The sequence below is a fragment of the Lissotriton helveticus genome, chromosome 4_1 (genome assembly GCF_964261635.1).
Source record: "Lissotriton helveticus chromosome 4_1, aLisHel1.1, whole genome shotgun sequence".
Lineage (NCBI taxonomy): Eukaryota > Metazoa > Chordata > Amphibia > Caudata > Salamandridae > Lissotriton > Lissotriton helveticus.
Window position 1 is genome coordinate 1,995,662,116 of NC_136063.1, and position 144,179 is coordinate 1,995,806,294.

Here is a 144,179-nt window from a genome sequence, read left to right on the forward strand (position 1 = left end):
AATGATTAGGAGACAGAAGCAAATAAAGGAGATTACAAGCACCAAAAGAGTAAACAGTGGATACATTTTAACCATGGTGCTGAAGCAATTAATATATGCAGGCATATATGCAAAATGGTAATCTAACGTGCTCCTATGATGTGGACCCTACCTGTGAGTGTACCTAGAGGGTGTATGGGTGGAGAGCCAAGAATACCCCAAGGGACGGTCAAACCCAATTACCTGATAGGAGAGAGTGAAGGACCCTTGTCTTGATCTTGAGTTGGACACCCGTGAAGGAATGTCAGATCAGTGCATGGTGATTTCTCAGCATACATGGACATTCAGTGTCAGCAGAAGTGCCTCCTCTCTCAATCTATTGGGATGCCTATTATTTATAATAAAAATACAACCTGCGCATTATGCATGCTAGATTAGTAATGTTATGGATATGTAAATAGCACTGTCGGTCAGAGGATGAAGATAGGATGATTTCTGTACCTTGTGCATGATAGTCTAGGCCTAGTACATGATGTTTAAGGCTTTATGATAATATTGTGCAAAGATGGATGTGTAAGAAAAGAGGTTTCAGAGAAACAAATCCAACATTGTCCTGCATGCAAATGTGTGCAAAAGCTCACCGCTAAAATTTATTTTCAAGGACAATGTAAGGAATAAGCTTCTTCGCTACATTGGCCTAATTAGGGAATATAACAGGGTGTGTTAGAGAAACTTAGCCACACCAGTGGGTTGGCCTAGCCAGATCTAACCCTATAGGAGAGACTTTCTCCATGTTGGATCTTGTGAGAATAGTGCTCTCTGGGACAAGAATATGCCATACTTTGGAGGAAGTGTTCATGCAACTGGGTGTTACCCTGCATCCCATTGGTCAGGGGTGCCCCCCTGTCTGATGCCCAGAAACTGTAAATAAATATGGGAGAGCTTTATAGGTCTTCGGACCTGTGGCCTGATACTACAAGAAGAAGGACTGCACTGTTGGAAACCTGTCTTGCACCCCAAATTATTGCACTATGAAGGCCTGTACTTGCTGCCCACTTTGAACTACAGCCCTAAGGACTTTGCATCGCTTCACAAAGGATTAATGAGTGGATTCCCTGCAAGCAATAGTTTAAGTGAGCTCTCCTGCATTATCTCCACTAAGAAGTCTCCATCCTCAAATGCGTCCAGTGGACTTATAAGGATTTGGCCAGGTGCACTGTGGGAATTTGTAATCCCAAGGCCCATCTTAGAGATTCTAGACCCCTAGATTGGTGTTGTAGACACTTTGAACTCTCAAGGAGTCCTTCTGCAAGAAGATCTAGAAGTTTAGAGAAGTTGTGTCAACTTTTTGAGAAAAGCTCCATAAGGTGACTGACTCGATATCAAGAGTCAAGCCGGCTACTTAAAACTAAGACCTGACCTGGATTTCAAGTTCATCGAGCTGAAAGCTCAGGAACTCCAGACTTCAAGGAGTTCGCGAGTCCTTGTAGAACATCAAGCCTAGGAACCTTCCCTGAATCTGGCCTGAAGAGGAGCATAAATCGCCATAGAAAGAACATTTTCCATATATTTTCAGTGAAGGCAAAATTTTGACTGAGGCCTCCGCTTAGTGAATCCAACAAGGACTTTGTCCCAGTCAAGCGCAAACAGATTCCCAATTTGGTGACATATGTTTTTCAGCACTAGAAAATGTTATTCTTTAAAAATTCAAATCGCTGTTTCCCTACCTTGGATTTTTATCACTTTGGAATCTATTTCTTCATAAAAATATAATCTATATTATAAATTGGAGTTAGATTTTAATTTTGTGTTATGTCACATATTTAATGTATTGGCGTTTTAGTCAATCAAGTGATTTTGTCATGATATTCCATGTTAAGCATTTATTGGCATGTTTTGTTAATAGTTCATACAGAGTCATCTTGAACACTTTTATGGCCATGTGTAGAAAACTATTGCTGTACAGCTTCTACTTTCTTACTAGGAAGTGTGTGTTTGTAGGTAAACATAAACATTGGAATGGAGGCAGACTGATTCTATGCACCCTTCAGGATATGTTGCATATACTCCTGCTAGCTCACAGTGCAACCATAAGTACCCCCTGAAACCCACTGATGCACCCAGTGACAGTGATGCATCGAATCAGAGATTCACTCAGATACCCAGACATCCACTCACAGACCCACTTAGACACTGATGTACGTATTTACAGTCATATACGTACTGAGACACCCACTTGCAGACCCACTGTTATAGTGGATGAGTTGCACTACCTTGGTCTCACTCATGTTAATTGCATGGTAATTGGACTGCATCTGTTTACTGTCAGTGACACCTTTTAAGATAATGGCACTGTATTAGAACTGGCATGGAGAAAGCAATGAGGAGCAGAGAGAGTGTCATGGATGATTGTTGCTGTAGCCTGCAGAACAGGCTCTGTGTCATGGGCAGTTGTCAGTGTTGCTGACTGCCACTGAGTGTCACTGTAGCATGAGGAGTCATGTTCACCAGAGATTCACATTGACAGTTGGTGTGGGCAGCAAGATCTTGCCAAAAACTGACTTGTTTGTGGTGGCAATGAGCCTAAAACTTCTGAATTTCTACTTTTATTCCAAAAGGAGCTCCACTGATGGCAAACCATGGACCCGGACCTGCGGAGGCGCCTCTTGGGGAGCAAGAACTCACTGCAGCAGAGGCCAACAGGACTCAGGCAGGTGCACTTGCAGATCCAGGCAGGTCCAGTTGCAGTAGGTCTGCTGGGCAGTTGCAGGGAAGCCTCTGAAACTTGTTATGTCATGGTAGCTCAGAACAAGAGTCAGTCAGCTGACCTGTAAAGTCTTTTCATGTAGCCTGGGATTAAAGGAGCAGGTCCAGTTTCCTTATAAGATAACTGGGCAGGCCTGAGACATCAGGGCAATTCTCTGGTAACAGGGTACTAATTCTTTAGTAACCACAGGTCCAGTAGTGCACTGAATAATGGGTCTGAGGGTCTTAATTTGATACCTGGTACCAGCTTTGAAGTGGAAGAACCTTCTGGAGTTTTCCTCACATAGAAAAGTATGGAATTACCTGCCTCTTTGCTCTGGATCCAGGATGTCTGGAGACACAAAAGGCTACTGTGAAGTTCTTTTTGTCTGAGCTGAGATATTGTTTTTCCACTGCAAGTGAGGCTGTACACAGCTCCACCCCTCCAATCCTGTTATGACTGCACATCCTGACAACATCCAGTTCCCCTGTTGTGTGACTGTATCGGAGGAATACAGAAAGGCTAACTGGATCAGGAAACAGGCTGAAGGCACCACATGGTTGGGAAAAGAAAATGCCAAATTCTAAAAGTGGCATTTCAGTATTGTGACTTAAAATCTGACTTTACCATTAAAGAGGCTTTTAAATTACAAGTCTTTAGATAGTGAACATGACATTACTGCCAATACTCCAAAACAAAGTTATCAGTTATTAAATTTGATAATGTAACCCAATGTTATCCTGTGAGAGATGTAGGCCTCACAGCAGCGAAAAAACAAATCTATGAGTTTTTCACCCTCAATCTGTAATATTCCAGACAACCTACATGTGTTGCGCCTCTTCTTGGGTACAGGTGTGAGAAATGATATTGCTGCTTGGCTGAGGTGTGCACCCAGGCAAGCAGAAACCACCACTCTTGTCAGGGTAAGCTAGAAACACACTAAGAGACAACCTGTGCTCATCCTCTGGTAGCTTTTCTAAAGAGGCAATATGTAACGTATTTGTGCAGCAGACACACACACACTCTTCACACACACACACACATTCCATACACACACATTCATCCCACACACATACCCCCCACACCCACACACCCCTCACACACATCTCACACACCCTCACCTTCACCCACACCGAAACACCCCACACACCCACACCCACAGACACACCTTACACACCCACACCCCGACCTACACCCACTGACTCCCTATAAGTCACCCACACTGCATTACTTACCTTTCTTTGCTGTTTCACTCAAATCCATTCAGGCACTGTTTCCTTTACTCTCTTTGTCCTTTCTCTTTGTCACTCCCCGAGTCTTATCCTAATTAATTTTTTCACCCTCTTTCACCCCTCTTTACTTACACTAACTGGTCTTTTCTCACCCTCCTTCACCGTTCTTCATTTATCCCGGTTCTGCCACTACCCTTCATTCTCCATTTTTTACTGTCCTTTCTTTTTCTTTCAACACCCACTCACATTCTCCCACTATCTCTATTTTAGTCTTCTTCCTCTCTCTTCCTTTCTTTCGCTCCTTTAGTCATTTTACTTTTCTCACTTTCACCCTATTACATCTTCTCTGTTTTTTACTATGTAATAAACAATCCCTCTGTGTTTCTCCCTGTAGCTCTCTTTCTCTTAACATTACTCACTTTGTGTTCTTCCCTCATGCTAACTCCTTCATTAATTTTTTTTTCTTTTTTTGTGGGGCGCACCCCGGTACGCGTGCCCTAAGGAAAAAAATTGAGAGAGAAAAAATATAGGTTTATTTTTTATAAATTAAAGGTAGTTCTAAAAAGAACTATTTTTTTTCTTCTTTTGTTGTTTTATATTTTTTTAAATGTTTTTTTGAACATTTTTTACTTTTTTTGGCTTTTCAAAACAGTTTTATATTTTTTTGTATTTTTTCATGGGGAGAAACAAAAAAAAAAATTGAAAATGGCTCAACTGGAGCAAAAAACAAAAAACGGAAAAAAGTAGGGTTTTTTGGGGCAATTTTGATTGTCACCAGCAAGGACACTCTTTTCACCGTAGGAAATTAGCTTGCCACAAAGAATACATGTAATTCTAAAATCTGAAAATCGTGGTTGAATGCAAAGCATCGTCTCCGTTGATTCTGGTCCCGATGGAGTGGGTTGGTTTCTTTTGGAGGTGGTCCTTGAAGACTGGGGGAGGTTACTGGCCAGTTCCCTGATCTCTGCAGCAGGATAGTTGTTTGGATGCTTGCGGGTCATATGCCAAATCATGGTATTATTACCAAACGAATATTTTTTGTTTGGGTTGCCCCTTGAGAGTTCCATGCCACAGATTAGGCAAGTTACCTTGGCCGCATTGACTTTTTTCTTGCCCTCTGGGATTGAAAAAAACTCCCATACAATGTGTGGCCTTGGCTTGTATGGGGTATTGTCTTCAGGCAGCCATCTTCTCCTCTCCTCCTCTTCCTCTTCCTCCTCCTCCTCTTCTTGACCACCAATGTACTGTTGTGGTGGTCCTCTTGGTGTGGTGGTGCAGATGCTCCAGCTGTTGCTGCTACAGTAGCCATTGAAAGTACAAAATAATTCTCTTTATTGTTGAAACAGGTCTTCCTCAGTTAAAGGAAAAAGTTATAATAAGGAAAAAAGGTGGGGTCTTTCATCATTTGGAAAAAAAGAACTGCCCTGAACCAATGAGAAGTGTTATTTTCAGATCACATGACCCAGGCTTTCATCATTTGGAAACCAAAACTTTTCTGCACCAATGAAAAGTGTTAATTTCAGATCACATGACCCGACGCGCTTACGCTACACGCCCCAGGGCGCGCTTGTAGTCGCACTCCGGGGCGCGCCAGGGGGTGCGTAGCGTAAGCGCGTCAGGACGTTGCGCGATCGTATGCGCTCGCGTGATTCCGGGTGCGCTTACGCAGTGCGTCATTTGACGCATCACGCGGTTACGCAAAACGTCACGATGTTGTTTTCGTTCGCGAGAATAGCACTAACGGGACGCTCCCCGGTACGCGCCCCAGGGCAAAAAATAAAAAATAAAAACATAATTATACAATATAAAATTCGTTATAAATTTTTTTACTTTTTATACCTATAGAGATTTGCTATTAAAAAACCATTGAAATTCACTGAAAAAACCATAGGTTTCACACCAGTTATAGTTAAGAATTAGCATTTAAAAAACCTATTAAATTCACTGAAAAAAACATAGGTTTCACACCAGTTATAGTTAGCTGGAAATTTTACTCGCATAAAACCATTGAAATTCCCACGTTATAGTTAGTTAGACTCACTATAACTTGCGCGCCTGCAATACACTGCTGATGACATCACATATTACATCACTCATGACATGGTCAGTGACATCACTCATCAAAAAAAAAAAATATATATATATATATATATATATATTTTTTTTTAAAGCATTGGAAAGTGTATTACTTTTGAGTGGAGATGTATTTTATCTATGATCGGGGGATACACCCCTACATAGTGACACACACAAATCCAGGTATCCAAAATCTGAAAATGTACAGATATGAAATGAAACGATATTGTGTTAATTAGATATATTAACCAAGTGTGCAGAAGAATCATGTAAATGTTTGTTGCTGTCAACGATGTCGGGGGTGAAGGGGGTTTGGAGAACAAATAAACTTTAATACATCTTTACACCGGAGTGCTGGCCGTTCTTCTCTGACTAGGATTGGTTGGACTGTGTGGTTGCATCGTAAGCGTCTCACCAGCGCTGGCTTTAAGCACCTGGGACGCTGTGGAGCGACGGCGGTGGAGGACCTGTGCTGAAAACATTTGTTGGCCGTCTGCCCCGAGGAAAACAGAGCGGAAAATGGAATGAGGTGGGACGAATCTCGGTCTCCGAAAACAACAACTGCAGGAGCGGGGAAAAGGGCAACTGGTCACCTGCGATTCGTGTAAGGACGAACGGAGGACGCTGACAGTGTGTGGACGCCCAATGAACGCCGGCAGCGATAGCGGTGAGTGACTACAGTTGACCCCCATAACGCTTGAAGATAAACAAATATGCTCTTCCTCTGTCCCGAATGGTGTGACACTAACTCTCCAAACCCCCGTACAAAACGTGTGGAATGACACCGCCCCGAAAACTAGTTTAAATCACGAGTGCACACTCGGATATTTCAACAATGGCGACCATGGGAGAACTCACGGGTGGAAGGGAGGCAGCTGCCAATGTAATGTTTATGTCGGCAACAGAAAGACCGACGAGCACAAATGACACCCTTATGCCAATAGTGGCAACTACCAATCTTAAAAGCCTATTCCAACAACTAGAGAGGCTACAAGAACGCGAAGTGAGAAAATGGTGTGAAGCCACCTCCCTTGAGAGATATATTTATTGCAATAGGATCCCCAGGGGTCTGCGCATTTACACAATCCCATCATATGAGAACCCGGACCCAGCCCTTTTGAAGGACTGGGCGGAATACACTGCGGAATCAGCGAAGGGAATGGTCAGAATGCTCATTAAAAAGGCCTGGAGCGACCGTGAAAAATGCATCAAAAATATAACAGACCTGGAGGAAACCATTGCAAAAGAGAAGGATACTAAGGCCAGTGAAGAATTGAGAACAGCTATGGCAAAAAGACTCAAGAAATACGAACTGGAAATACGTAAAAGAAAACAGACAAAATTTCAAAGGGACGAACATGACTACTTGTCGGGCAGGATTTTAACTTTTGCACGCAAGTACAATGCCACAAGAAAGAGACTCGCTCAAGGTAAAGGACAGACAAATGCAATTGACACTGAGGAGTCAGAGGTAGAAACATCAGACGGGGAACAGAATGCGGCCCCCGTCATGAAAGGAAAAGAGAAAGCAAAACCTTTTTTCGACGAGTACCAGGTGATGAAAGAGACCCTCCAAAGACCACAATTGAGGAACCATCCCCCCCAAACAAATCGAAGAGGAGGACGAGGCGGGGGAAGAGGCACAAGGGGATATTCTCAGGGCACCACCACCCCGATGGTCACACGGAGTGTCTCCCACCAAAGGAAACAATGACCAAAATGGAAGAGAATAATATCATCAACCTGTCGAAAAGGAACTTGACGATTGATGAGATCAAGGTACTCAAGAAAGGCCTGAGCTTCTGTCCAACGAGTGAGTTCAATCTTGTGGACACTAAAATTGACTTGTTCAGGTATATAAGGAAGTTGAAGTTTAAAAAAATCTTCTTACAACATCCAAAATTAGGGCAGGAATCAACAAGCCAAGTAATGACTGAAAACATATCCATAGAGAAAACAACAGAGGATAATCTCCTGAATATTTTGTTAACTCCCACGCAGGAATTACAAACTGGTGAACAGTACGTGGAGAATAACAATGAGACATCTATCGCACAAGTTAGAGACCCAAGTAATCTAAAGAACAAATCAAAGAAATTGCCGAATGCTTCTCACGATGCGATAGATGTCTTCAGTGAGGCAATAACGGCAGATTTGGAGAGAATGGCAAATAAAAAATATGGACATGAAAACATCAAACATCACAAGGAAAGAATGGGAAGCAATAAAATCTCTACGCAATGATAAATCAATTGAGATTAAGCCCTCAGATAAGGGTGGGAACATAATTGTTTTTTCCAAGGAGAATTATGAACATGAGGCTCTAAGACAACTGAGAGATATAGAGTGTTATGCTATGGTAAAGAGAGAACTATACGTGAAAAGTACCATAGAATATGACACACTATTGAATAAATGGAAGAGTGATGGTATGCTTAGCTCTGATGAATACTCTTTTCTCCACTGTGATTCCCCTGTTCTTCCCACTTTCTACCATCTGCCAAAAATCCACAAAAATGCCAAAAGACCACCGGGGAGACCTATTGTCTCGGCAATAGGGAGCCTCCTTGAGAATACCTCTCGCTTTATTGACACATATTTGGCTCCGATTGTGAAGGATCTACCGTCGTATGTGAGAGATACGCAGGATTTCCTTCGCATTATGGACGGTGTCACTTGGGATAATGATATGTTATTAATAACATTGGATGTTGTAAATCTATACACGTGCATTGACCATGAAAAAGGGATAAATGCCACGAAGTGGTTCCTGGACAGGAAACATGAAAAGTTTCGGGCACATAGTGAGATGCTTGTGTGTATGATGAGATTTTGTCTGTATAATAATTTCTTTTTGTTTTCAGGCCAGCTGTACAAGCAAATCAGGGGTACATCTATGGACTCGTGCTTCTTCCCCAGCTATGCAAATTTATTCGTGGGCTGGTGGGAGAAGCACGAGGCCTGGGGAGGCGACAATCAGATCTGGAACGAGAGAATTTTGATGTGGACAAGATACATCGATGATCTTTTTATTGTTTGGCGCGGAGATAGAACCTCGGCTGAGGAGTATATATCCGCGCTCAACAAGAATGACCTGAACCTAAAATTCACGAGTACCATCAGTGATAGTAGCATATGTTATCTAGATTTAGAAGTATTTGTGGAGAATAACAATCTCCACACTAGACTCTACAGGAAACCTACAGCGGGGGATGCCGTGTTACACGCGGCAAGCCACCACCCTAGAAGTCTAATCAGCAATGTACCCTACGGAGAATGTCTGCGCCTCAAAAGGAACTGCTCAGTAAAAACAGACTTTAGAGAGGGCCAAAAAGATGCTATCAACAGATTTCGAGCTAGGGGCTACTCACAGAAGGCATTAAATCAAGCCACTGAGAAGGCAGAAACCCATCAACAGGAGGGATCTCCTGTTGGTGAAGGAGGCTCAGAGTGGAGAAGATCAGGTCAGAATGATCACCACATTTAACATCAAATCAGGTGACCTTGTCCAGTCTTTTAAGAATATTGAAAACAGATAACATCTTGAAGAAACATCTTTCTGATAGACCTAACATTACCTATCGAAGATGCCAGTCAGTTTCAGATCATCTGATACACAGCCACTTCTCCCCAGCTACACCAACCCCGGCCACTAATAGGATCACAGGATTTTTCCCGTGCTTGCGCTGCAAAGCCTGCAAGTATAGCAAAAAGGTAAAAGAATACCCAGGTAGATCTGGAGGTGACGAACCCAATAGGATAATTACAAAACATCTGAATTGCAACTCAGAATTCACGGTTTACTGTTTGGTGTGCCCGTGTAACAAGCGTTACATAGGTAGTACCATAAAACCCACCAAGCTGAGAATCCTGGAGCATATGAGGGCCATCGCCAATAATGATAAAACCTACCCGGTGGCCCGCCATTTTGCTCAATTGCACGGAAGCAACACTCAGATATTACTGCTTAGACCAAATTGCAAGATCAGAACGTGGCGGAGATAGGGAAAAAGTACTTTGCATCACAGAGTCACGATATATCATGGACCTCAAAACAATGACACCGTGGGGTCTTAATAATGATGCAGAAATGTGGGTTCACCTATAACACGTGACTGGTAAAAAGTATGAGTGCATTTATCCTTAAGATCAATAGATCAGTTTATACTTGCAGGATCCCTAGGCCAAGCCTTGTTAATATGTAAATATCTGTATGATAGGAAGTTTGGACTAAAGTCCATACAGGGCCCCATAATGAAAAGCATTGGAAAGTGTATTACTTTTGAGTGGAGATGTATTTTATCTATGATCGGTGGATACACCCCTACATAGTGACACACACGAATCCAGCTATCCAAAATCTGAAAATGTACAGATATGAAATGAAATGATATTGTGTTAATTAGATATATTAACCAAGTGTGCAGAAGAATCATGTAAATGTTTGTTGCTGTCAACGATGTCGGGGGTGAAGGGGGTTTGGAGAACAAATAAACTTTAATACATCTTTACACCGGAGTGCTGGCCGTTCTTCTCTGACTAGGATTGGTTGGACAGTGTGGTTGTATATATATATATATATATATATATATATATATATTACCTACTGGCGGTCGCCAGTAGGTATATATAGTTAGGATTTTTTCTCTATGGGATTTTTGAAAATTCTATGTCTAATAACTTTGGCGTTTGTGGACGGAATTGGCTGAAATTTTCAGGAAAATGGAACATTTTGTTTCTGGGCAGGCCCTGAAAATTTGGGGGGGGGGTTCATCAAGGGGGGGCCAAGAAAAAAGGGGGGTCCCAAAACGCGTTTTTCCCATGTTAATTTCCATAGGGTGGTTGGCCTCACTTTTAGCCCGAACGGCTGAATGGATTTGCACGAAACTTGGCAAAATTGTAGGGACTGTTAGCCCGATGTGCCTTTGCTAGGTCTCAATATATGTGCTCCAGTGGATTTTGAAAAATTAACGTTAAAAAAAAGATATATTTCTGTAAGCGCGCTCCGGGCAGCGCCCCGGTTCGCGTACTTGACGCGTAACGGGACTTCGCGAAGCGAAGCTGATTGGCTCTTCGGTGTCTGTCAACATTCTAAACAGTCCGGAGTGGCCGCCATCTTGTCTCTCGGTAGGATCGAGAGACAAGAGGAGGTCAAAACAAAGGCGAAAATGACCATAAGGGGGCATAGTAGATCCTCCCTGACCCCCTAGGTTTGATGTGGAGGCTTTAAAAGGGCCCCGCGGGGCAAAAAAAAAAAACAATGTGTTTTTTTTTTTGCATGGATAGCGCCCGGTTCGCGAACCGGGAAGCGGCCCGGGGAGCGTACTATGAGGAAAAAAGAATGATAGACTTTTCAAATACTGTATGTTAATTGATTGTTGGTTTTGTTGATTATTTTTTTTTTTTTTAAGCAATTATTTATTGTGTTTCAAAATTTAATAAAATGTCTAACATTTCACTGTCTGAAATGTCGTTATTTTCATTGAACATAGCTTGTAATGTTTGAGTGTGTAAAATGTCCTCATTTTCAAGGAGGACATCTACTGCTTGCACACATTGCAGTAGTTCTTGGTCCCAAGTTTCATCCATAAATTCTATATAATTTGGATCAATTATTTCTTGGTTGGTCTCTTGCAGGACAATTTCAAATGAAACTTTGTGTTCGCCTTCCATTTTGTCTGAAATTTGGATAAAAAATATATTAGTAGAGATAGGGCACTGTTGGGATTAATTTTAGATAGGCAGTTTTTAACAGTGAATTTATCTTTGGGCAGTGTATAGTATCAGAGTGGAAGTAGGAATATAAAAAAGTGTATGTGATTTAACGTAAGTAAATTCATAATTATACAAGAGAAACCTAACTCCATCCATAACTATAACAGAGAAGTCTATCTAAATCTATAACTACTACAGAGGGATAGTATATAACTATCAGAAAAAGTTTACCATATTAACTTATAGTGCACAATATACTTCAGTTTTTAAAATAACAACTTACCTTTACAAAGAAGTTGAAGTGATTAGTGAAAATCCTATTGAAATGTACACCAGGAAGTAGTAGTCAAAATGGCTGTGTTTCCTTCTCTTCCTTTATATATATTCAGGTACATAACCAATCAAATGTCAGGTAAAAAAAAAATAGAAAATGAAAGTAACATTTTAATTGGTTGTGAATTCCAACACTTCAGATGTGTTTTGTGAAGTAATTTACCTCAGGGTATTTAGAGAGGTCTACAGGCTAAATGGCTAAATGGAATTTCAACCAAATTTGTGAAAATGGTAGGGATTGGTATGTAGTATGAGCAAATCTATATTTGGTGAAAGTGTCTCAAGGGTTTCTTCTGTAAATTACTTTCCCACCTTTTTTAATGGAGCGCTTCTCGGGGAGCGCCCCGGTACGCGAACTGGTGAGCGCCCCGGTACGCGAACCTTAAGCGTTACGGGAGTCCACCATTTTGTGTTTCGGTCGAATTAAGATACAAGATGGAGGGCACATAATGTTCAGAATGGGTAGAAGGGGACACGGTAGACGTATTTTGACCCCCTAGGTTTTCTGAGGATGGCTGAGGAGGCCCATACGCGCGGTTAGCTTCCGGTTCGCGTACCGGGTAGCGCTCCAAGGAGCGTACTTTGTTGAAAATTAGTAAAAAAAAGTTAGAGTAAAATAATAATTGTGAGTGATCAGATGTAGGGTAGCTCTGAGAAGAGCTTTTGGGTTTATGGTACATTTAGGTACTTATAAGTAGGTACCAATGCACATTTTTAAATTCAGAATGAAAACTCTGTTCCCTTCATCTGAGAAGTGAACTCCATCTCCTCTGTAGATATCTTGCATGTAGTAACGCAAGTTATTGTTGTACACGGAGCCCATTCCATGGTCTCTCATGTAAGCTGAAACAGATTTGTTTACATGCTTCCTCGACTTCTCAATTTGTGGACAAAAATGGTTCGACCACCTCCATTTCTGTCTTTGGCATATATTTGAATATACCAAGGCAGTTTGAGGAAAAAGTGCCATTAATTGCTCAAAGGTGTCCTTTAAAAGCATTTCCAGACCTACTCCAGTCAAAGTACCCAAATCATTTGTGACGCAGTGGCGGTGCAAACGATTTGCTATGTGGCGACATATTTAAAAATTGATGCATCTAGGCAGATGTGTCATGCTGTAAAGTCCCGTGCCACATGAAACCGATGCAGCAGTGATGGAAAAGATGCACCATGTTGCAAGACAGGTCTCATTTCATCTCCAACAAGATAAGAAGCTGAGTCTTCTGTAAATGTCAAAATTGCTGTATAGACTGCTCAACTTCTGTGTACTCTTTCATATGCTAGAGTCCATCTGCACTATGAGATACCTAAGCAAAGGAAACACAGGTGATGTGATTGTGAAATGAGGAAAAGAAACTCCACATTTTTCAATTACGTCACCTGTGTTTGCTAAGTTTACGAATGAGATTGTGCAGATGAGGTTTAGGTCTGTCCACGGACACAGAAGAGGTCTGGCCTTTGTTCATGAGTGAAGTGGACATGACTTACTTCATTGGTAGGTCTTCACATGTACTATCTCCTCTATAGTCTTCAACAAGCGTAAATTTAATCTGCAACCCTGAGTAGGCCTCACCTTAAACAAACCTCTGGATAGGCCACACCTTATCGTTATCCTGAATCAATCATTTAACATGTTAGTGACAGATTTATGATAGGTGTGTGCCTCTTTTGCGCCGCTGTGCGTCACTTTTGTGACGCAGCGGTGGTGCAAAAGATTTGCTATGTGGCGACATATTTACTTGATGCATCTAGGCAGATGTGTCATGCTGTAAAGTCCCGTGCCACATGAAACCGATGCAGCAGTGATGAAAAAGATGCACCATGTTGCAAGACAGGCCTCATTTCATCTCCAACAAGATAAGAAGCTGAATCTTCTGTAAATGTCAAAATTGTTGTATACACTGCTCAACTTCTGTGTACTCTTTCATATGCTACAGTCCATCTGCACTATGAGGTACCTAAGCAAAGGAAACACAGGTGATGTGATTGTGAAATGAGGAAAAGAAACTCCACATTTTTCAATTACATCACCAGTGTTTCCTAAGTTTACGAATGACATTGTGCAGATGAAGTTTAGCTCTGTCCACGGACACAAAAGAGGTCTGGCCTTTGTTCAAGAGTGAAGTGGACATGACTTACTTCATTGGTAGGCTTTCACATGTATTATCTCCTTTGTATTCTTCAACAAGCGTAAATTTGATCTGCAACTCTGAGTAGGCCTCACCTTAAACAAACCTCTGGAGAGGCCACACCTTATCGTCATCCTGAATTAATCATTTAAAATGTTAGGGACAGATTTATGATAGGTGTATGCCTCTTTTGCGCCACTGTGCGTCACTTTTGTGACGCAGTGGCGGTGCAAAAGATTTGCTATGTGGCGACATATTTAAAAATTGATGCATCTAGGCAGATGTGTCATGCTGTAAAGTCCCGTGCCACATGAAACCGATGCAGCAGTGATGGAAAAGATGCACCATGTTGCAAGACAGGTCTCATTTCATCTCCAACAAGATAAGAAGCTGAGTCTTCTGTAAATGTCAAAATTGCTGTATACACTGCTCAACTTCTGTGTACTCTTTCATATGCTAGAGTCCATCTGCACTATGAGATACCTAAGCAAAGGAAACACAGGTGATGTGATTGTGAAATGAGGAAAAGAAACTCCACATTTTTCAATTACGTCACCTGTGTTTGCTAAGTTTACGAATGAGATTGTGCAGATGAGGTTTAGGTCTGTCCACGGACACAGAAGAGGTCTGGCCTTTGTTCATGAGTGAAGTGGACATGACTTACTTCATTGGTAGGCTTTCACATGTATTATCTCCTTTGTATTCTTCAACAAGCGTAAATTTGATCTGCAACTCTGAGTAGGCCTCACCTTAAACAAACCTCTGGATAGGCCACACCTTATCGTTATCCTGAATCAATCATTTAACATGTTAGTGACAGATTTATGATAGGTGTGTGCCTCTTTTGCGCCGCTGTGCGTCACTTTTGTGACGCAGCGGTGGTGCAAAAGATTTGCTATGTGGCGACATATTTACAACTTGATGCATCTAGGCAGATGTGTCATGCTGTAAAGTCCCGTGCCACATGAAACCGATGCAGCAGTGATGGAAAAGATGCACCATGTTGCAAGACAGGCCTCATTTCATCTCCAGCAAGATAAGAAGCTGAATCTTCTGTAAATGTCAAAATTGTTGTATACACTGCTCAACTTCTGTGTACTCTTTCATATGCTACAGTCCATCTGCACTATGAGGTACCTAAGCAAAGGAAACACAGGTGATGTGATTGTGAAATGAGGAAAAGAAACTCCACATTTTTCAATTACATCACCAGTGTTTCCTAAGTTTACGAATGACATTGTGCAGATGAAGTTTAGCTCTGTCCACGGACACAAAAGAGGTCTGGCCTTTGTTCAAGAGTGAAGTGGACATGACTTACTTCATTGGTAGGCTTTCACATGTATTATCTCCTTTGTATTCTTCAACAAGCGTAAATTTGATCTGCAACTCTGAGTAGCCCTCACCTTAAACAAACCTCTGGAGAGGCCACACCTTATCGTCATCCTGAATTAATCATTTAAAATGTTAGGGACAGATTTATGATAGGTGTATGCCTCTTTTGGCCACTGTGGGTCACTTTTGTGACGCAGTGGCGGTGCAAAAGATTTGCTATGTGGCCACATATTTAAAAATTGATGCATCTAGGCAGATGTGTCATGCTGTAAAGTCCCGTGCCACATGAAACCGATGCAGCAGTGATGGAAAAGATGCACCATGTTGCAAGACAGGTCTCATTTCATCTCCAACAAGATAAGAAGCTGAGTCTTCTGTAAATGTCAAAATTGTTGTATACACTGCTCAACTTCTGTGTACTCTTTCATATGCTAGAGTCCATCTGCACTATGAGATACCTAAGCAAAGGAAACACAGATGATGTGATTGTGAAATGAGGAAAAGAAACTCCACATTTTTCAATTACATCACCTGTGTTTGCTAAGTTTGCGAATGAGATTGTGCAGATGAGGTTTAGGTCTGTCCAAGGACACAGAAGAGGTCTGGCCTTTGTTCAAGAGTGAAGTGGACATGACTTACTTCATTTGTAGGTCTTCACATGTATTAACTCCTCTATAGTCTTCAACAAGCGTAAATTTAATCTGCAACCCTGAGTAGGCCTCACCTTAAACAAACCTCTGGATAGGCCACACCTTATCGTTATCCTGAATCAATCATTTAACATGTTAGGGACAGATTTATGATAGGTGTGTGCCTCTTTTGCGCCGCTGTGCGTCACTTTTGTGACGCAGCGGCGGTGCAAAAGATTTGCTATGTGGCGACATATTTAAAAATTGATGCATCTAGGCAGATGTGTCATGCTGTAAAGTCCCGTGCCACATGAAACTGATGCAGCAGTGATGAAAAAGATGCACCATGTTGCAAGGCAGGCCTCATTTCATCTCCAACAAGATAAGAAGCTGAATCTTCTGTAAATGTCAAAATTGTTGTATACACTGCTCAACTTCTGTGTACTCTTTCATATGCTACAGTCCATCTGCACTATGAGGTACCTAAGCAAAGGAAACACAGGTGATGTGATTGTGAAATGAGGAAAAGAAACTCCACATTTTTCAATTACATCACCAGTGTTTCCTAAGTTTACGAATGACATTGTGCAGATGAAGTTTAGCTCTGTCCACGGACACAAAAGAGGTCTGGCCTTTGTTCAAGAGTGAAGTGGACATGACTTACTTCATTGGTAGGCTTTCACATGTATTATCTCCTTTGTATTCTTCAACAAGCGTAAATTTGATCTGCAACTCTGAGTAGGCCTCACCTTAAACAAACCTCTGGAGAGGCCACACCTTATCGTCATCCTGAATTAATCATTTAAAATGTTAGGGACAGATTTATGATAGGTGTATGCCTCTTTTGCGCCACTGTGCGTCACTTTTGTGACGCAGCGGCGGTGCAAAAGATTTGCTATGTGGCGACATATTTAAAAATTGATGCATCTAGGCAGATGTGTCATGCTGTAAAGTCCCGTGCTACATGAAACCGATGCAGCAGTGATGGAAAAGATGCACCATGTTGCAAGACAGGCCTCATTTCATCTCCAACAAGATAAGAAGCTGAATCTTCTGTAAATGTCAAAATTGTTGTATACACTGCTCAACTTCTGTGTACTCTTTCATATGCTAGAGTCCATCTGCACTATGAGATACCTAAGCAAAGGAAACACAGATGATGTGATTGTGAAATGAGGAAAAGAAACTCCACATTTTTCAATTACATCACCTGTGTTTGCTAAGTTTACGAATGACATTGTGCAGATGAAGTTTATGTCTGTCCACGGACACAGAAGAGGTCTGGCCTTTGTTCAAGAGTGAAGTGGACATGACTTACTTCATTGGTAGGTCTTCACATGTATTATCTCCTCTATAGTCTTCAACAAGCGTAAATTTAATCTGCAACCCTGAGTAGGCCTCACCTTAAACAAACCTCTGGATAGGCCACACCTTATCGTTATCCTGAATCAATCATTTAACATGTTAGGGACAGATTTATGATAGGTGTGTGCCTCTTTTGCGCCGCTGTGCGTCACTTTTGTGACGCAGCGGTGGTGCAAAAGATTTGCTATGTGGCGACATATTTAAAAATTGATGCATCTAGGCAGATGTGTCATGCTATAAAGTCCTGTGCCACATGAAACCTGCGTCAGTTTTCATATAGGTGTTTTGTTGCAAGGTATGCATTAATTTGCAAGAAAGCCCTGTAAAACTAACACAGTGAAATTTAGAAGATTTCACTGAGTCAGCTTTATAGCATTGCTGAATCAAATCCTTACGCCTGTTTGAAACAGGCATAAGAAGTGATGCACCATGCAATGTGAGGGTTCCTCCTGTGCATTGCAGTAGACATGTCGCGCTTATGACGTGATTCCTGCAATGTGCTGCTTTTGCGGCACAGATGTGTGACGCATCTGTGCTGTTTTTGCTCAATGGTGCTCCACATTGTAAATTCGGCACACTATGGCTGGCAGAGCAGCGGTGCACATTAACTGGTGCATCCGTGGGGATGCGCCACTTAGCATAAATCTGCCCCTGTACATTTAAGTATGAGCAGGGGACACAGAGTCGGTGAGGCTTATCCAAGGTTAAGAAGAGATGAGTCCTGTTCACTGAAAACTTGGACATAGGCCTCACCTCCTCAGCATCGCTGGACATGGCTAAATAATAGCTGCAAAATGTTACTCTTGTTAAACAATTTTACTATTATAATCTCTGAGATTTGTCTCTTACTCTGCAACATGTCATTGTTGTTATCTTTCTTTAAAGATAACGACAACATCAACATGAGCGACAATCAGCAATCAGTTGATCTCGACCTCATCATTGAACTCGTAATTGAAACATCAGTGGAAGTAGATCCCTTGGATGATTTAAATCCTGAGGATGAAGAAGAACATGATGAGGATGCAGATTTGTCAGAATGGTATGACATAGGGTGGGAAGCTGACCTGCTTGAGCCTATGGAACTATAAACATTTATTTTTAAAATTTACATTAAATGAAAAGTAAAAATGTAAACTGTTTAATTTTAAATTAAACACACCTTCAAAAACAGGTTATGTGTAGTGTCTTCAATAAAATATTAAAATATGCTCATAAAATTAGATCAGATTCACATATAAAACAGGACAGGTAAATGAAGAAGAATTCCATTTCTTTTCTGCTATTTGTGTATTCTAAATTTGCCAACGCACTAAAAAATATTCTATGTAAAAATGTCAAGTAGTGTGTTAAGTTTTTGACGACTGTTAATGATTTACTGTTTGGTAATAGTGGTTAATAACAATTTTTATTATATTTTACCACAGATTCAACTGCAGACCATTTCAAAATTTGAAAATGCCAACTAAGGCTCGAATTAGAAAGGCTACAAAACGTCAAAGACAGCAGGTGTATCAAATACTGCAGCAGTCCTCTACAAAAAAAAGTTGTCAAGTCACCAAGAAAGCACCGGGTAAGACCACGAAATCATTCATAAGTAATATTTGTAGTAAAAAAAGTATTACTACAGAAAATGTTTCAGTCCAGAAAAAGAGAAGCAATTTAAACGGAAAGGAAAGGCCAATGAAAAATGTTACTGCTAGAGCAAGAGATAACTCTGTGCATGATAGTAGAAGGAAACAACAGTTTAGGGACATTCGTAAACAAATGTTCCGCAACAGGATAATTGGCAATTTGTTAAAAAATATTAAGAAAGGTCAACAGAAAGTGGTTTTTTATAAGAGAAAAAAAAAGTTGAGAAAGTTATTGATCAGGCATTTGAAATTAAACATAAGTTATTTATTTTGATAATCAATAGAATTAGGAAGCTAAACAAGGCAATTTATGATTTCAAAAGAAATAGTAGATGGAAGAGAATAGTTAATCGTAGTAATTTTTGTGAAGTTTTTTCCGGAGAATGGATGCATAGTTCAAGTTGTGAGGCATTTTTCAATGAGGAGAGTTATTTCCAGGATAATGATTTGGTGCATGCAGTTGACACCAGCGGTCGAGCTTATGAGGTGAAAGATGGTTGTCCAGTTGAAAAAGAAAAACTTGTGACAACAGAGACAGAAGAGGTGTTAGGTAATGAGGTTTTAGGAAGACGTCCTAAGGGTCCTGTGTACACCTGGAAGTGTAGTAGTATTTGCAGTGTGCGACAGGATTCCATCAATTTGCTTTGTGATTTTGTACGGACATTTAATAAGAAAAGTTTGAAGCAGAAAATGAAGTTGTTGCAAGAATTAGATCCTTGCAGAGTGAGAGAAGTGACAGGTTTGCATGGTCATTCACTGGCTTGTCTTTCCAGGAGAGTATGCCAGAGTGTTTTTCATCATTTCAGGATGCTAGCAGTGCATCATAATAAAGTGAGGAAATTAGTTAGAATGTTGTATTATGCTAAGAGTCCAGCAATTATGCTTAAACAATTATGCGCTGCTCTTTTGCATGGTTCAGAAGTAGATGTGAAGAATATTTGTGCAGAAATTGAGTTTTGTTACTTTGGAAGTAAAGAGGAGAATGTTGAAATTGACCAAGAAGAAGAGGGTAATGTGGAAGATAGTGTACAGGTTTCCAGTACAGATAATTTTCAGAGGGAAATTGCGACGTTTCAGGTGAAATCAAGTGAGAGGCCTAATTTCACTTGCGTGTGTTGTCGACGCACTTATTATAAGAATCAGACTAAGTTAGTGGATTTATATGCAAAAAGTGAAAGGGAAAATAATAGTGAATGGAAGGATTTCACAACATACTTGATGGTAGAAAATTGTTTTGATTTGGGATCGGATCAACGTGTGTGTACTTATTGTTGTAACAAATTAAATCAAAACCAGATGCCTGCTAGAGCAGTTCATAATAATCTGGAATTGGTTCAGATTCCTTCTGAATTGAAGGATTTAAATACTTATGAATCTATTTTGATTCAAAGTATCCATCCCTTTCAGGCTATTGTAAGAATGGAGCCAAAGACAGGGAAATTGCCTCCATCAGATTTACAGAGAGGATTAAAGGGAAGAGTTGTTTATTTGCCTCTAGATTTGAAGAAAAACATTAACACAATTGGAGTAGGAAAAGTGGAAGAGGAACCTCTGGTTATCTTAGTTAATGGGGTTCCGACAAAGAATAAGAAAATATGGCAAGATTTAGTGGATGTTAGGAAAGTCAAAAAGGCAACATTGTATTTGAAAAAAAAAATAAGTACTATAAGATGTATATGTTGCAGAAGAGGAAGTAAGTGAGGAAGAGGATAGCAATTTGTGTGCTGGTCAAATTGAGAAAGTAGAACCCTCTACTAGTGAAGAAATATATGAACATTATAGTGTTCATCGTTTGCATTCCAAGGAAGTCATGGGGAATGCTATTGAGTTGTTTCAAATGAAACAAGCCAAAGGGAGTCCCATTAGTGTTTGGGAGGAAAGTTTGGAAGCTCGGTGTTTCCCACAGCTTTTTCCAACAGGTCAGGGAGGAAGATATGATGAGCGACCTCATCAAATTCCTGCTTCTGAATACCGGACTTTGCGATTGTATGCAGGAGATGCTAGGTTTCGACAATGTATTCCCTATTTGTTTCATCTCCTGTTTGAAAGCGATCTGTCTGGACTGTCATATGCAGTGAACCACATCTTGAAAAGTGGTATACACATGCAAAACATCTCGGCAAGTGACTTTATGGATAAAGTCAATGTCCAAGACAGTATTTTGGATTGTCACCTGATTAATCTCATGGCGTGTCAGCGTGGTACTAATGAGTACTGGTAACGTCGTCATGGTGATTTAAAATGTATGCTGAGGAACTTAGGAACTCCCACATGGTTCCTCACTCTGAGCTGTGCCGAGTATGGCTGGGAAGACTTACTTGAATTTCTACGAGAGGCAAATGGAAACATTGAAAACATCGAATTCAAGACACCCGGAGAACTGTGCTCTTTGGATCCAGTCAATGTATGCAGGTACTTCAATCATAGATTTGATGCTATGATGTCTTTCATCATGAATAAGAAGAATCCACCTCTTGGAGAGGTGTTGGATTTCTTCTGGAGAAAGGAGTACCAAGCAAGAGGTGCTCCTCATATACATATGCTGCTGTGGATCAAGGATGCACCTAAATTTGGAACAGATCCAGAAGACTCAGTGATGAGTTTCATACAACAGTATTCTACGTGTGCTGTTCCAAACGCAAAGGAGAAGAAAAGCCTAAGAGAAAAAGTTCTACGTTTCCAAAGCCATCGTTGTGGAAAGTACTGTCGTCGTAAATTCCGAAACAAGGACAAGTTCTACACCAAATGTCGTTTCGGCTTTCCACGACCAGTGATTTCTAAAGGAAGAGTAAACAGTTTGATGTCTTCGCTGCGACATAATGTGATGAAGAAATCACCTAAAAACACATACAATTTGAAGAGGAACGAAGAGTCCAAGTACATCAACGACTACAACCCAGTGATTTTGTCCATGTGGAATGCTAACATGGATATACAGTTTGTGGCTGATAACTGTATGGCTGTGGCTCGGTATGTGACATCTTACATCACCAAAAAAGAAAAGACAGAATTGAAGGATATGTGGGAGGACATTTCCCATGAAAAGAGCCTCAGTAAGAAGTTGTACAGTTTCAGTCTGAAGATGTTGTCGCATCGAGAAATCGGAGCTTACGAATGTTCTGACCGGTTGTCTTCAGCAAGTCTCTATGCCAAATCTAGGAGTATCGTTTGGGCGAGTCTTGGTCTTGCTGCAACGCGTAATCGAGTTCTGAAACCTGTGCGGGAACTTGAGTATTTGGCGGAAAAGGAGCCAAACAGTACCGACATTTTGAAGACCAACATGTTGGATACATATTATCCAAATCGAAGCAGTCACCTCGAGAATGTTTGTCTGTATGAGGTTCTACAAAATTACATATTCAAGAGGAACATCAAAGAAGATACTGAGAAAGGAGTGTATGCTGTAATTGGAAGTGAGGGATGTCTGGTCAAGCAAAGAAAATGCCACTTGGTAAACCATCGAAAATTGAGTGGCGAATCTCCTGAAAAAAAAGGAGTTTTTCTATTTAGCACTTTTGCAACTTTTCAAGCCTTGGCGTGCAGAAGAGGAACTGCTTGGAGATTTCCTCTGTTACGAAGAGTCTTTCACTGCCGCCAAGGAGACCATAGAATGTCCTGCTTTTCCCAAATACGTAGAAATGTTGAATGCGGAAATCGAGCAGGAAGCAACGATTGCAGCCGAGATTGCCAGAGACAGTTCTCAGGACAGTCAGAGTTCTGTTTCATTGAGTCAGGATCCACTAGGAGGACCTGTTATCGAAAATGAAGCTGCCACTGCCATGAATGAAGTGGAAAGAGACATGGCACATGCTCAGGAGGATGTGGTTAACTTAGAAGACTTGGAAAGACAACTCAACGTTAAGCAGAGGAAAATATATTACGAAGTTACCAAGCAAATTGATCATGGATTAAGTCATGAGAAGAAAGAGTGCTCATGTACGTCGTTGAAGCCTGTCCGATTGTACGTGAGTGGAGAAGCGGGAACTGGAAAAAGTTTTCTGATTAAAGCAATTGCATCTTATCTGCAGAAAAGGACTGAATCACCGCTGTCTTGTGTTGTTACCGCTCCAACTGGGCTGGCAGCACATAACATTAAAGGGATTACTTTACATCGTTTACTGATGCTGCCAGTGGAGCATGACAACAAATTACAATATCACAAGCTATCTGGAGATGCTTGTTGTGAAGTTTCAAGAGTCTTGAGGAAAATGAAACTTCTTATCAATGACGAAGTAAGCATGGTTTCCAATGTCATGCTTGCCTTTGTGCATTTGAGAATGCAAGAAGTTCTCAAAACAGAGTATGATGTGTTATTTGGTGGCAAACACATCATTGTTTTCGGAGATCTTCTGCAGCTGACACCAGTGAAAGGACAACCTGTGTTCAAAATGCTCACGCATGAAGATACCAGGAAGTGCCTAGGGAGCATTGGCAACGTCAATATATGGTTAAACTTCAATTATGCTGAACTGCATGAAAATATGCGTCAGGCGAAGGATGAAGTTTACAAGAATATTCTACAAGATGTTAGAATTGGAAAAGTGACCGAGCATGGGAAAGAAGCTTTACATGCACGATTACTGTCAAATTTATATCCAGAACAAGATGTTGTGCCTGAGAATATTTTTCAGAAAATTACTGAGAAGAAATCTGGAATATGTTTAATGCCAACTCTTGCAGAATGTGCCATCTTCAACAACAAAATGTTGCATTTAGAAAACCAAGAGATTGTGAAACTGGAAGCTATTGACAGAGTAGAGCATATGGGATCAACAATTATTTTGTCTGAGAATTTGAAATCAAAATTGGATTCATTAGAGAAGACTATATCTAAAACTGCATTTTTTGAAAAGAGTCTGAATGTGTGCTTAAACTGCCGTTTAATTTTAAGAAGGAATTTACATGTTGAAAGAGGTCTGGTAAATGGATCAATGGGTAATGTTGTTGATTTTGTGAAATACAGAAATAGAGATGGAATTCAATTTTTAAAAATTAAATTTGATGGCATTGAGGAAGTACAGCTAATTGGTTGTGTTCTGCTAGATTTTTGCTTGTAAAAGACTTATATGTTCGCCGTAAGCAGTTTCCTGTTTGCTTGGCATATGCGGTGACAATCCATAAATCGCAAGGTTTAAGTGTAGACAGTGCATTGGTGAATATTGGCAGTTCTGTGTTCAAGGAGGGTATGGCATATGTGGCATTGTCACGAGTTAGAACTTTATCGGGATTGTACTTGATTGAGTGTGATGTCACAAACATTTGTGCGGATCTAGATTGTGTTAAGGAATACAATAGGTTAAGAAGAGAGTATGCGCCACATTTGCCTCAATATCCTTTGTTTGAGAAACGTGTGGTAGGCCGGAAACGAAGAAATGTGACCAATACTAGGGAGGTTGTAGCAAAAAGACGAAAAGTCGATGAACCTGAAATTATAAGCAGAAACAAAAAGGATTCTGTTGAAGATGTTGTTGGTTTTCAGTTCTGGTGTCAACTGCTATGCTAATGTAGTGGTTAATGTTTTGTTTTCTCTAGAAAATGTAAAAGAAGAGATTGTGGTCAATTCTGATCAAAGATTTTGCAGTTTGTTAAATTCTGTGTTAGAGAAATGTAGCACTGATAGAACAAAAATAGAAAGTGTGTCTGAAATTCGAAATCTGTTAGACAGATGTTCAGGTCAAACACAATTCTCTCAAAATATTCAGCAAGATTGTCAGGAGTTTTTAATGTATATGCTTGATGTATTGCATGCTGAAGGTGTAGATGTAGATCACCTGTTTGGGCTTTCTTATCAATGGCAGCATGACTGCGAGAACTGTAGGGTATCAAGTACTACTAGTGTAGACTCAGAAAGATTTATATATTTAACTTTGCCAGACAGTAAATCAGTCTCCTTTAATAAGCTAGTAAAAGCAGCTGATCACAACATGGAATGTAGCCAATGTAAATCTGAAATGATGTCAACATTATTTATACGAACATATGGCCAGTATGTCATTTTAATGTTCCAACGATGTAGGCCTGATGGAACAAAATTGACAACTTTAATAAAAAAATTTGTGGCTTCACAGTTGTCAATATCAGGAAGGACTTTTGTAACTGCAGCAATTATATATCATGACGGTCCTTCAATAACATCAGGACATTACACAGCTTATTTAAAGTGTAGAAATGACTGGTCATTCTGCAACGATTCTGTTTTAATTTTCAAAAAAAAAATATCCCGTATGACCTTAAAAATTCTTACCTGGTGTTTTTAAAACCAAAATTTTAGGGAAAGAATCTCGGGATGTGCTCTGAGGAATTTCAAGAGGTTCTAATGGCTCCTACACGATTTGGTCTTGAGGATAAGTGTAGTACAGAGACATAACTTCTTACCATAACACTTGACGTCATGGAAAAATAACTGCACTTTGAATGAGTTCAGAAAAACTGTTTCTTTTTATAAGCTAATTGAAGCAGCCAGTCAAAACATGGAGTAGAGGGAATGTAAGTCTGCAATGCTGTCTACTGTTTTACATTGCTTTGTGATTAAAAGTGATGTAGAGAATTAAATAATTGTAGTAGTCATAGAGGTAGTGTAAGTCTGCTTCATAGTAAGCAGTATCAGTGTCATAGGAAATGTGGAACATGAGTGAGCAAGAAGGGTAAGATATTACTAGTCCAGGATTGTGAAAATGATCTTCAACATTTTAATTCTGAAAGTTGCGGAAATACAAAATGACGGGATTGGCTTACAAGAATTCCAAGAGTTATAAATGGCTCTTACATGATTTGGCCTTGTGGAAACGTGTGGTAGAGAGCGAGAAGTCATTTATTGTATGTAACATATTTTTCAAAACGATGGAGGTTTTCTTTCAGAAAGTGGCGGGCTGAAAGTAATAACAGCACAACAGAGTGTAAGCTGTTCATAGGACATCCTTCGACGTCATGGAAAGTAAGTTAATTTTAAGGAGTTCTGAATTCTGATTTGTTATGTTGTATGGGTTTTTTAAACACAATCATTTTGATTGTGTTTTTTTTTCCCCGCTGTTATATGATGAATACCTTCATGTCACTGTTTTTAGTGAAATTTGATACATTCTGAGAACAGCAAAAATAAACCATTTAACATGTATAATTAATGCTGTACTGTTTGTATTTATGATGTACATTTAGAACTGTGTAGGAGGCATGGAGAAGGAGAGACTTCTGTAAGTGTCAAAGTTGTTGCATACAGTGCTCACATTCTACGTAGTCTTTCATATGATAGACTACATTTCCACAATGAGATACCTAAGCAAAGGAAACACAGGTGATATGATTGTGGAATGAGCAAAAAAAATTGCACGTTTTTCAATTATATTACCTGTGTTTCCTAACATTACACATCACATTGTGTAGATGAGGTTTAGGCCTGTTCCAGGAGACAGAGGAGGTCTGACATTTGTTCAAGAGTGCAGTGGACATGACTCACTTCGTTGGTAGGCCTGCACATGTATTATCTCCTCTGTATTCTTCAACAAACCTAAATTTCATCTGCAACCCTGAGTAGGACTTACCTGAAACAAATCTGTGGATAGGTTACACCTTATCGGCATCTTGAAACAATCATTTAAAATGTTAGGGTCAGATTTATGATGGCCGTGCGCCTCTTTTGCGCCGCTGTGGGTCACTTTTGTGTAAAAGATGCACCATGTTGCAAGATAGGTTTCAGTTCATCTCCAGCAAGATACCATCAGTTTAAAATGTATATAATTAGCACTGTGTAGGGGGCATGCAGAAGCTGAAGCTTTTGTAAGTGTCAAAGTTGTTGCATGCAGTGCTGCACTTCTGGGTACTGTTTCATATGCTGGACTACATCTGCACAATGAGATACCTAAGCAAAGTAAACACAAGTGATGTGATTGTGAAATGAGCAAAAGAAATTGCACGTTTTTCATTTACATCACCTGTGTTTCCTAAGTTTACGAATGACATTGTGCAGATGAAGTTTAGGTCTGTCCACGGACACAGAAGAGGTCTGGCCTTTGTTCAAGAGTGAAGTGGACATGACTTACTTCATTGGTAGGCTTTCACATGTATTATCTCCTTTGTATTCTTAAACAAGCGTAAATTTGATCTGCAACCCTGAGTAGGCCTCACCTTAAACAAACCTCTGGAGAGGCCACACCTTATCGTCATCCTTAATTAATCATTTAAAATGTTAGGGACAGATTTATGATAGGTGTATGCCTCTTTTGCGCCACTGTGCGTCACTTTTGTGACGCAGTGGCGGCGCAAAAGATTTGCTATGAGGCGACAAAATTACAAATTGATGCATCTAGGCAGATGTGTCATGCTGTAAAAAACCCGTGCCACATGAAACCGATGCAGCAGTGATGCAAAAGATGCACCATGTTGCAAGACAGGCCTCACTTCATCTCCAATAAGATAAGAAGCTGAGTCTTCTGTAAATGTCAAAATTGTTGTATACACTGCTCAATTTCTGTGTACTCTTTGATATGCTAGACTCCATCTGCACTATGAGGTACCTAAGCAAAGGAAACACAGGTGATGTGATTGTGAAATGAGGAAAAGAAACTCCACATTTTTAAATTACATCACCTGTGTTTCCTAAGTTTACGAATGACATTGTGCAGATGAACTTTAGGTCTGTCCACGGACACAGAAGAGGTCTGGCCTTTGTTCAAGAGTGAAGTGGACATGACTTACTTCATTGGTAGGCCTTCACATGTATTACCTCCTCTGTACTCTTCAACAACTCGAAATTTCATTTCGAACCCTGAGTAGGCCTCACCTGAAACAAACCTCTGGATAGGACACATCTTATTGGCATCCTGAAACAATTATTTAAAATGTTAAGGGCAATTTTATGATGGCTTTGCACCTCTTTTGCGCTGCCATTGCATCACTGTTGTGAGACAGCAGCAGTGCAAAAGATGCACCATGTTGCAAGATAGGCCTCACTTCATCTGCATCAAGATACTGTTAGTTTAAAATGTATATTTTTAGGACTGTGTAGGGGCATGGAGAAGCAGAGGCTTCTGTAAGTGTCAAAGTTATTGAAAAACTGTTTGTCCTTCAATCTTTTCCCTTGTCTTTTCTAATTTTTAAATACATGTTTTAATATTTTTCAAATGTTTGTTCTCTCTTTCACAGATTGAAAGTATAAAAATTACAAGTGACTAAGTTAACGACAATTATAAGATAAATGTTTTGTACTCTTTTCGTTACATTTCTATCACATTTAACTTCTATTAGTTTCACTACTTCATTTCTTTAACCCTCACTTTCCTGCCTTTGCTACTTCCCTCAATCCTTTCTCTATTACTTACTTACTCTACTCCTTCCACTATTTTTGTCAGTCCCTCTCTTCTCATACTTCGTCACTCTTGTTCACTCACTCTGTCTCTATTACTCTCACTGTTTCTGACTGATCACTCTTTCACTACTTGTTCATTATGCTTTCTCTCTGTAGTTCAAGCACAGTAAGGGGCATATTATCAACACAGGCAATAAATTTATCAGTGTTTTTATCGGCAGAAAACTCCGCAAAAGTGGCTTTAGCAGCAGTTTTCTTCCGGAAAAGCGGCTTTAGCGGCAGTTTTCTGCCGATAAAAGCAGTAATTATTGGCAGAAAACTGCCGCAAAAGCGTCTTTAGTGTCAGATTTCTGTTGACAAACGCAGCAACATTTTTATCGCCTATGTTGATAATATGCCCCTATGTTATTTACATTTCTTTGCTGTTTCAATCATTCCTTTTCTGTTACTTCTTCTTTTCTGCATTGTGTTTTTTCTCTCTGTTATTCCGATGTTTTAATCTTAATTTGATTATTCATTCACATTCTCTAAGAAACTCTTGTTTGTTATTCTTCTACTCTCTTTTTTTTTTCTCACTTCCTTATCTATTTTGTTTTTCACAATTATACTCTCTTAAATCTTTTCTTCAGTAAATAGATCTATTAAACAGTATCTCTACTTTACTCTCTATAGCTGTCTTTCTTTTAACATAACTGTCTGTTTCCTTCCCTTATAATTACTCTTCTTTTTTTTTTTTTAATTTTTTTGGTTCGCTCCCGGTTCGCGTACCGGAGAGCGAACGGGGAAGCGAACCAAAAGAAATAGAGGTTGGCAGAGTTCCAAATATTCTACCAATTTTTTTGTAACGGGGAGGTAGTTCTGAAAAGAACTTTTTTTTTATTGTTTTTGTTGTTTTATATTTTTTTTATTATCTTTCTGAACATTTTTTTTACTTTTTTTGTATTTTCTGAACAGTTTTATATTTTTTTGGTTTTTTTGGGGGGGGAAACGAAAACGATTCATTGTAAAGGGCTCAACAGGAGCAACAAAAAAAAAAGAATTTATTGTCTGGGGCGTTTCGGACAAACATGATTGTCGATAGCTCTGTTGATCAGAGTGATGCTACTTTCTCTGTAGCAAATGAACTGATTGCAATGCACGCACACTTGTTTCACTTCCCCGAATCTCATCTGTATATTTGGGACCAACTCCCTCGCCTCTGGTCCCGTCACTTCCTGCACAACTGATCTTCTGGCCATAGAAGGAGGATTATCTTGCTGGTCACGTAACTGCGCAGCACTGTAGTTGTTAGGATGCCACCTACTCATATGGCGATGCATCGTGTAATTGCCGTAACTGTACTTCTTCTCGGTGCCTCTGGACAGGCTTTCTTTACATATAAGGCAAGTTACGTACCGTGCATTGACTTTTTTTTGGCCCTGGGGATAAGTAAAAAATTGCCAAATATAATTTACTTTCACATGAGACCTCTTGGGCTCCTCACGCAAAAATTGCCTCTCTTGCTGCTCTTCCTCTTCTTCCTCTTCTTCCTCCTCTTGCTGAATGATAACTTCAGCAGGTGGTCCTCTCTTCTTTGGATGTGGTGGAGGTGGTGGGGAAGCACCAGCTGAAGCTACTAATGAAGCCATTGCTCACTAATCACAAAGGGTCTTTCTCTCACAAAGATGAAAGTCAGAGTGAGGAAAGAAGGAGGGGTTTTCATCATTTGGGAAAAACAATAGTTCTAAACCAATGAAAAGTGTTACTTTTAGGTCACATGACCTAGTCTTACATCATTAGGAAACCAAAAGTGAAATGAACCAATGAAAAGTGTTATTACCGAGTCACATGACTTGTTGTGTTTACGTTACGCGCTTTGGGCCGCGTCCCGGATCGCTTCCGGGAAGCAGCGTTTCGCGCCTCGGTTCGCGTACCAGTTCGCTTCCGGGTACGCTACCTTGGCGCGTCATATGACGTATTACGCGACAACGCGATACGTCACGCTGACGCGACGCGTCACGATGTTGTTTTCTAACGCAGCAGTTGCGGAAACGGAACGTTTACCGGTTCGCGGACCGGGTCGCGGCACCAAATTGCGCTAACGGGAAGCTAACCGGTTCACGTACCGGGAGCGAAACAAAAAATATAATAAAAAAAAAAAAGTATTAAAAACATGTAAAATATATTTTTTGATTTAAAGAAAAATACATTTTAAAGCTTTTGTTATTTGCTATTAAAAAACCATTGAAATTCACTGAAAAAACCATAGGTTATAGACCATATATAGTTAGGAATTAGCATTTAAAAAACCTTTTTTTACTCACACAAAACCATTGAAATTCCATATATAGTTAGTTGTACTAACTATATATCGCGCACCCGCAATCCACTGCTGATCATGTCACATATTACATCATTCATGACATGGTCAGTGACATCACTGATGACATCACTGATGACATCTCAAATGACATCACTGACGACATCACTGATGACATCTCAAATGACATCACTGATGACAACATCCAGTGACTGTATGTTTCTGTAAAGTTAAAATATGTCTTACATATTGAAGAATGAGTGGATGTATAAGTGTCTGGATGAAGGATTTATTAGGTGCATGATTGACTGTATGAGTGAGTGAATAAATGTGTGTCACTGAGTGCATGAGTTAGTGACTAAACTGTCTTAATTTGTGCATCATTATGTCTGTTGTTCTGTAAACTGCTGCATGTGTTGATCAGTAGCTATATGATTAAGTATATGGGTTATTGATTGGTTGCCCAAGTATTTGTATGGGAGACTGAGTGTGTGTGTGTGGGTGGCTGGGAGGTGTATGACTCTGTGCATAGATGTGTTAGCAGTTAATTCAATAGATGTATGGGTTCAAAAGTGCATGTGGAAACACCTGTATGGGCGGTTGACTGAGTGCATTGGTGAGTGAATGGATATCTCAGTGCTACATGTCAAAGTAAGTACATATGTAAAACACAGTACATGTGACAGTTGACATATATAAATAACTGTGCATAAGAGCCAGTGAATGTGTGAGTGGCTGTATGGATCATTGTGCACTTGTATCAGGCATTGTAAAAGAGAGTAAATATGTGTTAGTATATGTTTGAATAAGTAAGGTGTGTATAACTGTATAGTTGAGGAAATGGAGGTGTGATTGATTCTTTGCATGACTGACTAAGTGTCTGAGTAACTCCATGGATGAGTGACAGTCTGTGAGTGTCTGTTTACACTGAGTGTATCTAAGGTTATATTAGAGTCTGAAGAGGTTCATCGTATTATCACATGAATGATGTCATCAGTGATGTGATCAGTAATGTCAAATGAGATGTCATCAGTGATGTCATCAGTGATGTCATTTGAGATGTCATCAGTGATGTCATCAGTGATGTCATTTGAGATGTCATCAGTGATGTCATCAGTGATGTCATTTGAGATGTCATCAGTGATGTCATCAGTGATGTCATTTGAGATGTCATCAGTGATGTCATCAGTGATGTCACTGACCATGTCATGAATGATGTAATATGTGACATGATCAGCAGTGGATTGCGGGTGCGCGATATATAGTTAGTACAACTGACTATATATGGAATTTCAATGGTTTTGTGTGAGTAAAAAAAGGTTTTTTAAATGCTAATTCCTAACTATATATGGTCTATAACCTATGTTTTTTTCAGTGAATATATATATATATATTCACTGAAAAAACCATAGGTTATAGACCATATATAGTTAGGAATTAGCATTTAAAAAACCTTATTTTACTCACACAAAACCATTGAAATTCCATATATAGTTAGTTGCACTAACTATATATTGTGCACCCGCAATCCACTGCTGATGATGTCACATATTACATCATTCATGACATGGTCAGTGACATCACTGATGACATCTCAAATGACATCACTGATGACATCACTGATGACATCATCCATTGACTGTGTGTTTCTGTAAAGTTTAAATATGTTTTACATATTGAAAAATGAGTAGATGTAGAAGTGCCTAAATAAAAGATTTAGTAGGTGCGTGACTGACTTTATGAATGAGTAAGTGATTAAATGTGTCTCACTGAGTGCATGGGTTAGTGACTAAACTGTCTTAATTTGTGCATCATTATGTCTGTTGTTCTGTAAAGTGCTGCATGTGTTGATCAGTAGCTATATGAGTAACTATATGGGTTATTGATTGATTGTCCAAGTATTTGTATGGGAGACTGAGTGTGTGTGTGGCTGGCTGGGAGATGTCTGACTCTGTGCAGATCAATGTGTTCTTGTATCAATGATTGTATAAGAGAGTAAGTATGTGTTAGTATATGTTTGAAAATGTAAGGTACTCTATGTTTAACTGTATAGATTAGAAAATGGAAGTGTGATTGATTCTTTACAGGACTGACTAGGTGTGTGAGTAACTCCATGGATCAGTGGCAGAGTGTGAGTGTCTGTATAGGTGTATGAGTGCATATGATAGTGTTGTAAAGATGAGTGATTGTATGTATGAATGATTGTATGGGTGAATGAGTGAATGTGTGTGTAGACGAAGGAATCAGTGAGTGCGTATGTAGTAACTAGTATTGGTGTGTCAATGGTTTAAAAAACGTATATTCTGTATTTAACACTGGGTGTAACAGGTTATATTAAAGTGTGAGGAGATGCATTGTATTGTCACATGAATGATATCATCAGTGATGTGACCATTGATGTCAAATGAGATGTCATCAGTGATGTCATTTGAGATGTCATCAGTGATGTCATCAGGGATGTCATTTGAGATGTTATCAGTGATGTCATTTGAGATGTCATCAGTGATGTCATCAGTGATGTCATTTGAGATGTCATCAGTGATGTCATCAGTGATGTCACTGACCATGTCATGAATGATGTAATATGTGACATCATCAGCAGTGGATTGCGGGTGCGCAATATATAGTTAGTGCAACTAACTATATATGGAATTTCAATGGTTTTGTGTGAGTAAAATAAGGTTTTTTAAATGCTAATTCCTAACTATATATGGTCTATAACCTATGGTTTTTTCAGTGAATTTTCAAGGTTTTTTAAATGCTAAATCCTAACTATATATGGTCTATAACCTATGGTTTTTTCAGTGAATTTCAATGGTTTTTTAATAGCAAATATCATAAGCTGTCGAATGTCAAGTACGTGGTAAGTGAAAACATTTTCGTGTTTATGCACACTGATCTGCTTTGAATGGTGCCCCCCCCTCATTTCTATTAGGAGTACTCTCTCTTTGCAGATAGTGAAAGGTAGTTAACGCAGGCCTTTGCCCCCGTTGTAATCCGTCGTGCCTGCTTCTCTCTCCATTTGATTGATTGTTATCCAAGTATTTACTGTTTTAGAATTAGTTCTCTTTGGTTCATTCTCTATTTGCAAACAAACACAGAGTCGCAATACTCTGTTTAGTCTTTGCAGATAACGAAAAATCGTGTAAAAAAAAAGAAAAGGAATCGAGCAAAATCAGTAGGCCACTAATGGGATCTCTTTTTGACCTCGCTAAAATAGAAACATGAGGAACAACCCCTCATGACAAATACAAAACTAGTGAGATGAACTGAACTCCACACAATGATGGCTGCAAAACAGCTCGGCTCCGCCACCCACCCCGCCCAAAATAACGATAAAGAGCGGCTGCCATGATTGGTTGCGGAATGGCCACGACGGAGCTACGAAATGGTGCTGCTCTCATGCTAACCCCAGCTTCAGTCTGAAACATCCAGAAACACTGTAGACTACCAATTCGATCAGTTCCGGTAGCGCCCCAATGTAACCCGGTAGAGAAGAACTAGCCCTCCCCTCTTTGACTGATGGTTCTTGTTGCCTGTCCCTTCTGTTGTCATTTAACAGAACTATTTAGCCTGCTGAAAGGGGTTGTGTTCCGACCGCTGGTTGGTGGAGACATTTTGACTATATTCTGGACCTGCGTTGTCGCGTAATGCGTCATATGACGCACCGCGTTAGCGCATCCGGAAGTCATCCGGGGCGCGCAGCGCGTAACGTAAGCATAACAAGTCATGTGACTTGTTAATAAAACTTTTCATTGGTTCATTTTAATTTTCTTATTGTAATGATGAAAGGCTTGGTCATATGACCTAAAAATTACGCTTTTCATTACTTCCGAACATTATTTTTTCTTAAATATATGTTATAATGTTCCAGGCTAATGTACTTTCCCGGAAATTTTACAACTGTCCTGCAAGTAAAATATATTCTTTTTTCGAGAAAAAGAGCGTTTCTTCGTCCCATGACGGAGCCGTTGAGCAAAAGAGGGTCGACCTGCTGTCTTAGTCGCCGATACGCCTGAATATGAGATTCTTATCGATCACTTTATGTTGCAGGAATAGAAAACACAACAGCCCTTGACCATTTATCTTTACTGCGTTCCTTCGTATTATACCTTTTACCCTTCATGTAATTGGTCTGCTTTATTTCACTTGCCTTTTAATGATTCTAAAACAGTCACTATTATTAAAAACTTTACCAATGTATATACTACTACCATGTTTTCTTTTAAAAACCTTTATTGTGAAAATTTCATTATACAAATACGAGCCTATAACCACGTGGGCCTGCCACGGAGCAAACTGTAATCGTATATGATGAATAGACATTTACACTGTAGAGGAACGTATCGGGCGGGCCATTAGTTGCAAGAACTAAGGTGTCTAACAGTTACGGAATCGGTGGACGTACATTTTATAATTAAAATACGACAGGGCCAGTTACAATAAAATTATCTAGATATACATTTGCGGGCAAGTACCATGGGTGACGTTAATTCGAACTTTCAACAGTACAGTAATCAATAACACATCAGAACTTAATATCAATAGGGATGTCGAAATATTCAATCAATTCTCGTCCCCGCCCGCCATGTGCTTCAAAACTGCATACGTATCTCGTGATTTCAAGGTTCTGCAACCAGTACACAACAAGGAGTTACGAGTCCCATTTATTCCGGCGCCATTTTGGGCGAGGACGGGCAGGTCCAGGATATAGTCAAAATGTCTCTACCAACCATCGACTATGATGATGTTCATATGCTGTATTTATTAGAGTAACACTCATCTGTCCACATGAAATTAATTTGCCACAATCTAAACATGTCATTTTAATCTTTCCAAAGTTCTTCTAAATATTTGGGACCGTTTCCCTTGCCTCTGAAGCTCTCAGTGCCACTTCTTTGATGAATGTACTAGCAGGTCAGGGGTTCTCCTCCAAATCTCTCTTTTATGCAGCACTATAATTAATTGGTGCCACCTCTCCATATGACGATGCATGGTATAGTTACCACAACTATATATTTTTTCGGTTCCTCTGGAGAGTTCATCGTGGCAGATGAAGCGTGTAACGTACCGGGCATTTACCTTTTTTTGCATGTACAGGAAAGGAAAAAAAAATCGAGCGTCCGAGTTCTAAGGTGTCCCAGGGCCATTTTAGTGGACCAGGCCCAAATCCAAAGAACAGGCCGCCATTTTGAGAGTCCTCTTGCAGCCGCCTGTCGCTGTAGCATCAAGAGCAGCCGAAACTCAGCTGAATGGCAACTGAAACGGTAAAGGGGCGCCCCACTACAGCAGACGAGCCTCCACCTAGGAAGGCCCATTCACGCCGGCTCCCCCCCCCTTCGGGCACCCCACGCCGTTATTCGGAGCAGTATTGTAGGATGGCCACACCAGTGCGGCAACTTGCTAGACATCACCTCGGTGGTAACCGAATCTCAACGCCTTGTGGTGTCTTCTATTCAGAAAACATTGTTATGCTGCCTTCGACCTATTCGCCGCAAGTGCGCACACAACTCAACTGCATAGCTTGCTAGACACCACCTCGGTGCCATCCGGATCTTGGAATGTCAGCACCTTTTGGTGTCTTCTCTTCAGAAAATATTGTTGCGCTGCCTTTGGCCCCATTCGCACATCAGTCCGCTACTGACGCCATCTCACAGGCTAATGGGGCGCCCCACGCCGACTTTCAGCATTGTAGAATGACCACACCAGTACAGCAACTTGCTAGACATCACCTCGGTGCCATCCGGATCTCGGCGCCCCACTACAGATGAAGTGCCTCTCAACTATGAAACCACCACGGTGACATCCGGATCTTGGCGCGTTGTGCTGCCTTCGGCCTATTCGCACATCGGTCCGCTACTGACGCCATCTCACAGGCTAATGGGGCGACCCACGCCGAGTTTCAGCATTGTAGGATGACCACACCAGTACAGCAACTTGCTAGACATCACCTCGGTGCCATCCGAATCTTGGCATCTCAACGCCTAGTGGTATCTTCCATACAAAAAATATTGTTACGCTGCCTTTGGCCCCATTCGCACATCAGTCCGCAACTTAGACATCACCTCGGTGCCATCCGGATCTTGGCATCTCAGCGCCTTGTGGTGTCAGTCAGAAAATATTGTTGCGCTGCCTTTGGCCCCATTCGCACATCAGTCCGCTACTGACACCATCTCACAGGCCAACAGGGTGCCCCACGCCGACTTTTACCATTGTACGATGGCCACACCAGTGCCACAACTTGCTAGACACCACCTCGGTGCCATCCGGATCTTGGCATCTCAGCGCCTTGTGGTGTCTTCAAATCAGAAAATATTGTTGCGCTGCCTTTGGCCCCATTCGCACATCGGTCCGCTACTGACGCCATCTCACAGGCCAACGGGGCGCCCCACGCCGACTTTCAACATTGTAGGATGGCCATAGAAGTGCGACAACTTACTAGACACCACCTCGGTGCCATCCGGATCTTGGCGCGTTGTGCTGCCTTCGGCCTATTCGCACATCGGTCCGCTACTGACGCAAACTCACAGGCCAACGGGGCGCCCCACGCCGACTTTCAGCATTGTAGGATGGCCACACCAGTGCACCTTACTAGACACCACCTCGGTGCCATCCGGATCTTGACGCGTAGTGAAGCTGCAGCAGCTGCAAATAAGCTTCAGACAGTGTTACAACCGCTGCTCAGAACTCTCAACTATGACACCACCTCGGTGCCATCCGGATCTTTGCGCGTTGTGCTGCCTTCGGCCTATTCGCACATCGGTCCGCTACTGACGCAAACTCACAGGCCAACGGGGCGCCCCACGCCGACTTTCAGCATTGTTGGATGGCCACACCAGTGCGGCAACTTACTAGACACCACCTCGGTGCCATCCGGATCTTGGCGCGTTGTGCTGCCTTCGGCCTATTCGCACATCGGTCCGCTACTGACGCAAACTCACAGGCCAACGGGGCGCCCCACGACGACTTTCAGCATTGTAGGATGGCCACACCAGTGCTGCAACTTGCTGGACACCACCTCGGTGCCATCCGGATCTTGGCGCGTTGTATTGCCTTCGGCCTATTCGCACATCGGTCCGCTACTGACGCCGCCTCACGTGCCAACGTATTTTCTCCGCATTTTATACCCTATGCCGCATAACAGGTCATGTGACTTGTTTATAAAACTTTTCATTGGTTCATTTTACTTTTGGTTTCCTAATGATGGAAGGCTTGATCATATGACCTAAAAACAACACTTTTCATTGGATGAAAACTTTTTTTTTTTCCCAAACGATGAAAGCCCCACCTTGTTTCTGGATGTTTCAGACTAAACTGGCGTCAGCATGAGAGCACCACCATCTCGTAGCTCCGTCGTGGTCATTCCGCGAGCAATCATGGCAGCCGCTCCCCACCAGAAGCCTGCAGGAGTCGGGGCCCCCAAAACTTTTGATGAATTCTCAAGGCGGAGGGGACGCTTTCGAGAATGGGGTCCAAGACCTAGCAGACAAGCGTCCGATTTCCAAGGTGTCCCAGGGCCATTTCAGTGGACCAGGCCCAAAAAGGAAAGAGCCTGCCGCCATTTTGAGAGTCCTGTGACAGCCGCCTATCGCTGCACCGCAAGAGTGGGCGCAACTCAGCTGAATGGCGGCTTTTGACACAGTGGACCAAAAACGGACGGAATGGCAACTGAAACGGTAAAGGGGCGCCCCACTACAACAGATGACACTCCACCTGGAGAGGCCCGTTCACGCCGCCTCCCCCGGGGCGCCCCACGCCGTTATTCGGAGCAGCATTGTAGGATACCAAAACCAGTGCGGCAACTTACTGGACATCACCTTGGTGCCATCGTTCTGCTGCCTTGGAACTATTCGCACAACAGTTTGCTACTGATGACCCACCCCCCGCGACGCCCCACGCCGTTATTTGCTGGGTGGCAACTTACTAGACATCACTTTCGTGTCATCTAGATTTCGGCGCGTTCTGCTGCCTTGGAACTATTCGCACAACAGTTTGCTACTGATGACCCACCCCCCGCGACGCCCCACGCCGGAAATCTGGACGTTGTGCTGCGTTGGGACTATTCGCACAGCCGACCGCTACTTCGTTGTTTTTCCCTAAAAATGTTTATATGTTATTACTATTTTTTTTTTCTTGTATATATTTATAAATTATTAAAGTTTTATAATCTTACTACTTTGTCGGAGTGCTATATATTTTTAATGTGACACATAATTGTAAAAACTTTGATGTACAAAGAGTCATCCCTGGAATCTTCCGCTTCACGCTCGGTCCCCTCCCCAATCACAATACAGGATGGTTTTCAGATAATAGCAACGCTTCTGCTGTGACGGATCTCATCGAGTGTGGGCCTTGATCTACTATAACTCCTTTGAAGAGGGGTGATTCTTTACAGCTGGGGCCATAAACTACATCTGCAGGGCTAGCTGATAGCCTAGGACCGGCCTGGACAATCGGACACAGAGGAAAAGGAGTGTCAGAGGGTGCCGTAGTGAATAGGGCGAAAGGGAGGTGTCGGGCGGGCACAGGGTGTGATTCTCAGGGAAGAGCAGCGCAGATGGGGGGAGGTTTATTACCCATGCATAAGACAGAGAGCGGGGGTGACCACTGCCTGGGTGAGATGCTTGCGAGGGTGGGGAGCCATGCTAAGGATCGACAGCGTGCACAGAGTGGGTCTGGTCAAGGCATCTAAAATGGCTGCCGTGCACGACAAAAGTGTGGCATTTGAAAAAAGACAAGATGGCGCAGACAATGTTTTTCAACACTTCCTGATTTCCTTCGAATCGAACGTTAACAGACGTTGGGGCATATTACCAAAGTTAAGCGATATTTATCCCTAACGATGCATTGCAAAGATTTTTTTACCGTCAGAAATTATCGCAGATAAACCTTGCTATTATCAAGGTTTATCGCAAATACGATAAAAAACGACCGCAATGCATTAATATCGCTGAAAACTCAGCGATATTCATGCATTACCGAGCTAATGCTCTTAGCCATGTTATCCACCTCCCATTGGATAACATGGCTAAGAACTGCTCAGGGCAGCTGTTACTTTTTGGAGATATTCGCGCTTATCTCGAATATTTCCAAAAGTTGATAATAGGAGATTGCGATGTTAGCGACTGTTTCCAGTCGCTAACATCTTGGCATGCCCACTTTGCATGTCATTAGTGATAAATATCACTCACATGCAAAGTGGGGCCCAAGATGGTCGCTATCTCCTACTAGCCGTCGCTAACTGGTGTTAGCAACAGCTAGGTAATACAGATATATGTTTATCTCCGCGAAGCGGAGCGCTGTTACAGATATATATCTTGTTTTTGAACGTTAATTTCTCAAAATGCACTGAAGCACATATATTGAGACCTAGCAAAGGCACATCGGGCTACCAGTCCCTAATATTTTACCAAGTTTCGTGCAAATCCATTCAGCCATTCGATTATTATTATTATTTTATTTTTTTGCCCCGCGGGGCCCTTTTAAAACCTCCACATCAAACCTAGGGGGTCAGCGAGGATCTACTATGCCCCCTTATGGTCATTTGCCCCTTCGCTTTGGCCTCCTCTTGTCTCTCGATCCTACCGAGAGACAAGAAGGCGGCCGCTACGGACTGTTTGGAATGTTTACAGACACCGGAGAGCCAATCAGCTTCGCTTCGCAAAGCTCCGTAACGCGAAAAGTACGCGAAGCGGTGCGCTGTTACAGATATATATCTTTTTTTGAACGTTAATTTCTCAAAATCCACTGAAGCACATATATTGAGACCTACCAAAGGCACATCGGGCTACCAGTCCCTACAATTTTGCCAAGTTTCGTGCAAATCCATTCAGCCGTTCGATTATTATTATTATTTTTTTTTTTTGCCCCGCGGGGCCCTTTTAAAACCTCCACATCAAACCTAGGGGGTCAGCGAGGATCTACTATTCCCCCTTATGGTCATTTGCCCCTTCGCTTTGGCCTCCTCTTGTCTCTCGATCCTACCGAGAGACAAGATGGCGGCCGCTACGGACTGTTTGGAATGTTGACAGACGCCGGAGAACCAATCAGCTTCGCTTCACAAAGCTCCGTTGCGCGAAAAGTACGCGTCCTGGAGCGCTGCCCGGTCCGCTGTTACAGATATATATCTTTTTTTAAACGTTAATTTCTCAAAATCCACTGTAGCACATATATTGAGACCTACAAAAGGCACATCGGGCTACCAGTCCCTACAATTTTGCCAAGATTCGTGCAAATCCATTCAGCCGTTCGGGCTAAAAGTGAGGCCAACCGCCCTATGGAAAACTCAATGTTAAAAACACGTTTTGTGACCCCCCTTTTTTCTCGACCCCCCCTGGACGAACCCCCCCCCAATTTTCAGGGGCTGCTCAGAAACAAAATGTGCCATTTTCCTGAAAATTTCAGCCAATTCCGTCCACAAACGCCAAAGTTATTAGACATAGAATTTTCAAAAAACCCATAGAGAAAAAATCCTAACTATATATACCTACTGGCGACCGCCAGTAGGTAATATATATATATGTTTCTAAGGTTTTCCCGAGGGAAAAGTAAAATGCACTCACCCGTCTCGGTTTATTTAGCAACCCAAACCCAACGCGTTTCGCTTTCTTCCAAAAGCTTGCTCACGGGATGTTGAGCAGGTTTCTAAGTCCTCCTTATATACACAGCATCATGTGGTTTCCTGTTTGCGCTGCAAGTGCATTGTGGTTAATGTAGTCTCCACTACATTGTCATCACCAGTATGCTAGTCTGTAGTAATAGTTTTTGGCAAACAGGAGGGAAGGGGGGGTGGTGAGGGATAATTCTTTAGTGTGCAGACGTTTTAAAGCTCTTTGGTGAGTTCATAACATTACTTTGCAAGTGTCCGTTATTTTTCTTTTCATAAGCACTTGCAAAAGGACGATGTTACAACCATATTCTTCACGCAGGGTATCATTATACAGGTTTATTTCCTGAGAATGATGAGATTGTTAGCCCTCTGGTGGGCTAATTTCCAATTAGTCAGGTCTTATGTTATCAGTGACACAATTAAAGATGTACATAAAGTTCTTCCGTTAAGTTAAGACCTCTGGGCTCCAAGGTTCTGAAGTTTACAATGTGTTTAGATTCCTTGCGTCTTAGCAACTTGTTGCAGTCACCTCCTCTCTCTGGTTGTGGGACCTGTTCTATGGCACAATATTTCAGCAATTCCCAATTGCTGTCATGTGCCTGTTCCATGTGCTTCGCCACTGCATATGATCGGTCTTTGTTTGTTATTGCTCTTGTGTGTTCAAGTATTCGCTTTTTGGCCTCGAAAGTGGTACTTCCTATGTATCTGCGTTTGCAGGGGCATTCGATCAAATAGACCACATGAGTGCTCTTACATGTCAAATGTTGTGGAATTGTCCATTTTGTTCCCCTTCTGATTTCAATTTCTTTCGTGGCCTGGGCGATTTTGTATACCCTACAGTGTCTACATGGAAAGAATCCCTTTTGTTGCATCCAATCTGTTTTCGGTTTCTCATTGTAATGGCTGTTGACCAGGCAGTCTCCCAGATTTTTTGTTCGTCTGTAGGTAATGTTCGGATGGTCACCTATGAGTTGCTTCAGTGTGGGGTCTGTTTTTAGTATTGGCCAGTGTTTCTGTATGATTTTCGTCAGCTTATTGTTTTCAGCACTGTGGGTCGTGATTAGCCGGATCGTGTCCGTCTTAGTGGGTTGGATTTCTTGTTTGTATAACATCTCTTTCCGATCCTGTAACAATGTTCTTTTTAGCCCTTTGTCCACTGCTGTTTTTGGATATGCCCTTGCTTTGAATCTACTCACTGCATTTGTGCTGTGTTTATGAAACTCATCGTCTTCTGAACAGTTTCTTCTGAAACGTAAAAATTCCCCATACGGGATGCTCCATTTCAGTTTGGTATTGTGGAAGCTTTCTCCATGGAGAATTGAATTCGTAGCTGTATGTTTTCTGTGCAAGGTGGTTTGGATGCTTCCATTTTTAATGTAAATCTCTGTATCCAGAAATGTTACCCTCTCCGTGCTGCTGACCATTGTGAATTTCAAATTTGTATCCGTGTTGTTCAGTTTCTCAAAGTATGTTTGAAACTCTTGCTCTGAGCCGTCCCAAATGATTAGTAGGTCATCGATGAATCGAAGCCACATGATTATCTTTTTGCTCCATTGATAGTTACTTGTGTGCCATGCTAGGTGCTGTTCAAACCATCCCATCGTAAGGTTCGCATAATTGGGCGAAAACGAGAAGCCCATGGCACAGCCTTTTGTTTGTTTGTATAATTTTCTGTTAAACAAAAAGATGTTTTGGGTTAGGCAGAGTAGAATCATTTCATTTAGCATCGTGTTATGTTCTTTGTATTGAATGTTGCGTTTGGCTAGAAAGAAATTGCAGGCCTGTAATCCTATGTTGTGTTCAATATTTGTATAAAGTGACACAACGTCCATTGTGATGAGTAAGTAGTTTGATGACCAGGTTACAGTTTCCAATTTTTGTAGGAGATCCGGATCCTAAAAAAATTGAAAACTGTAACCTGGTCATCCAACTACTTACTCATCACAATGGACGTTGTGTCACTTTATACAAATATTCTACTGTCGCCAGTAGGTATATATAGTTAGGATTTTTTCTCTATGGGATTTTTGAAAATTCTATGTCTAATAACTTTGGCGTTTGTGGACGGAATTGGCTGAAAATTTCAGGAAAATTGAACATTTTGTTTCTGAGCAGCCACTGAAATTTTGGGGGGGGTCGTCAAAGGGGGGCCGAGAAAAAAGGGGGGTCCCAAAACGCGTTTTTCCCATGTTAATTTCCATAGGGCGGTTGGCCTCACTTTTAGCTCGAACAGCTGAATGGATTTGCACGAAACTTGGCAAAATTGTAGGGACTGGTAGCCCGATGTGCCTTTGCTAGGTCTCAATACATGTGCTCCAGTGGATTTTGAGAAATTAACGTTCAAAAAAACATATATATCTGTAAGCGCGCTCCGGGCAGCGCCCCGGTTCGCGTATCTGACGCGTAACGGAACTTCGCGAAGCGAAGCTGATTGGCTCTCCGGTGTCTGTCAACATTCTAAACAGTCCGGAGCGGCCGCCATCTTGTCTCTCGGTATGATCGAGAGACAAGAGGAGGCCAAAACAAAGGGGGAAATGACCATAAGGGGGCATAGTAGATCCTCCCTGACCCCCTAGTTTTGATGTGGAGGCTTTAAAAGGGCCCCGCGGGGCAAAAAAAAAAACAAACATTTTTTTTGTTTGTTTTGCGTGGGGAGCGCCCGGTACGCGCACCGGGAAGCGGTCCGGGGAGCGTACTATAAGGAAAAAAGAATGATAGACTATGATATTTTGAAATATTGTATGTTTATTGATTGTTCTTTTTATTTTTTTATTTTTTTATTGAAGTAGCAGTATTAATGATTATTAAATATAAATGTATTTTTGGAATTGTGAACAGTATACTATAAGTATGAATTTACATTATAATCAATTTGGTACTAGTTTATGAATTACATATAAAAATGATTAAAGACTCAAACAATTTTTTAATATTAAATATAATTTTATTTTTCGGATTGTTTTTCAAAATTTAATAGAACGTCTAACATTTGACTGTTCGATATGTCCTCTTGTTGAGTGAACATAACTTCCTACATTTGACCGTTATCATAATGAAGTAAACAATCCACAGATTCTACACATTGTAGAAGTTCATGGTCTCGTGATTCATCCATGAATTCCAAGTCAATGGGTTCAATTATTTCCTCATTGTTCATGTCTAGGACAATTTCAAAGGAAACGTTCTGTTCTCCTTGCATTTATGTGCTGAAATTTGAATAAAAAATAAATATATCAGTAGAGATAGGGCACTGTTGAGTTTAAGTTCAGACAGGTACTTTTGAGGCATGAAGTAGTACTATTAAAAAGTGCCTGTGAAAAAGCCTATGTAAATTCATAATTATACCACAGAAACCTAAATCAATCCATAATTATAATAAACAAGCCTTTCTCAATGTCTAACTGTTACAGAGGGATAGTATATAACTATCTGAAAATGTTTTCAAATTTATAAAATAACATCTTACCTTTTAAAAACAAGTTTAAGTTGTGAGTGAAAATGATCTTGCAATGTAGTTCAGGAAGTAGTAGTCAAAATGGCTGTGTTTTTCTCTCTTTTTTTTATATATATTCAGGTACATAACCAATCAAATGTCAGGTAAAAAAAGTAGAAAATGAAAGTAACATTTTAATTGGTTGTCAATTCCAACACTTCAGATGTGTTTTGTGAAGTAATTTACCTCAGGGTATTTAGAGAGGTCTACAGGCTAAATGGCTAAATGGAATTCCAACCAAATTTGTGAAAATGGTAGGGATTGGTATGTAGTATGAGTTAATCTATATTTGGTGACATTGTCTCCAGGGTTTCTTCTGTAAATTACTTTCCCACCTTTTTTCATGGAGCGCTTCCCGGTGCGCGCCCCGGTACGCGAACCGGCAGCGTTACGGGAGTCCACCATTTTGTGTTTCGGTAGAATTGAGATACAAGATGGAGGGCAAATAATGTTCAGAATGGTTAGAAGGGGGCACGGTAGACGTATCTTGACCCCCTAGGTTTTCTGAGGGTGGCTGAGGAGGCCCATATGTGCGAAAAAAACCCATTTTTTTTTAAATTTCGCACGGTTAGCGTCCGGTGCGCGTACCGGGTAGCGCTCCGGGGAGCGTACTTTGGTGAAAATTAGTGAAAAAAGTTAGAGTAAAATAATAATTGTGAGTGATCAGATGTAGGGTAGCTCTGAAAAGAGCTTTTGGGTCCTGTGGCTGATGTAGGTACCTACAAGTAGGTACCAATGCACAGTCTTAAATTGAGGATGAAAATTCTGTTCCCCTCATCTGAGAAGTGAACTCCATCTCCTCTGTAGATATCTTGCATGTAGTAACGCAAGTTATTGTTGTAGATGGAGCCCATTCCATGGTCTCTCATGTAAGCTGAAACAGACTTATTTACATGCTTCCTCGATTTCTCAATTTGTGGACAAAATTGGTTTGACCACCTCCATTTCTGTCTTTGGCATATATTTGAATATACCAAGGCAGTTTGAGGAAAAAGTGCCATCAATTGCTCAAAGGTGTCCTTTAAAAGCATTTCCAGACCTACCCCAGTCAAAGTGCCCAAGTCATTACCTCCACAGTGCACAATTAACAGGTCAGGTTTTGGCAAATGCAAAAAGGTTTTCACCAATGGTATCAATTGGTGAAATTTTAATCCTCTCTGGGCAATCCACTTGATTTCCACATTTTGTAAATTGAGGTTAGGTAAATTTCTGTTATCAGCAAACCTTTGAGCCCAGTGGATATAACTATGTCCAACAATCCAGACAGAAAACATGGTGAGAGGAGGTTCTGCTGCAGTCAGATGAAGTGTGGCAATGAAATGTGAGTTGAAAAAATAAGAGTTTAAAATGAAAAAAACTGTGGAGTTTCTGTGTTAATGAAGCAGTAGCAGTGATTGGTGGATTTTGATTGCTGAAAACAGAAAGTTAGGGTGCATGGATGAGTTCTTTGAAAGATGTAATTTGAATGGTCAAAAAAAAATCATTTTATGAAAGATTGCACTGGATATGCAGGTGTACTGAGAGTTCAGAGTTCAATTGAAACATTGTTGTGTGAACTTGCAAACATGAGAGGTCTTTCAGAAGGTGGTTGCTATGCAAAAAAGGCAGAAAGGGCAGAGGGGGGAAGGGTGTTGATTTGAAAAAAGTGAGGGAAGAGTTTTGATTGGGTGACATGAGAGATATGTGTGATGAATTACAGCTTTTCTGTGCTTTGTATAGCTGCAGACTCTGGAGTGCATACCTTTTGCTCTGCTAAAGACAATTTGGTGTGTTTCTGAGACTGTTTTGAAACTCATAAAGTATTTGCTAAGGTGAGAAAAGATTCATTTAATTTAGATAGAGAATAGTATGGTTTAGGGAGAAAATTATGAAGAAAGTTGTGTATTTAAAATGTTGCTTTGTGTCAAGTGTTTTACAAATAGATTTTGTTTCTTTGTGTTACATAGCCATGTTAAAAGTGACGCAAAAAAAGTGCAAGGGTCTTACAAAAATGCTTTCATGTGTCTTAGGGTATTTTAACTCACTTCCCCATGAATGTATGAATATAATTGCTTTACAAGATGTGTTTAAAAACGTTTTTGAAATCAATTAGGTTTCTTGATATGTACTGCTAGAGTTTCGAAGGGTGATTGCGGCATATTTTCAAGGCTTTTGAGTTCCTTTGATGTAATTTTTTCCATTTTAATTTAAGACCTTTCCCCATGGTGCAAGGTCCTTGTAAATATGCCCCCATCTGTGCTTGGCAAATTTAGATTTTAATTCTTTGACTAACATAGCCATGTTAAAAGTGACCCAAAAATGTTGCAAGGGCCTTAAAAAAAACGCTTTCATGTGTCTTAGGCCATTTTAAGTCATTTCCCCTTGAATGTAGATATAGAATTGATTTAGATGATGTGTTTAAAAACGATTTTTGAAAACAATTAGGTTTCTTGATATGTACTGCTAGAGCTTCATAGGTTGCTTGGGGCATATTTATAAGGCCTTTGAGCCTCTCTGATGTTATTTTTCCCATTTTAATTTAAGACCTTTTCACGTGGTGCAAGGTCCTTGTAAATACGCCCCCATCTGTGCTTGGCAAATTTAGATCTTGATTATTTGACTTACATAGCCATGTTAAAAGTGATCCAAAAATGGAGCAAGGGCTTAAAAAAAGCGCTTTCATGTGTCTTAGGGCTTTTTAAGTCACTTCCCGATGAATGTAGGTATATAATTGATTTAGATGATGTGTTTTAAAACGTTTTTTGACATCAATTAGGTTTCTGGATATGTAGTGCTAGAGTTTCATAGGTTGCTTGGGGCATATTTATAAGGCATTTGAGTCTCTCTGATGTTATTTTTCCTATTTTAATTTAAGACCTTTCCCCGTGGTGCAAGTTCCTTGTAAATATGCCCCCATCTGTGCTTGGCAAATTTAGATTTTAATTATTTAACTAACATAGCCATGTTAAAAGCGACCCAAAAATGGTGCAAGGGCCTTAAAAAAACGCTTTCATGTGTCGTAGGCCATTTTAAGTCATTTCCCCTTGAATGTAGGTATATAATTGATTTAGATGATGTGTTTAAAAACGATTTTTGAAATCAATTAGGTTTCTTGATATGTAGTGCTAGAGTTTCATAGGTTGCTTGGGGTATATTTAAAAGGCATTTGCGTCCCTTTGATGTTATTTTTCCCATTTTAATTAAAGACATTTCCCCGTGGTGAAAGGTCCTTGTAAATACACCCCCATGTGTGCTTGGCAAATTTAGATTTTGATTATTTGACTTATATGGCCATGTTCCATACAGTTCTCACCTTCTGCGTAGTCTTTCATATGCTAGACTCCATCTGCACTATGAGATACCTAAGCAAAGGAAACACAGGTGATGTGATTGTGAAATGAGGAAAAGAATCTCCACATTTTTCAATTACATCACCTGTGTTTCCTAAGTTTACGAATGACATTGTGCAGATGAGGTTTAGGCCTGTCCACGGACACAGAAGAGGTCTGGCTTTTGTTCAAGAGTGAAGTGGACATTACTTACTTCATTGGTAGGCCTTCACATGTATTATCTCCTCTGTACTCTTCAACAAGCGTAAATTTCATCTGCAACCCTGAGTAGGCCTCACCTTAAACAAACCTCTGGATAGGCCACACCTTATCGTCATCCTGAATCAATCATTTAAAATGTTAGGGACAGATTTATGATAGATGTATGCCTCTTTTGCGTCACTGTGCGTCACTTTTGTGACGCAGCGGCGGTGCAAAAGATTTGCTATGTGGCGACATATTTACAACTTGATGCATCTAGGCAGATGTGTCATGCTGTAAAGTTCAGTGCCACATGAAACCGATGCAGCAGTGATGCAAAAGATGGACCATGTTGTAAGACAGGCCTCACTTCATCTCCAACAAGATAAGAAGCTGAATCTTCTGTAAATGTCAAAATTGTTGTATACACTGCTGAACTTCTGTGTACTCTTTGATATGCTAGACTCCATCTGCACTATGAGATACCTAAGCAAAGGAAACACAGGTGATGTGATTGTGAAATGAGGAAAAGAAACTCCACTTTTTCAATTACATCACCTGTGTTTCCTAAGTTTACGAATGACATTGTGCAGATGAGGTTTAGGCCTGTCCACGGACACAGAAGAGGTCTGGCCTTTGTTCAAGAGTGAAGTGGACATGACTTACTTCATTGGTAGGCCTTCACGTGTATTATCTCCTCTGTACTCTTCAACAAGCGTAAATTTCATCTGCAACCCTGAGTAGGCCTCACCTTAAACAAACCTCTGGATAGGCCACACCTTATCGTCATCCTGAATCAATCATTTAAAATGTTAGGGACAGATTTATGATAGGTGTATGCCTCTTTTGCGTCACTGTGCGTCACTTTTGTGACGCAGCGGCGGTGCAAAAGATTTGCTATGTGGCGACATATTTACAACTTGATGCATCTAGGCAGATGTGTCATGCTGTAAAGTCCCGTGCCACATGAAACCGATGCAGCAGTGATGTAAAAGATGCACCATGTTGCAAGACAGGCCTCACTTCATCTCCAACAAGATAAGAACCTGAATCTTCTGTAAATGTCAAAATTGTTGTATACACTGCTGAACGTCTGTGTACACTTTGATATGCTAGACTCCATCTGCACTATGAGATACCTAAGCAAAGGAAACACAGGTGATGTGATTGTGAAATGAGGAAAAGAAACTCCACATTTTTCAATTACATCACCTGTGTTTCCTAAGTTTACGAATGACATTGTGCAGATGAGCTTTGGGCCTGTCCACGGACACAGAAGAGGTCTGGCCTTTGTTCAAGAGTGAAGTGGACATGACTTACTTCATTGGTAGGCCTTCACATGTATTATCTCCTCTGTACCCTTCAACAAGCGTAAATTTCATCTGCAACCCTGAGTAGGGCTCACCTTAAACAAACCTCTGGATAGGCCACACCTTATCGTCATCCTGAATAAATCATTTAAAATGTTAGGGACAGATTTATGATAGGTGTATGCCTCTTTTGGGTCACTGTGCGTCACTTTTGTGACGCAGCGGCGGTGCTAAAGATTTGCTATGTGGTGACATATTTACAACTTGATGCATCTAGGCAGATGTGTCATGCTGTAAAGTCCCGTGCCACATGAAACCGATGCAGCAGTGATGCAAAAGATGCACCATGTTGCAAGACAGGCCTCACTTCATCTCCAACAAGATAAGAAGCTGAATCCTCTGTAAATGTCAAAATTGTTGTATACACTGCTGAACTTCTGTGTACTCTTTCATATGCTACACTCCATCTGCACTATGAGATACCTAACCAAAGGAAACACAGGTGATGTGATTGTGAAATGAGGAAAAGAAACTCCACATTTTTCAATTACATCACCTGTGTTTTCTAACTTTACGAATGACATTGTGCAGATGAGCTTTAGGCCTGTCCACGGACACAGAAGAGGTCTGGCTTTTGTTCAAGAGTGAAGTGGACATTACTTACTTCATTGGTAGGCCTTCACATGTATTATCTCCTCTGTACTCTTCAACAAGCGTAAATTTCATCTGCAACCCTGAGTAGGCCTCACCTTAAACAAACCTCTGGATAGGCCACACCTTATCGTCATCCTGAATCAATCATTTAAAATGTTAGGGACAGATTTATGATAGATGTATGCCTCTTTTGCGTCACTGTGCGTCACTTTTGTGACGCAGCGGCGGTGCAAAAGATTTGCTATGTGGCGACATATTTACAACTTGATGCATCTAGGCAGATGTGTCATGCTGTAAAGTTCAGTGCCACATGAAACCGATGCAGCAGTGATGCAAAAGATGGACCATGTTGTAAGACAGGCCTCACTTCATCTCCAACAAGATAAGAAGCTGAATCTTCTGTAAATGTCAAAATTGTTGTATACACTGCTGAACTTCTGTGTACTCTTTGATATGCTAGACTCCATCTGCACTATGAGATACCTAAGCAAAGGAAACACAGGTGATGTGATTGTGAAATGAGGAAAAGAAACTCCACTTTTTCAATTACATCACCTGTGTTTCCTAAGTTTACGAATGACATTGTGCAGATGAGGTTTAGGCCTGTCCACGGACACAGAAGAGGTCTGGCCTTTGTTCAAGAGTGAAGTGGACATGACTTACTTCATTGGTAGGCCTTCACGTGTATTATCTCCTCTGTACTCTTCAACAAGCGTAAATTTCATCTGCAACCCTGAGTAGGCCTCACCTTAAACAAACCTCTGGATAGGCCACACCTTATCGTCATCCTGAATCAATCATTTAAAATGTTAGGGACAGATTTATGATAGGTGTATGCCTCTTTTGCGTCACTGTGCGTCACTTTTGTGACGCAGCGGCGGTGCAAAAGATTTGCTATGTGGCGACATATTTACAACTTGATGCATCTAGGCAGATGTGTCATGCTGTAAAGTCCCGTGCCACATGAAACCGATGCAGCAGTGATGCAAAAGATGGACCATGTTGTAAGACAGGCCTCACTTCATCTCCAACAAGATAAGAAGCTGAATCTTCTGTAAATGTCAAAATTGTTGTATACACTGCTGAACTTCTGTGTACTCTTTGATATGCTAGACTCCATCTGCACTATGAGATACCTAAGGAAAGGAAACACAGGTGATGTGATTGTGAAATGAGGAAAAGAAACTCCACTTTTTCAATTACATCACCTGTGTTTCCTAAGTTTACGAATGACATTGTGCAGATGAGGTTTAGGCCTGTCCACGGACACAGAAGAGGTCTGGCCTTTGTTCAAGAGTGAAGTGGACATGACTTACTTCATTGGTAGGCCTTCACGTGTATTATCTCCTCTGTACTCTTCAACAAGCGTAAATTTCATCTGCAACCCTGAGTAGGCCTCACCTTAAACAAACCTCTGGATAGGCCACACCTTATCGTCATCCTGAATCAATCATTTAAAATGTTAGGGACAGATTTATGATAGGTGTATGCCTCTTTTGCGTCACTGTGCGTCACTTTTGTGACGCAGCGGCGGTGCAAAAGATTTGCTATGTGGCGACATATTTACAACTTGATGCATCTAGGCAGATGTGTCATGCTGTAAAGTCCCGTGCCACATGAAACCGATGCAGCAGTGATGCAAAAGATGGACCATGTTGTAAGACAGGCCTCACTTCATCTCCAACAAGATAAGAAGCTGAATCTTCTGTAAATGTCAAAATTGTTGTATACACTGCTGAACTTCTGTGTACTCTTTGATATGCTAGACTCCATCTGCACTATGAGATACCTAAGGAAAGGAAACACAGGTGATGTGATTGTGAAATGAGGAAAAGAAACTCCACTTTTTCAATTACATCACCTGTGTTTCCTAAGTTTACGAATGACATTGTGCAGATGAGGTTTAGGCCTGTCCACGGACACAGAAGAGGTCTGGCCTTTGTTCAAGAGTGAAGTGGACATGACTCACTTCATTGGTAGGCCTGGACATGTATTATCTCCTCTGTATTCTTCAACAAACCTAAATTTCATCTGTAACCCTAAGTAGGCCTCACCTCAAACAAACCTCTGGATAGGCCACACCTTATCGTCATCCTGAATCAATCATTTAAAATGTTAGGGACAGATTTATGATAGGTGTGTGCCTCTTTTCTGCTGCTTTGCGTCACTTTTGTGATGCAACGGCGGTGCAAAAGATTTGCTATATTGTGACATATTTACAACTTGATGCATCTAGGCAGATGTGTCATGCTGTAAAGTCCTGTGCCACATGAAACCTGCGTCAGATTTCATATAGGTGTTTTGTTGCAGGGTATGCATTTATTTGCATGAAAGCCCTGTAAAACTAACACAGTGAAATTTAGAAGATTTCACTGAGTCAGCTTTATAGCATTGCTGAATCAAATCCTTACGCCTGTTTGAAACAGGCATAAGGAGTGATGCACCATGCAATGTGAGGCTTCCTCCTGTGCATTGCAGTAGACATGTCGCGCTTACGACGTGATTCCTGCAATGTGCTGCTTTTGCAGCACAGATGCGTGACGCATCTGTGCTGTTTTTGCTCAATGGTGCTCCACATTGTAAATGCGGCACACCATGGGTGGCAGAGCAGCGGTGCACATTAACTGGTGCATCCGTGGGGATGCACCAGTTAACATAAATCTGCCCCTTTACATTTAAGTATGAGCAGGGGACACAGAGTCGGTGAGGCTTATCCAAGGTTAAGAAGAGATGAGTCCTGTTCACTGAAAACTTGGACATAGGCCTCACCTCCTCAGCATCGCTGGACATGGCTAAATAATAGCTGCAAAATGTTACTCTTGTTAAACAATTTCACTATTATAATCTTTGAGATTTGTCTCTTACTCTGCAACATCTCATTGTTGTTCTCTTTCTTTAAAGATAACGACAACATCAACCATGAGTGATAATGAGCAATCAGTTGATCTCGACCTTATCATTGAACTTGTAATTGAAACGTCAGTGGAAGTAGATCCCTTGGATGATTTAAATCCTGAGGATGATGAAAAACATGATGAGGATGCCGATTTGTCAGAATTGTATGACATAGGGTGGGAAGCTGACCTGCTTGAGCCTATGGAACTATAAACATTTATTTTTAAAATGTACTTGAAATGAAAAGTAAAAATGTAAACCGTTTCATTTAAAATTAAACACAACTTCAAAAACAGGTTATGTGTAGTGTCTTTAATGAAATAGTAAAATATGCTCATAAAATTAGATCAGATTCACATATAAAACAGCACAGGTAAAATGTAGAAGCATTCCATTTCTTTGCTACTATTTGTGATTTCTAAATTTGCCAATGCACTAAAAATTATTCTATGTAAAAATAACAAGTAGTGTGTTAAATTTTTGATGACTGTTATTGATTTACTGTTTGCTAATAGTGGTTAATAACATTTTTTATTATATTTTACCACAGATTCAACTGCAGATCATTTCAAAATTAAAGAATGCCTTCGAAGGACAGAAGCCGAAAGGCTACCAAACATCAAAGACAGCAGCTCCAAAAATTATTGCAGCAGACCTCTACAATAAAAACTTGTCAAGTCACCAAGAAAGGTCCCGGGTAAGATAAAGAAATCATTCATAAGAAATATTTGTAGAAAAAAAAGTAGTACTACAGAAAATGTTTTAGTCCAGAAAAAGAGAAGCAATTTAAACGGAAAGGGAAGGCCAATCAAAAATGTTACTGCTAGAGCAGGAGATAACTCTGTGCATGGTAGTAGAAGGAAAAATCAGTTTAGGGACATTCGTAGACGAATGTTCCGCAACAGGATAATTGGCAATTTGTTAAAAAATATTAAGAAAGGTCAGCAGAAAGTGGTTTTTTATAAGAGAAAAAAAAATTGAGAAAGTTATTGATCAGGCATTTGAAATTAAGCAAAAGTTATTTATTTTGATAATCAATAGAATTAGGAAGCTAAACAAGGCAATTTATGATTTCAAAAGAAATAGTAGATGGAAGAGAACAGTTAATCGTAGTAATTTTTGTGAAGTTTTTTCAGGAGAATGGATGCATAGTTCAAGTTGTGAGGCATTTTTTAATGAGGAGAGTTATTTCCAGGATAATGATTTGGTGCATGCAGTTGACATCAGTGGTCGAGCTTATGAGGTGAAAGATGGTTGTCCAGTTGAAAAAGAAAAACTTGTGACAACAGAGGCAGAAGAGGTGTTAGGTAATGAGGTTTTTGGAAGACGTCCTAAGGGACCTGTGTACACCTGGAAGTGTAGTAGTATTTGCAGTGTGCAACAGGATTCCATCAATTTGCTTTGTGATTTTGTACGGAAATTTAATAAGAAAAGTTTGAAGCAGAAAATGAAGTTGTTGCAAGAATTAGATCCTTGCAGAGTGAGAGAAGTGACAGGTTTGCATGGTCATTCACTGGCTTGTCTTTCCAGGAGAGTATGCCAGAGTGTTTTTCATCATTTCAGGATGCTAGCAGTGCATCATAATAAAGTGAGGAAATTAGTTAGAATGTTGTATTATGCTAAGAGTCCAGCAGTTATGCTTAAACAATTATGCACTGCTCTTTTGCATGGTTCTGAAATAGATGTGAAGAATATTTGTGAAGAAATTGAGTTTTGTTACTTTGGAAGTAAAGAGGAGAATGTTGAAATTGACCCAGAAGAAGAGGGTAATGTGGAAGATAGTGTACAGGTTTCCAGTACAGATAATTTTCAGAAGGAAATTGCCACGTTTCAGGTGAAATCAAGTGAGAGGCCTAATTTCACTTGTGTGTGTTGTCGACGCACTTATTATAAGAATCAGACTAAGTTAGTGGATTTATATGCAAAAAGTGAAAGGGAAAATAATAGTGAATGGAAGGATTTTGCAACATACTTGATGGTAGAAAATTGTTTTGATTTGGGATTGGATCAACGTGTGTGTACGTATTGTTGTAACAAATTAAATCAAAACCAGATGCCAGCTAGAGCGGTTCATAATAATCTGGAATTGGTTGAGATTCCTTCTGAATTGAAGGATTTAAATACTTATGAATCTATTTTGATTCAAAGTATCCATCCCTTTCAGGCTATTGTAAGAATGGAGCCAAATACAGGGAAATTGCCTCCATCAGATTTACAGAGAGGATTAAAGGGAAGAGTTGTTTATTTGCCTCTAGATTTGAAGAAAAACATTAATACAATTGGAGTAGAAAAAGTGGAAGAGGAACCTCTGGTTATCTTAGTTAATGGGGTTCCGACAAAGAGTAAGAAAATATGGCAAGATTTAGTGGATGTTAGGAAAGTCAAAAAGGCAACATTGTATTTGAAAAAAACCAAAAAGTACTATAAGAATGTATATGTTGCAGAAGAGGAAGTAAGTGAAGAAGAGGATAGCGATTTGTGTGCTGGTCAAATTGAGAAAGCAGAACCCTCTAAAAGTGAAGAAATATATGAACATTATAGTGTTCATCCTTTGCATTCCAAGGAAGTCATGGGGAATGCTATTGAGTTGTTTCAAATGAAACAAGCCAAAGGGAGTCCCATTAGTGTTTGGGAGGAAAGTTTGGAAGCTAGGTGTTTCCCACAGCTATTTCCAACAGGTCAAGGAGGAAGATATGATGAGCGACCTCATCAAATTCCTGCTTCTGAATACCGGACTTTACGATTGTATGCAGAAGATCCTAGGTTTCGACAATGCATTCCCTATTTGTTTCATCTCCTTTTTGAAAGCGATCTGTCTGGACTGTCATATGAAGTGAACCACATCTTGAAAAGTGGTATACAGATGCAAAACGTCTCGGCAAGTGACTTTATGGATAAAGTCAATGTGCAAGACAGTATTTTGGATTCTCACCTGATTAATCTCATGGCGTGTCAGCGTGGTACTAATGAGTACTGGTACCGTCGTCATGGTGATTTAAAATGTATGCTGAGGAACATAGGAACTCCCACATGGTTCCTCACTCTCAGCTGTGCCGAGTATGGCTGGGAACACTTACTTGAATTTCTACGAGAGGCAAATGGAAACATTGAAAATATCGAATTCAAGACACCTGGAGAACTGTGCTCTTTGGATCCAGTGAATGTATGCAGGTACTTCAATCATAGATTTGAAGCTGTGATGTCTTTCATCATGAACAAGAGAAATCCCCCTCTTGGAGAGGTGTTGGATTTCTTCTCGAGAAAGGAGTACCAAGCAAGAGGTGCTCCTCATATACATATGCTGCTGTGGATCAAGGATGCACCTAAATTTGGAACAGATCCAGAAGACTTAGTGATGAGTTTCATAGAACAGTATTCTACATGTGCTGTTCCAAATGCAAAGGAGGACAAAAGCCTAAGAGAACAAGTTCTACGCTTCCAAATCCATCGTTGCGGAAAGTACTGTCGTCGTAAATTCAGAAACAATGACAAGTTCTACACCAAATGTAGTTTCGCCTTTCCACGACCGGTGATTTCTAAAGGAAGAGTGAACAGTTTGATGTCTTCGCTGCGACATAATGTCATGAAGAAATCACCTAAAAACACATACAATTTGAAAAGGAACGAAGAGTCCAAGTATATCAACGACTACAACCCAGTGATTTTGTCCATGTGGAATGCTAACATGGATATACAGTTCGTGGCTGATAACTGTATGGCTGTGGCTCGGTATGTGACATCTTACATCACCAAAAAAGAAAAGACAGAATTGAAGGATATGTGGGAGGACATTTCCCATGAAAAGAGCCTCAGTAAGAAGTTGTACAGTTTCAGTCTGAAGATGTTGTCACATCGAGAAATCGGAGCTTACGAATGTTCTGACCGGTTGTCTTCAGCAAGTCTCTATGCCAAATCCAGGAGTATCGTTTGGGCGAGTCTTGGTCTTGCTGCAACGCGTAATCGAGTTCTGAAACCTGTGCGGGAAATTGAGTATTTGGCGGAAAAGGAGCCAAACAGTACTGATATTTTGAAGACCAACATGTTGGATACATATTATCCAAATAGAAGCAGACACCTCGAGAATGTTTGTCTGTATGAGGTTCTACAAAATTACATATTCAAGAGGAACATCAAAGAAGATATTGATAAAGGAGTGTATGCTGTAATTGGAAGTGAGGGATGTCTCGTCAAGCAAAGAAAATGCCACTTGGTAAACCATCGAAAATTGAGTGGCGAATCTCCTGAAAAAAATGAGTTTTTCTATTTAGCACTTTTGCAACTTTTCAAGCCTTGGCGTGCAGAAGAGCAACTGCTTGGAGATTTCCTCTGTTACGAAGACTCTTTCAATGCCGCCAAGGAGACCATAGAATGTCCTGTTTTTCTCAAATATCTAGAAATGTTGAATGCAGAAATTGAGCAGGAAGCAACGATTGCAGCCGAGATTGCTAGAGACAGTTCTCAGGACAGTCAGAGTTCTGTTTCATTGAGTCAGGATCCACTAGGAGGACAAGTTATCGAAAATGAAGCTGCCACTGCCATGATTGAAGTGGAAAGAGCCATGGCACATGCTCAGGAGGATGCGGTTAACTTAGAAGACTTGGAAAGACAACTTAACGTTGAGCAGAGGAAAATATATGACGAAGTTACCAACCAAATTGATCATGGATTAAGTCATGAGAAGAAGGAGTGCTCATGTACGTCGTTGAAACCTGTCCAACTGTACGTGAGTGGAGCAGCGGGAACTGGAAAAAGTTTCCTCATTAAATCAATTTCATGTTATTTGCAGAAAAGGACTGAGTCATCGCTGTCGTGTGTTGTCACCGCTCCAACTGGACTGGCAGCTCATAACATTAAAGGTATTACTTTGCATCGTCTACTGATGCTGCCCATGGAGCATGATAACAAATTACAATACCACAAGTTATCTGGAGATGCTTGTTGTGAAGTTTCAAGAGTCTTGAAGAAAATGAAACTTCTTATCATTGACGAAGTAAGCATGGTTTCCAATGTCATGCTTGCCTTTGTGCATTTGAGAATGCAAGAAGTTCTCAAAACAGAGTATGATGTGTTATTTGGTGGCAAACACATCATTGTTTTTGGTGATCTTCTGCAGCTGACACCAGTGAAAGGACAACCTGTGTTCAAAATGCTCACGCATGAAGATACCAGGAAGTGCCTAGGGAGCATTGGCAACGTTAATATATGGTTAAACTACATTTATGCTGAACTGCATGAAAATATGCGTCAGGCGAAGGATGAAGATTACAAGAATATTCTACAAGATGTTAGAATCTGAAAAGTGACCGAGCATGGGAAAGAAGCTTTACATGCACGATTACTGTCAAATTTGTATCCAGAACAAGACGTTGTGCCTGAGAATATTTTTCAGAAAATTACTGAGAAGAAATCTGGAATATGTTTGATGCCAACTCTTGCAGAATGTGCCATCTTCAACAACAAAATGTTGTATTTAGAAAACCAAGATATTGTGAAACTGGAAGCTATTGACAGAGTAGAGCATATGGGATCAACAATTATTTTGTCTGAGAATTTGAAATCAAAATTGGATTCATTAGAAAAGAGTATATCTAAAACTGCGGGTTTTGAAAAGACTCTGAATGTGTGCTTAAATTGCCGTATAATTTTAAGAAGGAATTTACATATTGAAAGAGGTCTGGTAAATGGATCAATGGGTAATGTTGTTGATTTTGTGAAATACAGAAATAGGGATGAAATTGAATTTTTAAAAATTAAATTTGATGGCATTGAGGAAGTACAGCTAATTGGTCGTTGCTCTGCTAGGTTTTTGCTTGTGAAAGACTTATATGTTCGCCGTAAGCAGTTTCCTGTTTGCTTGGCATATGCGGTGACAATCCATAAATCGCAAGGTTTGAGTGTAGACAGTGCATTGGTGAATATTGGCAGTTCTGTGTTCAAGGAGGGTATGGCATATGTGGCATTGTCACGAGTCAGAACTTTATCGGGATTGTACTTGATTGAGTGTGATGTCACAAACATTTGTGCGGATCTAGACTGTGTTAAGGAATACAATAGGTTAAGAAGAGAGTATGCGCCACATTTGCCTCAATATCCTTTGTTTGAGAAACGTGCGGTAGGCCGGAAACGAAGAAATGTGACCAATAGTAGGGAGGTTGTAGCAAAAAGACGAAAAGTCGATGAACCAGAAATTATAAGCAGAAAGGAAAAGGATTTTGTTGAAGATGTTGTTGGTTTTCAATTTGAAAACAGTTCTGGTGTCAACTGCTATGCTAATGTAGTGGTTAATGTTTTGTTTTCTCTAGAAACTTTAAAACAAGAGATTGTGGTCAATTCGGATCAGAGATTTTGCAGTTTGTTGAATTCTGTGTTAGAGAAATGTAGCACTGATAGAACAAAAATAGAAAGTGTGTCTGAGATTCGAAATCTGTTAGACAGATGTTCAGGTCAAACACAATTCTCTCAAAATATTCAGCAAGATTGTCAGGAGTTTTTAATGTATATGCTTGATGTATTGCATTATGAAGGTGTAGATGTAGATCACCTGTATGGACTTTCTTATCAATGGCAGCATGACTGCGAGAACTGTATGGTATCAAGTACTACTAGTGTAGACTCAGAAAAATGTATATATTTAACTTTGCCAGACAGTAAATCAGTGTCCTTTAGTAAGCTAGTAAAAGCAGCTGATCACAACATGGAGTGTAGCCAATGTAAGTCTGAAATGTTGTCAACATTATTTATACGAACATATGGCCAGTATGTCATTTTAATGTTCCAACGATGTAGGCCTGATGGAACAAAATTGACAACTTTGATTAAAAAATTTGTGGCTTCACAGTTGTCAATATCAGGAAGGACTTTTATAACTGCAGCAATTATATATCATGACGGTCCTTCAATAACATCAGGACATTACACAGCTTATTTAAAGTCTAGAAATGGCTGGTCATTCTGCAATGATTCTGTTTTAACTTTCAAAAAAAATTACCTTATGACCTTAAAAATTCTTACCTGGTGTTTTTAAAACCATAATTTTAGGGAAAGAATCTCGGGATGTGCTCTGAGGAAATTCAAGAGGTTCTAATGGCTCCTACACAATTTGGCCTTGAGGATAAGTGTAGTACAGAGTCAAAAGTTATTTTTGAGTTTTAAATAGTTCCTGGAAAAAAAGAAGTTTTTCTTACAGAAAGTGGTGGGCACGGATTAGTTAAAGGACAACAGAGTATTTCCCAAAACAAACGGTGTTCTTACCATAACACTTGACGTCATGGAAAAATAACTGCACTTTGAATCAGTTCAGAAAAACTGTTTCTTTTTATAAGCTAATTCAAGCAGCCAATAAAAACATGGAGTAGAGGTAATGTAAGTCTGCAATGCTGTCTAGATTATTTGACCAAACTTTTGGTTATAATGTCATTTTAAAATTCCAACTATATAAACCTGATGAAAGTAAGTCTTCAACTTTAATTACAAATGTTGTGGCTACATAGTCGTTTATTTTAGGAAGAACATTTTTAACTGCAGCTATTATATGACATGATGGTCCTTTGACAAGATCCGCTTATTACACAGATTATTGAAAATGTAAAAAAAGCTGCTGTTTCGTAAATGATTCCTATTTGACTACGATACAATGTTGCCTTTTAACTTAAAAATATTCTTACTTTCTGTTTTCAGAAAAGAGAATTTAGGGTAGGTAACTGGCCTATAATGATTCTAGGGGTTAATATAATTGTATCTACTGTTTTAAATTGCTTTGTGATTAAAAGTGATGTAGAGAATTAAATAATTGTAGTAGTCATAGAGGTAGTGTAAGTCTGCTTCATAGTAAGCAGTATCAGTGTCATAGGAAATGTGGAACATGAGTGAGCAAGAAGGGTGAGATATTTCTAGTACAGGATTGTGAAAGTGATCTTGAACGTTTTCTTTCTGAAAGTTGCGGAAATACAAAATGACGGGATTTGCTTAGAAGAATTCCAAGAGTTATAAATAGCTCTTACACGATTTGGCCTTGTGGAAACGTGCGGTAGAGAGCGAGAAGTCATTTATTGTATGTAACATATTTTTCAAAACGATGGAGCTTTTCTTTCAGAAAGTGGCGGGGTGAAAATAATAGCAGCACAACAGAGTGTAAGCTGTTCATAGGATATCCTTCGACGTCATGGAAAGTAAGTTACTTTTCAGGAGTTCTGATTTCTGATTGGTTATGTTATATGGGTTTTTTAAACACAATCATTTTGATTGTGTTTTTTTTCCCGCTGTTATATGATGAATACCTTCAAGTCACTATTTTTAGTGAAATTTGATATATTCTGAGAACAGCAAAAATAAACCATTTAACATGTATAATTAATTCTGTACTTTTTGTATTTATGATATACATTTAGAACTGTGTAGTAGGCATTGAAAAGCTGAGGCTTCTATAAGTGTCAAAGTTGTTGCATGCAGTGCTGCACTTCTGGGTACTCTTTCATCTGCACAATGAGATACCTAAGCAAAGAAAACACAATTGATGTGATTGTGAAATGAGCAAAAAGAAATTGCACGTTTTTCAATTACATCACCTGTGTTTCCTAACATTACACATCACATTGTGCAGATCAAGTTTAGGCCTGTCCAAGGAAACAGAGGAGGTCTGGCCTTTGTTCAAGAGTGAAGTGGACATGACTCACTTCATTGGTAGACATGGACATGTATTATCTCCTCTGTACTCTTCAACAAGCCTAAATTTCATCTGCAACCCTGAGTAGGCCTCACCTCAAACAAACCTCTGGATAGGACACACCTTATTGGCATCCTGAAACAATCATTTAAAATGTTAGGGACAGTTTTATGATGGCTGTGCACCTCTTTTGCGCTGCCGTTGCATCACTTTTGTGAGACAGCAGCAGTGCAAAAGATGCACCATGTTGCAAGATAGGCCTCACTTCATCTGCATCAAGATACTGTTAGTTTAAAATGTATATTTTTAGGACTGTGTAGGGGCATGGAGAAGCAGAGGCTTCTGTAAGTGTCAAAGTTTTTGAAAAACTGTTTGTCCTTCAATCTTTTCCCTTGTCTTTTCTAATTTTTAAATACACGTTTTAATATTTTTCAAATGTTTGTTCTCTCTTTCACAGATTGAAAGTATAAAAATAACAAGTGACTAAGTTAACGACAATTATAAGGTAAATGTTTTGTACTCTTTTCGTTACATTTCTATCACATTTAACTTCTATTAGTTTCACTACTTCATTTCTTTAACCCTCACTTTCCTGCCTTTGCTACTTTCCTCATTCCTTTCTCTGTTACTTACTTACTCTACTCCTTCCACTATTTTTCTCAGTCCCTCTCTTCTCATACTTCCTCACTCTTGTTCACTCACTCCATCTCTATTACTCTCACTGTCTCTGACTGATCACTCTTTCACTACTTGTTCATTATGCTTTCTCTCTGTAGTTCAAGCACACTAAGGGGCATATTATCAACACAGGCAATAACATTATCGCTGCTTTTATCAGCAGAAAACTGCCGCAAAAGTAGCTTTAGCGGCAGTTTTCTTCCGCAAAAGCGGCTTTAGCACCAGTTTTCTGCCGATAAAAGCAGTCATTATCGGCAGAAAACTGCTGCAAAAGCGTCTTTAGCGTCAGATTTCTGCCGATAAAAGCAGCAAAACTTTTATCGCCTATGTTGATAATATGCCCCTATGTTATTTACATTTCTTTGCTGTTTCAATCATTCCTTTTCTGTTACTTCTTCTTTTCTGCATTGTGTTTTTTCTCTCTGTTATTCCAATGTTTTAATCTTAATTTAATCATTCAGTCACATTCTCTACTCTCCTTTTTTTCTTTCACTTCCTTATCTATTTTGTTTTTCTCAATTATACCCTCTTCCATCTTTTCTTCGGTAAATAGATCTATTAAACAGTATCTTTGGTTTAGTCCCTATACCTGTCTTTCTTTTAACATTACTCTCAGTTTCCTTCCCTTATACTTACTCTTCTTTTAAAAAAATAATTTTTTGGGTTCGCTCCCGGTTCGCGTACCGGCGAGCGAACCGGGAAGCGAACCAAAAGAAATAGAGGTTGGCAGAGTGCTAAATATTCTACCAATTTTTTTATAAAGGGGAGGTAGTTCTGATAAGAACTTTTTTTTTAATTGTTTTTGTTGTTTTATATTTTTTTTATTATTTTTCTGAACATTTTTTTACTTTTTTTGTATTTTTTGAATGGTTCTATATTTTTGGGGGTTTTTTTTGGGTGGGGGAAACGAAAACGATTCATTATAAAGGGCTCAACAGGAGCAACAAAAAAAAAAGAATTTATTCTCTGGGGCGTTTCGGACAATCATGATTGTCGATAGCTCTGTTGATCAGAGTGATGCTACTTTCTCTGTAGCAAATGAATTGGTTACAACGCACGCACACTTGTTTCACTTCCCCGAACCTCATCTGTATATTTGGGACCATCTCCCTCGCCTCTGGTCCCGTCACTTCCTGTACAACTGATCTTCTGGCCATAGAAGGGGGATTATCTTGCTGGTCACGTAACTGCGCAGCACTGTAGTTGATAGGGTGCCACCTCTGCATATGGCGATGCATTGTATAATTCCCGTAACTATATTTTTTATCTGTCCCTCTGGACAGACTTTCTTTACATATAAGGCAAGTTACGTACCGGGCATTGACTTTTTTTTGGCCCCGGGGATATTTAAAAAATTGCCAAATATAATTTTCTTTGACATGAGACCTCCTGGGCTCCTCACGCAAAAACTGCCTCTCTTCCTGCTCTTCCTCTTCTTCCTCTTCTTCCTCCTCTTGCTGAATGATAACTTCAGCAGGTGGTCCTCTCTTCCTGGGAGGTGGTGGAGGTGGTGGGGAAGCACCAGCTGAAGGTACTAATGAAGCCATTGCTCAGTGATCACAAAAGGTCTTCCTCTCACAAAGATGAAAGTCAGAGTGAGGAAAGAAGGAGGGGTTTTCATCAGTTGGGAAAAACAATAGTTATAAACCAATGAAAAGTGTTACTTTTAGGTCACATGACCTAGTCTTACATCATTATGAAACCAAAAGTGAAATGAACCAATGAAAAGTGTTATTAACAAGTCACATGACCTGTTGTGTTTACGTTACGCGCTTTGGGCCGCGTCCCGGATCGCTTCCAGGAAGCTGCGCTTCGCGCCTCGTTCGCGTACCGGTTCACTTCCGGGTACGCTAACGCGGCGCGTCATATGACGTTTCACGCGACAACGCGATACGTCACGCTGACGCGACGCGTCACGATGTTGTTTTCTAACGCGGCAGTTGCGCAAACGGAACGTTTACCGGTTCGCAGACCGGGTCGCGGCACCATTTTGAGCTAACGGGAAGCGACCCGGTTCGCGGACCGGGAGCGAAACAAAAAAAAATAATAAAAAAAGACATACATTTTTTCATTAATAAACATATAAAATATATTTTTTGATTTAAAGAAGAATACATTTTAAAGCTTTTGATATTTGCTATTAAAAAACCATTGAAATTCACAGAAAAAACCATAGGTTATAGACCATATATAGTTAGGAATTAGCATTTACAAAACCTTGAAAATTCACTGAAAAAACCATAGGTTATAGACCATATATAGTTAGGAATTAGCATTTAAGAAACCTTTTTTTTACTCACACAAAACCATTGAAATTCCATATATAGTTAGTTGTACTAACTATATATCGCGCACCCGCAATCCACTGCTGATCATGTCACATATTACATCATTCATGACATGGTCAGTTACATCACTGATGACATCACTGATGACATCTCAAATGACATCACTGATGACATCACTGATGGCATCTCAAATGACATCACTGATGACATCACTGATGACATCTCAAATGACATCATTGATGATATCACTGATGACATCACTGATGACATCATTGATGACATCTCAAATGACATCACCGATGACATCACTGATGATATCACTGATCACATCTCAAAAGACATCACTGATGACATCACTGATGACATTATTCATGTGATAATACGATGAATCTCTTCAGACTCTAATAAAAACTTAGATACACTCAGTGTAAACAGACACTCACAGACTGTCACTCATCCATGGAGTTACTCACACACCTAGTCAGTCATGCAAAGAATCAATCTCACATCCATTTCCTCAACTATACAGTTATACACACCTTACTTATTCAAACATATACTAACACATATTTACTATCTTATACAATCCCTGATACAAGTTCACAATGATCCATACAGCCACTCACACATTCACTGGCTCTTATGCATAGTTATTTATATATGTCAACTCTCACATGTACTGTGTTTTACATATGTACTTACTTTGACATGTAGCACTTAGATATCCATTCACTCACCAATACACTCATGCAAACAGTCAACCGCCCATACAGCTGTTTCCACATGCACTTTTGAACCCATACATCTAGTGAATCAACTGCTCACACATCTGTGCACAGTTATGCACCTCCCAGCCACCCACACACACACTCAGTCTCCCATACAAATACTTAGGTAATCAACCAATAACCCATATAGTTACTCATATAGCTACTGATCAACACATGCAGCAGTTTACAGAACAACAGACATAATGATGCACAAATTAAGACAGTTTAGTCACTAACCCATGCACTCAGTGAGGCACATTTAATCAGTCACTCATACAGTCAGTCATGCACCTAATAAATCCTTCATCCAGACACTTATAAATCCACTCATTCTTCAATATGTAAGACATATTTTAACTTTACAGAAACATACAGTCACTGGATGTTGTCATCAGTGATGTCATCAGTGATGTCATTTGAGATGTCATCAGTGATGTCATCAGTGATGTCATTTGAGATGTCATCAGTGATGTCATCAGTGATGTAACTGACCATGTCATGAATGATGTAATATGTGACATGATCAGCAGTGGATTGCGGGTGCGCGATATATAGTTAGTACAACTAACTATATATGGAATTTCAATGGTTTTGTGTGAGTAAAAAAAAGGTTCCTTAAATGCTAATTCCTAACTATATATGGTCTATAACCTATGGTTTTTTCAGTGAATTTTCAAGGTTTTGTAAATGCTAATTCCTAACTATATATGGTCTATAACCTATGGTTTTTTCTGTGAATATATATATATATATATATATATATTACCTACTGGCGGTCGCCAGTAGGTATATATAGTTAGGATTGATTTCCATAGGGAAATCGCAACATTCTATTGGGAATAACTTTGGCGCCGGTTGAGGAATCTGCCTGAATTTTTCAGCAACTTTGCCTCGCGGCGCTCGGTCCTTCCCTGAAAGTTTGGGGGGAATCGTCAAGCGGGGGCCGAGATAAAAGGGGGGTCCCAAAACGTGTTTTTCCCATGTTAATTTCCATAGGGCGGTCTGTCGCACTTTTAGCTCGAACGGCTGAATGGATTTTCACCAAACTTGGCAAAATTGTAGGGACTGGTACCCTGATGTGCCTTTGCTATGTCTCAAGATATATGCTCCAGTGGTTTTTACAAAAATTTACTTTGAAAAAATATATATTGGGCTACATTGGGCTATATATATGTTAGAGCCCAAATGTAGCCCAATGTAGCCCAATGTAGCCCAAAGATGGCCATCAGAGACAAAAAAAAACAAATGTAGCCCAAATATCAGCCAGATGTAGCCCAACTATGGCCCAATGACAGAATGTCCCAGAGTGTTCTAAAGAACAACTAGAGCGCTAACAGTCTTACTTATAACAAAAGTATGGCACACCTGAAGTCATCTTGATTGGAATAAAGGGTTAACACTTAAAACATTTAATTTGCAAAGGAACAAAATGAGGGGGTTCATTTTGCCATAGAAATTATGATTAGTGCTGAAGAAAGAAAAATTAGGGCACATTTTGAGTGACTTCTCAAATCCTCTTATATTTCATTAAAACAATTCTGATATGCAGTCTCCCAAGATGGCCACCAGAGACAAAAGAGCCCAAATGTAGCCCAAATATCAGCCAGATGTAGCCCAACTATAGCCCAATGACAGAATGTCCCAGAGTGTTCTAAAGAACAACTAGAACGCTAACAGTCTTACTTATGACAAAAGCATGGCACACCTGAAGTCATCTTGATTGGAATAAAGTGGTAACACTTAATACATTTAATTTGAAAAGGAACAAAATGAGGGGTTTCATTTTGCCATAGAAATGTTATATATATATATATATATATATATATATATATATATATATATGTATATATATATTCACTGAAAAAACCATAGGTTATAGACCATATATAGTTAGGAATTAGCATTTACAAAACCTTGAAAATTCACTGAAAAAACCATAGGTTATAGACCATATATAGTTAGGAACTAGCATTTAAAAAACCTTATTTTACTCACACAAAACCATTGAAATTCCATATATAGTTAGTTGCACTAACTATATATCGCGCACCCGCAATCCACTGCTGATCATGTCACATATTACATCATTCATGACATGGTCAGTGACATCACTGATGACATCACTGATGACATCTCAAATGACATCACTGATGAGATCACTGATGACATCATCCAGTGACTGTGTGTTTCTGTAAAGTTTAAATATGTTTTACATATTGAAGAATGAGTAGATGTATAAGTGTCTGGACGAAGGATTTAGTAGGTGCATGACTGAATGTATGAGTGAGTGATTAAATGTGTCTCACTGAGTGCATGGGTTAGTGACTAAACTGTCTTAATTTGTGCATCATTATGTCTGTTGTTCTGTAAACTGCTGCATGTGTTGATCAGTAGCTATATGATTAACTATATGGGTTATTGATTGATTGTCCAAGTATTTGTATAGGAGACTGAGTGTGTGTGTGGCTGGCTGGGAGGTGTGTGACTCTGTGCAGATCAATGTGTACTTGTATCAATGATTGTATAAGAAAGTAAGTATGTGTTAGTATATGTTTGAAAATGTAAGGTGCTCTATGTTTAACTGTATAGACAAGAAAATGGAAGTGTGATTGATTCTTTACAGGACTGACTAGGTGTGTGAGTAACTCCATGGATGAGTGGCAGAGTGTAAGTGTCTGTATAGGTGTATGAGTGCATATGATAGTGTTGTAAAGATGAGTGATTGTATGTATGAATGATTGTATGGGTGAATGAGTGAATGTGTGTGTAGACGTAGGAATCAGTGAGTACGTATGTAGTAACTAGTATTGGTGTGTCAATGGTTTCAAAAATTATACTCTGTATTTAACACTGGGTGAAACAGAGGTTATATTAAAACGTGAGGAGATGCATTGTATTGTCACATGAATGATATCATCAGTGATGTGGTCATTGATGTCAAATGAGATGTCATCAGTGATGTCATCAGTGATGTCACTGACCATGTCATGAATGATGTAATATGTGACATGATCAGCAGTGGATTGCGGGTGCGCGATATATAGTTAGTGCAACTAACTATATATGGAATTTCAATGGTTTTGTGTGAGTAAAATAAGGTTTTTTAAATGCTAGTTCCTAACTATATATGGTCTATAACCTATGGTTTTTTCAGTGAATTTTCAAGGTTTTGTAAATGCTAATTCCTAACTATATATGGTCTATAACCTATGGTTTTTTCAGTGAATTTCATTGGTTTTTTAACAGCTAATATCTGTAGCTGTAAAATGTATTCTTCTTTAAATCCAAAAATATATTTTATATGTTTATGAATAATTTTTTTTTTAAATATTTTTTTTTCTTCGTTCCCGCTTCGCGAATCGGGAAGCTTCCCGTTAGCTGACCTTGATGCCGCGAAATAGACCGCGAGCCGGTAAACGTTTCTTTACCGCAACTGCCGCGTTAGAAAACAACATCGTGACGCCTCCCGTCCGCATGACGTTTCGCGTTGTCGCGTGATACGTCATATGACGTGCTACGTTAGCGAACTCGTACGCTTACCGAGTCGCAAAGCACAGGTTTCTGGAAGCAAACCGGGAGGCCCTGCAAAGCGCGTAACGTAAACACAGCAGGTCATGTGACTTGGTAATAACACTTTTCATTGGTTCATTTCACTTTCGGTTTCCTAATGATGTAAGACTAGGTCATATGATCTAAAATGAACACTTTTCATTGGTTGAGAACTATTTTTTTTCCCAAATGGTGAAAATCCCTCCTTCTTTCCTCACTCTGACTTTCATCATTGTGAGAGAAAGACCCTTTGTTACCAGTGAGCAATGGCTTCTTTACTAGCTTCAGCTGGTGCTTCCCCACCACCTCCACCACATCCAAGGAAGAGTGGACCACCTGCTAAAGTTATAATTCAGCAAGAAGAGGAAGAAGAGGAACAGGACGACCTAGATAATCTCCCTATTATGGCCAGAAGATCTGTTGTACCGGAAGTAACGGGACCAGAGGGCAGGGAGATGGTGCCAAATATACAAACGAGATTTCGTGAAGTAAAACAAGTCTGCGTACATTGCAGTGGAATCATTTGCTACGCAGAAAGTAGCATCACTCTGATCAACAGAGCTATTAACAATCATGCTCATGTTTGTCCGAAACTCCCCAAACAATAAATTCTTTTTTTTGTTTTCTTCCTCCTGTTGAGCCCTTTACAATGAATCGTTTTCGTTGCCCCCTCCGAAAAAAAAACAAAAAAAATATAAAACTGTTCAGAAAAATTCAAAAAAAGTAAAAAAATGTTCAGAAAAATAATAAAAAAAATATAAAACAACAAAAACAATTTAAAAAAAAGTTCTTTTCAGAACTACCTCCCCGTTATAAAAAAATTGGTACAATATTTGCAACTGTGCCAACCTCTATTTCTCTTAGTTCGCTTCCCAGTTCGCTCCCCGGTACGCGAACCGGAAGCGAACCAAAAAAATTTTTTTTTAAAAAAGAACAGTAAGTATAAGGGAAGGAAACAGACAGTTATGTTAAAAGAAAGACAGCTATAGGGGAGTAAACTAGAGATACTATTACCCGTAATCCACTGCTGATGATGTCACATATTACATCATTCATGACATGCTCAGTGACATCATCAGCAGAGGATTGCGGGTAACAGTATCCCTAGTTTATTCCCTATAGCTGTGTTTCTTTTAACATAACTGTCTGTTTCCTTCCCTTATACTTACTGTTCTTTTAAAAAAAATTTTTTTAGATCTGTCAGAAACAGTGAAAGTAATGAAATATAAAAGACTACGTAGAATATGAGCACTGTATGCAACAACTTTGACACTGACAGAAGCCTCACCTTCTCCATGCCTCCTACACAGTTCTACATGTACATCATAAATGCAAACAGAACAGAATTAATTATACATGTTAAATGGTTTATTTTTGCTGTTCTCAGAATGTATCAAATTTCACTAAAACAGTGACTTGAAGGTATTCATCATATAACAGCGGGGAAAAAAAAACACAATCAAAATGATTGTGTTTAAAAAACCCATACATTACAAATCAGAATTCAGAACTCCTTAAAGTTAACTTACTTTCCATGACGGCCAAGGATGTCCTATGAACAGCTTACACTCTGTTGTGCTGTTATTACTTTCAACCCGCCACTTTCTGAAAGAAAACCTCCATCGTTTTCAAAAACATGTTACATACAATAAATGACTTCTCGCTCTCTACCACACGATTCCACAAGGCCAAATCGTGTCAGAGCCATGTATAACTCTTGGATTTCTTGTAAGCCAATCCCGTCTTTTCGCATTTCCGCAACTTTCAGAATTAAAATGTTGAAGATCATTTACACAATCCTGGACTAGTAATATCTTCCCCTTCTTGCTCAATCATGTTCTACATTTCCTATCACACTGATACTGCTTACTATGAAGCAGACTTACACTACCTTTATGACTAGTACAATTATTTAATTCTCTACATCACTTTTAATCACAAAGCAATGTAAAACAGTAGACAGCATTGCAGACTTACATTCCCTCTACTCCATGTTTTGATTCGCTGCTTCAATTAGCTTATAAAAAGAAATAGTTTTTCTGAACTCATTCAAAGTGCACGTATTTCTCAATAACGTCCAGTGTTATGGTAAAAAGTTATGTCTCTGTACTACACTTATCGTCAAGGCCAAATAGTGTAGGAGCCATGAGAACTTCTTGAAATTCCTCAGAGCACATCCCGAGATTCTTTCCCTAAAATTTTGGTTTTAAAAACACCAGGTAAGAGTTTTTAAGGTCATATGGCAATTTTTTTTTGAAAATTAAAACAGAATCATTGCAGAATGACCAGCCATTTCTACACTTTAAATAAGCTGTATAATGTCCTGATGTTATTGAAGGACCATCATGATATATAATTGCTACAGTTACAAAAGTCCTTCCTGATATTGACAACTGTGAAGCCACAAACTTTTTAATTAAAGTTGTCAATTTTGTTCCATCAGGCCTACATCGTTGGAACATTAAAATGACATACTGGCCATATGTTCGTATAAATAATGTGGACATCATTTCAGATTTACATTGGCTACACTCCATGTTGTGATCAGCTGCTTTTACTAGCTTATTAAAAGAGACTGATTTACTGTCTGGCAAAGTTAAATATATAAATCTTTCTGAGTCTACACTAGTAGTAGCTGATACCCTACAGTTCTCGCAGTCATGCTGCCATTGATAAGAAAGCCCAAACAGGTGATCTACATCTACACCTTCATCATGCAATACATCAAGCATATACATTAAAAACTCCTGACAATCTTGCTGACTATTTTGAGAGAATTGTGTTTGGCCTGAACATCTGTCTAACAGATTTCGAATTTCAGACACACTTTCTATGTTTGTTCTATCAGTGCTACATTTCTCTAACACAGAATTTAACAAACTGCAAAATCTTTGATCCGAATTGACCACAATCTGTTCTTTTAAAGTTTCTAGAGAAAAGACAACATTAACCACTACATTAGCATAGCAGTTGACACCAGAACTGTTTTCAAATTGAAAACCAACAACATCTTCAACAGAATCCTTTTTGTTTCTGCTTATAATTTCAGGTTCATCAACTTTTCGTCTTTTTGCTACAACCTCCCCAGTATTGGTCACATTTCTTCGTTTCCGGCCTACCACACGTTTCTCAAACAAAGGATACTGAGGCAAATGTGGCGCATACTCTCTTCTCAACCTATTGTATTCCTTAACACAATCTAGATCCGCACAAATGTTTGTGACATCACACTCAATCAAGTACAATCCCGATAAAGTCCTAACTCGTGACAATGCCACATATGCCATACCCTCCTTGAACACAGAACTGCCAATATTCACCAATGCACAGTCTACACTTAAACCTTGCGATTTATGGATTGTCACCGCATATGCCAAGCAAACAGGAAACTGCTTACGACGAACATATAAGTCTTTTACAAGCAAAAATCTAGCAGAACAACGAGCAATTAGCTGTACTTCCTCAATGCCATCAAATTTAATTTTTAAAAATTCAATTCCATCTCTATTTCTGTATTTCACAAAATCAACAACATTACCCATTGATCCATTTACCAGACCTCTTTCAACATGTAAATTCCTTCTTAAAATTATACGGCAGTTCAAGCACACATTCATAGTCTTTTCAAAACCCGCAGTTTTAGATATACTCTTCTCTAATGAATCCAATTTTGTTTTCAGATTCTCAGACAAAATAATTGTTGATCCCATATGCTCTACTCTGTCAATAGCTTCCAATTTCACAATCTCTTGCTTTTCTAAATGCAACATTTTGTTGTTGAATTTGGCACATTCTGCAAGAGTTGGCATCAAACATATTCCAGATTTTTTCTCAGTAACTTTCTGAAAAATATTCTCAGGCACAACATCTTCGTCTGGATATAAATTTGTCAGTAATCGTGCATGTAAAGCTTCTTTCCCATGCTCGGTCACTTTTCCAATTCTAACATCTTGTAGAATAGTCTTGTAAACTTCATCCTTTGCCTGACGCATATTTTCATGCAGTTCAGCATAATTGAAGTTTAACCATATATTGACGTTGCCAATACTCCCTAAGCACTTCCTGGTATCTTCATGCGTGAGCATTTTGAACACAGGTTGCCCTTTCACTGGTGTCAGCTGCAGAAGATCTCCAAAAACAATGATGTGTTTGCCACCAAATAACACATCATACTCTGTTTTGAGAACTTCTTGCATTCTCAAATGCACAAAGGCAAGCATGACATTGGAAACCATGCTTACTTCGTCAATGATAAGAAGTTTCATTTTCCTCAAGACTCTTGAAACTTCAAAACAAGCATCTCCAGATAGCTTGTGATATTCTAATTTGTTGTCATGCTCCACTGGCAGCATCAGTAAACGATGTAAAGTAATCCCTTTAATGTTATGTGCTGCCAGTCCAGTTGGAGCGGTGACAACACAAGACAGCGATGACTCTGTCCTTTCCTGCAAATAACATGAAATTGCTTTAATAAGGAAACTTTTTCCAGTTCCCGCTTCTCCACTCACGTACAGTCGGACAGGCTTCAACGACGTACATGAGCACTCTTTCTTGTCATGACTTAATCCATGATCAATTTGCATGGTAAGTTCGTCATATATTTTCCTCTGCTCAACGTTGAGTTGTCTTTCCAACTCTTCTAAGTTAACCGCATCCTCCTGAGCATGTGCCATGGCTCTTTCCACTTCATTCGTAGCAGTGGCAGCTTCATTTTCGATAAGAGGTCCTCCTAGTGGATCCTGACTCAATGAAGCAGAACTCTGACTGTCCTGAGAACTGTCTCTGGCAATCTCAGCTGCAATCGTTGCTTCCTGCTCAATTTCCACATTCAACATTTCTACATATTTGGGAAAAGCAGGACATTCTATGGTCTCCTTGGCAGCATTGAAAGAGTCTTCGTAACAGAGGAAATCTCCAAGCAGTTCCTCTTCTGCACGCCAAGGCTTAAAAAGTTGCAAAAGTGCTAAATAGAAAAACTCCTTTTTTTCAGGAGATTCGCCACTCAATTTTCGATGGTTTATCAAGTGGCATTTTCTTTGCTTGACCAGACATCCCTCACTTCCTATTACAGCATACACTCCTTTCTCAGTATCTTCTTTGATGTTCCTCTTGAATATGTAATTTTGCAGAACCTCATACAGACAAACATTCTCGAGGTGACTGCTTCGATTTGGATAATATGTATCCAACATGTTGCTCTTCAAAATGTCGGTACTGTTTGGCTCCTTTTCCGCCAAATACTCAATTTCCCGCACAGGTTTCAGAACTCGATTACGCGTTGCAGCAAGACCAACACTCGCCCAAACGATACTCCTGGACTTGGCATAGAGACTTGCTGAAGACAACCGGTCAGAACATTCGTAAGCTCCGATTTCTCGATGCGACAACATCTTCAGACTGAAACTGTACAACTTCTTGCTGAGGCTCTTTTCATGGGAAATGTCCTCCCACATATCCTTCAATTCTGTCTTCTCTTTTTTGGTGATGTAAGATGTCACATACCTAGCCACAGCCATACAGTTATCAGCCACAAACTGTATATCCATGTTTGCATTCCACATGGACAAAATCACCGGGTTGTAGTCGTTGATGTACTTAGACTCTTCGTTCCTCTTCAAATTGTATGTGTTTTTAGGTGATTTCTTCATCACATTATGTCGCAGCGAAGACATCAAACTGTTCACTCTTCCTTTAGAAATCACCGATCGTGGAAAGCCGAAACGACATTTGGTGTAGAACTTGTCTTTGTTCCGGAATTTACGACGACAGTACTTTCCACATCGATGGCTTTGGAAACGTAGAACTTTTTCTCTTAGGCTTTTTTTCTCCTTTGCGTTTGGAACAGCACACGTAGAATACTGTTCTATGAAACTCATCACTGAGTCGTCTGCATCCGTTCCAAATTTAGGTGCATCCTTGATCCACAGCAACATATGTATATGAGGAGCACCTCTTGCTTGGTACTCCTTCCTCCAGAAGAAATCCAACACCTCTCCAAGAGGTGGATTCTTCTTATTCATGATGAAAGACATCATACCTTCAAATCTATGATTGAAGTACCTACATACATTGACTGGATCCAAAGAGCACAGTTCTCCGGGTGTCTTGAATTCGATGTTTTCTACGTTAGCATTTGCCTCTCGTAGAAATTCAAGTAAGTCTTCCCAGCCATACTCAGCACAGCTCAAAGTGAGGAACCATGTGGGAGTTCCTAAGTTCCTCAGCATACATTTTAAATCACCATGACGACGGTACCAGTACTCATTAGTACCACGCTGACACGCCATGAGATTAATCAGGTGAGAATCCAAAATACTGTCTTGGACATTGACTTTATCCATAAAGTCACTTGCCGAGATGTTTTGCATGTGTATACCACTTTTCAAGATGTGGTTCACTGCATATGACAGTCCAGACAGATCGCTTTCAAACAGGAGATGAAACAAATAAGGAATGCATTGTCGAAACCTAGGATCTCCTGCATACAATCGCAAAGTCCGGTATTCAGAAGCAGGAATTTGATGAGGTCGCTCATCATATCTTCCTCGCTGACCTGTTGGAAAAAGCTGTGGGAAACACCGAGCTTCCAAACTTTCCTCCCAAACACTAATGGGACTCCCTTTCGCTTGTTTCATTTGAAACAACTCAATAGCATTCCCCATGACTTCCTTGGAATGCAAAGGATGAACACTATAATGTTCATATATTTCTTCACTAGTAGAGGGTTCTACTTTCTCAATTTGACCAGCACACAAATCGCTATCCTCTTCCTCACTTACTTCCTCTTCTGCAACATATACATTTTTATAGTATTTATTATATTTTTTCAAATACAATGTTGCCCTTTTGACTTTCCTAACATCTACTAAATCTTGCCATATTTTCTTATTCTTTGTCGGAACCCCATTAACTAAGATAACCAGAGGTTCCTCTTCCACTTTTTCTACTCCAATTGTGTTAATGTTTTTCTTCAAATCTAGAGGCAAATAAACAACTCTTCCCTTTAATCCTCTCTGTAAATCTGATGGAGGCAATTTCCCTGTCTTTGGCTCCATTCTTACAATAGCCTGAAAGGGATGGATACTTTGAATCAAAATAGATTCATAAGTATTTAAATCCTTCAATTCAGAAGGAATTTCAACCAATTCCAGATTATTATGAACTGCTCTAGCAGGCATCTGGTTTTGATTTAATTTGTTACAACAATAAGTACACACACGTTGATCCAATCCCAAATCAAAACAATTTTCTACCATCAAGTATGTTGTAAAATCCTTCCATTCACTATTATTTTCCCTTTCACTTTTTCCATATAAATCCACTAACTTAGTCTGATTCTTATAATAAGTGCGTCGACAACACACACAAGTGAAATTTGGCCTCTCACTTGATTTCACATCAAACGTCGCAATTTCCCTCTGGAAATTATCTGTACTGGAAACCTGTACACTATCTTCCACATTACTCTCTTCTTCTTGGTCAATTTCAACATTCTCCTCTTTACTTCCAAAGTAACAAAACTCAATTTCTTCACATATATTCTTCACATCTATTTCAGAACCATGCAAAAGAGCAGCGCATAATTGTTTAAGCATAATTGCTGGACTCTTAGCATAATACAACATTCTAACTAATTTCCTCACTTTATTATGATGCACTGCTAGCATCCTGAAATGATGAAAAACACTCTGGCATACTCTCCTGGAAAGACAAGCCAGTGAATGACCATGCAAACCTATCACTTCTCTCACTCTGCAAGGATCTAATTCTTGCAACAACTTCATTTTCTGCTTCAAACTTTTCTTACTAAATGACCGTATAAAATCACAAAGCAAATTGATGGAATCCTGTCGTACACTGCAAATACTACTACACTTCCAGGTGTACACAGGACCCTTAGGACGTCTCCCTAAAACCTCATTACCTAACACCTCTTCTATCTCTGTTCTCACAAGTTTTTCTTTTTCAACTGGACAACCATCTTTCACTTCATAAGCTCGACCACTGGTGTCAACTGCATGCACCAAATCATTATCCTGGAAATAACTCTCCTCATTAAAAAATGCCTCAGAGCTTGAACTATGCATCCATTCTCCAGAAAAAACTTCACAAAAATTACTACGATTAACTATTCTCTTCCATCTACTATTTCTTTTGAAATCATAAATTACCTTGTTTAGCTTCCTAATTCTATTGATTGTCAAAATAAATAACTTACGTTTAATTTCAAATGCCTGATCAATAACTTTCTCAACTATTTTTTTTCTCTTATAAAAAACCACTTTCTGCTGACCTTTCTTAATATTTTTTAACAAATTCCCAATTATCCTGTTGCGGAACATTCGTTTACGAATATCCCTAAACTGTTGTTTCCTTCTACTTTCATGCATAGAGTTATCTCTTACTCTAGCAGTAACATTTCTCATTGGCCTTTCCTTACCATTTGAATTCATTCTCCTTTTCTGGAGTGAAACATTTTCTGTAGTAATATTTTTTTTACTACACATATTTCTTATGACTGTTTTTCGACTCTTACCCGGTGCTTTCTTGGTGACTTGAGAAATCTTTTTGTTAGAGGACTGCTGCAATATTCCATGCTCCTGCTGTCTTTGACGTTTTCCAGCCTTTCTTACTCTTTCTTTGCTAGGCATCCTAAAATCTTGAAATAATCTGCAGTTGAATCTGTGGTAAAATATAATAAAAAATGTTATTAACCACTATTACCCAACAGTAAATTAATAACAGTCATCAAAAACTTAACACACTACTTAAGTATATAATATACTGAAGCCTATCTCCAATTTTTCACTGAACAGGACTCATCTCTTCTTAACCTTGGATAAACCTCACCTACTCTGTGTCCCCTGCACATAATTAAATGTAAAGGGGCAGATTTATATTAACTAGCACATCCCCAGGGATGCACCAGTTAACGTGCACCGCTGCTCTGCCACCCACGGTGTGCCGCATTTACAATCAGATAGGACAAAGCTACATCAAAACCCTGCGCCTGCTTGAAGCAGGCATAGATCTTGACGCAGGTAGGCTGAAAGCTAAAGCAACAACTAAGTGTCGTGTGCAGAAGTTACAAAAAAGGAAAAATGGCGTTTAAACCAGTAATGAGACCATGCTAACGTAATACAGAGTAAAAATATCCAGGATCTACATCAGTTTGGGGTTCACGAACCTGGCAGGTACAAGGCACTGAGGCTTTCCACCGTGCATGTCTCATCCCAAAACATATGTTGTTTGTGAATGAAACAATTTCCCAGACCAAATGCTTTGGATTGGCTACTTCTAAAAAATTAAACACCCCTACTATCCCGGAGTTAGAGGAATACGATGGTTGGAGTAATTTTACTCGTTGTCTATTAAAGATTTACAGGCCCTACTCCGTAATTCTTCCTTTAACATTTCCAGTATAAATCCAAAAGGTTGACTGCTTTGGCAACGTGCCTTATCCACGGTTTAATAACGCTGCCTTTTGCTTTATATAAGTTTTCAAATTGTATGAAATATATACCAATAGGTCGTTATTAACCTTTAGGTAGTGGTTTTCTTCATCAAGTCTGGTCGCTTCCATACACATACAGATTTTCAAAGATGATCAAGAACTTTATCTGAATGGAGAGGAATGCACTGAGACGCCAGATCATTCACTAATGTGTAGGCACATACAGTTACACGGTTCATGCAACAAACACCGACCAAATATGGCTTGCGTGTTGCAAGGCACACCAGTTCCTGCTATCATCCCCACGTTCAAGTTCTTGGAAAATGGTAGTTATTTGATGCTCAATAATGAAGATTGTTCTGGGTTAATTAAAAGTATTCATTTTATCGTAACAGTAAATGAACGGGTTATTTGCTGCAGAAATGTTCTATTTCCTCCCACACATGAACATAGGGAGTTTTCAATCTGGCCACAAATACCAACCTTGGCAGCACATTTCAACGGCATGGCAAGAATAAGAGCTATTTTGTCTCAGAGAGAGGTGGCCTTGAGTTCGGCCCGTGAAACTTTCGTCCTTCACACAGCGAACACCCGTACAGAGCTGCAGACCCTTTTAAATACAGATTCGCCTTTCCATTTCAGCAAGATGGTTCGGACTATCTCTAACGCATCCTCCACAAAGAGCCTGGCGCACTTTTTTAAAGTTGTTACCAGTGGTCTCGTGACTTCATTTGAGAAAATCTTTGGAGTCATCCCTGCTTTCTTACATTCTATTTTTTCCACTCTGCTTCGTGGATTCCCATTTTTACTTGCATTACCAGCGGACGCTCTTGTGCTTTTTTACATTTTTAAATATGGATGTCCCTCCTGTGCAAGCTCCCGCCCTGCAGCTGCTGACACTGTTCCGCAATCGCATGCTAGAATATTATGGCACAATGCCGTTGGCGATATTAAGCACGGCATATGGATTATCTTTTCTATGCTGATGTGATTCCTTCAAATCTAAGACACTAAAGTATCGGCACGCCCTAAACCAACACAAAGAGACCTTCTTAGCAAATAATATATTATGTGTATTAGGGAGGGTGAGATATAAGCAGCCGCGGGCCGTGGAGGGAGTTACGGTGGGGCAGGGAGGCGGGGAGGGGGAGGGGCAGGGTGAAGCCCTCTCCACCCTGCCCCTCCGCCTCCCCGCCTCCCTGCCCACCGTAACTCCCTCCACGGCCCGCGGCTGCTTATAAGTGTTGCTAACTCTTATTCATTTACAGCATGTTAACATACTGTCACCATTCGCTTTTTATGTACTATTAACTATGCTGGTAATTTTGCTACTGATAATATGTGTACTTGTATAATCTAAGATACTACGCCTGAGAAGACGGCATTAGTAAATAAACATTTCAAATACACATGTGTTCTTCTTAACTCCATGTTCTCGTTTCTAAGAAATATATAACGACCGACTGTTCATGAGTTCCACGTATCCTGAGGTACTATAAGTTCATATTCTGGATTGTCTAAACATTGAGAGTTTGTTATATCCAATGTGTCACTGTACCTAGCTTGCTAAGGGGTTTTGATTACTAAGGTGAGTTTTGGGACACCCTAATTCGCCGAGGTTCCAATCCTCTGTCCACAGTTCTGTGTCAGAACAGAAACCCTGCGACAGGGGCACCCCTCAACCTTACTGGAGCTTCATCACACTTGCGATACAACTCCAGCAATGCGCCAACTTTACGGCACAAATACGTCACGCATCTGTGCTGTTTTTGCCCCATGATGCGCCGCATTGTAAATGCAGCACACCATAGGTGACGGAACAGCGGCACAGAATGACTAACACATCCCTAATGATGCGCCAGTCATCATAAATCTATCCCTATGCTTCTTATCTTGTTAGAGATAAACCGCCATATGTATCATCAAAGTTTTTTGCATTTCCTAAATAGCGAACTTTAAGAAATAAATAGCGATTCTTTACCATTCCTAGTTTGCGATGACCTATTTGCTAATTACAAATTACCCATTCATTTCCATGCAGCAGGAGGCCCATAGGAATGAAGGTACAATTTGCGATTAGCAATTACCTCATCGCAAATTACGAATTTTTCCGACGGTGCAGGGGTGTCTCAAGAACACCCTGCTGCACCCCTGAAAAAGAAATTTGGGGTCATATGGCGCACATAAATTTTGAAAACATTCCTTTACCTCAAAAACGATTTTCAACTCATAATTTGAAAACACTGCACATGGGGAAATGACTTAAAATGTCCTTAAGACACATAAAAGCATTTTTTGATTGCCTTTGCAGCATTTTCCGTCACCTTTAACATGCCTATGTAACGGAAACATTCAAAATCTAAATTTGCCATGCACAGGTGGGAGCATATTTACAAGCAATTTGCTCCACAGACAAACTTCTTACATTGAAATGGGAAAAATAACATCACAGACTCTCAATTACCTTATAAAGAAGCAGACACCATTATGTCCTTCTCATCAATATTAAAACCATTGCTTTTTCTCAAAAACGATTTACAAGTCATAATTTGAAAACACTCCACAGCTCCTATGCACATAAAAGCCCTGTCAGTACTAATACTTCACATTTTCTCCAATTACAATTTCTCAAAGAAACAAAATCTATTTGTGAAACACTTGAGACAAAGCAACATTTGAAAAACACAACTTTCTTCATAATTTTCTCCTTAAAGCACACTATTTTCTATCTAAATTAAAGAAATCTTTTCTCACCTTAGCAAATACTTTGAGTTTCAAAACAGTCTCAGAAACACACCAATTTGTCTTCAGCAGAGCAAAAGGTATTCACTCCAGAGTCTGCAGCTATCAAAAGCACAGAAATGCTGTAATTCCTCACACATATCTCTCATGTCACCCAATCAAAACTCTTCCCTCACTTTTTTTCAAAGCAAAACCCTTCCCCCCTCTGCCCCCTCTCTGCTTTTTCTGCATAGCAACCACCTCTTGCAAGACCTCTCACACAACAATGTTGCAATTGAACTCTGAACTCTCAGTGCACCTGCATATCCAGAGCATTCTTTCATTTAATGATTTTTTCTTCGCCACTCAAAATACATCTTTCAACGAACTCATCCATTCACACTAACTTTCTGTTTTCAGCAATCAAAATCCACCAATCACTCTTACTGCTTCATTAACACAGAAACTCCTCAGTTTTTTTCATTTTACACTCTCATTTTTTCAACTGCCATTTCATTGCCACACTTCATCTGACTGCAGCAGAACCTTCTCTCGCCATGTTTTCTGTCTGGATTGTTGGACATAGTTACATATATTGGGCTCAAAGGTACGCTGAAAACAGGAATTTACCTAACCTCAATTTACAAGATGTGGAAATTAAGTGGTTTGGCCACAGAGGATTAAAATGTCACCAATTGATACCATTGGTGAAAACCTTTATGCATTTGCCCAAACCTGACCTGTTAATTGTGCACTGTGGAGGTAATGATTTGGGCACTTTGACTGGGGTAGGTCTGGAAATGCTTTTAAAGGACACCTTTGAGCAATTGATGGCACTTTTTCCTCAGACTGCCTTGGTATATTCAAATATATGCCAAAGACAGAAATGGAGGTGGTCAAACCAATTTTGTCCACAAATTGAGAAGTCGAGGAAGCATGTAAACAAATCTGTTTCAGCTTACATGAGAGACCATGGAATGGGCTCCCTCTACAACAATAACTTGCGTTACTACATGCAAGATATCTACAGAGGAGATGGAGTTCACTTCTCAGATGAGGGCAACAGAGTTTTCACTCTGAATTTAAGAATGTGCATTGGTACCTACTTATAAGTACCTAAATGTACCATAAACCCAAAAGCTCTTCTCAGAGCTACCCTACATCTGATCACTCACAATTATTATTGTACTCTAACTTTTTTCACTAATTTTCAAGAAAGTACGCTCCCCAGAACGCTTCCCGGTTCGCGAACCGAGCGCACTCCACGCAAAAAAACTAAAAAAACGGTATATATTTTTTTGCCCTGCGAGAACCTTTCAAAGCCTCCACATCAAACCTAGGGGGTCAGGGACGATCTACTATGCCCCCTTATGGTCATTTGCCCCTTCGCTTTGGCCTCCTCTTGTCTCTCGATCCTACCGAGAGACAAGATGGCGGCCGCTACGGACTGTTTGGAATGTTTACAGACGCCGAAAAACCAATCAGCTTCGCAAACCTCCGTAACGCGAAAAGTACGCGAAGCGGAGCGCTGTTACAGATATATATCTTTTTTTGAACGTTAATTTCTCAAAATCCACTGGAGCACATATATTGAGACCTAGCAAAGGCACATCGGGCTACCAGTCCCTACAATTTTGCCAAGTTTCGTGCAAATCCATTCAGCCGTTCGATTATTATTATTATTTTTTTTTTTTGCCCCGCGGGGCCCTTTTAAAACCTCCACATCAAACCTAGGGGGTCAGCGAGGATCTACTATTCCCCCTTATGGTCATTTGCCCCTTCGCTTTCGCCTCCTCTTGTCTCTCGATCCTACCGAGAGACAAGATGGCGGCCGCTACGGACTGTTTGGAATGTTGACAGACGCCGGAGAACCAATCAGCTTCGCTTCACAAAGCTCCGTTGCGCGAAAAGTACGCGTCCTGGGCCGCTGCCCGGTCCGCTGTTACAGATATATATCTTTTTTTAAACGTTAATTTCTCAAAATCCACTGGAGCACATATATTGAGACCTACAAAAGGCACATCGGGCTACCAGTCCCTACAATTTTGCCAAGTTTCGTGCAAATCCATTCAGCCGTTCGGGCTAAAAGTGAGGCCAACCGCCCTATGGAAATTAACATGGGAAAAACGCGTTTTGGGACCCCCCTTTTTTCTCGGCCCCCCCTTGACGAACCCCCCCCAAATTTTCAAAGGCTGCTCAGAAACAAAATGTGCCATTTTCCTGAAAATTTCAGCCAATTCCGTCCACAAACGGCAAAGTTATAAGACATAGAATTTTCAAAAAACCCATAGAGAAAAAATCCTAACTATATATACCTACTGGCGACCGCCAGTAGGTAATATATATATATATATGTATATATATTCACTGAAAAAACCATAGGTTTTATACACGTTATAGTTAGGAAGTAGCATTTACAAAACCTATGAAATTCACTGAAAAAACCATAGGTTTGACACCAGTTATAGTTAGCTGGAAATTTTACTGATATAAAACCAATGAAATTCCACGTTATAGTTAGTTGGACTCACTATAACTTGCGCGTGTAATGCACTGCTGATGACGTCACATATTACATCACTCATGACATGGTCAGTGACATCACTCATGACATCACTGATGACACCATCCTTGTGACACAGTGACAGACCTCCTTTCACTGTAATCTAACCCTTGAAACGCATATTAAAAAATAGAAACTAAAATTTTCAAAAAAATGGAGATACCCATACCAGTTACAACAACCAATTCAATAATCCCACGATCTATATACACATGCACTAATTCACCAACAGTTCTATATAGTCAGTCATACATATATTCACTAATCATATGTAGTGATACACGTACACATCCTGTTACACACCGACAGTCATCCAAAAGTTATTCACACACATACCCACACATGCAAATAAACTATTGAACATCCATTTATTTGCATAAACAGCTATACACACACTACCACTTTACTTCTAAGGAAACTTACACATACTTACTCTCTTAAAAAATCACTTATAGAAACACATACTAATTTAAACAGGAACTCTTACAATCCCTCACTCTCACATATAGTCACTTATATACATCAATATTCACATATACTACATTAAAACATATGTAGTTACTGATACAGACACTAATAAGACAGTCATTCACTCACTAACACAGACATATGCACACTAATCCACCCACACAGTCCTGCACATATGCTGTCTTCAAAACACATACAAACAGAGACTCAGTCATTCTTGCATCTATGTAGTAAGTAATACCCCCACCAAACCATGCAAACACTCATACTGATACTAAGAAAAACATCTAATAACCTATATACATACATATGTACCTACTCATCAACCCATGCAGCCACTTATACACAAAGTGAAACACTAATACATATATTTAAATATTTAAGCATTACTCAGTAATATATGTATTCACTAAGATATTCAATAATATATACATATATAACAGATATTTATTTTTCAGAAAGACACACATTCACTGGATGGTGTCATCAGTGATGTCATGAGTGATGTAATATGTGACGTCATCAGCAGTGCATTACACGCGCAAGTTATAGTGAGTCCAACTAACTATAACGTGGAATTTCATTGGTTTTATATCAGTAAAATTTCCAGCTAACTATAACTGGTGTCAAACCTATGGTTTTTTCAGTGAATTTCATAGGTTTTGTAAATGCTACTTCCTAACTATACCGTGTGTAAAACCTATGGTTTTTTTCAGTGAATTTCATTGGTTTTTAAAATGCTAATTCAGAAATATCTCGTGTATACAACCTATACTTTTGTCAATAAAGTTCTGGCAATATTTTTTTCGGAAACAAGCCGTTTTCTTCACTGTTCAAGTTGCATAGAGACTCCTTGTAAAGCGATACAGAATTAGAAAGTCTGTACCTTGCCTTTTTTTCAACGCATTAAAATTTGCCTGTAAATAAAAATAGCCTTTCTAAACTTTCGTGCACGACCCGGTGTGCGCACTCTCGGCAACAGTTCTCAATAAAATGGATAGCGCATTTCCAGGCTTTCGTGCGTGACCGACTGCGCGCACCCGCCTATGTATTTCGTGAAAACTTTGCAATCTGAACTTATTGAATTTCTTCATAGACCCATCAAAGAACTTATAATACGTCAAAGAGACTAAACCTAGGCTTCTTTTTTAATATTATGAAAATTTTCATTAAATGGAGCCGAATGTCTTTTTAAACTTTCGTGTGTGACCGAATGTACACACCTTGGTATTTTAAAAAAAAATATAAAAGGTTTTATACTTTAACAATTGTATGCTTGAATCGAGCTCAGAAGATATATTAAATCCGGATATGTTTGGATTTACTCCTTTTCACGTTTTGAAACTTCGCTGAATTAGACCGCTACTTCCAAATGGCGTACGTGACCAGATACTATCACCGCGTACACGTCCTGAGACGCGCATGTGAAGTCATGTGACTTGAAAACAACACTTCCAATTGGTTCTTAGTAGTTTCTATTCTGCAATTTACACGGAGAACTCCACCCACTTCTCTCACTATCTTTTCTACTCTTAAAAGAGAACAACGTTCAACACCCTTCGGAAGACTTTGCTGAAATGGCTGCCGCCCCGCATTCATCTTTCGAATCTGAAGGAAATGAGCGACTACCTTTAAAAAGAAAAAAGGAATCTTTTATTTGGCAATTTTTCACTTATCCTGAAGAACAAAAGAAAGTGAATGCGCCAAAAGTTACCTGCACGATATGCAATTCGGTTCTCTCAAGAGGAAATCCAAGAAAAAAATATTCCTTTTCCATACATACCATGGTGCGGCATGTCAAACAAGTGCACCCTGTGGCATTTGCAAAGGCATCGACAAGAGCCCTGGCCACGCTATTACCATCAGAGGTGGCCAGCACATCTTCTGGTGGACGACCTGTATCTCCATTGAGTGCTGTGATGGACTTGAGACCATATCTTGCAAAGGTGCACATGAAATGCAACGAGTGTGGAGAAATTCTTCTGTACGGAGAGCAGAGCCTCATTCTTACTAAACTAAAAATTGAGAGTCATAAATGCCCCGAGAAAAGATAAATTTCTTCATTTCATTTTGATCCTGTGTCACACTTGAAAATGTTGTTGCAAGTTTAAAAAATTGAAAACAACATAACAGTTGTTTAAAAAAAAAAAAAAAAAAACGTTCTTTTCAGAACTAACTCATTTGTACCAAAAACAGCTCCAGGAGCATATTATAAAGGGGGTTTATCTCCGCTTTTTTGCCTTTCGTCCGTGCGCGATCGTTGGCGCGCACCCGCCTATATATTTCGTGAAAACTTTGCAATTGCAACTTATTAAATTTCTTCATAGACCCATCAAAGAACTTATACTACGTCAAAGACATTAAATCTAGGCTTCTTTTTTATTATTATGAAAATTTTCATTAAATGGAGCCGAATGTCTTTTTAAACTTTCGTGTGTGACCGAATGTACACACCTTGGTATTTTAAAAAAATATATAAAAGGTTTTATACTTTAACAATTGTATGCTTGAATCGAGCTCAGAAGATATATTAAATCCGGATATGTTTGGATTTACTCCTTTTCACGTTTTGAAACTTCGCTGAATTAGACCGCTACTTCCAAATGGCGTACGTGACCAGATACTATCACCGCGTACACGTCCTGAGACGCGCATGTGAAGTCATGTGACTTGAAAACAACACTTCCAATTGGTTCTTAGTAGTTTCTATTCTGCAATTTACACGGAGAACTCCACCGACTTCTCTCACTATCTTTTCTACTCTCAAAAGAGAACAACGTTCAACACCCTTCGGAGGACTTTGCTGAAATGGCTGCCGCCCCGCATTCATCTTTCGAATCTGAAGGAAATGAGCGACTACCTTTAAAAAGAAAAAAGGAATCTTTTATTTGGCAATTTTTCACTTATCCTGAAGAACAAAAGAAAGTGAATGCGCCAAAAGTTACCTGCACGATATGCAATTCGGTTCTCTCAAGAGGAAATCCAAGAAAAAATTATTCCTTTTCCATACATATCATGGTGCGGCATGTCAAACAAGTGCACCCTGTGGCATTTGCAAAGGCATCGACAAGAGCCCTGGCCACGCTATTACCATCAGAGGTGGCCAGCACATCTTCTGGTGGACGACCTGTATCTCTATTGAGTGCTGTGATGAACTTGAGACCATATCTTGCAAAGGTGCACATGAAATGCAACAAGTGTGGAGAAATTCTTCTGTACGGAGAGCAGAGCCTCATTCTTACTAAACTAAAAATTGAGAGTCATAAATGCCCCGAGAAAAGATAAATTTCTTCATTTCATTTTGATCCTGTGTCACACTTGAAAATGTTGTTGCAAGTTTAAAAAATCGAAAACAACATAACAGTTGTTTAAAAAAAAAAAAGTTCTTTTCAGAACTAACTCATTGTACCAAAAACAGCTCCAGGAGCATATTATAAAGGGGGTTTATCTCCGCTTTTTTGCCTTTCGTTCGTGCGCGATCGTTTGCGTGCACCCGCCTATATATTTCGTGAAAACTTTGCAATTGCAACTTATTAAATTTCTTCATAGACACATCAAAGAACTTATACTACGTCAAAGACATTAAATCTAGGCTTCTTTTTTATTATTATGAAAATTTTCATTAAATGGAGCCGAATGTCTTTTTAAACTTTCGTGCGTGACCGAATGTACACACCTTGGTATTTTAAAAAAAATATATAAAAGGTTTTATACTTTAACAATTGTATGCTTCAATCGAGCTCAGAAGATATATTAAATCCGGATGTGTTTGGATTTACTCCTTTTCACGTTTTGAAACTTCGCTGAATTAGACCGCTACTTCCAAATGGCATACGTGACCAGATACTATCACCGCGTACACGTCCTGAGACGCGCATGTGAAGTCATGTGACTTCACAACAACACTTCTAATTGGTTCTTAGTAGTTTCTATTCTGCAATTTACACAGAGAACTCCACCCACTTCTCTCACTATCTTTTCTACTCTCAAGAGAGAACAACGTTCAACTTCTTTCGAAAGAATTTCTTTTCACGCGATAATGTGAAATACTGAGATTGTTACAGGATTTTCTATCAGATATGTGTTCCCATTTCTGTTGAAGCACTAACACCGTGGAAAATTCCACCGATAGCAGTGATATTTTTAACGCCGAGCACCGGCGATTTTTATCACTTAGAAGCCTTCCTATTATGAAGGTGTATCTCCTAAGTCTCTGATTCTCAAACTGTGCAACGCGGCTCCCCTGTATGCCGTAATGAAGTGCTAGGGGCGCCGCCCACACTCTAGTGTGACTAACCATCTATAAATTCCACAGACATCTCTACCCTGTTATCTGCAATTGTGAGCATCAAAAGGAGCTGCGCTACACCCCTGTGAGAGGCCTCACTCCCACTGCTGCAACGGCTTGGCAGTCCTCCAGATGCACAGGAACAGCCCCTCCGATCCATTGAAGTTCTGTGTCGTGAGAGGCCTCACTCCCACTGCTGCAACGGCTTGGCAGTCCTCCAGATGCACAGGAACAGCCCCTCCGATCCATTGAAGTTCTGTGTCGGTCTCAATACCACTTACAAAATGAAAATAAGCACTGAAGAATATTCAAGTATGTAGTACTCCTCCTGCTACAGCATACAAAATGCATTCTATTACCTATAAAAAAGTCAAACACCCACGCTACAAACATATAGAACACTTCCTCTAAAGAAGCCTGTGAATAACTTTAAAACATCAGGTTAACCTTTTTTTACTTTTTTACTCTCTCATCATTATTAAAGATAAGTATTTACAATGCTATATTAAACAATGCCATGGTTCTTGCTTTTTAATTTTAAAAATCTTGCAATCTTTCACAAACCCAATACTCATGGCTTCTTTTTCGTGACAAAAATCTTGCAATATTACATACCTACATAGAATAACAGAAAAAACATAACACTACAAAGGCCGAACACTCTACTAAACGCGGATTTGTAACCTATGGGGCAGATTTATGTTAACTACTTCATACCCAGATATGCACAAGTTAATGTGCACCACAGTATGCTAGTGCTCCGTTACCCATGGTGTGCCACATTTGAAATGTGGCGCACCATGGTACAAAAACACCATACATGCGTAACACATCTGTGCTGAAAAAGTAATACATTACTAGAGTTGCATCGCAAGTGTGATGCAGCTCCAGCAACGCTCACCAATGCACTATATTCAAAATACTGCGTCAATACCTACGCCTGCTTCAAGCACATGCACAGTTTTGAAACAGCATGGGTCTGAAAGTCACTGAGTGAAATATCATGCATTACAGTCAGCCACTTTCAAGACGCATTCCTTCAGAGGAACACTTCCTTATGGTGCAGGGCTTTAGAATGTGACATATCTCCTAGATCCATAACGTTGTAAATATGGTACATTATTTCCACTGTCATTGTATTGAATAAACTGACGAAATTGTGGCGCAAAGAGACGCAACGTCAACATAAAGCTGCCACAATGTGTTTTAAAGTGCCCTTTACATTACAACCAACACTCTCTTTGAAGAGACCCCTCAGGTTTTTTTAACACCTGTTTAGTCCTTCCATGCTCATGACAGAGCCGCTTCATCACGAGCATTGCCTCAGCTGTCCTCAGGATGGACCAGTTTTGTCATGGGCTTGCCGCTGTGCTTGCACAGCACTAATATTGCGCCTCCATGACACGTTCTATTGACTAAGCAGAGCCATGACAGAACCACTGTATCATGAACAGATCTCAACCGTGCCTCATGAAGGAGTAGCTCTATCATGAGCATAGAAGTACCACTCAGCCCCCCGGCCCCCTAATGCTGTGGCAGAATTGCCACTGCAGCAAAGAACAACATGTAACATTTAATATCATTTCCCACCAATGTTTTCATATATCAGTGTTGCTGAACTCACTCAGTGAAATGTCGCTCATTTCATTAAATCACTTTTAAAGCATGCCTTATAACAATGCACCCAATCCTATGTGGAAGTGCTTATATTAAACATGACATTGCTTTAAGCAGGATAGACAAAGAAATGACACAGTGATGTAAAAGTTTCTTTATTTTGTATACTTACCTAAAAAATAATAAAAAAGTAAAGTAAATTTCTTTTAAAAACGTAGTACCTGTGGAAGAAAAGTAAAAATAAGATTATAATGTACATTTCATAAAATAAAAAAAAAGTAGGAGTCAATAAGAGAGAGGCAAAGAAAACTCTCGGATGTTATTAGCTGTACTTACCTTATAAATATAATATCTGTGGAAGACAGTAAAAAAATATGTTATAATACATATTTCTAAATTCAATGTAACAAAATAACTCAAACAACATATTAAATGGTTTATTTTTGCTGTCTTCAGAATACATTGATTTTCACTATAAACAGTGATTTCAATATTAATCATCATATAACAGCGGGGAAAAAAAAACACAATCAAAATGATTGTGTTTAAAAAACCCATCCAAAATCTCCATACATATTATAAATACCTGAAAAAAACATATCTTAAATGTTTTTCTCAAATTCGCAATTTCTTGAGTAAGCACACTACATCTTCCACAGTTACAAACTAATTAAACTATACGACCTATTTTTAAATATATCTAAAAAAAACACCGTGCAAGTATCTCCTATAAAAATCTATCTTAAGTATACATTTTCTTCTCTCATACCTTTCCGCATGGCCAAATTGTATAAGTTAACTCATTACCTTTTAAATACCTCTCCCAAAAACTTGCGTCCATATATGTTCTAAAATAATTATCTAAAGTACTCATTTTCTTCTCTCATATTTTTCCACATGGCCAAATACTATGAGTTAAGTAGTTTTTTTCTGAAATTTCTTAATCTTAATCTTATCTATTCTTTTCTGAACCTTTACACTAAAAATGTGTAACATGTTTTATACCACCAAACATTAACTAAATTTCTACCTGATGTTATCACTATACCAAACACAAATTTCATTTATAGATTTGTAGACCCTCAGTCACATGATATTTGTAAACAAGAAAGTTTCATATCTTTACAGTATTAATCTTCCTACAGCAAGTGATTCTACTGAAATTTGGGTTCCAACAATAGCAGATAGGAGTTAGTTAAGGCAAAAGGCAAACGTTTCTTAAAAGTCAATTGGGTATCATTGCAAAGCGTCCAGCCACTTCCACACTTCAAATAAGCTGTATAATGTCCTGATGATGTGGAAGGCCCTTCATGAAAAATAATGGCTACAGTTACAAATGTTCTTCTAGAAATAGATACTTGAGTAGCCACAAAATTTTTAATTAAAGTTGACAATTTACTCCCATCAGCTCTGCATCGTTGAAACATTAATATTACATATTGTCCATATCTATGGATAAATAAAGTTGATAACATTTCAGACTTACATTGAGAACAGACCATGTTCTGATGCGCATCTTTAACTAGTTTATTAAAAGACACTTCTTTACAGTCTGGTAATGTTAAATATATAAATCTTTCACTGTGTATATCAGTACTACTTGAAAATGAGCAATTATCACAGTTATGTTCCCATTTATAAGAAAGGCCAAAAAGATTATCAATATCTACACCTTCATCTTCCAAAACTGTAAACATATACATAATAAATTCCTGACAATCTTGCTGAATATTCTGTGAAAATTGATTTACTCCTGCACATATGTCTAAAACATTCCTTAGTTCTGAAACACTTCCTACTTCACTTTCACCACTACTACATTTTTCAAATATAGAATTTAAGGAATAGCAAAATGTTTGCTCCTGATTTTCTACAATCTGTTCCCTAACATTTTTAGAAAAAAAACAACATTAACTACTACATTTGCATAACAGTTGACACCAGACCTGTTTTCAAACTTAAATCCAACAATCTCTTCAATACTAACCGTTTTCTTATGCCTACCAACAACAGCTACATCTTTTTTTCGTCGTTTCTCAACTACTTCAGCACATTTCTCCTCATTTTTCCTTTTCTGACCAACCATACGCCTTTCAATTAAAGGATATTGAGGTAAACTTGGAGCATATTCTCTTCTTAACCTATTATTCTCCTTCACACAATTTAAATCTGCACTAATCTTTGTCTCATCATAATCAATTAAATAAAGTCCACATAAAGTTCTAACTCACGATAAAGCAACATATGCCATACCCTCTTTGAATACAGTGCTTCCAATATTTACCAAAGCACAATCTACACTTAAACCTTGAGATTTGTGAATTGTCACTGCATATGCCAAACAAATTGGAAATTGCTTCCAACGGACATATAAGTCTTTCACAAGCAAAAAACGATTTGAACAGCGACTAATTTGCTGAACTTCCTCAATTCCATCAAATTTTATTCTTAAAAATTCAATCTCATCTCTATTTGTATAATTAACAAAACCAACAACATTACCCATTGCTCCATTTACCAATCCTCTTTCTACATGTAAATTTCTCCTTAAAATTATCCGACAATTTAAACATACATACAGATTTTTCTCTAAACCAGCAGTTTTAGATATACTTTTTTTGAAGAGAATCCAATTTTAACTTCAACTTTTCAGACAAAACAATAGTACTACCTTCATGCTCTATTCTATCTTTAGCTTCCAGTTTCCTAATTTGTTGATTTTCTAAATTCAACATTTTCTCATTAAAAACTGAACATTCTTTCACAGTTGGCATCAAGCATATCACTGATTTATCTGCTACCTCTTTACTATATATTTTCTCAGGTACATTATCTTCATTAGGAAACAGCTTGGAAAGTAATCGTGTTCGTAGAGTGTGTTTCGCATCTTCAGTTAGTTTTCCAATCATCCTTTGCCTGTCGCATATTTTGAATCAGTTCAGTATATTTGAAATGTGACCATATATTAACATTTCCAATACTGCCCAGGCACTTTCTAGTCTCCTCATGCGTAACAGGTTCAAATACAGGTTGTCCTTTCACTGGAGTTAGTTGGAGTAGATCTCCAAAAACTATGACATGTTTACCTCCAAATAACACATCATACTCTGTCTTAAGTATCTGTTGCATTCTTAAATTTTTAAGCACTCTAGAAACTTCAAAACAAGCTTCTCCAGATAGCTTGTGATATTGTAATTTATTTTCATGTTCAACTGGCAGCATCAGTAAACGATGTAAAGTAATACCTTTAATATTATGTGCTGCCAATCCAGTTGGAACAGTAACAACACATGACAGTGTTGACTGAGTTATTTGCTGTAAATATGTAGTAATTCCTTTATTTGGAAACTTTTACCAGTTCCAGCTTCTCCACTTACATATAATCGAATAGGTTCAAATGACATACATGAGCAATCTTTTCTCTCATGACGAAAGCCATGCTCAATGTGCTCTGTCACTTCATCATATATCTGTCTTTGCTCAATATTAAATTGCTTCTTTAATTCTTCTAAGTTGATTACTTCCTCTTGACCTTGCTGCATTGCTCTTTCCACCTCATCCATGGCAGTGGCTGCTTCATTTTGGATAATTGGTTGTCCCAGTGGATCTTGACTTAATGAAGCCGAACTTTGACTATCTTGTGAACTATCTCTAGCAATCTCCGCTGCAATTGTCACTTCTTGCTCTATTTCATCATTCAACATTTGCAGATAATTACTAAAAACAGTACATTCAATACTACTTTTAGATGCGTTGAATGAATCTTCATAACTATCAAAGTCCCCAAGTAGTTCCTCTTCTCTACGCCATGGTTTAAAGAGTTGCAAAAGAGCAAAATAGTAAAATTCTCTTTTGTCAGGTGTTTCGCAACTCAGTTTCCGATGATTAATCAAGTGTCCTTTTCTTTGCTTCACCAGACATCCTTCTTGTCCAATTACAGCATATACACCTTTATCAATGTTCTCTGTAACATTCCTTTTAAAAGTGTAGTTTTGAAGTATTTCATACAGACAAATGTTTTCTAGAAGAGTACTTCATTTTGGATAGTATGTATCCAACATATTTGTTTTCAGAATGTCTGTACTATTTGGTTCTTTCTGGGCTAAATATTCAATTTCTTGCACAGGTTTTAGAACACGGTTTCGTGTTTCTGCAAGACCCAAACTCACCCAGAGAATAGTCCTTGATTTAGCATAAAGACTTGCTGATGATAATCGGTCACAACATTCATATGCTCCAATTTCTCGATGAGACAACATCTTCAAACTGTACGTATACAATTTCTTGCTTAGGCTCTTTTCATGAGAAATGTCTTCCCACATCTCCTTCAGTTCCGTCTTTTCAGATTTTGTGATGTAAGACGTTACATATCGAGCCACAGCAATAGAGTTGTCTGCAACATATTGTATGTCCATGTTAGCATTCCACATGGACAAAATGACTGGGTTATAGTCATTTATATATTTGGATTCTTTACCTCTTCTTAAATTGTACGTATTTTTAGGTGACCTTCTTCTGATGTTATGTCGCAAAGATGACATCAAATTGTTGACTCTTCCTTTTGAAAGTACCGGTCGTGCAAATCCAAAACGACATTTGGTGTAGAATTTACTCTTTGATTTGAATTTTCGCCGACAATATTTTCCACAACGATGACTTTGAAAGCGTAACACTTTCCCTCTTAAGTCCTTATCAGTTGTACTATTAGGTATGTCACAAGTGGCATACTGTTCAATAAAAGAGAGTACAGTCTCATCCGAGTCTCTTCCAAATTTAGGAGCATCCTTGATCCATAACAGCATATGAATATGAGGAGCACCTCTTGCTTGGTATTGTTTTCTCCAAAAGAAATCCAGTACTTCACCAAGAGGCGGATTTTTCTTGTTTGTAAGAAAAGACATCATAGCTTCAAATCTATGATTAAAATATCTGCAAACATTAACCGGATCTAACGAACACAGTTCTCCGGGTGTCTTGTAGTTTATATTTTCTATGTTTGCATTCGCCTCCTGAAGAAATTCAAGTAAATCTTCCCAAGCATACTCTGCACAGCTTAGAGTTAAAAACCATGTTGGTGCTCCTAAGTTTCTAAGCATGCACTTCAAATCTCCATGACGACGGTACCAATACTCATTAGTACCACGCTGACAAGCCATTAAATTAATTATGTGTGAATCCAAAACACTATCTTTCTGTTGCACTTTATCCATAAATTCCTTTGCTGAAATATTATGCAGATGAACTCCACTTTTTAAGATATGATTTACTGCATAAGAGAGACCAGATAAGTCACTCTCAAACAGAAGATGAAACAAATATGGAATGCATTGGCGAAACCTCGGATCTTCTGCATATAATCTTGTTGTCCGGTATTCAGATGCAGGAATCTGCATAGGTCGATCATCATATCGTGTACCTTCACCTGTAGGGAATAACTGTGGGAAACAACGACCTTCCAAACTTTCTTCCCACACACTAATAGGATTTCCTTTCGCCTTTTTCATCTGAAATAATTCAATAGCATTCCCTATTGCTTCTTTGGAATGCAGTGGATGAACACTGTAATGTTCATAAATTTCTTCACTTCTGGATAGGTCAACTTTTTCAATTTGTCCAATAGACAAATCACTCTCCTCTTCTTCACTTACATCTTCTTCTTCTACGTATACATCTTTATAGTACTTATTGTTTTGAACTAAATACAACGTTGCCTTTTTGACTTTTCTAACATCCACTAAATCTTGCCAGATTGTCTTACTCTTTGTAGGTACACCATTAACTAGAATAACTAGAGGTTCCTCTTCTACATTTTCAACACCAATTGTTTCCATATTTTTTTTAAAATCAAGTGGCAAATATACAACTCTACCCTTTAATCCTCTTTGTAAATCTGAAGGATTTAATTTACCAGTCTTAGGTTCCATACGAACAATAGCCTGAAAAGGATGTACACATTGGATCAGAATAGTCTCATAAGTATTTAAATCCATCAATTCTGATGGAATATTCATCAACTCTAGATTATTATGAACAGCTCTAGCAGGCATTTTATTTTCATTTAATTTATTATAACAATATTTACAAATACGTTGCTCAAAACCCAAATCAAAATAGTTTTCCACCAACAAATAAGTTGCAAAATCTTTCCATTGACCATTACTTTCATCTTCACTTTTTGAATATAAATCAACTAACCTAGTTTGACTTTTGTAATGAATGCGTCGACAACAGACACAAGAAAAATTTGGTTTCTCACCTGCAATTACCTTAAACTTTATTATTTCCTGTTCAAAATTTTCAACATTAACATGTCCAACATTTTCTAACACATTTCCTTCTATAATTATATCAGTTTCTGCATTACCTTCCTCTGGACCAAAATAACTTACCTCAATTTCTGCACAAATCTTCTTAACATCTAATTCACATCCATACAAAAGAGCACTATTTAACTGTTTAAGTTTAAGTGCTGGACTTTTTGCATAATACAACTTTCTCACCAATTTTCTCATTTTAGTATGATGCACTGCTAACATCCTGAAGTGATGAAACACACTCTGGCATATTTTTTTAGAAAGACAAGCCAGAGAATGACCTTGCAGACCTATCTTTTCTCGCACTCTGCAATGATCTAATTCTTGCAACATAACAATTTTTTTTCTAAGACTTTCTTTAGTGTACTTACGTAAGAAATTGCGAAAGAAATCAATTGAATCCTGTCGTACACTACAAATGCTACTACAATTCCAACTGTAAACAGGAACATTAGCACGTCCCCCTGAAGCTTCTCCAGCCATCACCTCTTCTGCATTTCTAACCACAATTTTCTCTTTCTCAATTACACATCCCTCCTTCACCTCGCATCCTCGACCACTGGTGTCAACTGCATGCAACAAATCGTTACTTTGAAAGTAACTCTCTTCATTAAAAAATGGTTCAGACGTTGAAGTATGCATCCACTTCCCAGAAAACACTTTACAAAAATTACTCCTATTTATGTGTCTCTTCCATTTACTTTTAGCTTTTAAAACTCGTATTGCCTTATTTAGCGTATTTATTCTATTAAGTACTAAAATAAATAATTTTCTTTTTGTCTCAAACGCGCGCTCAACAATACCCTCTATATATTGTTTCTTCTTAAGAAAAGCAGATCTTCTTTTAGAAACTTTCTCCTTTTGTCATAAATTCGAAACTACTCTGTTGTAAAACATACGCTTCCTGATTTGGCTAAATTGATTCATCCGAGTTTTACTGTACAGATTTTCCCGTCTCCTGATTCCAGAAACATTTTTATCTTTGGTTCCATGTCTCCTTCTCGATACTGGTATACTTTTTTCCTTGTGCACTTCAATACTAACATTTTTCCTTCCACATATTGCTCTCAAAAACTTTTTGGTTTGCTTACCAGGAGCACTCTTCTTTTTATCCGTCCTATGTTCTTTTGATACTTCTTCAATTCCTTTCTTCTTCAAATTGTAAGTCCGTTTATAGAGCTTTCTTTTTTCAGTTCTGGTCGGCATCTTAATTTAAGATTTTGATGAAATTCTCAATCTGTAAAACACAAACATAACAAATATTATAGTTGACTACTAGCATATAACGTACAAATTTAAACCACAGATTCATTTTCTAAGTAGAATAAAGAAAATAACAGAAAGTCTCTGAACAGAGTAGGAAATCCTGTAGTGAATGTTGGTTCTTAATTTTATCACACTCCATATCTGTTTTAACATTATAGACAGTTTTTAATTCTAATTTTTAAAGCATACAAACAGTACACTTTTTTCAAGAACTATGGGTCATCGTAGATGTTTTAATCTTTTTTACTACAATCTCTTTTACACTTCATGAGAACATGTCTTATCACTCTCCTAAAGCACATCAACGACGAATAGGACAAGAAAACTGTCTTCAAGAATGCTTTACTATCAAAAAAAATATTATTTATTGAAATCTTCATAATTTTGTAGAACTTCCACCATTATATCATCAGGGACTTCTTCAAGTCCAAAGTCCTCATCTCCTTCTACCATCTCTAAGTAAGCGGAGTCTAAAGACATGTCCATAAAATAATTTTTTTAATCTATTTCCTCTTGAAAGACTGCGTCTAAAATTTCCTCCATCACTTCGTTAATGATTTCAAAATGAATTTGTTTCTCTTCTGAGGAATTCTCCATAACTAGACTCAGTTTATTCTTCTGTATCCTTTTAAAAAAATATAGAGACTAAATTATATCTTTTTTCATAAATGTATAACTTAAAAGTACCTTTACTCATTTTTAAACTACATATATTTTTATAATTTCTAACTTATTAACTCTATATATTTTAAGATACCACGTTCCTCTTGTTTTGAAAAGAAATTGGCAATATAACCCTAAACATTAACACTGATCTTTTTTTTCCATTAAATAATTACTGTTGTTAAAAGACATTTTACTGTAAAATTTCTGTTTAGATTTTCTAGATATCACAAATATTGATAATCTGTAGAATTAATTTTTAGAGACCCATTTTTTCAGTTCACCAGTACAAAGAGCTATGTAAACTATATGCACTCTGAAGAGAAGGCTCACACTATACAAACCATAGCATTCACTTAACAGATTACTACTTCCCACAGAGACAGTTCCTTTTATGTTTCAACAGCATACTCACCATGTAAAAGTCATAGCATATACAAAATGTCATACTAAGCATGAAGAACAACCTCATAATAAACCTCTGCATGAATATGTAAAACAATGCCTATACATAGTGTAATCACAGATATGCAGGAAAGATACCCATCACACCTAGAACCATATCATAATACCTCTTTGTAAATAAAGGAGAAAAACTGCCAAACATAATGCAACAAGATTTCAAAAATCATGAGCACTTCACAAGATTTAAGTAATGGAAACATGAAAAATGTATACTACAATGATCCGTAAATCTGAACTCCATCAAAAAGAACACATGCACCAAGCCCATTAAAAGATAATTTCAACTGTCAGTGGAGAATATCTCAAAATACATATCTAGTATAAGCAGATACAACCCATGTGAATAATTCAAGATAAAATCATATTCCAAAATGAAATTTTACAAACATTTAAAAAAATCTTCTTCATTATTTTCATGTGCACCCAAAAAAATTGCCTATGCAAAAATACCAACTCACCTGAAAAAAAGAATATAATTCCTCAAATTCTGTAATTCAGAAGGCAGGTTGTTGCTTTTCAGCACCAAACACTGTAAAAAAGAAAATAATAAAATTTAATTAACTTATTACAGACTTATTTGTTACACAACATAGAGCCATTATAGCAAAGAACAAGCATAACAGATAAATTCCCCAAGATTCTCTATCATTACAATAAGATACAAAATGTCTCATTTATGAAACCATTGCGCCACAGATATATCACTTTTTCCCATGTTAAAACTCATGCACCAGCGACACAAGGCCTTTATAACTAAAAGCCCATGTGACGGAGAACAAGTGCATAGACAGAAAATACAGGGCCAACCATGGGCATATGCAAGCAGTACACCTGCACAGGACCACCAAACCCCAGGAGCCACCATATTAATATATATCCTTAATATAATAATCCTCTAAGGATGCATACATATTTGCGTAGCGGACCATGGCAGGAATTTGGCGTGCTCTGCGTCTGTTCCACTTCCAAACACCTTGATCCACCCCCCCCTCTTCAGTGGGCTGCACGCTCCGCCCCGCCCAAACCCCCGTTACAGAGCCCCCTACCTACGCTCCCTGCCCAGGGCTGCCATGACCCTATACCCGCCCCTGGAAAATGTATAAGACACAGCAACAGTAAAAATCAAAGAATAGGCAACATGCAGAAAAACTGCACAGTAGATAAAGAGACGAGGGGCATATTATCAAGGGGGTTTATCTCCGCTTGTTTGGCTTTAAAAGCCAAGAAAGCGGAGATAAAATTATCTCCCTATTACCTAGCTGTCGCTAACACCAGTTAGCAACAGCTAGTAGGAGATAGCGACCATCTTGGGCCCCACTTTGCATGTCAGTGATATTTGTCACTAATGACATGCAAAGTGGGCGTGCCAAGATGTTAGCGACTGGAAACAGTCGCTAACATCGCTATCTCCTATTACCAACTTTTGAAGATATTCGTGCTAGGCGCGAATATCTCCAAAAGCTAACACCTGCCCTGAGCAGTTCTTAGCCATGTTATCCAATGGGAGGTGGATAACATGGCTAAGAGCATTAGCTCGGTAATGCATAAATATCGCTGACTTTTCAGCGATATTCATGCATTGCGGCCGTTTTTTTATCTGCGATAAAAATTGCCGCAGCGCAGCGGTACATTTTTGTCTCTAACCAAGCAATAGCGATAATTATCACTATTGCTTGGTAATATGCCCCCATATGTTTAAGATAACCCCATTGAAAAACATGTAGTAATTTTTTTAATCTGCCATGCATCTAGCCCTCCACGACCGCTTTGGAAACTCCTGCTCTAAACCTTTACATTTCATTTTTAAAACAAACGCACGTTTTTTTTCAAAGCTGCATATTAAACGCCTAAACATATATTTAGTCGTCCACATGCAGGCACTTTCAATTACATGACTTATTTAAGTGGAATCCCTGTAATGTTGCATATCTTTCCAAAAATACACCAGTGCCTATTATTATAACGATTTTTTTTCATTCTTCATCAGTGATATTATTTTTTACATATAATGAAAATCACTATGACTTTTTAAACGACAAAGCTTACGCGGTAAAAATCACTCTGCATTTGCTTCCCTTTAAGATTGTAGTTTATCTACCCCACGCATGTGAACCTTGACATTTCCATCTGGCAGCAAATTCCGACCTTGAATCACAAGAAATTAACAACAGCCTTATTGTCACTAAAACAAGTTAGCGTAGCATCTGTTCGCGAACATATCTTTCACTTAGCTAATATTCACAGACAACACCATTCCTTATAAAAGAGTGGCCTTCCTTTAAAATGTACTAAGGTGACTCCCTTAATTTTAAACGCATCCTCCACTTCAAGACAGGCTATTTTTTTTATAACTACTAAGCAATGGTTTAGTGACCGGACTGCCAAAAATTATATCAAGTCATTCTGCTACTCTTCACTCCATGCTCTACGACCTATTTCTGTGGACTTCCTGTTGAACTGCCAGTGCTGCGACGTTTGTGTTCCCATCTCGTTTATTTAAAAATGTATGTCCCTCCTGTCTTCGCAAACAAGCCGGAACACTTAGAACTATTTCGCCAAAAGATGCTTGACTACTACGGCATCTTAGCACTCTCGACTCTGAATACTTCATATCGATTATCATTTCGATATTCCTATTTCACCTGTGTGCAGCCTGTATTTCATTACCTGAGCTGTGATTTCATGTGGGCCCTGGACTTATGTCTCTGCAACTTGGTACCTCCTGAAGTGAATTACAATCATCTCATGAATCCGTTAATTGATCATGAACAGTTTTGTTGCAACGGAGGGATTATGGCCTTTGCAGCGATACAAGGAGTTCTGGGTCATTGGGATATATTCGCAGCGGCGCAAGATTTCCTGACAGACAGCTACATTGAAAATCCACCGAGCTGTCCTCTGATGGCACTAGAGGCTCCGGTAATAACAGATCATGAATGCTGCTTTCCTCTTTTCAATTGGATGGCTGACATGTTTTCGGATCATAACAGTGACTTCTTGTTAGAAGCAGTTTCTGCCTACTTTGCCTATACAATCCTAGGTTGACTGTTATGCAAGCCATTGACGTCCACATTTCGTTTTGCCTCCCTATATTTTTCACGTTTTCTTGGATATTTTCTTAACATGAACAGACCTATTGGCTTTACTAACAGTGGACATTATGATTTCCTACTGGTTAAATTTTGATCTTTTATGTGGACTAAATTTTTTTTCTTCACCTACTCGATTTTGAACTTTATTTTTTATTAAAGTCTAATCTCAACAATTCTATTGTATATCTTATCTTATGTTATTTCAAACATACTCGAACCAAAACTCGCTAATATATGCTACATGTGCCCTAATTAATGTGTAAATATAGAATAACTTTTTAAAACTGTAAACGCAATTTCGCATTTGAACTGCTTAATTCCGCCTCAGACACCTCTGATCATTTAATTTTGCATAAACTGAAATATTTTGATTACATACATGCACCTCTCGCCATTTTGTCCGTTTTGGCGCGTTTTTTTTCCCTTACACAATAGCATAACAGAAACGTGATAGTGCTTTGCATGCAGAGAGCTGATTGATAAAGACATAATGTATAACCACTAGCATTTTCATGTATCGTTCCTAAACTGAAAGGCCAGAGACCTTCTTCCATTTATTAAAATATAATATACTTCCTCATAAGAGTGTATAATTAATTTTGCAAAACCATATTCATTTTTCATCAACTATACCGTTTGTATTCTATGTACTACTGACTATACCGATTACTTTGTTTTTTGCAATGTCTCTACTCGTATTAGATTAGAAACTTGCCTTGAAAACAGTGCATTTCTGAATAAACATTTCAAATATACACGTTCTCTCTTTTAATCCATAATCTCAACTAAAATGATTGTATACTGAAACAGTATTCATGTGTTCCACGTAACTTCAGCTGTACTAACTTAATATTTTCTTTTGTCGACCTGATTTACTCATACTAGAACCAACAGGCCTATAACAGCCCGTGAACCCTTTTTTAGTAGGTCGCGCACCATGCAGACAGTTGTACCTCTGTAAAAAAATAATTTATTACTCTTCTCAAGCATCGTCGCAGTTCCGCTTCTCTCAGTGTTAATCACTGCTCCCACGCTTCTACAGACCAGACGCTATGTCGTATTTCACTCCTTATCACGCTTTAATCTCCACAATAACAAACACTTCTCCGCCAGCCACCAGAGAACAGAGTGCAGATGCAGAGGCACTAAGTAGTGAAATACAACATACCCTCTGCTCTATGGAAGCAACCGAGCGGTAATTCTGAAAGAAAACATTCACTAGCGCTTCAAAAAAGCATTTCAATTATATAAATAGTTTTTTGAAAACGTTCCAACTACTTTGATGCGACTATCTGTGTGTGCCTCCACAGCAAAGTTCCTCAGCCCGGACTGAAGGCAGACACAGACAGACCCACACACAATAAGATAACAAAGGGCAACGGAGACGGAAAACAGAAGGCAGATGAAGATGCAGTCAAACAGCAGGAGTGAGAGAGATATTTTTATACTCCGTTTGGTACCTCAATTTACGAACACATTTACTGCACAAATCTGTGTACAACCTCATGGTCAGAACTTTTCATTTTATTTTACTCGACCACCTCCCCCTCTCACCCCACCAGTACAAGCCGCGGCCACAAACTACAATGTAATTTTGTCGTCTGTCAGAAAGTTTAAGAATTCATTAAGCATTACCACTTTTTCAACACGGTATCACATGTAATGTACCAACTTTTCATTTTATTTCACTCAACCACCTGCCCCTCTCACCCTACACCCACCAATGCAGGCCGCGTCCAGAAACCGCACTCTAATTTTGTCATGTGACAGAAAGTTTACGAATTCATTAACCATTAACATTTTTTCACGACGGTATCACATGTAATTTACCATTTCTCTCTCTATCTGCATTATCTGTCTCTCTGCTAATATTATTTTTTCACTTCAACAACTTCTCTCATTATATATAAAGGCTTCAAAATCACACAAATAATTACTCTTTATATTAAACATATTTTATACTTCATATTTCACATTTAAATTAAAAATAGTTTTAGAAATACAACACATTATGACAGCCAAAAATGAGTTTAGTTTCAAACTATGAGGAAAATCAATCATTGTTTGTGAGTAAACCATATTTTACGGTACATGACAAAACAAACAGTTACAGACTTACCTTTACCAATGCTTTGTACGATGTACAACTGTGACAGTCACAAAATAGATATTCGTTTGACGGAAGTCTCAATTATGCTGCTATCACTGCAACCAAAATTCAATGGCACAGATATCCAGTCAATACAGACTCATATATGTCTCTTCAGCCAATCATATTTCCTCCCACAAAATTTTGTATTCAAATTTACATTTCAGTTGGTTGTCCCTCACAATATTTTCAATGTCACATAAAAGTCACCCATCACCCACTGCCATCTCTGACTGTTTCCATGGTAACACCTCATTCTGCACCTGGCTGAAGGCACAGGTCAAAAGTTCATATCTCAACGTTCTACAGCAAACTAACAACACTGTTTTCCCTCCAGAAACACCTGCCTATCCACAGCTCTGTTACATGTCATTTTTTTCACACCCAATACTACTTTTTCTTTTACATAACATTAACATGCAACGTAGTCTTCAATCTTCACGTATTAGAATCAACCAATCATTTTTCGTTTTTCAACCACACCAAGCTTCATCCATTTTTTTATCCTGACTTTCAGCTTCTAACTGCCATTCCACTTCCAGAACCCATCGGAGTAAGAGTGCATCTGCCTTGAAAATGAAGGTTTGGCTTTTAGGACACAGCTATATTCACTGGAGTGGAAAATATGCAGCAAGCAGACGAATTTCCAACCTTGATTTACCAAATGTGCAGATAACGTGGATTGGGCAAAGAGGATTAAGATGTCATCAATTAATACCATTGGTGAAAACTTTTATGCATCTCCCAGAACCAAAACCTTATAATTGTGCACTATGGTGGGAACGATCTAGGCACATTGACTGGGGTAGGTCTGGAAATGCTTCTAAAAGACACCTTTCGACAATTGATGACACTTTTTCCTCGAACTGCCTTGGTATATTCCAATATATGCCAAAGACAGAAATGGAATTGGTCCAATCAACATTGTGCACAAATTGAGAAAGCAAGGAGACATGTTAATAAATCTGTTTCTGCTTTCCTCAGAGATTATAGCATGGGTTCTATTTACCACAACAACTTGCGTTACCACATGCAAGACATCTATAGGACAGATGGTGTTCATTTCACGGATGAGGGAAACAGAATCTTCCTCTGCAACATCAGACTCTGCATCGGTACTTACTTATAAATGCAGAAAAAACTCAATTAACACAAGGGCTCTTTTCAGAGCCACCTTATATCAAAGCACTCAAACTTCTGATTTATCTCCATTTTCACACTCTTGTAAATAGGTGTGCGCGCCCGGGTGCGCGCACCCCGCAACTTTAAAAAAAAATATATATATATTTTCGCGTTTAAGGGCCTTACTGCACACCCTGAGAGAACCTACGCAGCAAAACAATCTCTACCTTCTCCCCTTTCCATGTTCCAATGCTTTGAAATGACAATATATTTACTCGCAGTGACAAAATGGCGGTCAACACTTCCTGATTTCCTTCGAATCGAACGTTAACAGACGTCACGCAGCAAAAAAAAATTCCGCTCGCGCGCAACCGCTTGAGTGCGCGCACCCGTGCGCGCTTATAGATATATAATTGACTTTAAGTTTAATTTTCTCAGCAACTACTGAACAGATTTACACCATTCCAAAAAAAGCGTAATCTGCGAGCCGGACTCTACAGTTTTGCCAAATTTCTTATAAATCCATTCAGCCGTTCGACCTGTAGCCGTGTCTAAACGTCCTATGGAAAATAACATGGAGAAAACATGTTTTGGGACCCCCCTTTTATCTCAGCCCCCACTTCACCAATCCCCCCCAAACTTTCAGGGAAGGAGCGCAGCGGACCGAGCCATCTTCTTTGAGAAATTCGCAAAGATTCATCCACCAGGGCCAAAGTTAATCCAAATAGAATGTTGAGGATTTCCTATGGAAACTAGGTCCTAACTATAACTACCTACTGGTGACCGCCAGTAGGTAATATATATATATGTATATATATATATATATATTACCTACTGGCGGTCGCCAGTAGGTATATATAGTTAGGATTGATTTCCATAGGGAAATTGCAACATTCTATTGGGAATAACTTTTGCGCCGGTTGAGGAATCTGCCTGAATTTTTCAGCAACCTTGCCTTGCGGCGTTCCGGTCCTTCCCTGAAAGTTTGGGGGGGATTCGTCATGCGGGGGCCGAGATAAAAGGGGCTCCCAAAACATGTTTTCCCCATGTTAATTTCCATAGGGCGGTCCGTCGCACTTTTAGCTCGAACGGCTGAATGGATTTTCACCAAACTTGGCAAAATTGTAGGGACTGGTAGCCCGATGTGCCTTTGCTATGTCTCAAGATATGTGCTCCAGAAGATTTTGAGTAATTTAGGTTAAAAAAAAAATTATATATCTATGGCCGCGCCCCGGTACGCGCACCGGGGAACGCTCCGGGCGTTCCACGCGACTTGCGCACGGGAAGCTGATTGGTTCTCGGGTGTCTGTAAACATTCGAAACAGTCTGCAGCGGCCGCCATCTTGTGTCTCGGTAGGATTGAGACACAAGAGGTGGCAAAAATCAAAGGGGGAAATGACCAAAAGGGGGCAGGGTAGACCCCCCCTGACCCCCTAGGTTTGATGTGGGGGCCATTAAAGGGTCCCGCGGGGCAAACATTTTTAATTTTTTTTTCCGTTTTTCGCGGGGGGAGCGCCCGGTACGCGCACCGGGGAGCGTACCGGTGAGCGTACCATGGGGAAAAATAGTTAAAAAAATTATATAATCATAATATTAAATAATAAAATAATCATTTTGAGTGATTACAGGTAGGGTAGCTCTGAAAAGAGCTTTTGGTTCTGTGGCTGTTTTAGGTACCTACAAGTATGTCCCACACCCACCCACACGCACACAACCCCACACCTCCACACCTCCACACCCACACACTCCCCACACACACCTCACACACGCACACCTCCACCCACACCCAAACACCCCACACCCCCAAACCGACACCTTACACATCCACACCCACACCCACACATCCCACACACACTCACTCACACACAGACCTCACCCCCCCAACACACACACACGCACACACAGATACCTCACAGACACACCTCACACATCCCACGCACACACCTCCCCCCCACACCCACACACACCCCACACACACCTCACACACCCACACCCCCACCTACACCCAAACACCCCACACACCCACACCCACACACACACCTTACACATCCACATACCCACCCACACCCACATACCCCACACACCTACACACACACCTATACACCTCATCCCCCCTCAGACACACACACAGACACACACCTCACAGACACACCCCACACATCCCCCACACACACCTCACCCCTTCCCCACACACACACCTCTGACACACACCTCACACACACACACACACACACACACCACACACACCTCACACACACACACACACACTCCTCTCACACACACACCCACCCCCCCACACACACACACACCCCACACACACACCCACACATCCTACACACACACCCCACACACATACCCCCCCACACACACACACCCCACACCCACACCCCCCACACACACCCACCACACACACACTCATTATTTTTTTATTTTTTTGAGGGAGTGCCCCACACACATACCCCGAAACACACACACCCCACACCCACTCCCCCACACACACCCCCCACCATACCCCATACACCCACACCTCCACCCACACCCAAACACCCCACACACCCACACCCACACACACACCATACACCCCCACACCCTCACCTACACCCACATCCCCCACCCACACACACCTCACTCCCCCCCACACACACACACACCTCACAGACACACCCCACACATCCGCCACACACACCTCACCCCCCCACACACACACCTCTGACACACACCCCACACACACACACACACACACACACGCACACACACACACACACACACACACACACACACACACACAGTAGCACAATGAATACACCACCAAATGACCTCATGCAGGATTAGAAAAATGGAGAATATATATCTAAGCAAAATAAGACCAAAACACCAAACTTCCAATCAGTCGACATCGAGATATTAATTTTTCAAGATTAAATGAAAAAATAGTGGTTAGAAGTCACTAGCGGTCAAAACTTTACTTGAGACCATGTGGGACCAGTGAAAATTCAAAGTTCAGGCTGTCCGCAAAAGAGAGCAGGCCAGCTACAGGACCCATGCATGGCCTACTAAGAAAGTACTTTGGATCAATCTTGAAGCGTCAATCTTAACATGCAGTCAGGTCACTGCATCGTCATTGAGCTCTGCTGAAGTGAAGGCAATGCATCATTGATGAACTGCTTAGAGCATCGTTGTTTGGTCACGCAGGCTGTGAAACCACTGTCATTGAACAGCCTCTGTGTTGGCTTTGAAGGGCAATGCATTAGTTTCGGCCAGTGCAGTGGTGGTGAAGCGTCAGCTTTGTAGAAAGTAGCTGCAAACCCCACGTCTGAGTCTCAGAACTTGGCGAGGGCACTTCATGTGAGGGTAGCACTCACACAAGGCAGAGTCCAGCAGTACCTGCAGGAAGTCTTTTGTGTCCCTGAGACTTCAGAAAACAGGAGGTACAGCAGCAAGCCTTTGGAGAACACTGGGAGAGAAGGCAGAGTTAAGCTCTCCATCAGCAGAGTCAGGGAGCAGCAGGAAAAGCAGAAAACAGAAAAGCAGTCCTTCCAGAAAAGAATTCCAGTTCAGTCCTTTAAGCTGCACAGCGGTCCTTCCGACAGTTCAAGAACCAGAAGTGTCTGATTTTGGGGGTTCAGAGAATCAGAATTTTATACCCCAAAGTACCATTGAAGTGGAGGTGACATCAAAGACTGGTCTCTGAAGTGTACACAAGCCCAGTTCAGTCTGCCAGGCTATCTGTGGGGGTAGATCAGTTCCTCGTGTGTGGACAGGACACTGCCTTTTCAAGTGTGTCAGCCTCTCCCATTCCTCCCTGCCCAGGAAGATCCATCAGAATGCAGATGAGAGCTCAAATGAGAACTCAAAGTGTATTGGAGACATGCTATCAGGCACATATAGCAGTAAGTACAGAGGCACGTACATTTTCAAAAAGGGGCATTTCTAAAACAGTGATGTTAAATCCAAATTCACCAGTAAAGAGGATTTATCATTGCCATTCCAAGCATGTGAAAAATGAAAAAGCTGCTCCTCAGAAATTACAGCGTGAAAGTGTATTAAGAAATTCCCAATGCAGGTCTATGAGAGGAGTAGGCCTCACAGTAATTAAAAATTAAATCAGCTGTTTGTCACTATCAGGACATGCAAAACATGACATTGCATGTCCTACCTTTTACTTACAGAGCACCCTGCCTTAGGGTTACTTAGGGCCTACCTTAGAGGTGACTTATGTGAGGAGTTTAGGGTTTGGCAAGAATATTTAAAATGCCAAGTCAAAGTGGCAGTAAAATGCAAACACAGGCACTTCAGTGGGAGGCCTGAGGAAGGTTTGAAAGGCTACTTCTGTGGGTAGCACAATCAGTGTTGCAGCCCACTAGTAGCATTTGATGTACAGGTCCTGGGTATATGGTGTACCACTTTACAAGGGACTTACCAGTACAAAAAATATGCAAATCAGGTATACACCAATGTCATCATATTTAGGGGAGAAGCACATGCACTTTACCACTGGTTAGCAGTGGTAACCTACTCAGAATCCTAAAGCCAACAGAAAGAATCAACTAAATGTAGAAGTAATTGGAAAAAAGTCTAGGGAAAAAGAAAGCCAGGTCTAACATGCTGCTACACAGCTAGGGTAAGGGGCACCAGGTTGGTTATACATGAACATGTCTGCACATGTGTGTACACACGTGTTGACACATGAGAATGCTACATGGTAACTGCACACAGGTAACCTTCCTTTGTCACTTTAAAACTGCAATTTCAACCTGTCAAATACCCTTTTTGACTTGACTAAGCTTCCTTTTAAATATTGATATTTCATCCCTAAGACAGCCTTATTGCCCATAAGTCAGAGTGCATGGTATGTCCAAGTAAGACATTTAAAAGTTAATGTTGAGCATTTTCTTACAGTGAAAAAAACAAAAATGATTGTCACTGTAGCAATGCTGCCTGCTTTCATAGAAAACCATTGGATACATTGTTAAATTTATGAAATGCAAAATTTGAATTGGCAGCAGCTAGAAAAATATTTCATGGTTTAAATCGTTTATTCATACATATCAAAGCGTGTAAGTACATCTTATATGTGACTTGCTTGTTAATCTCTGTGTGCCCATCTTTCTCTGCATTGAGCATCACAGCCCTCATCGTGTGGGTTTTCACATACAAGACAAAAGAAACTTAGAACAAAACCAAAATTCCTTACCACCCTCCCTCGCACAGTACTCTTAAAAAGCCTAGTGTTTGTCAGCTGTGGTGTGATGAGACAAGTCTGTTTATCCTCTGCCAATTAGAAGACCTACTCCAGTTCTGTTAGTCGGAGGATATGTAGGTATTTACGGCAGGTAAGTTCTCTGAATTCGGTGGACAGGAGAATTAGAAACCGTTGCCATAATTCACAAAAGCTGGACTTAGTAGTTGTTAGGGGTGCAGACATCCAACCTATGTGTGTGTGGGTAGTAGAGGCTCCCCAATGAGCGAGGATATTCTGGAGCGCAGCCCTGAGCACCAGTCCCATCTGTCTCCCCTGCATGATTTGAATGGATAGATTAAAGTGTTAGGTAAGCACAGGACCGTATATGCAGGGAACCAGGGTATCTGTGTATCGACGTACGTGTCAATATTATCTAAGATCCTCATCCAGTAGGCTGCTAGGGCTGGGCATTCCCAAAGCAACAGTATGAGTGTGCCTGCTGATACACATCCACACCAACAAACTAGGACTAGGTTCCGGGTTCCCTTTATTGAGGCTTACTGGGGTCCGATAAAAATAGGTAGCTATCTTGGTGACCATCTCTGTGCTAGGTGTGTTCCCCTCCGTGTGCCTGGCTCTATAATAAATTTCCCCTCACTCTTTAGCAGACAGCTCTCTTCCAAGTTCTTTTACCCACCTCCTTTGACTTTGTGTGGGTTGTGAAGGGGCTGCCTGTCCCAGTAATACATAGAGCTTGGAGATCAGTCAGCTGTCTTTGGTTTTTGTAAGAGGTTAATTGTCTGCTGACTGCGAGCCAGTTAGATGGATGTAATAGCCAGTGTCACACCTGAAGGTAGCGTAGCCTTTCATTGTCTGGCCCTTAGTTTATTAGCTAATAACCGCCAACACTTATCTCCCCCAGCATAGAAGAAATGTTTCAACCGGAGAACAACATACTCTGCTCTATCCAGGTCCAGGTCCGCTAGTTGGGCCCTTGCTCTGCGGAGTTGGCGCCAAATTCTGGGGGCTCTTGTACAGCTATGTACGAGTTCAAGTTCCCTGACCTGGGTCATTAATTGGTCCCTCTTTTCCTTGCGGGCTTTGTTATCAGAGGCAGATTTTGCTAGCAGTTCCTCCTCTGACCATTGTTTTCAATGCCTCGCAGAGTGTGTAGATAGTAACAACAGATGTGTCATTTACTTCTAGGTACTTGTGTATAGCCATTGTTAGTTATTGGTTCACAGCGGGATAAAGGAGCATGGTCTCCCTTAGTCTTCAGTTCCCAAGATGCTTTCTTTGGGGGGGACATTTTAATGTGAGGGTCACTGCATCGTAATCTGAAAGTGCCGCTGGCTCTATCCCATGATGTTGTGTATCTCCCTTATCCCTAAAAGGTAATCAAGGCATGCACACATCTTGTAGAGAAGTAGGTATACTGAGTAGAGCGAAGGTGGGATTCCTTCCAGAGATTGATTAACCCCATTTCGTGTAGCCATTTACTCCCTCCCTGTAACATAGCCCCAGACTGGACCGAGCGACTGCTAGACCTATTCTTATCAGTGTTGAGTACTAGATTTAGATCTCCCCCTATTAATGTCATACCTGTCTGTGTGACCATCACTTCATAAATTGCTGCCTGTAGAAATCGTTCCTGTCCCATTTTGGGTGCATATATTAATCCCACCACCACGGAGTGGCCACCGATGTTCATTGTGTGGGCTAAAAGCCTACACTTCACTTCAGCTACTTTAGGGCCCACCTCCCTCTTGAATTGGCTAGTCACCAGGATTGCCATCCCTACCTTTCTGTCAGAAGTGGAAGAATAAAGTTGGTGTGGGAAAGCACAAGATCAGACGTGATGCCAGTCCTTACTCAGAAGGTGGGTCTCTTGAAAGAGGCAGATATCCGCCTCAGAGTTTTCCAGATACAAAAGGGTTGCTCGCCTCTTGATAGTACTATTGAGGCCCTTCACATTGAGGGAAAGGACCTTAATTCCATGCGATGTCATGCCCATTGTGGGAGGGTGCCTCTATCTGGGGTCTCCATTGCCTGTTCCCTCACCTCTCTCCCCATCACCCCCCTTCCATGTCTCTCCCCTCGGTGTGTATTATTTCCCTCCCACAGCTTGCTAACATGAGCACTAGCCCCCCCCAAAAATAACAATAAATTAAACTCATAACTTGGTAGAGTCCATTGAAGTCCAGGATCCGTAGGTCTAGCCCCAGAGTCCTTGGTAATTGAGATTGTTGGGTGCACGTTGTGGCCCACTCATCACCTCCCGGCTCCAAGGCCGCCTCCGCTCGCTGCCCACCCAGCCCTGCTTTGAACGCTTATGCCTGTTCATGGATAACACATGTCTTCCACATGCTGGTGCTCGCTAGACAGTTACTCCAGGACAGCCTGATGCTCCAGAACAGCCCATTGCTATTGTAGCAGGATCAGGTTTCTCCCTGCCCTATGTTGGGGGAGGACTCCTCTGCCACTGATACTTCCCATGTGGAGCCCCGGAATCTCCTGCCTCCGGGACCTCTGCCAAGGGGTTCTCAATTCCAAGGATGTGGCACGTCTCCAGAAGTTATCGGAGCTAATACAATTTCTCTTCCCATCTGAATATCAATCAGAAGGGGTGGCCCCAGAAGTATACCACTCCCAAATTCCGCAGATGCAAAGTTGCTGATCTGAATTCTCTCCTTTTCCGCAGGGTGATCATGGCCAAATGTTGGGGTTGGTCTTCACGAGCTTTCTTTAAGACCTGCTCCTTCAATTGAAAGTCCAGAAGATAGGCCAGTATATCTGGTGGTGTAGCTGTAGAACGTGGCTGGAGGGCAACTCTATGCGCTAGACCTATTTTTATCTTAGTTCCTGGGGTGGCCTCCAAGATATCATTGAAAGGGTCTTTCAAGTAGAGATAGATGTCAGAGCCTTCCGCCTGGGATGGCACACCCTTGATTTGAATTTTGTTTTCCTGGAACAATTTTCGACGGTCTTGAGCATGTGCAGGAGGTCTATCTGTTGTTCATGCAAGCAGACCACCTCCTGCTGTAAGTTCTTCACCTCCTCATGGCTGGTGTGCTCCTGGTCTTCTATACTCGTCACATGTTACCCAGTTGAGTCTATGTCATGTCAAATCTCTTTGGTGTTATTGAATAATTCCCCTCTGAGGCTTTGCAGGTCGTCAACTAGTGTGGAAAACAGTGTCTCCAGAAAGGAAAGTGTGACTGACTACTTCATGTTTTCTGTTTCTTGGGGAGTTGCCAGGCGACACCTGTCCAACTTCTTCCGTCTCATTGGGAAGTTTGGTTAACATGTCCTTTACAACCAGTAGCAGAAGACATGTTTAGGGATGTGACCTACCTTTTCGTTATATGGCCTTCTGTCGCAATCTTGAGCCTCCGCCTGTTTGTCACAGCCTTGCAGCCTTGTTAGTCTTGTGTGGAGGATCTAAGGTGTGCTGACTCTGGGCAGCCTGCACTCGGGCCTGCATCTCATCTGCTTCCAAGTGCCATTATATCTGGGTCATTACTTGGCGTCTTCTCATCTCACGTGCTCCCGGTAGAGTGGCCACTATCTCCAGGGGCTCTCTTGCCCCCTTCACAGGCAGGCCAAGTGTTTGGTGGCTCCATATCATTCTCCAATCCATGGACACTGGGTGCTTCACTGCCTCCTCCTCAGGGCCTAATCCCTCTTCACCTGCAGTGGCTAATCAGGCCTCCCAGGGGTGAAGATTTCCCGAACTGGATACTGTTTGCTATTACAGGTGTACAATGCCTATGTATGAGGCCCGGGTCTGCCAAATGGTACCTGTGGAAGGTGCCACCCCCTGTGTTCAGGTCGTATGTGGTCCCTCTTGAGGGTCATCACTCAGTGCACCCCCTCATTGCCTGCTCTTCCTCCCGGTGCCAGGCTTGCTTCTCCAGCAACGTAGATTGTGAAGCTCCCCCAGGGACTCACCATCTATCTCTGGGTGGGGCCAGCCAACAATGGTGCAGGGATCCTCTCAGAACTTCCTCTGAGTGCAGGCCCCCGCTCACGCCCTTTCCTCACTGCGATGTCCGAGGTATCTCTGCAATATGGCTTGGGTCTCAAACTGTGTCTCTGATTTCTCCCTCGGCTCACCTCTTACTACAGGTGGGGTCTTGACAAGCTCTGCCAAGCTGCCCCATCAGTATCTGATCAGAACATCTTCACTGCGGGTGGTGACTTCTGCGCCTGTCTCTCTACGGTGCTGTGTCCCTGGATGCCTGCAAACTCCTTCAGGCCGCAACCGCCATTTCATGCTGTTGGGCCTGTCATCTTCACCAGCTGCCTGTCACTCTGGGCGGCAATCCCACTCCTGTTTAGGCTCTGGTTGTCTGCCTCTGCCACGCCCCCCAAAAAACATTTTAAAGACTCATTTTAATTCCAATTTAAAAAATAATATAATGGTGATATCTCATTTTATCTCACTGTTGAGCAACTGCTATTTTAAGAAAGTTATGTGTTCATGCCTGAAGCTTGTTAGCCTTCATCTGTCATCTGCCATCTGGATGGTTCCCCTGTGGTGAAATGTGTATTGATTAAAGACATGGTACAAAGGGCTAGGGTGTAGACAGGTGCTGGCCTTCCCTTGACAGGATTGCCTGCGGACTGTGACTCGTTACACATCAAAGTAGCCTCCCATGCCACAAGCAGTTGTACACTATGACTGCCTTCTTCGCTTGTGCCTCTAGCCACCTTGGCTACAGACCTAGTGAAAAGGGTATGAAGCTTACCCAGAACAGATTTGGAGTGACCACAAGGGAGGAGGTGCACATTATCATAACCACACTTCTTGGTGGGCGTAGGAGTTCTGATCAAGGGGACAAATAGTAATGTTAATTGCCAGTGACCAGTCATGACACTGCTGAATATCATTATTTCCTCAACAAAACAAAGCAATATTTCTGACTCCATAAAGACCAGAGTAAAGAAGCCTGCCCTCAGATTTGACCCAGCAATCTTACTAGCATCTAATTAATGATCATACACCATGTCTTGGGAAAGATCTTTAAGGAGACAGTCATTATGCACCAATCAAAACAATCCAAGGGCAATGTGATAAAATGATCTTTTTGCAACTGCATGGTTCTGACTTTGTGTAGACTGAAGCTGCTGTTATTTTAACTCTGGACAGAGGACCACTGTCCGAAGTATATGTATTCTGACCCCTAAAACATGACAGAATTGGCTAACTCCCCATTCGCATTATTGAGTTTACTAAAACAACAATAGTATAAGGTGCAGTAATAATGTCACTGAAATAGAAGTTAAATGTTTTCTATGGACAGTAGCACATATTGTGCCATTGATTAGGCTGAAAAGGTAAATATTGCTTCAGGTCTACATCTGCGACCTTGCTGTTGTAGCGTTTAAACCTGCAAGAAGATCTGTGAAAATAACCATTTAGACAGGAAGTGAGACAGCCCTAAGTTGGCCTCCAAGCCCACAAGGTAGAGTGCATCGTATTTAAAGGAGTTACTTGCCAGAATGTAAGGTTAACTTGTTCCCACAATGAGTACTGTTCAAAAGCTATTTCACTATGAAAAACCAATGAACAAGTGAAATGCTATTGGTGCAACTTTGATTTGGTATAAACTACTGGGTCCATTCCACCATTGTTTTTAATATTTCTTACGAAACACAGTGTAATGGCAAAATTACATTTATCATAGATATGCAGAAAGTAAGTTAGATATTTCCTGCCTGAAGCTTCAGTAGGTTAATTATCATTAGCCTGCAAGCAGCTATTCTATCTCACAGTGCTTCACTTTTTGAGGAGGCATGGACCTTCTCAAGAGCGGAGACAATAACTTGGACTTTAAACCAATATTGCCTGTATGCGAGGTATGTAACTCAGCTAATCTCAGCAAAAGTATTTTGGGAGGGCCAAGGAACTTCATTAACTTGAAAGGGACTAGATTGAGGCTTGCCCATTCATAGTTTAATATAAAGTGAGACCTGTGTAAGTGTGGACTTTTGATACCAGGATAGATTATGTCCATCCTGAACCCACTCAGTGGGTAATGGAAGCTGACCCCAGGACCATTTTAGTGTGGAAAGGTTGGAAGGGACTGCTAATTACTTTGGGTGAACCACACGTTTCTGCCTGGGGGAGAATGGTTCTACCATATTCATATCTCCTAAGAATGATGCATTCTGGGATAGTTTGCAATAAGGCAAACATTCTGTGCTGAAAAACTGGAAGGTTTTAACTTGGGAAGATTTTACCTTTGGTTAGAGAGGATCCATGATTCTTCACCAACCCTGTCTATTGCAGTGTAAGAACACATCACCTCGCTCTCAGCTCCTCAGAATACATATCAATCATATGGAAGAACAGAAGTGGGAAAAGCCTGCTGTCTATAACCTCTGTGAAGACCGGAAGGGCTGAACCTCTCCCATTGGGGCCCAGGACTATGACGTGGACTCCAAGGGTGAGTTGGTTAACCTCCTCTGTGGCTTCAACGAAACCAAATGCTCCAAGAGGTATTTTTTCATGAAGTGACCAGTTGTCACTGAATATGCTGGTGTCCTCTAATAGACTAGCCCTTGGACTTAAAATACTGTCCCTGAGATTCTGGTATATTAGAAGTGATATAGAGGAACAGCATCAAAAGTAAAATAAAGTTAGGTACTAACAAACCTCTGGAGGACCAGTACTAACCACAGAGGCTTCAGTAGACACTTGTGGCTACAAAAGCAAACTTCAGTAAACTTTTCCTGGCTATTGCTTCCAGGATTTTCCCTCTATAGATTTTTGAGCTCCAAAAAAAGAGATCAAGTTGCTCCATAGTGTTCTTGACCAGGCAAAGTGGCGTAAACTGCCTGACTGGTGAGAGGGCTTCACTAGGTATAACATTAGAATGTTCCCACCTGGGGCTTTTCCCATCAAAATAAACAGTTTTAATTGTACATTGTCCAGTGGCTATTTGCCTCCAAGAGCACTTCATTAGATATAGCCTTTACCCGCGCCCCACTGGAAGACTTCTACTTCATCCGAAAGATTGAATCTAGAAGTTAAAAGCTTTGACTGTGATAACCAACTAGGCGTAGCTGAAAAAGAAAGACAGTTTGGGATGGTTAGATTGAAGGAGCACACTAAGAAGCTTACATTCAGAATGCATGTGAGCTGGTATGAAATAAGAGTAGTCAGATAAACAGAGTTACCTCATGAGAAATTTACTTGAAGAGATTAACTACCTCTCCTCCCATCTATGATTCTCCTGATATCATTCATTTCTCTCCTTGGTCCCAACCCTTTCCTGTCCCTAGTTGCTCCTAAAAGTTGATTTATAGCGCCATGCATTGGATTCCAAAAACTGGTTACAGCGCCATGTTTTGTGCAATTGCCTATTGGGTTGGTTATAGTAACAATACACTGAGTGTTAAATACATGTCTTCTTATACCAATGGATTCATATGTCCGCCTTGTCACCGATACTTAGTACATACTGGGTCTCTTACACCATGTCTCCTGAACTGCCCTTAGTAACCAACATTAGTATTTCGCCATGATAAGTGACCCCCGTCGATACTTTGCTTCTTCGATTCATCTCCCTTGAGCCCTTGCATACTCTATGTAATTGACATACGTGTATAATGCTACATATATGCCATTGTCCCTTAAATGACCGTTGTTTGTTTTTACTGCACAATTATCCTTTGTTTAATAGGTCACCTTTCCCACGATTTGATTGTATCTATAAGTGTTCCGCTCTTCTTTTGCAGACACTTTCTCTGTAAACTCTGTTCCCTTCCTATTCCCAGTGCCCTCCCCCCTGGTTGTATCATCACCCAGTTCACGCCCCCCACTCCCTTGTCACCCGCCTAGACCCCGCCCACATGCGGAAGTAAATATCACTATCCCGCGAACGTCCGCGGTTACCAGACCTCCGGATTCATTCCTGTCCCGGCACGCCGATCCTTTAAGGTATGTCTACTCCTAGGCCCCCCCTTGGACATGCAGAATAGCTCTGATTCTCATGTTGCTCGTTAAACCATCTCTGACCAATTTTGATCGCCTCGTACATGTCTCCCTTTCTACAGGACCCGTGCCCGGCCTTCGGCGGATCGCAGACGGCCGCCCAGCGCATTCTTGCCTGTTAGTATTTCCCGTATTTGACTGTGGTCTTACAATTTCGGTTCCTCGACCAGTAATTTAACTCATTGTTCCTGGTTTTAATTACAGTGCCCCCAGGCAGGCTCCAGAATTACTCCCAGATGATCCTCTCTCTGAGCGTACAAATTAATTTCAATCTCAGGTAAATGCCTATCCACCCTGCCCACACCTCCTTTCACCCCTCTGCCACATCGCCTCCCCCCCCTTGAATTATTTCCTTTCCCTTGCAGCACGCTCCTACTCAGACAACCAAGTCCTGATGACAATCCTAACTAATGTGGATCGAAACGCCGTCGACTTAACAGCTTATTAATAGGCATACTTCCCTAATGTGGTTCAAACAATTGAAAGAAATCTGTAATCTGTGATATCACCTTGTCACACGATCTGAGCCACCCACTGTAAATTACTTGCACTTTGTTCACAGTGCGCCGTCCATGCTGTTCACTCTTTCACTTGCGTCGCCACTTTCACTACAGTAACTTTTTTAGAGCACCAAGTCTAGTATGGTTGTCATAGAATTGATTTTATGCAGTGCTGCTTAAAACTGTATATTACTGACCATGAACTTGTATCACAATATAAGTTGATTAACTATCTTTTTTCAATTCAAAGAGTGTTCTCCTTTTTCCTTGCTAGCAATGCTATGTGCATGCATAATTAATTGACTATGCATCATTACCTATCGGGACATTGTTTCATGTATGCACCTTTATTTATAGGTTGGCTCTTAGAAGTGAACGCACCAATTTGGACTCGAGAGGTGCGGTCGCTCAGATAGCTACTGAACCAGGCTAATGCGGGGCCCTCGACACCTGCCTCTCTCAAGCAATCCAGAAGGATGGAATGTGAAATTGTGTTGAAGGCGGCCGACAGATCTAATTGTACTAAGATGACTGACCTCCAATTATCCAAAGAGAGTCTAATACTATCCACCACTTAGAGTAGGGCTGTTTCGGTGCTATGAAATGCCCGGAACCCTGACTGAGAGGGATCCAGCACTATTTTTCTCCAGCTGTTAAATTAGTTGACCATTTATCAGAGACTCTTGGATTTTACCAAACAGAGGGAGAAGAGATATTGGTCGATAATGGCTTAGTTTTTCACGGTCAGGTTTAGGTTTCTTTAAAATCATCAGTGTTGCAAAGTCATCCTGTGCCCTGGGCATCCCCAGATGTTATTTTACTGATTGGGTCTGCTGGTAACTGACTCTGACTGTACCTTGGCTCTGCCTAACCATGCCCAGGGCAGTGATATGCTGAAACACACTTAGAATGCAGTGAAAACACCTGCATACACTAGTTACACTATGTGTTAGGGTACACCTATTATTGTCATGAACTTCCATATAAGGCCCTAGTACATAATAGGGCAGGGCATCAAAACTACCTTTAAGTCCCTAGTATATAATAATGTATGACTCTTTAAAAGCAGCCCTGTGTTGCAAGACTGCTTCTAAAAATTCAATTGTGCCCAAAGTCGCCTTTGTTAAAAACTAATAAACTACTCTATTTAGGCATATTCAGTACCCTGGTGTCCCAGTGGTGGTGGGGGGATCAGGTATTTATAAGGAGGACCCTTATAAAATAGGTTTTACATTGCCTTCTTTTATCGAAATTGCACATTTCTCTTCCCCCATTGTAGAAAAGTGCTTTTAAAAATGGACTTTGGTGCTAGGAGCACTGTGGAGTGAGGAGCTGCAATATGTTTACCTATTCCGAACCCTTTAAGCCTCCTATAGGTGTACGAGGGGTGGGGGGGGTTGTCCTTTAGTCATAGGCAAAGTCCTTATAAAAGATGTTTCATAAGCCATGGTGTTAAAAATATTGATCAAGTAATTTTCCCCATTGCAAATCCACAGCCACATAGGTTAACATGGCAAGAATGTATTCTTTAATAATTCCTGCCAGGAGAATCCGAAAAATATACTTGAAGGACTCATTAGAATGGTATTGATAAATTCAAAATATACTATTGTTGAATTTATGCTACAATGCACAGGCAATAAGTTTTATGACTTTCTGGTCCATAAGCCAGAATTAAGTGAATTAGCCAGGCTGCCTTGATGAGGTGATAAGGCGCCCCTCTGGTTAAAGAGCCATTCTGGAAGATGAGGGTTCTATTACATAGGAATGTCAGAGCCAGGGGGAGGGGTTGTAAACAATAATCTTCAGGAGAAGGAGACAGGCAGGAGAAACCAATCTCATCTACACCCCCTACTATTTGAACCTAACCAGATGGCAGGCTTAAGGAAGGAATGGGCCAACACAAGGGGGAGGGAGAATATGGAGATGAGCCATCCTGGGGGTTGCTTTGGTCAGCTCTTACCTCTCTGCTGAGAATTCGGCCATATTGAATTTTGGAAGTAAAGTGCTTTCTGGGAGACCATAGTGCCACACCCTGGAGAAAATGGTCATGCTCTGTGATGTTGCCCTGCACCTCAATGGACAGGAGTGCCCTCCTGCTTGACCCAGAGAACACTGAATACATTTATGAGAGGGGCAGTGCCTCTCAGATCTGCTGCTTGAAACTAAAGGAAGAAGAAAGACCCATGCTAGAAGTTTGATTCGCACCAACCAGACCATGCCCTCTAACTGACTGCGCCTTCTGCACAATCCGGAACAACAGCCAGGTGGATAAAATCTGCTGCAAAAGAACTTCTTGCAAGCTACAGGTTAACAGAGCTCACCTTGACTATCACCAACAAGATTCCGCACCCTGGAGTACTGCCAGTGGATTTGTAAGGGTTTTGTAAAAGTGGATTGTGGGAATTGAAGTTCCACATTTTCAAGGACCATCCTGGAGCTTCCAGACCCTTGGGGTAAGTTTTGAACACTTTGAGACACTCAAAGAAACTTGAGGATGAAGTTCCAGAAGTTTGGAGGAACTTTGGAAATAAGCTGTATAAGTGGACCAACTTGACCGGGCCAGACAAGCCGGCAGCACTCACCTGCGGGCCTTCAAGCTCTTACTCTTTATCACTGTAAAAAGGTCCAGAGGTTCGACTTCCAGAGTTTGACCAGGAACTGGTCTAAACCCAAGCTGGCAAACCATCACTGAATCTGGCCTGGTGAAGAGCATCAAGGGACCCCTGGAGAAAAGCTCAGTAAAAGTGTCCAAGTCTGAACGTAGAAAAGGTGACCGAGGCCAACCGTGAGAGTCAAGCCCCCAACTCTCAACCACGAGCTGGCCTGGATTTCTAGGTTTTGACTTCCACAAGTTTGACCAGGAGCTCATTGCACGGTAAGCCGGTGAACCCTCAAACAATCTGTACTGTCTGAGAGCTTCGAGGGACTCCGGGAAGAAAAGTTTCTAAATCAGAAAGTAAAAACTTTGACTGTGACCTACTGCGAGGGGTAGCAGCACAGGGCTCCATCGCGGTCAGCCTGAAGCTTTGACTTTGACAGTCTAGCGTGGCCTGATGTCTAAATAGGCACTGTAGGTTTCTATTTGCCATATTGTGTTAAATGTTTCAAAATCCATATCTCGGGTTCCCTAAATTGGGTTGTTTCTTGTGGGTCTCATCTCAAAGATACAAATATTTCCTTTTCTTATGAATTGGTTTTGGATTTGTTGTGTGTATTTTGTCTTCGTTACTCACTGAATTGTTGTTTTTAAACGCTTTACATACTTGTCTTTGAAGTTAAGCCTACCTGATCGCAGCTAAGCTACCAAGGGCTGAGCATGGGAATCATTTTCTGGGACCTTTCCTGAGCTTTAGACTATGTTAGTAGCCTTATTGCCAGCGGTAAATATATATTTTGTTGACATTTTATTCCTTCCACTTGGTACCTTCCTCCCCCCTCCCCTCTTATGTTAAGTGGAACGTTCCCTCTTTAGGTCCTGGAGGCTACCATAGAATGTTCAGTTATGCTTGTAAGGCACCTAGGCTGTGACAGGATTGGAGCAGTGGAGACAGTGAATAAAGCTCACCTGAAACCAGCTGGAGTCTGTACTTCTTCTGCCTTATTTCAATTTTTGTAACATTGGCGACGAGCTGGCTTGCATAAGGGGGCAACCTACGTCTCTTCCACTTCTCGTTACTCCACGAGACACCTTCTGCATTACGGTACTGTGCCAATTCTTTGTGTCATGCTGCCTATCTTTAACCCTGTCAATGTCACCCTTCTGCCAAGGATTTTCCTTATCTTTATAGTCAGCTAGCCACTTTAATTGAGCTGAGGAGCAATGCGTTGGTTGTGAGGAGTACTTTGGACTTATGTTTGCCTCACTGTAAGTTGCCTATCAGGAGCTCTAGTCATCTGTGTCAGTTAACGGTCCTGTGTGGGTGGTGTGCCTGCCGCAGTGAGTTTCCCTTCTCGCCAGCCATTTCTCTCATTGATCTTCACTGCGGAGCCCTTTGTCTCTGCCTGTGGCTGTGGCTTTCCTCTGCCCTGCGTCCCTGTGGCCAACCAGAGGAGGAGCACCTCGTGATTCCCCTCATACGGAGTCGAGCTTGGGGGAACTTTGACTCTGTGTGCACCTCTATACCTGGCAGGAGTGGGTAGCAGTCTTCGGTGTGCCGAACAGCTGTGGAGTGAGCAGCTTTGCATTGGGGGCTGTCATTTATTGTGTTGCTGAGCAGCTGTTAGGGGAGCAATTTTTTCTTCCATGGCATTCCTAAGCTCGGATCTGTGCTGCCCCTTTTCACAGGCTTCCTCTCATCTCCACACACGATTGGAACTTTGGGACCCTTCAGCTGTACGGAGCTGGTAAGGGGGAGGGAGCTTCCCTTCACTCCCTCGAGGCCATCACTTCCATCGAGTTCACGGTCGGCCCGCAGGGAGTACCTGAGAGGGTCTCCTACCTCCACCTGGCGTTTTTCTCACTCCACATCGCTGACAGGCACAGCTGTTGCTTGTCATTCTCCGGTATACAGCATCTCTGATTCTCCACACAGAACTCACGCTGATATGCACACCTGATGTGTGCTTACCAAGTGAAGGTTGCAGCATAGGAAAGGCTTTGTGTCCTCCTTCCCTCATCCGTTCTGTGCTGACTAGCAAATTCTGCATTGCTGGTCTTCTTTGCTTTTAGCAGGAGGCTCAGGTGACTCATTTGCCCCTTACAGTCCAGACAACACATAGATAAACTCTAATGCATCCTTATATCTGCTATTTTAATGTATATTTAGTTCTGTGCTGCTTGTATGATCTCCTTTTGTTGCAGGGTGCTATTCTACTTAGCAACTTTTGAAAGTTTATCACCTGTTTTTTTCTTTACTGAAATAATCCGAGGAAGACTGCTACTGGTTTAAAATTAGTTGGGGGTTCCAGTGGGTTCCTCTTATCAGTTTTTTGGTGGAAATTTGCAAGTGCTGTTATAGTACCGTGATTTTTAATTGTCTCAAAAAGTTATCCTCTTTCATTTGTTCTACTACCCTGTGTTCCCTCCTCTCCCTGTCTTTTCAAACATGGCAGCGGCAGGTATGTCCCAACCTGTTCCATTCTTGAATGAAGCGTGAGAGCCTAATATCCCCTGGAAGGAGTGGGCTAACATTTATGAGTCATATTTATTAGCTATTGGGGGAGAAAAGTTCAGTCCCATCAGGAAACAGCACATTCTTCTCCACAATTTGGGGACACATGGTAGAAAAGTATATCATTCACTTCCTGAACCGGTATTTAATGATGATGAGGAGGAGGATGAGGCCGATGAATACAGAGTAGCATTCCTTAAGTTAGAGAAGCATTTTGGAGACAAAATTAATGATGTTTTAGAATGGCACAAATTCTTCTGCCGCACCCAATTTAAGCAAGAGAGCATCTTCAACTACGTGGCGGCTCTGAGAGGACTGAGTAGTCTGTGTGATTTTGAAGATTTAAATGACTCACTCATAAAAGACCAAATAGTAAAATGCACCAACAATATAAGGATCCAAGAGAAACTATTACAAAAACAATCGGACTTGCAAGAAGCAGTAGAAATTGCCAAATCTATTGAGCACACCGCTGTATGCCTGAAAGAAATCAGATCCACAACCTTCAAAAAATCGGTTTCAGTAATAAAAGCAGTAAATACAGAAGGGGAGATATTCAAAATAAGGAATCCCCAATGGTGCCAGACCTAAAAGCGAAAACTAGCACAGAAAACTGAAATTTTACCGCGGGAGTAGCAATCACCTCACCAACTCTCCATATTTTCAGGCCAGGGTTCGCCACTTGCAGGAAGCGCAACATAAGTGGATATTTTTCGAGAGTCTGCAGAGATTCCTTCCACAAAGAGAAACGCAATGAAAGTAGAGAACTAGGGGAGGTCACGCAATCTGTCAAGAAGATAATTTACAAGTGGGAGACCTCACCACAATCCATGCGGTCATCTACCCAGTCTGTGACATCAGATTTGGTGGTAACCCCATCAAAGTATATGCTGACGTTTGCTCTCCCTACACCTTCATCAACTCAGCAGATTATAGCAAGATGAACAATTCAAATGAGAAAGATCTTTAAACCCCAGACATTGCTCCCAGTGGGTATAATCGTGACCCCATTCATCTCAAGGGAATGTTTAAATCCTTCATCACCTTTAAAAACTGCACTACCATTGGCAAAGTGTATGTGGTCAAGGATGGGTCCAACCTCCTGGGGTGGCACCACCAAAAGGAATTTGGGATCAAACTGGACCTCAACAACCCAGAGCACGTCCTAATGATTAGTCAATCCAATACAGGGCACTGGATCTGTGAAGAATTTCCAGAAATATTCAGTGAGATACTTGGCCTACTCAAAGAGTTTCAGCACAACATCAAACACAGAAAGGCCTCCAAACCAGCTGTGCATGAGACAAGACCCGTTCCCCACCTCATGAAGAAACCGGTAAAGATGGAGGTATGCAGCTTCGAAGTCAAGGGACTATTCAACCGGTTGAGTGTTTTGACTGGTTGGCGCCCATTGTGATCGCCAAGAAAGACCAGGGTAAAGAGATCAGATTGTGTGTGGACCTGCGTGACCTCAACTGTAACATCAGGATTGACGGATACCCTCTTCCGAGCATCCACTAAATGTTGATCACCATGGACGATGCCGTGTGCTTCTCGGTTCTGGACCTATCCAGTGCGTAGCACCAGCTTGAACTGCATCCTGAGTCCAGGTGGTTGACAGCCTTCACCACTCCACTGGGATCCTTAAGGTTTTGCCGAGCATCCTGCAGGGAATCCCTAAAACTCTCTGCTTCCAGGATGGTGTTTTAATCTATGGACCACGGAGGAAGAACATAACATGCATGTAAGACAGGTCCTGTACAAACTCAGAGATGCGGGGAAATGCCAAATTGGGATGAGCACAGTAGAATACCAGGGTCATTCCATTTCAAAGGATGGATTCAAGCTGAAAATTTGCCTGCTCAAGGCTGTTCAAGAGGCATTGCCCCAAAAAGCAAGGTGGAGTTAAAGTCATTCTTAGGACTTGCAGAGTTCATGTCAAAATATGTTTATAAATTCTCAGATCTTTCACATTGCCTAAGAGACCTTATTAAGAACCATACGCAATTCAACTGGAAGGAGGACCATCAAAATGCCTTCGAGAACATCAAAAGAGCCATTCTCACTGCCCCATATTTATGTAACGTTGAGCATAGCAGGAAGACCATTCTCACCACAGATGCCAGCAGCAAGGGCCTGGGGGCTACCCTCTCACAAGTCATTGAGGGTGAGGAGCGTATTGTGGCCTTTGCTTCTTGTGCCCTAAACAAAGCAAAAGCCAACTACTCTGTGGTAAAGAGAGAAGCCCTTGCATGCTGTTGGCCAGTCAAACACTTCAAATTTTACCTACGGGGCATCCAATTTGTCATCAGAACAGACCATAGACCCCTTATTCACATGTTTTCCACTAAAGGTTCTTACAACACCACACCATGAATAGCCAGATGGTTGCTGGGTCTAGAGAGATTTTTGCTACAAACTGGAATATTCCCAGGAAACCGAAATAAGGCTGCAGATTCCCTCTCCAGATCTCCCTTAGAGGGAATGGAAGAAGTACTAGATCTTAGCCATCATACTCCTGGCTCTCACCGATGAAGAATGGAACACAGCTATTGCAGAGGATGGTGTGCTGGCAAAGTCAAAGCATTTGCACTTCAGGGATGGCCTAACAGCAGGAGTGAGATTGAAGAAGAGGTGAAAGCATTTTGGGAAGTGAGACATGAGATAAATATTAGCAATATAATGATACTCAGAAATGACAAGATCATACCCCCTACAAGGTTGAGAGACCTAGTTATCAATCTTGCCCATGAAGGCCACTTGGGGAGGAGCCTTACCAAGTCACAGGTGAGGGAACGCTTCTGGTTCACGGGTATGGATAGCATGGGTGAGGCCAAGGTAAAAGACTGCACAATATGTGCCAATAGCGACAAAACCAAGGTTATCCATCGTACAACGTGTGGAAACTATTTATGTGAATTTGGAAAGCTTTTAAAAACATAATCTACATGTACTCTGCTCCACCAGAGAACTTGCACATCTCTGGGGGGTAACGGGGAAGGTTTTGTGTAGTTGCACTTACGCCTGCTTTTAGGAAGCAAACTGGGGCGGTTTGCCGCTCTAGATGTTTAGCGGTGACAGGGATAAAATCACGGCGGCGCCAAAGACGCGCCAAACGCATGCCCATCTGTGCCCGTCTGCGCCCGGCCTCTGCCTAGGTCCAGGGATGCTGCCATTTTTGATTTTCAACTTGTCACAGGGCCGAAGTATACTCAGGATCACCTATGAGGCTACAACACTGGTGGTTTAGTGTTTAGTCTCAATAGTTTTTTAGCTGAGGCACCGGTGCAGTGCCCCGACTGCAGTTTTCATATTCACCCATGGAAGTCGCAATTAATGTCATCCAGCCCTACTTTTGGCCAAACGAGCTGCGTGGAAGGAAGACACTATTATGTACTTTGATTAATGCTCATTCTCTTTGCAAGCACGCATTTGAGTTCGCTATGTTTGTGGAAACACATGGTGTGGACCTTACCTTTATTACGGAAACATGGGGGAAGCCTCGGCATCTGATTCAGAACTAGGTGTTGCTGCTGGGTTCACTATGTTCAGGCAAGATCGAGTGGGAAAAAGGGGTGGGGGATTGGCCATGATCTTTAGAAGTAAGTGGAAAGTGACGTTTAATCCCTAAAATAATGAAGCAACTCTAGAATCCTTAATAGATAAAATTATAATATATAACCATTATACTTTTAATGGTATTCTACTCTAGCGGCCTCCCGGTCCCTGGGCAGGTTATTTAAATACTATTGCTAGATCCTTGGTTGTAAATTCTCAGTTTTTGGATTTTTCACTTTTAGGTGACTTTAATCTTCACCTTGAAGCCCCAACGGACAAAGATGCAATGTATTTTTTAGACATTACTAACAGCCTTGGCCTCACTCAGCAGAAGACTGGTAGTGTACACTTGGGGGACATTTGTTGGATGGATTGTTTTCAAACAACAAGTCTGTAGTTTGTCTTCCGTCGCTGCCTCTCATCTGGTAAGACTATAGAGCTGTTATGTTTTATCTCTCTCCCTACAAAAGATACAGACAGCAAAATCGAAAAATAATCACCCGAGAGGGTTCGCCCTGGAATGAGATTGTAACTGACACTTTTGAAAATTCCTTGTCCCAAAACCCTCTTGACGTCCCAGAGGATCAAAATGGGGCTGCTGCCTCATTTGAGAAATGGCTTAGGAGTACAATTGATCGGGTGTTACTGGTCAAATCTGTGGTCAATCATAGGACAAGACACACGGAACCCTGGTACTCCGAATGTCTTGGAATTTTTAAACAAAAATGTTGTTGCCTCGAAAGGAAGTGGAGATTTAATTATGAAAACAACAACAGAATTGCTTATAAACAAGCCATGTTAGAGTATAAAAAATTGGTGCATGAGGAGGAAACTATTTACTTTACCACAGCTACAACTGCTAAAAACTCTCCCAAGAAACTATTTTCCACAGTGAAAAAATGTGTCAAATGTCTGGAAATGGCAGAGTTACCAATGAATCGGACGTTTTGTAACTCTCTAGCCAGGTTTTTTCAAGACAAAGTTAGCACAATATATTCCGGCTTCTCTCAAAGGGTGACCCAAGGGGCAGCATCTCTTTTGAAGACTGAAACAAGCGCACGCAGGGAGGGGAGGGAATTGCCATTAGTTACATCAGATATTGGTGACCTTCCTGAATGATCTGCTTTTCCCCCTTTTTCTGTTGATGAGGTCACTGCCCTTCTACTGTCTACTAAATCCGGCTCTCCATGTCCAACTAAAATTTTCCATCTACTATTAGAAGCCTTTGTGTCTCATTTGGCCTTTATTTTTAACCAAATGTTTCTCTCTGGTATATTTCTGACTAGTTTGGAACTGGCATCAATTCTCCCCCTCCTGAAGAAAGCAAACCTTGATGGGTCAAATCCTAGTAACTGCCGCCCTATCCCAAAACTCCCTGTGCCTGCTAAAATGTTGGAAAATCCATGAATGGTGTTTTATCTGATTATATTGCAAAGCATTCCTTTCTGGATACACCAAGTTTGGCTTTAGAAAGCATCATAGTACTGAGTTGGCATTAATTTCAGCCACCAAATTGATCAGGCAGACAGTTGACGTGGGAGGCAGTGCAGCACTAGTGCTGCTTGACCTCTCGGCTGCTTTTGATACCATGAATCATCAAACGTTGTTGGAAGTCTTAGATAGGATCGGGATTAAAGGGAAAGCATTTGCTTTGTTCAAGTCTTTCCTGGAGGAGCGGGAACAGTTTGTGGCTCATTCAGACTTTAAGTCACCTAATTTTACATTGCCCTGTGGAGTACCCCAGGGCTCCTCATTGAGCCCTACTCGTTTTAATATCTATGTTGCTCCATTGGCAAGGCTTATTCAGTCTTTGGGCTTCTCTGCTATCTCCTATGCCAATGACATCCAGATCGTGGTGTCTGTGACAGGTACTCCATCAGACACGGCAGCACAGTTCCACACCTGTCTCCATCAAGTGGGGGACTGGATGGCAGCAAACTGTCTAAAATTGAATTCCGGGAAGACCGAGGTTCTACTTTTTTGTGGCTATATACATTTTTGTTCTCCTTCATTATGGCTTGCCGAGCTGGGCTCCTTACCTTATCAAGTGAATAAAGTAAAAACCTAGGAATCATGTTTGACTCTAGGCTCTCTTTTGAGGGTCATGTGAACTAGGTTAGCTCGACATCCTTCTACACTCTAAAATTGCTTGGAAGGAACCTTCCTTTTATTCTGGCCAATCTATGGAAATTAGTGGTTTCGGCTCTTGCTTTATCTAAGGCCGACTACTGTAGCCTTTTTATCAACCTCCGGAAAAAATGTCTGACAAAATTACAGAATGTGCAAAACGCAGCAGCCCATCTACTGCTGAACATCCCAAAACACAAATCTGTCTCTATGACACTTAAAGACCTACACTGTCTGCCGGTGAAGAGACGGACCAAATTTAAGGCCCTCTTCATAGCTTTTAAAGCCACTCACATAGGACCTGCCTTCTTTAAATAGAATCTGCGGCCCTACATCCCAGCCTGTCATCTCCCCTCAGCCTATGCTCATAACCTGGTAGTTCCCAAGTTCAAAAAATTTTCTTGGGGACGAAGAAGCTTCCTGGTCGGTACCACCAGACTGTGGAACTCGCTTCCATTACGGCTAAAGGAAGAAAGTAATGTGTTGGCCTTTAGAAAGGCACTAAAAATGTGGCTTTTTAATCTCTGATGTGGTAAAATCCTCCTGGTATCTTTTAGTCTAATGAGCTAGCGCCTTAACACCCTCGGGTAAATGTTTGCGCTTTATGAATTTCTTTTTCATTTCATTCATTTCATACACCCATATCAGCTGTACAGGTCCTAGACAAACCTTGGGAGACGGTAGCCCTAGACATCATTGGTCACATCAATAAGGCAGGGGTGACCAAACGCTAGGCACTGGTCATGGAAAATTACAATTCTCACTGGGTGGTTGCTAAAATGGTTCACCAAATCAACATCGAGCACATAATAAAGTCTCCTTTCACGGTGAAGGCATCCTGGCTACTATTGTAACAGATAACAGAGTGCAATTTACATCTCCTGCAATCGTGGCGTTTCTGGCCCATCTTAATGTTTGCCACTTTAAGACTGCCTTATACTGCCCCTGGGGCAATGGGTTGGTGGAGAGAATCAACCGTATGGTTAAGGAATGCATCCAGCTAGCCTGCGCTAACCACTTGGACGTAGAAAATGCTGTGCAGGAAATGTTGTGGGATTACCATACCACTCCCAGGTCTGTAACAGGAGTCTCACCCTTCACTGCCCTCAAGGGCATAAAACCCTGTTCCAAAATGTTTCTGGGTTGGTTAGGTGGGGGGACAGAGTGACTCACGACCCCAACCTGGCCAGAGACAAAATTACACTCCATCAAGCAAAGTGTGAAAGCCAATACAGTGTCAAAAATGGCACTAAAAATCAACATTGGACTGAGTGTTTGTAAAGAGGCCTATCGGCCGGGAAGGGTCAATGTCCAAATTCTCTCAACCAATGCGCATTGCTACAACAAAACTAAATGTAGCCGTTATGGTTAATGGACAATGTTGGAGCATGGACAGATTGGTACGCCATGACCCTCGTCAATTGCACTACCAAGAGCGATCTTCAAGCTGGAGCGAGTCAAGCCCCCGCAGCAGAGAGTTCACGACTCACTGAGAATCTAAAATGCCAGTCTGTCATAAAGACTATGGGCCTGATTCACAAAAGTAATCTGAGACAAAATCCTAAAGTTATTACATTTGGTATTCACAAAAGGCATTTAGTAGCAGTAAAGTTAGGATTTTGTCTTAAGTCTGTCTTCAGTTTGTCTTAAGTCTGTCTTAAGTCTGCCTTAAGTCAAACTTTAAACAAAATCCTAACTGTCTTAAGTCTGTCTTAGGTCTGTCTTAGGTTTGTCTTAAGCCTGTCTTAAGTCTGTCTTAAGTCTGCCTTAAGTCAAACTTAAGACAAAATCCTAACGTTACTACTACTAAATGCCTTTTGTGAATACCAAAAGTAGTAAGTTTAGGATTTTGTCCAGATTAGTTCTGTAAATCAGCACCTGAATTTTTTCTTTCAGATTGTCTACCTTCTTTTGGCTATACTCATGTTATTCTTTTTCTCCTCTGCCTTCCCTCTGCCCCTTCGTTTCCCTAAGGGGTAAGATGTGTTGTCATTGTATTCCTTCCACTTGGAACGTTCCCTCTTTGGGTTTTGAGGGCTACCTTAGAACGTTCAGTTAAGCTTGTGAGGCACCTAGGTTGTGAGAGGATTGGAGCAGTGGAGACAGTGAATCAAGCTTTCCTGAACCAAGATATAGTATGTACTTCTTCTGCCTAATTGCCATATTTGTAACATATTTACCATTACTAATAATTCACTTTCTAACAATCAGCCACAAAGATAACTAGAAGCTCAGGATAAACCCCCATAAGTAGAACTTATTTTTCAAATATCTGATCAGCAAATATTTGCTCAGTGTCAATTAGCTTCCAGGGGAACTAACATACATCTATCACAGTCCTTGACTTGCTCAATGGATATGCATTCTCTTATATTAATCTCAGCCACTGGTAATTAGTCAGGGTGTATTGCAGTCAACCATCATTTTGCATACCTGCCACCTCAGACTGGACCCAGCCATATGCAAGTGAGTCTTGACCCTGCTCCAGTGGAAACAGTTCAGCCCAAAATGCAAAGTCAGGTCCTCTCTGAACAGAAATACAGGAAACCCAGGACCAGTTTTGCCCTTGTCAGAGCTGGTCTAAACCTAAGCCGGCGAACCATCACCAAACCTGGCCTGGTGAAGAGCATCGAGGAACTCCAGGTGAAAAGCTCTGTAAAAGGTTCCAGGTCCAAATGTAGAAAAGGTGACCGGGACCCAGCGCAAGAGTCAATCCCCCCACCTTCAACCACTAGCCGGACTGTATCTTTAGTTCCTCCCACTAGAAATCTCCAGAGGTCTGATGTCCACCTACCGCAAGGGATAGCGGCACAGGTCTCCATCACAGTCGGCAACCCAAGACCAGTTTTGCCTTAGTTAGGGCTTATCAGCCAGGCACAGCTTAGTTCAAGTGACATAGTGCGCATTAGACTCACACCTGTCATACCCATCCCACTTAGGTTGACACATTAAAGTATTCAATAAAGTGATAGATAGCATGCTTGAATTAATCTCAGACACTGGCAATTGCTTTGGACTACATCCTAATCCTTCTTTTTTTTGCCCACCATGCCACCTCAGTTTGGAAATAGCCACAAGCAAATCAGTCTTGGCCTAGCACCTCGTGGGAAAAGTCCAGCCCACAATTGGCAAGCCAGGTCCTCCCTGAACTGAAACACAAGCACCACAGGCCTGTTATGGTCCTTTCATGTACTCTTCAGCCAGGTATAGCTTGGTTCTAGTGGTACAGTGAGCCTGGGACCCAGATCTGGCCATACCGAGCACAGTTAGGGCATCAAATGCAAAAATAACAAGGTGATGAATGGAATTTCTGAATTCATCTTAGCCACTGGGAATAGCTCGGGCCACATCCCAATCTATTGTTTTGATGCACACCATACCATCTCAGTCTTGACCTATCAATATACAAATCAGCCTTGACCTTGCTCCAACTGGAACAGTACAGTCCGAACTGTCAAGCAAGGTCCTCCCTGAACTGGAACACAAGCAGCCCAGGACCAGTTTGAATGGATCACCCCACAATGGAGTGGGATGAGGCCAGACTAATTACCCATGGTTGAGATAAATTCAAACATTTTTTTATCACTTTTTGTATTCTTTAGCATTGAAACTAAGTAAGCTTTTCAATGAAACTCGTATTAGTGAAACATATTCAAAACCTCTACTAATGGCCAGTGGGGTGGGACTAAATCTTAAAGGGGATGGCACCATTTGTGCACTGTACAGAGATTCAGCAAAGATTGTCATCACTATATCTTCCTAAAGCCAATAGGATGTAGAAAGATGGAACAGGGTATTAAAGTGAATCATCCAAATGCCAAAGTACAGCATACATACCTATTAGTAGCTCTTCTGCATGCAGCCCAGCCTACTAAACTAAGGTGCATATTTACAAGCTCCTTGCAACACTTTTGCGTCACTTTTCCCATGTTAAAAGTGATGCAAAAGTGGTGCAAGGGGCTTGTAAATCTGCCCCTAAATGTTTTTACTTGTCTGAATTGATATATGTGTATCAAAATTGAAAAGTGTGTATAGGGGACTAAAATGCTTGAAGCTTAAGAACTCCTAAGTTGAAGTTTCAGGAAAATTATTACATTGAAAAATATATTTAAAGTTGATATTTGAGTGATGAATCATTTGGGATTGGGCAGACTTATCCCTAATAATATTACCTTGGTGCCAGGGGTGTTGAAGCTATGACTGATTTGTATTACCAATATCAAGGCATTCCAGATTGACTGCTCGCAGCTCTGCCTGATGAACTGACTGCTCGCAGCTCTGCCTGATGAACTGAGGTGATCACTGGTGCTAGTATTGCATAGGGAGGCCACTAATATAATTTTGTCTGATGTGGTGACTGTTACAAATTGAATATTATTGGTAGCTCAGGATGATTTTCAGGAAACATAAATAGCTTCTTCTAAAAAAAGGTTTGAGAACCCTTGTGTCACCCTACATTCAGCAACAGGGAGCACACAGTTTGAGATTGTTAAGGGTAGAAAGCTCAATACAATATTGAACCCTTCCTGGGTGAATGATAGAAAGAAAGTGGAGGCACCACTAAAAATGGTAATAACAACATTAGGAGGAAATAAACATAGAAGACAGTTAAAAGAAATTTGATGAGAGGAAGGCTGTTCAAGAGACTAAAGTGTAAATACACAATATAGTTATAGTAAACTCACCTGTGTGTCACTGGAATTGTCCTAAGTAACTTTGCCACTGGAGGGTTTTGACTTCCATAAAAAAGACTAAGGGGCATATTATCAAGGGCTGGCAATAGAATTATCGCTGATTTAGTGTCTGGCGAAAATAGGCGATAATTTTATCACATTATTAACAAGGACACACTAGCTTGTATTTCCTTGATTTACCTCCCGTTTTTGTCACGATTCTCATCGCATCGATAATGAAATGCAAAGTAGGCGTGGCTGTCAAAACTACACGGGAAAATATTGCCAGGGCAGCTTCATGATATTAACAACGAGGCTTAGCGATAATTATAATTGCGCTAACTCTGCCTTAATGCAGGAATTTAACGTCTGCTAAATTCCTGACTAAAGTGGGAATCATTCCCGCCAATATATTCCATTAATCCAAGTATTCAAATGTAAACTCTTGTGTTTACATTTGAATACTTGAATTAATGGAATATATTGGCAGGAATGATTCCCACTTTGCGCAGTGTGACAGTGTAGAGCGCGAGAGGAGTGCTCTCTTAGAATACATAGTATTGACTGTGGTTTGGGGCGATCCACGGACACTGATCGCACGCACCCACACAGACGTTTTTCATCATGGAGGTCAACTAAAAGGAAAGGTGTGCATGCTCCATCACACATTTGAAATTCCTGACTAAGGCATACCTAACATGGGAGGTGGATTATGGGGTTGAGGCCACAGGGCCTTATCACCAAGACTATCGCCATTTTAAAAGGGACATTGCTGGGTTTTCAGCTATGTTTGGCCATTTTCCCGCTATCACTGGAATATTTATTGCCATAGCGGTAAGCGGTGATAATACAGCGCTAGTTTGGCGATATATTCCAGCGATAGCCATCAATAATAAAAAGCACGCTAAGCGCGCCCTGCGATAATTATCGCTTGGGCTTGACAATATGCCCCTAAGGGCCTTGTTTAGTGTTTGGCAGATGGGATACTCGGTTAATAACATGACAGATATACATGTACGGTATTACAAGTGTATTAGAAACTTTTCATAAGGTGGACGGGATATTTGTCACAACTGTAGCAGAATAATCCACCTGTCAAGCTATGTATCAGGCTGTAGGTGCCATCACTTCTGGTTAATCTATCAAGTTAACAAAGTGATTAGGTTTTTTGTCTTACGTCAGATCCTGGGCAGACATTTAAGAGCAGCCTTATTCAACTCACGCACTCAATGTAAATAAAAGAGTATAGACTGAGAAAGTACTAATTCGTTTATATCCTTAGTAGTAGTTTATATATGATAATACAAGTTAGGTTGTACCTTACATTGTATTTTAGTTTTTTTTTTTTATAACTCTTTTTATTGATCATAGCAAAAGGCACAGCAATGCAGTTCATCCAAAACATACAATCAAATACAAAGCATATATATGTTATTTAGCATACTTCAATATCACAATGACTCTTCAGTGTAGTGTCTCTCCAACAGCATTAAATGGGTCTTGTGATCTAAATTCACTACACTGTAGCTGCACCGTTGGAGATAAGCAAATATCTCCCCTGTGCGCATTATATGTAGCCCACTTACGATCCCATTTTTTGGGGCACCCCTGTGTTTTAAAACATCTTTCTCTGCAATCATGGCTCTGTCCATGTCAGTAGCCCAGTTTCTAATACATGGCATTTTCCCCACACCCCACCTCTGTGCGATATTACGTTTCACAATGCCCATCCCAGTGAAACCCATGATTTAAATTTCTTCCTCCCAGCACTCTCTAATTGTTCGGTAACAGCTTTCCAGTATATTTGGGAGACTGGACATTCCCAGATAAAATGGAAGAAGGTCCCCTCCTGGTGACACTGTCTGAGGCAAGAAGGATCAGCCCTCCTGCCCATCTAAACCAACACTCCCACGGCAAGATAAGCTTGATGCAGGATTTTGAGTTGGACCAGATGCAATTTCATGGGGATGGCCACCTCTCAAGGGGAGGCCAAGACGTCTCACCAATTATCCTCTTCCAGCACACCCAGATCTGCCTCCCAGTGCTGCCACAAGCGCGTTAAAAGATCCAAGTGATTATTGATCAGTTTTTTATATGTGAGGGATATGGCCTTCTTGACCATAGGGTCGAGTATCAACCTGTTTTCTAGTGGGGAAGCCTCAGGAGGTGGGTCGTCTGCCAGTATTGCTGTTTTAAGCGCATGGCTGATCTGTAGATATCTAAATGTTTCAGATTGTGCAAGGTCGTATTCTTTCTGTAGGTCAGCGAAGGTGGTCAACCTCTTAGAATTCCACATGTCCCCCACTCTTGAAATACCTATCAGATCCCACTTATCAAACACGAGGCAAGCACTCAAATGACCCAATTGTTCGGATTCCCAAAGTGTGATCGCATGTGTGATTTTATTGTGCCAGCCCATTTTTTGATTAACGTTGTGCCAGGCTTCAATGGTGAAAGCTGTTGGTCCGGTAAGGCATAATATCTTGGGATTCGTATAGAGTGCTTTTGTTATATCCACCTTGTCCCATAAGTCACCAGTCTGTGCGTAAACGCGAGTCCCCAATCCCCATGAGCCCAGCGGTTAATCATCACAAGTTGAGATGCTTGGTTATATAAACTGAGGTCAGGCAGTGCAATTTCCCCATCATACCATCCAGCCAATAGCTTTTGCATCACTATTCGTGGAAACCGGCCATCCCACAACAAGGTGCGCACAACACTATCAATACTGGAGAAATAGGAGTTGGGGATCCTATTGGGGGTATTCTGCAACACATAGAGAAAACGGGGCAACACCAGCAATTTAAAAAGGGCTGCACGTCCCAGAAGAGTCCGAGGAATGGAGCTCCAGTGTTTAACGACAGAGCGAAAGCGCGTCAAGGGCCCTTTCAAGTTTGCTATATAAAAACGGGCTGAATCCGTTGTTATATAAATACCTAAGTACCACAAGCCCTCTGGTGCTACAGGGAATTCATATTCAATTGGTATACGTGGTAATGGGCCCTGTAGTGGATATAATTGTGATTTGGACCAGTTTATTGTGTATACTGAGTGATCGCCGAATATGCTGAAGATATGGAAGATACGTTGAAGGGTGGATGTCGTAGAGGCCATATATAACAGTATATCATCTGCATATAGTGAAATTCTTTCATCATGAATCTCAGTTCATTTGAGTCCACAGACTAAAGGGTCTTACCTCCCCCAGACTGCTAGAGATTCCAACACTTGGGCAAATATTAAAGGCGATAGGGGGCATCCCTGCCAGGCTCCCCTTCCTAACTGAAACTGTCTGGAAGTGTGTTGATTCACTGCCACTTGAGCAGTCGGGCTGGCATACAATAGGTTGATCCATTTTTATAAAATTGGGCCCAAATCCCATTCTTTCAAGGATGTCAAACATGTAATTCCATTCAACGGTATCAAAGGCCATTTTGGCATTGATGGGCAATAGGGCCACATCTTCTCTGATCGTATGTTGTCTGCCCAACACCCTGTGTCGGTGTCGTAAATTCAAGGCTGAGTTCCGGCCAGGCATAAAGCCTGATTAGTCTGGGTGCATCAGCCCGGTAATCAAGGGGATGAGTCTATTAGCAAGTAATTTTGTAACTATATTAGCTTCTGCAGTAAGAAGAGAGATAGGCCGGTAGGCCTTGCAATTATTCGGTAGTTTGCCTAGTTTGTGGAGAACCATATTTGTAACTAATCGGATCTCTTCTGGCAGCATCCCTCTCTCATTGCTCTCTCGATACGTTTGGCAAAGATATGCTGTTGATTTAAAAAACTCGATAGGGAGTCCGTTGGATCCCATAGCCTTACCCGAACGAATGTCCTGAATAACCAGCTGAATTTCTTCTTCTCTAGGATTACCTTCTAGGGAATCCCTTCCTACCAACAACAGAGAGGAGACCTTAATGGTCGAGAGAAGCTCCCACGCCGCAAGTGGTGAAACCGTCGCTGTTGACGTATACACCAGGTCAAAATAAGTGGCAAATGTTTCTGCTATCTGTTGGGGATTAATGATCTTGATGATTGCTCTCTTTTTTCCAACCAGGCCAAGAGCTTACACGTTCTCTCCCCATGTTCTTAGATCTTATGGGAGATTGATTTTTAGCCGCCTCCGTGAGGAGCTGTTAATAGTCCAGTATTTTGACCGCCAATACCTGATGTGCAACAAGGTCTGGGGACTGTGCTAGTGCAGTTTCCCCCGTAGGATGTCTACCTCAAGTTGGTCTATGAGTTTTATTAATTCCCTCCTATAGCCCACCATCAGGGCGAGGGCCCTCCCCTTTATACCTGCCCCAAAAGCACCCCACAAGGTTTGGGCTGAGGTGACTGAGCCAACATTTTCTTTAAAATATAATTCAGTGTCCTTGATTAATGCTGTCTTAATGTGTGGTATTTTGAATACCTATGGATTTATAGTCAGGGTCTTACACCTGGTTTTTGGGCCCTTTGCCATCTTGGTAAGAATAGTGGAATGATCTGAAATTCTTCGAGCAAGGCAACACGCTTTGCTGAATTTGGAAAGGTCCTGCGCATGTGTAAGCTTGTGATCTATTCGCGACTGACTATTGTTGGCCCAGGAATGATAGGTGAAGTATGTGGTCGTGGCGTTGAGTTGTCGCCAGATGTCCACCAGGCCAAGAGCTGATAGAAATTCAGCTAGTTTGGACCCAAAAGCAGGTCCTGCAGACTGGACTTCGACAACGCTGGGGGACATACACCGAAAGCACATTAAGTGTTTTCCCTTACCCGGAACCGGACACCGCCAGAAACCTGCCCTGTTCGTCAGTCCAAGTTTTCTTTACCATGTAAGGGCAATTTCTCTGCAGAAGCACCCCCGTCTCACGGGAACCTGAAGTGAACCCTGCATGTGCAATCAATTGATAACCCCATCTGCTTAGAGCCTAACAAGTATTACCAATCAGGTGGCTTTCCCGCAAAAGCGCCAGATCGGTAACCTTGCTCTTCAGATTTTGGAGAACTTTTCCTCATTTCAGTTTTTCCCCAAGCCTCTTTACGTTCCATGTCAGGAAATTAAGTTCCACTTTTGACCCCATTAGTAGAGATACAAGTGCAAACCCTGTGTATCAGTAACATAATATCCATCTAGCTGGAATTAAAATGATGATGTGAATTGTAAGAACCCTTAGTGTGTGTTTGCCGATGGATGACAGACCAAATGTTGCACGAAAGCAGTCATGTATAACAGAATCCCAAGACCTCATTATGAGATAATCAAACATCTATGTACATGAGTCAAGCATCAGTTGTGATCTTATATTAATGTTGCATTGCTGTGCTAAACTAAGACTACAAACTAAACTACAACCCATCCCACCAATACCTCCCTCCTCTCCCCCTCCCTGCCTCCCTGCATAACAGAATCTGGTGACCCGCTCCCCAAAAAGTGCAGAGTGCCCGTCACCCTCCACCCCTAGAATAAAGGAAACATGGGCTCAACCCGTCCCCCTTATCCCTTCCTTAGATATTTAAAGTTTTAAGCTACCGGAACCCTTTTTATGCATTAAGATTTACTCATCACATTCCCAGAAAATGACTCCTCAGGTCCATAGTGCAGTCCTGTTCCATCTTGACCAGTGGCTTGGCCATATTGGACATTGATATATTAAGAGGTCCATATCAAACTCACAGCCCGCCCTGCCCAGTCACTGATGATGCAACACGATATGAGTATTTAGGTGATTGTCGACAAGCCGAGACCGGGTACAGACTTCCTAGGTGTAGTCAGGGGTTACTGCTATATGTAGTTCATCTCATCCGTGACCGGGTTGTCGTCGGTTCTGTGTCTTCAGCGCTCATCATTCTTTTTGCTCCGAACATCCTTTCTCTCCTGCCTTCCACCAGCCATCAAGCCAATCTATCGCCTCCATGGGGTCTGTGGAGACCCTGTTCTTGCCCTCTGCCTCCACACGCAATTTCGCCAGGAACACCATAGCATACTTAATTTCTCGCTCCGTGAGAGCCTTTTTTACCTCCAAAAAGGAACGTCTTTGTTTCTGGACTTTGGCAGTGAAATCTGGGAAAAAAGTGATTATGCCGTTCTCAAATCTAAGAGGAGCGGCACATCCAGCCAGCTGGAGAATGTGGTCCCAATATCGAAAGTTAAACACTCTAGCCAGGATAGGTCATGGGGGCACGCCGGGATACGGAGGGCTCTCTCAATGGAGAAGTAGTTGGAAAGATGTTTAGGCTGCAGGTGCTTGATTACAAGGTATTCCACAAACAGGTTCACTGCTGGCCATTCGGCCCTCTCCAGCAACCCTAGGATGCGAACGTTATTACGTCACGATCTTCCTTCATAATCATCAAGTTGGGTCACCAAGGACTCAGTCTTTTGTTGTAATGGAGAGACTTGATTTTTCAAGGTGGACACATCAGGGTCAAGTTCCTCTGTAACCTCTTTTACCTCTTTCACCCGGGAGTCCATTATGCATAGGTCAGCTCTGAGGAGGGAGATATCTGTGGCAACTGAATCAATACGACCCTCAAGTGATGTGTGGATGCCATTGATGGCTGCCAATACATCTTGGAGCGTGGGTGGTTCTTGTTCACCCACCTTCTATTGAGCGTGATGTTCTGAACCTAAAGTTAGCTGCCCCCTCACGTGTCTTGTGTAATGCAAATTAATACATTTTTTCCTAGTGTGCATTACAACTGCAATTGCAGCTGCCGAGATCACAGCTAAGGGGTACTCACTTTTGGGTTGAGGCACCAGTTTGAACTGCCTATGCGGTTCTTCTAATATGCCAGTCAGATGGCAGTTCCACAGGTAAGTCAGGAACACAGGCACTAGTTGTTAGTACCTACGGTTGGCAGCACCCACCCCCTCTGGACTCCACTACTTCTTCCAGGCCCACTCCAATTCCGCTAGTGTGGGCCCACATCAAGGCCCAGTGTCAATCCAGTGCTCCGCCACACTTCCGCAGCACAGCACACGTTTCCACCAGTTGGGACAGCAAAACCCGATACCTCCCTGTTCCACCAGTCCATTCAGGTATGTCCAGAGAAAGTAGTGTAGGTCCCTGCACGCACCAATCTCACATAAGAAACCACAGTGCAGGGTACCCAGTTGAGGGACAATTCGGGAACGGGATTGTCGAGAGCAATGGAGTGGCACAGCATCTCAATCCAGATATGACGCGGTGGCAGCCCCAAGTGCAGTAGTCGTTATTTGCGTCAATAGTTTGAGGGCCGATCCTGCCCCGAGGCGCCCATGCAAATCCCCCGACTCGTGGGGAAAACAGGCTGCCAAAACACCGCCAGCAATTAACTTCACTGCTCCCGGGGGTCCACAGGATAAGAGCATATACATGGCGAAGCAAGCGGGTCCCTCGTGGCCGAAGGCCACGTGCTCATATTTTAGGTTTCTGTGATTGTGAGAAATTGAGTTTTTGGTTGAGTGCAGTGTGAACCCTATTCAAGCAACAACAACCATCCCTGTCAGAATGAAACACAAAAGTCACTAAGTTAACCTGTGCTTAACCCTCTGGTAGTTTAGCACAAATGCAGTAACCGACGATTAATCCAGAAGCCCGAATTCCCCTCCTAAGACGGGCCTCTGAAAAGGGTTTGCTGCTACAGAGAAGGATGTAGAGGGAGCTGCCGCAAACTCAGGCTGATTGGCAATGCACCATGGGCAGATAGAAGGACGGGTCCCGGTCTCCTCTTAGCCAAACATGTTTTAAGTCCCAAGTATTGATTTTGTTTCTATCTGGGCACCTTTAGCACCACTCACAAGGCTTAAGAACAAGAGAGGCACCCCTTGGTGGGTTGGGACTAATTCAGGCTGGGTCCAGATGCAGGTTCAAGATGGTTGGAGCATTTTCTGTCCTTTAGGCTCTGATCAGGAGGCCAGTCAACTGGGCCTTGAAGCCACTCTGGCAGGCCTTGTTTCAAGCAGTAGAACGGGGCTCAGGCAGCAGGGCAGGCCTCTGATAGTTCAAGGCAGGCCTTATGCAGCAGAGCAGTCCTTCCAGAACTCTGAAGTACACAGCAGGTCACAGCAAGAATCCATCCTCTGAGAGCCAATCCACAGGTCCTGAAAGTGAACTGAAGAGTAGGTTTAAGGATCCAATTTTACACCTAGTGCCTTCTGTGACATAGAGGTTTCTAGAGAATTCCCTATGAAGTGATTCAATTTTGGTGTTGACAAGCCCTTTGTGTGAAGGTAGGGCACATCCTATTGATTTGTAAGTGGTGCTGCACCACGCTCTGCTCCCACTGTCCTGCCAGTGATGGCCCATCGAGGAACACCTAATCCCTCTATTGTGTGACTGTCTGGGAGGAATAAACAAACTCCAAATGCAACTATACCTGGTTATGTGACCCAGGAGGAGGCTGCAGGCACCAAGTAGTAAGGGCAGTAAAATGCCAACTTTCTAAAGTGCAATTTTCAAAATTGTGACTCCAAATATGCAATCGACTTTACCATTAAAGAGGGGTATAAATTGCAATTTATTAGACACCAAACAGGAAATCTATCCCTGCTCCCAAGCAAAAGCTAGCACTTACTAAATTTAATCGGCAACCGAATGTCATCCTTTGTGGGAGGTAGGCCTCACAGTAGTGAAAAACACATTTTGGAGTTCTCCACTAGTAGGACATGCAAAACCTAAAATAACATGCCCAGCCTTGTAAATACAATGCACCCTGCCCTGTGGGGTTCCCAGGGCCTGAATAGGTGTGATGCATATGTAATAAAATGGGAGTTTAAGGCTTGGCATGGAGTTATTTTGCCAAGTGGCAAAAACTGCTTTCAGCCCTGAATGGATGCCTGGGACATTGTTTAAGATGCTACTTAAGTGGGTGGCACAATAATTGCTGCGGCCCCACTAGTAGCATTTCATTTACAGCCCCTGGGAATATGGTATATTACTTCACTAGAGAAATATAAGTAGGTACAATATGTCAATCATGTGCAAGTCAATTTTACAATGAATTAGGGGGTGAGCTTAAGAGCATTGGTTAGCAGTGGTAAAGTGCTGTGAGTTCTAAGGCCAGCAGAACAAATTCACCAAAAATAGGAGGGATGAAGTAAAAATGTTTGGGAAGACCCTGCAGAGAGCGCCACGTTCAGCTGTGATAGAATACTTAGTCATATTCAAAGGGTCATTTATTGTTCAATGAAAAAAGGAAGATGTGTGGTACTCTCTTGAATATATCCATGTCTTATGGAATGTCAGAGGTCTGAGAAGGGTTGGAATGTACAACATTTGAGAGGATGAAGGAGCTAAAAAGTAGAATAGTGGATGGGGCACTGTATGATTAAATTGTTAACCTTAATCTCCGACAGTGGCTGATTAAGCTGAACTCTCAAAAAGGGCCAATGATTTCTTGACCGTGAACTAGAAGCTTCTTGATTATTACAATGAGCTTATCTTCAAAGGCCCCTGAGAATTACACATCACCTCCCTATGTTGCCCAAAGATTAGTTATGGTTTATTTTTTAGATATTTTGAGATCATTGCACAGCTGGAGAAAGTCACTAAACTTTATAATAATGCAGTGACAGAAATTGGGTTATTAGTTAAGGGAGCTAAGTACCCATATCATGTAACAATCACAGTCCTTCTCAGGGTAAATCAGTGATGTCACTACATAAACTTGAGCTCAATCCACTGATACCTA